The sequence below is a fragment of the Patella vulgata genome, chromosome 7 (genome assembly GCF_932274485.2).
Source record: "Patella vulgata chromosome 7, xgPatVulg1.2, whole genome shotgun sequence".
Lineage (NCBI taxonomy): Eukaryota > Metazoa > Mollusca > Gastropoda > Patellidae > Patella > Patella vulgata.
Window position 1 is genome coordinate 18820629 of NC_065885.2, and position 122820 is coordinate 18943448.

General features: G+C 32.6%; 1 protein-coding gene across 3 annotated transcripts; it reads right to left on the reverse strand.

Annotated features, from left to right (window-relative positions):
- Positions 1–225: 225 nt before the first annotated feature.
- Positions 226–77320, reverse strand: LOC126828064 (arginine-glutamic acid dipeptide repeats protein). 3 transcript variants are annotated; one of them, XM_056102124.1, is made up of 24 exons: positions 76135–77320; positions 74328–74398; positions 70552–70657; positions 42907–43003; positions 42006–42159; positions 41601–41734; positions 40571–40670; positions 38943–39041; positions 36560–36640; positions 20152–20278; positions 16356–16499; positions 13414–13619; positions 12558–12743; positions 11572–11649; positions 11270–11362; positions 9886–10835; positions 9064–9208; positions 8643–8811; positions 8234–8327; positions 7799–7926; positions 7379–7585; positions 6057–6236; positions 4679–4866; positions 226–3937 (listed from the first exon to the last, which is right to left on the reverse strand). In XM_056102124.1, the coding sequence occupies exons 1-24, from the start codon at positions 76394–76396 to the stop codon at positions 3848–3850; spliced, it is 4089 nt and encodes a 1362-aa protein (XP_055958099.1). In that variant the 5' UTR covers positions 76397–77320; the 3' UTR covers positions 226–3847. The 3 variants fall into 3 exon arrangements, with proteins under 3 accessions (XP_055958099.1, XP_055958098.1, XP_055958100.1); XM_056102123.1 differs by lacking the exon at positions 6057–6236 and adding an exon at positions 6317–6634 and having other exon boundaries at positions 76135–77317; XM_056102125.1 differs by lacking the exons at positions 6057–6236; positions 70552–70657; positions 74328–74398; positions 76135–77320 and adding exons at positions 6317–6634; positions 47622–47749.
- Between the last annotated feature and the right edge of the window lie 45500 nt (positions 77321–122820).

Here is a 122820-nt window from a genome sequence, read left to right on the forward strand (position 1 = left end):
TATCTTTAATTAGTCCAGGCAGAAAATGCTCATGATCGAACTCCAGGTATTGATGTCGTTAATCTATACACCAAGTTTCACCACATTAGAATCAAAGTTCCAAAAATCTCAACCAATCCAATTGCTTATCACACAGCTCAATCTGAACAGACAGATGGATCAACCTATGTTAATAGTCCCTTTGAAATTTTTTGCAGAACAAAAAACATAATATGACACTAAGTCTTGTTTTATACTGTATATAGTTTATTGAGAAAGTGCACTGGTGGGGAAAATGAGACGTGCAAATACATACAAATTATATACATCTTTTATACACACATTGTTTTTGTTTATAAATTAAGAACTGACTAAATGACAATAATAGATAATCTCAATTAATTAACATAATGACATGTGAAAACACACACGCATGAAAATAACCTCCATTCCTTAATCATAGTACTCTAGTAAATTATCATCTAAGACCTTCTGCTCTCCAGGGTTGTGGACCAATCAAGTTCCAGGGTTAGGGTATCCTCCAAATACAAATACAAGGTTAAATTACTTAAATTACTTTGTCTGCGATATCACCTCAGTGGGGGGGGGGGGGGAAGCGGATGTTAAATAAAGCTATTTCACACACTTTCATAAGCCAATATTATTGTTAGCAATGTCGATTGGTTGCCAAGTCTGATTGCTACCAAATGAAAGCCTACAATTAACACATACTTGATAATAACAGCTGTAAATGTTGTGCAGTAATAACTGGGTTTCATTATTAAATAATTATTTAAGTAGACCTAGTAAAATAAAACATCTAGATTCAAGTATCAAAGACAACAAACTGATTGGCTACTAAAAATCCAAGCAACTAAATAGAAGTAATGACCTTTGTCTGGAGAAGCTTGGGTCCAAACTGATCAGCTTCCCAAGCTCAGGAAATGAAATGAAATGAAATGGGGTTTAACGTCCTACTGTTTTTCTCCTAAACTGAGCCAAAGCTCAGGACTTAAAGTTACATACATATATATAATTATGTACACTCAAGTTCAATAGTGTAGTAAAAGTTTTTAATTCACATGTATACATATGCTTTGCGAAGTGGAACCCTGGGGAACAGAAGGTACAAAAGTCATGACACTAATCATATTGCTACTGTTGTATGGAGATCTTGCTGTCCAAAACTTTAAAAGAATTATAGCTGATTACATACATATACCATTCGTGATAAAACACTCTAAAGACCACCTGATAGCACCCATCATGAACTCTTGAAAGATCAGTGGTTCACTGCCAAACGATACAGAGCATTTAACGTCAATAAGTTTACAAGACCTGTTTTTAATGAGACAAACATCCATTCCGATTGTTTTATGTGCCAGGGAAGCAGAATTTTTATAACTTTTTGTTTCCTAAATCTAGAAGCCAAGAGCAACATTTACACATGTAGTCAAAATCAGGATTATCATAGATCAAAAGCCATGAAAGGTGGGGTGATAGAATAATAAAATATAAGACAGGACCGGCTGACAAAAAGTAATGTAATGATAACAGGTTTACATTGCAGAATACAGCAATTAGCATCGTACACACAAGACTATCAGTCACACACACAAAGCATAACGGAACAAATTACAACTGCATATGCTGCCTACTTGGTTTACCTTGCTAAAGTTACGTTATAAGCTTTATAAATAATATTATAAATATATTTCAGTATTTATATGTTAAAAAATACTGAAATTGATGAGATTTGAAAAAATATTGTGAAGATATTAATACCAGTACAACATGTTAAGGGAAGGGAATCCTATTCATACAGAGAAAATAAAATGTCTTCAATTTGTTTAATTCAGAGATAGTTTTGATCACGCAAGCCGAAATTGTGTCTGAAAACTTACATTTTTTATCTAACTCAAAATTATTGCATCCTAATTTAATACATTTTTTTTTACCTTGCAACAGATTTATTTTGGTAAACATAATTTGACTATAAATGTAGACATATTTGCATAGGAGCAGGAAGACTAAAACATATTTTAATCTTTTTTTATTTATCTGCTTAGGTTTTAAATATTTCGTATGAAGCTCCGAAAGTTATCCTGCATTAGAAAAATAGTATTAAAATGTAACCAATCTGAAGATTCTCCCCCCCCCCCCCCAATCCCGCAAAGAAAAAGTTCTATATAAAATCATATGAAATCACCAAATGACTAAGTTTTATTTCTAATATTTTTAATTTAAATGAAAATGAAATTTACTTATTGCCGTATTGGGCTTTACTAACTTAACCCTAAGAATTATTAAATAAACTTTTTTTAAAAGAATAAACAGGAGCTTGTTTCAATTTGAATACAATAGTAATTTGTATTAGGCATTAAATGACATTGTAAAATTTTTACCAAAACATTTAATGATTGTTAACAACACTCTCTAACTGAATATTGCATAACTCTGATAAAAACATATTTATACAAGTGTAATACATGTGTGCTAATAGAAATGTTGACCCTAATCCTGCCCCTTACATGAAATATATACATCACGTAAAAGTTTACAATGAATGAACACACAACTTCACAGACAATATGACTTTTACTACCAATTAATTTATAAAATATGAAAACATAGAAATAATACTTCCACTTCAATCAATGTATCTATGTTGAATGATGTTTGCTGAATGTTGACAAATATTGCCATTTTTTTCTCACTTTACCTGCTTTCAAACTCACAAAATTAATTTATGTGATGAGTTTTTAAAAGAAGCATACTTTTGATGAAGTAATATGGATTTAGCACAATAAAAGTTTCTTAATTCGTCATTTTCACCTCAATTTATCATGTACAGTAAACACAAACTACAGTTTTGTATCAAAAGGGAAATAACCCTTGATATTAATCACTCATCATAGAATAATCACCTTATAGTGTTTATTATTTGTAGGTGTTCTGTTAAGACCAAATTTTTTGGTGTAAATAATCTGTTCTCTTCTATTACCATGTCTATGGTTTGACTTTCAGACCTTTCACACAATACAAGACTGAATGAATTCCTATAGGGGTAGTCTACACCATTAGTTAGCACATTTTGACAATCAAATGACAACACATTTCGTTAAAACACTATGTTCCAGCATTTGATCTTTGTGAAGTATGTAATTGTAAAGTCACCACCAAGTTACAAATATAAAAATTTACAATAAATGATTGTAAAATTTGCAGCCTCATATAAACAAATAATAGTACGTAAATGTCCGGTGATGACATTTTATATGAAGATTTGAAAGAATGTTATGTAACTATTCTATAAATAGTCTATTCCTCCAGTTTCAATTTACATACTATTGATAATCACATCAAGAACTTTGTTTTGTTTTTAATTCTCAATGGATTTGCTCCATGTTTCCTCTCATGCCATTTCATTTTCTTTGAAGTATCAACACAAGCAATTATTCAATTACGTGAATGTTTATATTTTTTGAATAAATAAAACTGTTGTTGTTCTATTATCCACCAATATCCATGAACATATAAATATTAAACTCAAGAATTAAATTTACACTATTAACATCATTCCATTATCCTTCTATATATTGAAACTATATGTGTTTGTCGCAGGAACTTTCACCCGCGGTTATAATTTATTATATATAAAGTTGGTCTGCATAAATATATAAATAAAGGGTCTTTTCACACAAATTCATGAACACTTTTTATGTTTCTGAAAATATCCTCACATCGAACACATTCGAGTTCAAATGATATTTCAGTCAATTTGATAAAGTTTTGTTTCATAATGAACACTTGTCTATGAAGATGCTGGTTATATGATTTGTGATGATGTAAAATGGTATTTGATTGGCTAATGTGGTAAATGGCCTGAGGCACCAAATCGATCACGCTCTAACATGTGTCTCTGTAACGCTTCATGATGAGCCGCCTGTGCTGATAACTGAAATAATAAATACATACATGTAATTCAAAATATCTCAATGATATAGAAAATACAGTTGATGAACTTCAGTAGCCCACATGATTGGCATTTTAATGCCATCTCCTTTATTATTGTGATGCTCTTGACACATTAAATCAATAGCATTTAAGACGGTAGCCATGGTGGCTAGGTGGTTAAAGCGCTGACTCGCTAGTCTGGAGGTCGGGTGTTTGATCCCTGCATTGGCCGAGAAAGTTCATACCGATTTTCCGACGTGGTTTCCCCTTGTCAGTGGTGCAGAACGGAGGGCCTGACAAGGACAGCTGTCTAGTCCTTCGGATGAGACAAAATAACGAGGTCCCATGTATACATTGGAATGCACGTAAAAGATCCCTTGGCAGTTGGAATTCGATATCAGAGTAGGCGATAGTGCCGCTGCCCAGGCAAAATTTCCCTCATAGCACACTGTATGGCGTATGCCCGTCTTCATTAGCCCAGTTTAGGAGCAGAACAATAGGACGTTAAACCCCATTTCATTTCATTTCATTTCAGCATTTAAGACATCAATTTAAAGTCTATTAAATGTTACTAAAATGTTAATTCAAATTGATAAATAATTTTAAGTACTTTAACTGTCTTTTGAGTTTTAAGTTTTTAACATTTGCTTATGTGACAAGGAGTCATTAGCCCACATAAAACATCAATGAAACCTGTATAATTATTCTTCAGCGTTGGAAAATCAAAGTATCAAATCTTTACCTGATGAGCTAGTGCAGGATCCATGTACGCAGCACGGTTATACAGTTCCCTCTGTAATAATTCCTGGTCCCTACTATTACACTGTGATAATAATGCTTGTGATACAGGGGGAGGTACACCAGCTAATGAAATAGCTGGATTTGAACCAGAACCACTTGTAGAGGGTAAACCAGTTAATGGATCAGCTCCTAAAAAAAATAAAAAATAAACCTTTTTATAATCAAATGTACAATAAAAAGAAAATTACCTGGAATTTTGTATGGTATACTCATTAATCAGGGGTCTGTTTCACGAAATTTTAACCAAGATAAAATCCAAATTTTAGTAAATTGATTGGATAATATTAGATGGATTTTAGTGCTTAGCCAATCAAAATTGAAGTATCTACTAAAATTTGGATTTTATCTTTAGTTAAGATTTCGAGAAACAGGGTCCAGATATTTACCGAACTGCCGTGTAACCATTTCGGCTTGTGCAACAGACACATCATTTTTAATGGTAAACACTTTTTAGGTTTTAGGTATACTATGATTCAAGAATCATTTACTATGGTGTATGGCAGGAGGAAGTTTTTCCAGTAAAGAAATGTTAATCTATGAATGGCTGTAAATCTTAAAATTTTTGCATTCATATGAATAACTGGCCACTTATCCTTATCCGCCTCATTATAACTGGATTCAACTTGTGGAAATGTAAATATATTTCAAGTGCTACAATATACTCATTCATCATTGATACAAGTTGTTTGTCCTTGTAACACCATTGGACTAAAGATACAATAGCCTTCAAGATTTAACGGCCACTGGTAGCATTCAATCACATATCTCAGTGTGCTATTTTACCAAGGCAAGAGTCCCTTGTCTCAGAACAGATTCATGCTGATATGACAGAACTTTTATTTGGGATCATCAAAGCATAGTGACAAAGAAGAATTCTTTATGGTCAAAAAAAATAAAATACATATATGGCTACAAACACGACTTTCTCGAACTATTAAACCATGCAAAATAAGAATAATTTTTTTTTTGAAACAACACATAAATTACAACATAAAGAGGATTAAAGCAAAATAAAAGGAATTTGTAAATAAAATTGTAAATATTTTTCACAATACGGCATTCAGGTAGGATGATATACTAACATATTTTGGGCTTTTTTTTTGTTGTCGTTTTGATTTTTGTTGGGAGCCAAGAGCTTATGCTTAATCGGGGGATAAAAACCAAAATTGTAAAACCGAAAACAAAAACATAAATTGTGGGTGGTAAACGAAAGACATACATGTACATTGTTTTAAAAATAAGATTGTATCAGTTAGCTGAATATAAGTTCGGTAAACTTATTTTAACGACAACTGTTTCAACACGGAAGGTCAACTTACTAGAGAACTGATAAACCAAATGCGAAGAATCAATGGTGGGTCTATCGTTCTTCAAATGTAGAAAGGACGAAGGCGAGTCGTTAGTAAGTCTGTGTGAATAAACATGTTGTTCTTTCGTTAGCCGCTGAGAATAATATTGGTATATCATCTTGCCCGTCAAATGATCGGTATGTAGAATATCTGGAATAATAATTCGAGAAAGTCGCTGTTAGTTTAAAAAGGGAAAGAGGGATGGGAAGAGAAGGGTTCCCCCAGCTTACCTGGTGGCGGTTGCATGTTGGGATATAGGGCGTGGTTGGCTGCTAGTTGTTGTAGTCCCAGCAGACGGTCCTGTTGTTGGTGTAGGTGTAGGTGTGTGTGTGAATGCGCGTGCGTGTGATGTGCTGCCAAAGCTGCGGCAGCTCGCGACGCCATCCCCATCTGTTGCATCCTGGCGACTGGATCTCCTGACATAGAGAGTTGTTCTACCTGTAATCTCTCGGCTTGAAGACGATCCATCATACCCTGACCATACGGGTAGCCTGCGGGTGGTGGTCCTGCTGCTTCTGGGTTCATTTGATGAAGACCAGATGGTATACCTAATTTACATAGTTACATACAATACTAAATATCAAATCATCTTTATTATTTATCAAACGGACAACAAATTAGAAACTAGATCGTCCAGAAATATCCTATCCAAATTTAGTTTAAGAAAGATTTATTTCAAGCAAATAGAAACAAAATTGATTTATTTCAAGCAAATAGAAACAAAATTGAAATAGCCAAAACTGGAGTAAGAAATTTGAATATTGTTTTGAAAAATATGACAATTAATAAGATTACATTTGCTTGAGACAGTCCAAGACTATACATTTGACTTATACTGTCATATTGACCTATAAATGGAGTACTTAAATCAAATAGCATCAAGTTCTTATTTTGTTTCTTATTATCAATATATTGAATATCTAAAAATAAATTAATTACAATTCTGTAGGAATGTTAGAAACTATGCTATAAAATATATTAAGCTGTTGTTATAGATAGCTATAGATTTGTACAGTCAATAGTATTTCTTTAAAAATATATATATATATATATTCCACTGTCATGTGACCAAATTGGGCACTTTTCCCTTTCAATTTGCTGTTTTTAAAAATTAAATGTTTTCCTTTTTTGCACCAACCAGGCTAAAGAAGACAGGCTTTTTAAAGTGGATTTTACATTTAACTGTGACAAGCTAAAAATAATATACTGACATAACATTATGATTCCTTGATAAAATCCTATAAAATTTATATTAAAGTATTAATTCCCTTAAAAATAGTTTATCAACTCACCTAATCGTTCAAGTTTTTCCCGTTCCCTTTGCATGAGATCATTAGCTAGACTAGTTGGAGGATAAACTCCTGGGATGTGACCCCCAGAACCAGATGCTCCTGGATGACCAACCATTGCCATTCCCGGAGGATAACCATATCGACGCTGTAATTCTAACCAATGAGGATCTAGAGGATTAGCTCCTGGAGGTAAAAGTCTGTCGAGTCCTGAAAATGAACAAAATCCTAAATTAACTATATGCAATTTTCCCTTATGAAGACGCTATGCCACCCCTGTTTGATCTAGGAGGCAATAATAGTATGATAGTTCCCAAATCAAATTGATTATTTCTTGCAATTTTTACTGTTGTTTTGTTTTTGCCTAATGAACATTCTCCCCCCCCCCCCTCCCCCACCCACCCAAAGGCTACATTTCTTTACCTGGTGGTTTCATTTCCATCTCTGCCTTCATTTTTTCACGTAATTCTATTTCACGTAACTCTCGTTCCCTTAACTCCCTTTCTCTTGCATCACGTTCACGTTTATCTCTTTCTAATTCCAACTCCAACCTAAAACAACACAGAAACATATTAAGGCAAAGAAGTCATTCAGTACATAAATGTAATCAATTTTGAAAAATATATTTGAATAAGACCTTAGAATACAAACACTGTGTAAGCCTTTATTAAAGTCTCTGAAAATGATTTAAAAATTCAGTGAATTGTAAATCATCAGTTATACGGATTGACCGAATCTGTCCCCTTTTTGACCGTTTAGACAAATCAATTTGGGGGTGGGGGAACTTAACACTGAAGATCTTTAAAAAGTTAAGAGATTCTTATGCATAAAATAATTAAAAAGAGAAACAAATTGTACCTTTCTCTCGAACCGGGTGGATATAAGGCTAATCTGTAGAAAGGATCCATTGGTGAATGCATTCCCATACCATATGGTGATCGCATATCTTGACCTGTTTAAACAAATAAAATATCATTTAAATATTCACTGATTAGTTGTAAGCATTGCAAAGTTTTAGAACATGGTACCTTATCTACTATAGTTTTGCTTTCATCTCTCATGTTAACAAATTAGTTTACAGCATGCTATAATCTAGTGATGGCATAGTTTTTAAATGAATAAACGAACACACTTAGCAGCAATGACTGTCCATGTACTTGGAAAGAAACTTGGCTTCCTGGACCATGTGTATGTATTCCTTATGATTTCATCGAATAAGCCAATGCATTAACATTTTAAACCATTGGTTAAAAAGAGAATATCTTACCCATGGCATGGGGTCTAGCATATTCATGTAATTGTCGTAGAGCTGGTGTATCGCTGTATGGATGGGGTGTATGACGTTCACTATAGCCCGATGAATGCTGGGAATGAGATATACTACTTGTAACTTGAGCGTCTGCAGATGTCGTTCTTGGTGGAGTCTCCATTCTCTTCTACAATGCAGAAAGGATATGAGCAATACACAATGTAGTTTGTAATTTATGGCAACAACAGTTATATATCTTAATTTAAGGTAACAACCATTTAACGGATATGTTAATTCTAATGTTTCACAGATCATCTATTCATAATATTCCTTTGTTATAAAATCCTATATCTGTTGAATTTGCATGACTGTCGAATGTGCAATATGGTTTTTTGGAAGTTGTTTTATAAAGATGCAATGTACTAGCAATAAAATTTACCTTCTCTTCTTTCATTGGTTGAACATGAGCTGTTTTCTTCTCCCGATCTTCACGTTTCTTAGCTAGTTTAGAATCGGGTAGAGGTTTAAATACATAATCAGAACGAGAACATGAGTTTTTACCACGATTTAATATCTGAATAAATCTGTAATATAAAAAAATCACATGAAATCATGAAGTAAACGTAAACTACAACAATTAAATGTATTGCATTTCGGGAGCCAATGTGGCTCAGTGAGTAAGACGTCGGCTTGCTAACCGGGTGGTCGCGGGTTCGGTCACGGTGTTGGCCGAGAAAGTTCATCATGATTTTCTAGCGTGGTTCCCCCTTGTCATGGTGCACAACAGAGGGCCATGGCAAGGACAACGTATAGTCTTTCCGTTGGGACGAAATACCAAGGTCCTGTTTTGGAAGTTGGAATTCTATCTCTTAGTAGGCTATAGCATCCCTGTCCTGGAAAAAATTTCTGCAAAGCATACTGTATGGCCTATGCCCATCTTCATATACCAAGTCGGAGCAGAACCTTATTTCATTGTACTGGATTTCACTGAGGCGGTGTATGCAGAACCACCCTTAAAGATCACCGGATTACCAATAGACAGGAAAAGGGACTCATCTTTCAAATTTTTGGTGAAATTGAATTCAATTTAGTAAATACATATCCCATACTGCTAGTAATAGGTTCTTAGCAATGGAATTAATCTGAATCAGCCTTAATATAATGCTTAATAGTATGGCTAGAATTATACGCGTCTGCAAAATTATGATATGAAAATGACTCCTATGTATTTAAATTCTGATTTTAATCGAGAAATACTTACATAGCTGAAGCACTTTTATGAAATTCCTTGTTACAAGGAGTAGGGGGTTCCGTGTCAGGACTAGGAGGTCGGAGGTCAGTGTCATCATCATCATCTGGATCGACCGTGACTGTCATAGGAGGAGCTGTCATCGTTGTTGTGTCTTTACTGCTGCTGCTGCTGCTGCTTGATACTGGTGTTGGTTTAAGTTCGGGTATAGCTGGGCGAGGGTTAAATAAATTAGATTGTAGTGACATGTCTTGTGGTAGGTGTTGATGAGGTGGTATTGATGCTATAGATGATGGAGCTACATGATGTATAGGTTTAACAATTTCAGTTTCACGCCTCTCTGGTTTATCTTCCGGTAAAGCACCTCCATGTGCTGCCGTGGAAACACTACTTATAGAATGCGATGGATATGGTAATCCAGTGAATGAATTTTCCCGATGCGAAGGGAATTTATTTGTCACATTATTTGGAATATCAGAGTCATTCTTCACTTCCTTCCACGCTGAAGCCACATGGTGGCGTGGGGACAAGGGTTCCTTTTTTATAGGTATCAACCCTGGTATCGGCGGTGGACCACCTGGTTGCGTTGCATGTGTTGGGGCGAGGGGATACATCGCTGTGTATTGCTGCAACGATGCAATATCTGGTTTCTTGTCCACCATTTCTTCTGGCTTCGGATGTTGAGTCTGTAAAGGGGCCGAGGTTGTTGGCGGTAGTGGTAAAGATGTTTCAGGTAAATGTGGATGATGGAAGGAACTATGTTGCGATGACTGTGGTATTGGTAATGAAGGATAGTGATGAGGTTCTGGCATGTGAAGAGGTTTTGGTGGAAGAGTATGAGCTATATGCAGTGGTGATTGTACTGGATGCTGGGGTTCAGGTTTCACCAAATCTTTTAGTGGCTGATAATCGACCTCAGATGGTGTTGGAGTTGTTGGAGGTGTACTGGAACTTAGTTCGTCCTACAAATACAACAAACATCAATTAATTATCCATGAACCCAAGAATTTCACTTTTTTTAAATTTATTTCACAATGTGTATATAAAATAATCATCAGGTTTCCTAGAAACAGTAAGTTGGGGAAACGTCTCACCGCAATAGACCAAATGGATAAAAGATGGGAGCTAATTCAAGTAATCCAGAAGTTTTGCTAGCTTTGAGTTAATTGAAGCCAGGGCGTTATTTTCTGAGAATCGCTACAGTTTGGATGTATAAGGTGACTACTGAACAACATTTTATTTTTTTTTAACTGATAAATATTTAAGATATAGCATTTTGTGCACCTAAATCAACTAAAGTCCAACCATGCTTGAGTGCATCATCATTGTATATCAAAATACTTAAGAGATCTTTTAATTCAGAGTCAAAGAAATAAATGAGTAAAAAGAAACGTACCTGATTATTGTCATCTTCATCAACATCATTACCTATATCATCATTACCTGATATACTACTAGAATCGGATACTGAGTCACAATCAGAGCGGTCCTAAAATATCAAACAATTTATAAGTTACAATATTCATTATTTCAATGAAATCAAATAAATTCCTACATTTAGTTTGCCAAGATTACCCTTTTTTTACAGCTGAGACTTGTTAATTCACCAATGACTGGTTAAAACAATTTTCTAGTTTATTAAGATAATATTTTGAAGTATGGTTAGAACATTATTGTATAATTGAAGAATCCACTTACCTGAGATTTTTTCTTTTTAGCTTTTGTTTCACTCTCAGTTATATTGTGCCTCTTTAATGATTTCTCACTGTCTTCCTTCTGAAATGATAATATTAAATTTATTTATCAACATCAGAATCGGTATGACTGAATACAGGCTTATATTTTATTACATTATCACATTCATATCAATTCATCAGGGTTGTTCTATTTAAAAACATGCAAGAAGATGGGAATGTTTTTAAAGAAAACTACAACAACCCACACACACACACAACAAAATGTATAAATCGACGAAAAAAACACCTAAAAGAACATTTATCCTAAAAATTCATGTTAAAGATAAAGAAGATGTTTTCAATCAAGATGTCTTTGAACAGACAATTTCGAAAAAACACTCTCGCCTCCTCAGGTAATTCATATTTTTTTTTCTATCTTAATGAAAATGCAAGAACCAGAAATGTGAAATAATCCTATATCACACAGCCTGTTTAAAACATCATCTATTATAATACTGTACAATGTATACACTAGGATTATAAATAGAACTAAAAGCATGTTTTAATATATTCTGTGATAACAAGTAAAATGGTTTTATCATCAGACTCAAACAACTTTACGATCATCTGATGTTGAGTGAGTTTATGGTCTTCAGCATCTTTCACACAGTTTGCCCACATAAAATAGTCATATAATAAAACATATTTTGTCTGGGGTAATCTTGTGTAAATCCTAACATGTAATATAAAGAATGCTGTAAACAACTAAATATAGTGTCAAATCATGTGAAGTCTTTATCTTGGTCAATTTCAGATAACCATAAAATTCTCATTTTTTAAAAACGTGCATAGCCAAAAACTTTTAATATGGAGGCCAGTCTGGTTGCATGAATGATTTAGAAGCATTTTAAGAATGTATGTCATCACCATTAGAGGTGAACAATCATCCACTGATTGAAATCTTTTGAATAAAATTTATAAACCACACAATAAATAGTGAAGACTAACCTTGTCGCTTATATTGCTGTCTTTACTTTCTTTATCTGTACTACTGTTACTACAAGTGCTACCTACACTCGGAGATTTACGATCACTGTTTTTACTTGGGTCAGAATTACCATTAATAATACCGTCAATATTATCGGGACTACTTGTACAGCCTCTTTCTTTTTTCTTTCCTTTATTATTTCCTCCCTAAAATCAGATGAAACAATAGTACAGAATGAGATCAACAAAATATTCTTGATTGCTGTTGTTTGACTTCTTCGGGATAAAATTACAGCTGAAGGGCTACATTAGGCAGACAAGGATCTCATTTATAATTACTTTATTGGTTTCAATAAAATTTAACTAGGAATACACTTGAACTAATTCATAGTAGCATGTTAAGTTAATATCACATTACAGGCATTTTGCTTATTTTATTTTTATAAAACAATATTGTGTTTTGAAAAAAATTCTATACTTTGTCAATTATATTTTCTACTACCAGACCATAATCAACTCTAGATGGCATCGCTAGCCTGCGATCTTAAGTGGATTGTGAGCCGATTTACTGCATAACTTTCCTTCTCGATTAAACAATTAAATGGATAATCGAGACTATGCTGTTTATCGTACTGATTTTTGTAATGATGACCAAGGCTAGGCAGAAATTTCATTCGCTTAGTTCTCGGTTCATAGTGGATCAATTCGAATGACATTTTCAGCAAATTGACTTTACGTTACCTAGTTTTTAATTATTATAGTGAGAACTGCCAACTCCTTATCAAATCTCCCATAATGCATCTTTAAGGTATTATTATTAGTTAAACACTAATATTGTATCATTATTATTTATATATACATAATATTATTAACTTACTGTATTATTATTATTTCGACGTGTTCGCATGTTGTGCTTCCCGTCTTCGTCGTCTTCCTCTTCCTTTACAGGTTTAAAGAGGAAAGTATTAGTTGTATCTTGGGGACTGTCAAGGGGACGGTCCTCGCCATATTTCTTAAAGAACATTCGACAATCTGTACATAGTAGACTTTTATCTTTACCAGCATGATGCCAATCTTTAGATGCTGAAAAATAGAAATTAACAATGCAATTTAATAAGTTTTTCAAAAGTTAAATTTGAGACTTCAGATAAAACATCTGCACTGTAATTTTGTAGACATTTGGAATCTTCTACAAAATACTTGATAAGTAACATATTTTAACATCTATCAAAAAATCTGACTAATGTCTGTTTTGCATGAGATGAATTTAATCTAATTTTATTGTCTGAGCCACGCCACTTGGGAATTGAAAACTAATATGTCTTATATGCACCTAGAGTATAAATTCAATAGAATTCAGAGACTATTAAAACTGGACTTGTGTACAATTATGTTCAACTTTTATTTACAGAATAAAGACAGAGAGAAATGGAGTTTAACGTCTACTTGACACAAACTAGGTCACTTCGGGACTAACATATGGTTTCAATTTTATTTCAATAATTCGTTTGTGCATAGGGGTCTTTAGCAGTGGGAGGAAACCAGAGGTCCCGGCGATCCTTGTCACGTACAACTGGGGGATCGAAACCACGCCTGACTAAATGACAGACCTTATAATACAGCGCGCATGCGCAACCTCCCCTGTTTACAGAATAAATGTGTGATCATAGAAAAAAAAAATCTTTATAGCATTATAATTTATTTACACAAAAATCCCAAGACGTAAACCTTTGAATCATGAATATGCAAGTGCAAGATTTGATAAGTTTAATTGATAGATTGTCAAAATTTATAGTTTTAGAGTATTTGTCAAATAAAAATATGCTCAAGAGTCTTGACAGTGTGTCTGTTAAGAGTATATGTGCACTAAACAATTTCCCTTAGTGGGAATATGAATGCCTACCATAAGACCATTTTATTATTGTCATTTCCTTGATCAAATCAAAGAGAAAAACATTTTCAAAAACACTAGTAGTGAATAAGGCATATTATCTGAGAAAAGTTAGTTGATATATGTCTAATTACAAATTGGTCCAATAAAAACTGAATTTCTTTCCTAACATTCTACAGTAACATTTCCCATTTTAAGCTTTAGAAAAAATTCAGTTACAGTAAAAGAAATTAATTGTCAGAATACAACCTGCCAGTTAAAGAAGACATCCTTTATAAAGGAACATTCATGGTTTTATTTTTATATTAGAATAATGTATAATCTTTCAATTTTTGAAAGTAAGTATATGTAATACCGGTAGAATAAATGATTGTCTAGAAGATCAATCTGTATTTATATGTCTTCTTGACAAGATACCGGGGAAAATATGTATTAGGCCACACAAAATAAATGTCTTGTTTCTCGGGCAACTGACAGCTGAAACTGTAGGGAGGGAGGGCGGTTTCTTTTTTTTTTTTACTCATTGATGGTGCAAAATAAAATTTGGCTATTGCTGAAAATTGTTGGGGCGGGAGGGCAGTCTTTCTTTTTTTTTTTTTTTAAATGAGAAAGTCATTACTTGTTTACGTTTTTGCTTTCCGTTATATTCAACTTTATTGTACATACTTTAAACATAAACCCAAAATCAAGTCTACTAAAACACTGAGACTGAACACTGACTGAAAGGAAAATAATTTTCCATATTTAATTCACATAATTGAAATTGGTTTAAAATAAAATTCCATACGACTATGTAATAGCCCTCCATAAAGACAACAATATTTTTAAAAACTAAGCCTCTTTCACCAGGTGTATCAAAAATAATAATAATGGTAAACAGTATTTAAAACTAAATCTAGTATCGCCGGTTTATTTATAATTATTTACCGAATTCCAACCAATGCATGTCACACCGTGTCATCGGTATTGGAGATTGTAGGAAATACTGTTTCTTGGGATATTCGGTGTGTTTCTCAGGATATTCGGTGTTCTATCCGGTGTTTATATTGAATGACTATTTAAATCTAACTAACAACTGGTCAGTAAAACCATCAAATCGGTAATCCAATTATTATTTTCCGGATTATCGAAACTACTAATGACCCAGATTCTAAGGTATGCATTATGACGGCTATCGTCATCGTATCGTATTCTTAGCTATAATTAATTAACCTGTTCTACGGTTCATTATTTTATCAATAGGATTTTCCAAACAAGGACCGACTGAAGCCGGCAATAATGAGCCGATTACGATCGAATGATTGAAATATTGTCGCCAATGACTTTTAACACGAATCAAATTCTAGTTTATCAGGGGAGGTAATTAATATCACGTGATACAAAATGGAGGTTCTTTCGATATCAATAAAAAAGGCAAATCTGCCAAACTTCGCCATTGTTCGGATAAAAAAGACAGCATGTTCATCTGAATCATTTTTAATACATTTGAATAGATATACATGTATGGCGGATGTAGGTACATGCGGGATATTTTTTTTACGACTTGCTTGTCGATGTGCGGGCGGGCGTTACATATTTATTTTTTTTCATCAAGACTAATAAATAGACTGCACGCGCAACCAATTTTGCGTGCGGGCGGTGCCCGAGAAACAAGTTATTTTATTTGTGTTGCCTTAGAATGACTGAGAATCTTGAAGTTCAGTAATTAATTACATCATAAATTCGTCTTCTGTTTTTATTCCCATAGTTAACATTAGTCTAATTTGAGAGATGGAGAGAAATGGGCTTAAACTCCACTCAACAGAACTGGCATCGGTGAACTAACATACAAAAAGCTTTTCAATATTTCAATATCTAAGTTTGCACATAAAGTTCTTTAATCACAGAAAGAAGACATACTACCAATTTAAATTGAATTATCAACTTACTTGTAGTATTACAGTGACGACAGAAATAATTATTGGTATTACGGTTAATAGGAAAGTTGGTTATATCTCGTCCTCCACCACCACTGCCTTCAATACTATAATCAGAATCATTATCAGAACATTCACTTGCTGAACTCAAATCCGCTGAAATGACAAACACATTAAAATTAATTATATTTTACATATTAGGAAGGTACATGTATGGATATAATACTGATAGATTCATACCAATTAAACATGTACTGTCAAAAAACAAGAGGCGACGTTTCGACCAGGATACTCTCGTCTTTAACATATGCATGATACTGACGAGAATATCCTCGTCGAAATGTCCCTAGGCACTATTAAAGTTCTATCTGCCAAACAATTTTTTTTTAATGATAAGGCAGAAAAATAATCGGAAGAAATGACAGGCATCACAAGATTTGTATCTGTCAATGCATCAGCTTTTGCCCGACATTCATTGACGATTACAGAAAACATCTGCAATTAACCAAAACATTCATACTGGTCAATTCAGTAAAACATGATATAAGGCCAAACTTTGTTTTGAGTGTTTTCATTATTATTGCATAAAAACATTTCAAGATGGAAAACTGGGACTCAAAAGATGTTATCTGTTTCTACTAATAATTTTATTCTCTTTCTGCTGAATATTGGATGCTTAATTATCAGAACATTGAAACAAATCTTGAAATTCTAATTCTTTTACACAAGGCATGCTCCAATTAAGAGGCTTGAAGACATGCTAGAAAACTATTTACTTTCAAATACAATACTGTCTCAAAATGTGTTCAAAATGATGCAAAATGCGACTTTTACAACCAATTCAGATCACGTTTTATAGATCGCAAAACAAGTTAAAAGATTGGATTCTGTATCTAGAGAAGATTCCAATGTATTTCTGCGGACTTGTTTTATTAGCGTATTAGCTTGTAGCATTGATAACACTCTGCATAAACATTGGGTGTTTATCCCTACAGGCAAACCGACAAATACGCACCCGTCATTGCCACCAAAGTGACGAGGAAAATAAACAAAGATGATGCGAAGAGTATAAACAAACATTGCCAGCAATACTAAAGAAGACTGAAAAGGTTAAAATTCATTCCTAACATAGGTTGGTATTAAAACCCAATTGGTCCACCGAGTTAACAAAGAGCTAACGAGAACAATACAAGTATTAAGCATCATGTTTACACGACACAAGAAAGTAAATAAACGTAAAAAAAAAATAGTTTACTTGAAGAGTTCAGTATAAATGGAGTAACTAAAGTGAGTACTTGAAAGAATGTACTATAAAGGCAAAACCTCTTGACATTGCTTACAAACTAATAGAAGTAGCCAATAGGAGTTACTCAAAATGAATGTAGGTCTACTCATCAAAATTAACAAGTCAAAAATTTTCTCTCAACAATCATTACAAAATCTTAAAAAATTTTTTCTAAAGACTCATAAATCCAAATGGAGGTCAGAAGTAGTTGAAGTACTCGATGCCTTAATACTGCTGTAAAGGCTGGATATAGTACTGTTCTTGATGCAGTATTTTTTTTTTTTTTTCTCCTCACACCGTATTAAATCATGCTATATCTACTCATACAAGAAGCCCAAATCTTGCTTGTACATGTATTTCTTGTACATGTAAAAAAATAATAAATTTTAACAACTAAGTATTTCAGCCATAATTAAAAGTTATTTTATATATAATTTTGGCTGTCACGTGTGTGAGAGAACATATGTGTAGGAAAGGCTATCACTGTTAAGATTGGTCTAACCACAAATATGACTTCAACTCACACCACCCCATCACTCTATTGATATGATATTATATTAACAGTGGTGAATCACTGTCCCGTTTAACCTAATATTTATCAATGAGAAGTTCAAGATAACTGACAGTTCTGTAACAATAATATGACTACTATTATCAACACACACTGATTAAACAAGCTGTCAATCATCTGTCAATCATATCTCCTTTTGGCGATAATAACTCTTCATACACCAATCGATCAATAAAATGACGGTTTGGAATGGAATTGAGTATATTCTGCTATGGTTATTTTTATTCACTGTATAGCTGTTTGTGAAATGTGAGAGAGGAAAATTTTCCCTGATAGTTGTGTTCAAAGAAGAAATCTACATAAAAGTGGTTAATTCGTTGTGGAATGCTCTTAAAACCCAATATTCTCGTCCTAATCGACTATCTGAAGCTCATTGTAATGGTACAATTTCAAAGAAATACTAACATCAAGATCTCCGGTGCAGTTCGAGATCAGCTTGATTACTACCAATCATCTTGTGTTTTGATAGTTTTCCACTATTCTTTAATTTTTGGGTTGTAATAGAATTTTGCAGGTGCACTACTTTAAATACTTCTTGATAAATTAAAGTTTAAAAAGGGTATCCAATGGCCTGCTTTATCAGGTCACTCAGTTAAAAATTGGAGGCCAGCACTCTAAAAAGAGTTATGTAACCCCCATAAACAGTTTTAGTGATCATTCAAAATGATTTAATATTTTGAGCTGAAACATTCAGACAATGTAAATAGGCTATTTCTTTGTTTTCAGCTTTGATTTGCATACTCAAATTGTTTATTCAGTAAAAATTAGAACTTCAAATAAGATTTATATTTTTTTTTAAATGTATATGTGCCAATGTGAACATACATCTAAATTTCAACCTAGTATTTTCCCCCCCCCCCCCCCCTGCTGATAAACATTTACAGTGTTACTATATAAAGCACAATCATAATTTATTCTTACAAACTCCTTATTAAATTACTCTCATAGTTTATAAACAATGTATAATTGACCAAATAATTAGATCAAATGAACATCTCACTGTGTAAACATTAGACATATACTATACACAATGACCTCATCTGACCTTCCAACCTCTAAGATTAATGACCTTTAGTTCTATCCAGATTTCATCAATAAGATAGAGTAGGATAGGATTCTGGGTACATGAATCCCAAGTCAGTATGTAATTGAGAAGATGGAGTCTGACAGATTGTCAATAATTGGACTACCATGCAACTTCTAGTTGTCACATGAGTTTAACCATCCTCCTGTGACATGCTGCTACTAATGCTTCCCCCTATGCTGTAATATTAATATCTAAGGACAAAGCAAATTGGTTGATCTGTGTTTTTAACCAATCACAGCTGAAGAGAGAATTTTGCAAGGACAGCATTGGTTCCACCTATTCCTCTTTGACACACAAATGCCAAGGATCCTCTTAACCCGTCCTGAAAACCAGGATTATAGGTCAAGACACAGTCTAACATTTTAATAGCATGAGAACTGGATGTGGCACCAGCAGAACATGAAAGTGAGAAACAACTCTACACCATTTCTAGGCCAGGTATCACAACCAGTTTTCTTACCATATTTATGTTTGCAAGTTAAAATGCTCTCTTTCAAATATGAAACATTTTCGTATGCTATACACATTGAATTAAGCTTGCACTTGACAAGGAGTAAGGTCAACTATATGTACCTATGTAATTTTCAATTATTTTCAGAAAGGTGAAAATACCTGGAAACTATCTTGGTATAAGGTTGAGTGAGGACACTTGATTTTTTGCTTAAGAACGTTAACTTGGAACTTTTCTTATTATTTGAGTGAGCACAATATCTTTTAACTGGGGAAGGGAAATTGTAAACCCTGAGAAATGCAACCATTTTCTGGATTGAAACCACAAGCCCTATGATTGGTAGTGCAACACTAAGCCACCCAATTGTTTTTATTGACCGGTCTGATCTGTATAAATAGATTTCAATATTCTTACCTGGTGTCTGGTTGTTAGATCTTGGAATCTGTCGTTTATGTCCTGGACGTCTATGTCTTCGATGAGGACGATTCGATGCTGCACCAGGCGTTTTCTTCCAAAAATAATAAAATTCAACTAAATCACCCTGAAAATAAACAGATAACAATTGTTAATCTTTGAATAGTGTAGGCATTGAAATCCACCTTCAGATAGGATCATATAATTGGAAAGATCGAGACATTTATAAACTGCCTGAAATACAACATGCGTTTCAATTTGCTATCACTGGTGCAAACAGAATGTTATCAACAACACATCCATAATGCTAATATAATTACGGGTATTATGTCTACTATACAGAATGACAAAAATGTTTTTATAAGCTTTCTGTATTTTTCAATTTTTAATCTGTTTGAAGCATTTAATATTCTCATAGTTCTTTTAATAATCCAGATGCTTTTTACATCCATCTTTTTCTGAATACAAATACTATGTGCATTTATGAATATTGTGTTACTTTTAATGTATATTTAGGAAAGCTATGGTAATGAGCTGAGTGTATCCTTACATTCTTATGATGTACATATTACATAAAAAAATTTCTTACATAATTTTGTAATGATAATAGTTTTATGAGGTTTTAGAAATAGATGTTAATCTCCTACACAACCTCGATGAAATATATTTATTACATAAAGAAATGTAGGCGCCTGTTTTCTTTGTAACTATTTATCTTGGTGGGTATATATCAGATTTATGTGACTTATCATGCTGGTGAAGGGTAATATTATGATGAACTTTAATCCCCAGCTTCTCCTTCAAAAGGCACATTTAACATGGATTAGTTTTCATGTTTATTAAACAAATACTGTATTGTATTACACCAGTGTATAGACTAGTAAGCTTAAAAGATATAAACCACCTTGTTTTAGGTTGAAATAAAGTATTTATTTAGGTTGATCAGATGTGCTATATCTATTAGTAATGGGACAGCTTGACATCTTTTGTAATTTTAGTTTCATTTTTGGCTTACTGTGTTGACAAAGGAACACACAATCGATTATATCTCAACACGGTTTTATCTAGGGGTAACAATTTTGAATGAGGTCATAATGTCATCCCAAGAAACACATCCACACATTAAATTCAATGAAATCGATTATTTTATTTTTAAACCAGATCAATGATGTCTATTCCTTCTAACCTTTAATAAAATTGATCTCGGGCTGTGGTCACATACATTTACCTGAAATTTTTTATGTACACCTTTTAAGTTGTCAAATTTGTGTAAAGCTGTTGTTTTGATACTGGGTTGCTGATCACGTGTCGTTTAGAATGACTTGTCTTAACAATTTCCACAGTCTAAGTAAATTCTAGAGTATAATTTCATAACACTAATGACTTTTTGACTATTATGAGAACTTATTGAACATACATCTAATATGATAATTAACAATTTTATTGTCATATCAATATATTGCCTATATATTGGTTTTCTACCCCTGTAATACATGCTTCAGAAAACTTAGTTTTACCCTAATTTATACTCTATAAGAAAAGCTCAAGTTAAGCACATACATGTACATTCACTAATGAAGTTAATAACTGGTTGGTTATAAATCATTAATCAAACTTAATAACTGGTTGGTGATTTATCAATAAATCATTAATCCAACAATTAGTTTAATGTTGTATAGTAATTATAAACAGGTCATTTGACAATCAAATATTTATAATATTAACTTTTCTTGCCTGTTGCTTATATCTTAAACTTTGATCTACATGTAGATACTGGACACCACTTGATAAATGGTCATAACATATACAAAGGAAATTGTCATGGCTATAGGGTTTAAGATTTGAAAAAGCATTAACCCTTTTGAGAACTTTGCTGGTCAGTAATAAATTAATTTTTGATTTACATAAGTTGTATCAAGGATGTACAAATTAGACTAAATGGGGAAAGTATACTAATCCATTACTGATAAGACGTGGTTTTAGATACATGTGAAAAATACCTTACTTTTTGCTGGCCAGAGCTCTCGATTTCCAATAATGAGATAAGATCAAATATGGTTATTTTGAGTGATATAAAATATAACAAAATTGTTAAGTTAAGTGAACTTTTTATACAAAAGCAAAGTATTGGTTCGTTTTCTTAATGCGCCTCAAACATGAAATTCATTATTATATTTACAGCTAATTAGAGTACTACTCGCATCACTAGCCACAGTTTTTTTTTTTTTCACAATTACTTTTAGATATTCTAAGATAGATTGCCAGGAAATAAAACATACGCCCACAGCAGCTAAATCGTCCAAGCTGGCGGCAAGGGTTGTCACATATTTATTCTTTTGTAGGTAATGGGAGCTTTTACAAGACAATTTCATACAGATCGAATGATAACTTTTGTCGTTTGAACGTTCATAAGGGATTCAACAAAGTGAAACAAGGGCCATAACTCTAGAAATATTCAATGGAAATTGCTGATATTCAATAGGCTTTGTTGATTTAGTAATCTAAATAATGCATAAAAATTTCATACAGATCGGATAACTTTTGTCAATAGAGTGTTCACAAGGTTCTACACAGTGAAACAAGACCATAACTCTAGAAGCAATGGAAATTGTTGAAATTAAATAGACTTCTTCATCTCAATAATGTAAACAACATATATAAATTTAAAAATCATCAGATAATAAATGTAGTCTATAGAGTGTTCACAAGAAATTTTGGAAGATGGACCGAGGCAATATATGACCACATTTCCATGTCGGCGTATAAAAACTGTTTTTTGAATTTGCACAATAGAGATTTTTTTGACATATGCACATTATTATCAGAAAATCCTTATCTTAATGATTTATATAGCATTTGAGACCAAACAAAAGATGTTCATTAGGCAGACTTAGCTCTTACGTCACGCATCTTTAAGTTACTCTATACAAAATTAACAGCCCCAATAGAGTTTTAACACAAAACATTGAGCTGTTCAGTGATTACTCAACTCACTTAAAGGGGGCATTATGTAAGATTAGACAAATGATTAGGGAATATTATAGAAATTTCAGTCAAATTACTTCACTTTGATCCGAGTTATCACTGTTAAAAGAACAGTGAAGCCTCAATTGTCATTGCTACTGTTGTTACGATAACAAACCACATCAACCGCAAATCTGTTGAAAAGGTAAATGGGGATAGCATGGAATTTGGGTACTACACCAACCATGAAAGAGTGTACCACATAGCTTCAGATTGATGTACCAAATCTGAATAAAGGTTTCCAAATTTGCAACAAAATATATCTCAGACTGCTCCTTTAAGTTGTGCTGGGCTATTAAATTGATTATTACTATAACTTAATCAATACCATAAACAACACTCTCTCTACATTTAACACAAAATCATTCGGTTAAAGACGGAAATCCTTAATAAATCTATCAGACGGACAACAAAGAGCAACAAGACATTATTAATAAATAGTTAGAATTGGAAAGTCGAACAATGGATAACAAGTTAATGAATCAATATAAAAAAGAAAGCATTGAACACAATAATCAGGTTATTACAAGAATATGAGACGAACATACAGTTTTTTTTTTTTACTGTGGCCGTGTGTGCTATGAAAGGGATGAGTACAACATAACATGAAACATAAAATTTTAGCTTGGTGAATCCCCCACCTTAACACCCATCTATTCTAGGCATATTATGGACTATAGGTAGTCCACATGTGTATTAGTAAAACTTACATTCATTTCACTTTTGATTTTAAGTATCATACCATGCATGGTTGGGAATTTATCTTTTGTGTATCAGTGGGATTTACATTCTGATTTCGTTGAAATTATGGCATTGGTTATTTTTGTAACCATGACAGAATGCATGATTCCCCTTCAGCTCCCCTGTTTGAATGGAAAATCGTCTCTTTTCATTGCTTTAATTTGTCAGGTTAGGACAACAAATAATTCATCTGATAGAATGTAAATCCTAATTGGAAATTCTACTGAAGATCTGATTTCTGCTCCCTCTGTGATCCAGTCTATGAAGTAAAACTTAACTCGATAAAAATTAGTGCACTATCACGAGACCACTACTATTTCCAATGACAGCAGGTCAGTCCAGGCATACCTATTATTTTCCTACTAAAAGTTAATTCACTTGACAATGTTTTTCTTTCAAAATAAACTGGAATTTATTTTAATGGTTTAGTTACAGAATAAGTATATATAAAATCAAACACCTTATAATTTAAAGTACTGAAAAAAAATTTAACGCTGATTTAGGTCAAAATACAGTATTACCAGACCTACAGACATTATTCCAGACAACAAACTTTGTAATATTTGGAATTAAGTCTGTTGCGGTATTCAAAGACATCGATCACAGGCATTATGTAGATTCTAGTCAACACTGTAATTCTCAAAATTGAAGCAATGGCATTTCCTACAATTGACATAAAAATATTACCAAGCTAAATTAATGAAAATAGTTCACAGCAGTTTATCAAAGATTTCAAAAATGCAAAAACTGTTTAGCAAAAATGAATCTACATTAAAGTCCCAACATAGCCCTGGAAAGGATGGTTTTAGATGTACCTGATGAAATGTCAGACTCTAATGAATCAATAAAAGACATACAATGATAAATCAGTGCCAAAAGTAATGAATAGGACCAAAGGCATTGTGTGCCTAACAATGTCTGTGACAGGTGCCTTATCTCCAGACTTGCCAACAAGTTATAAAATGGTGATATACAGAGTATAAATGAAATGAAATGGGGTTTAACGTCCTTTGGGCTAATGAAGACGGAACAGCGTTTAAGACAATACACAATCAAGGACTTTAATAAAAAAAAGATTTGGTCCAAAAATTATTAAAATCAATCAAGTTGTGGCTTTTAAAGTTTACACTGCTTTCTATTTAGTTCACATCACAATCTTTGTGTTTTAATCGTTGACAAATATAGTATTAATAATTCTGCTACCTTATTTGTTCCAGCTAACCTACTCTTCATGAAGGCTTTTTATACTTAGATGTGCTAAATTATAATATAACAGTTTTTACATTAATTTGAAATAAATGTGAACAAGTTGGTTTGCTGTGACTAAGTGATAAATTAGATTTGAAAAACCTTTCAGCTTCCATATAACCAATGTGTAATACAATAATCTTTGTTATTCATGCTCATCATATTACATGCAAATACATGTGCACTGTATGAGTAAACAGACTAAGTACAAAAGATAGCATAAGGCTTTGTTACTCAAAATTTTTTGACATTAACAACACCGGTTATAACCAGAAAAAAGCAATGACAATCCTTAAACTATAGTCCTTAATATCATATTCTAAATCCTTAATATGTTCTAAATCCTTAATTTTGATAATCCTTTATTTTGACAATTGTTTTCATCAATTGCAACCGTTACATCATCCAATACAAATAACAAAATGAATGTGTATGCTACCAGCAGCAGTTTTCATACTGAATCGATGTATGTCAAACTCTTCTCTTCCAAACAAACCAACACAAATAAAAGCATTTCACTCAAAATGAGTAAAATAGAAAATCTTACCGCTTTGTAAACGTACTAACTGTCGTAAAACAATAACACAACACTGAATATTTTCTTCATAACAATAAACAAACAGTAGAGAAAGCTTCAAAACGACATCATTTAACCTACAAGCTTGATACTATTTTAAGACCTAACAAAGATGGCCGCCTTGGAAGCACACATAACATTGAGTATGTGAGAGATATTGAATGAAGCTTGGCAGGGTCGACAGTAGCTAGCTACCGTATTAACACTGGACTAGAACACTGTGTAGCAGTACATTGGGTTAGAACAGCAAGCTTGTCAGCCAGTGTGAAGATCCACAAAGCGTGCATTCAATGATTGTACATCTCTCACTCTGAGTTTAAGAGAGCATACTAGGAGGCTAGCTACATTCTAGTAGTAGCGAGTGGCGTTTTGTATTTTTATTAACAATAATTAGACCATCGATACAAACTAAACAGAGAGCTGCCATTATATTTAATTGTACGGACTGTTGAACCTCTTGTGTATCCATGTTATATTGTTAAGATGAGGATAATATACAATAACCAGTATGAATATAAATTAAAACATTATACTGTTTTGCATTATAGGGTAATGAATTCATCTCGAGCAATAAATACACAGAACAAAAGAGTAATATATTATAGAGAGATTAATAAGATCATATGAATGGTATATTATATTTTATTGCAAACAGTCTAGTTTGAAAAGATATAATTTACATACAAAAAACTGTAACCAAATTAAATAACATAAGAAAGGATCAAAGATAAGTTGAAATTTTATCATATTGGCAATTTGAAGAGAAATGTGACAGGAAATAATCTTTAAAAAAATGAAACAGGGAGTGAGTAGATGGGGTTTTAGCATCAACTCAACACAGTGAATCTTTATTCATTAATTCACTTAAGCATCGCTGTCTTTAACAGTGACAGCACACCCTGAGATCCCATTAGGATGTGCAGGCGAACTTACTCTTTGTCACGAACAAGCTTTGTATTGAAACAACACCACTTGATTCAATGACAGATCTTGTGATTTGAAGCACATGACTTAGAACACCACTTGGCCAAACCTGTAACTCCTCACGAGGCGTTAGATTAGAAGTCTTCAACAGTCAGTCGGTAAAAACTAATTTTCACTTTGACGAGATCAGACTATACAGTTACGTAGGGACATGTAGACACTTTAAGTTTCAATTTATGAGTCGAATCTATGATAAGGAGCTTTCCAGGAGTTCATTGCTTGGGACTTTCAATATCTCATTATTGCAGTGCCTGTGTATTTTGTCACTTGTCTGCAGGTTTGTCTTTTCAGTTTTGTTTGCGTGTAAGTGCAGACCTCCTGTACTTAATATGACAGTGGATCACTCTTTTCAGTAACACCGCTGAAATTTCCAAAGTTTTTCAAGCATTTTTTTTACTTAAAACCTTGGTAAAATAACACTTTTATAAACTATCTGTGTATGGTCCTTTAAGAGATTAGAATCTTTCAAAGTGTATCCGAATATCTAGATAAATTTCTAATCAGAATCACCATAATCTTTCATGGATGTATTTTCAATTTCAATCAAAGATACAGATTAATCGAAATGGAAATGACATAAACAGCTTGTCTACACCCAAAAAGGTCAACTTAGTTAGACACTTTTTATAAATTTCATTTCAGATTCATCTTGGCTTTTAGTGGGATTTGAAATTGAATAGGAATAGCAGCACTGTTTTATGAAGCTCAACACAAAGTAACCTAATTCCAAAAACACATTATTGCATCTCCTCAAGTATATCACTCATTGAACAATCAATTTTGTAAGAGAATCTTTGAGCCGTGCTTGCGAGTATATTACATGGCAATAATAAAACCAAGGGTTTGTTCAGCCAGTTAAAGACTTAAACACATGTACATGAAATGCACACACGCACGCCATATTACAGTTAAACATGTTGCTACACTTAATGGGTATATAAGCGGGAGATTAACTTGCCGTCTAACTGAGTGTGGCATGAAAATTAGTTCTAAGAGTTCCAATCGTAGCTGCACGGAGCGAAAAAGACCTGAGCTGAAGTCGAGCATGTAATATGTCGATAGAAATGGCTTACTTTCTTGAAGTCAACATGTTGGCTGTTTCTGCTAGAAGATAACAATTTAAAGAGTAGGGTATATCAATTTACTACTCAAGTATTAACAACAATAATGATAAGATCTCTTGATGACTATTACAGACTATATGTGAAATAAATTGAACTTTAGGGCAAGTCAACTTTGGGTGGAAAGAAATACTCTGTATGTAGCAAAGTAATTTAAACACTAGTAACACTAAAAACCAGGTGATTTAAACACCAAACATTTAGTACTGATACATATATTTTGGAAGATAGTGTGACTGCACCTTGGAAACCAGAGAGTTCCTCCACCATGAAAAGATCCAACTCAAGCCCAAAAATCTTCACATATGCCTATCGAAGTTTGTGAGAGCAAAAAATGTTTTTTGGAACATGTTAATTTGAGTACAAAATTCATGGGTTCTCTTAAATAAATACTTTATACAGAACAAAAATAAAAGACATCTATCTTAAATGATTGATAAGTTGTTTTACTTTACATCAGCAAAGTATAGGCACTTAACTAAGAAGGGAGTAAAGTGAGTAAGACGCTGACTTGCTAGTCTGGAGGTCGTGGGTTCCATCATGGTGTTGGCCGAGAAAGTTCATCAGGATTGTCTGGCGTGGTCCCCTTGTCAGTGGTGCAGAACAAAGGACAGCTTTCTAGGGATGAAAAACCAAGATCCCATGTACACATTGGTGTGCATGTAAAAGATCCCTTGGTGGTTGGAATTCAATATAAGAGTAGGCCGTAATGCCGTTTTCCAGGAAAAATTTCCCTCATAGCACACTGGTGTCGGCACTGGTGTAAGCACATCTTCATTAGCCGAGTTGGAGCAGAATAGTAGGATGTTAACCCCCATATTTATAACTGATAAAGACAAAAATGTATGAGAAAGGATATTTCTTCATAAACAGTCTGTCTGTCATATATATGATGAAGAAGATCAGAAAAATGAGACAGTGCAGATATTTATAAGAATTTTGATTGTAGGTTTCACACTACAGACTGAATGCCAAATACTGATCATTGGCAGAATTTAAGATTTTTGTTTTCTCTGGGAACATTATGTTTTAGTTAAGGTGTCTGGATGTGATGCTTCAGATAAGAGGCAAGATAAAACATTGACAAATAGTAGACCAATGAAAAGACATTATTTCTCAATTCTAATCAAGGGTTCAGCTACACACAAAATGCCAAGCAATGAAGATAGATGAAATCTTTGAGATTGTTGTTACATAGAATTAATGGAGAAATGTTAGTCATGTTTTAGAGTTTAGTGAGATAGAATGTTAGACAGTGTAAGGTAAATTTAAACATTTGTTGTAACTGTGGTGATCTATAGGGTAGAACATCACAATGTTAAAGGTTCACTGAGACTTGAATACTGAGGAATTAGCAGTTTAGACACAATAAAAGTTCTCACAGAATTCATTGCCTGCAAGTTTATTCATTTGCGGTTGATACTTGATTAATAAATATTTCAGTATGATAACACTAACAAAACACAAATTGTTTTTCTTTTTCAGAGATGAAAACACCCATTGAGCTGTCTATCTATTCAGAGATGAAAACCACTAATAAGTCATGGAGCTGTCTATTCGGAGCTGAAAACCCCCAATAAGTCATTGAACAGTATATTCAGAGCTGAAACCCCCAATAAGTCATTGAGCTGTCTATTCAGATACAATTTATGAAAAAAAACCATAAGTCATTGAACTGTTATTCAGAGATAAAACCCCACAATAAGTCACTGAACTGAACAAACATATGAATATTCATGAACAGATATTAGGCTGCAGTTAATTATCTGTTTCTCATGGCCTGTGTTTGTGAAATATACATGCTACATGAGGTAATTGTTAATTATTGATATGAAATTTAAAAATTTTGAGTTTAAGGAATAACTTATCTCGGTTACTTGGTCATCGAAAACTCAACGGTAACGGACGACAATGATTTATTCACATTTTAATGAATTTTTATAGATTTACAATATCTATTGCACAACAGCAGGGCATTCATTGGCAAACTTGATCATAATGGTACATGTAGGCCTTAACTATGAGTAGTGATATGCTTTTAAGTTAAGCCTTCCTGAATTCCTTCATTCTTGGCATTTCATTTCTTCATTTTTCCCTACTTTGACAGGTCACGAAATGACCTGTTCTTATCAGGTTAATTTGATGATTTGTTCGAACATAAATATTTAAAAGCAGACCTTTGGATTTTTGATTACAAAATAAGTTATATTATTTATAATCTCAGTTAATTCCAAAGAATTTACTTAGTTTGAATGACAGATATGATACAGCCTTACTGTATGTTATGATGGAATTTTTCACATTCTAGCCTAGTTTACTTACCGCCTTCATGCATCAATTCATTGTTTATATTTGAAGGCAAACAAATTATAGTTTTACAAACTTTACGAAACGAATTTGTCCTAATAATTAAGGAAGTGTGTAATTATTATGGATGAAAATGGACATGCAGATGGGTCATAAGAAACAGACAATTAATTAACTGCGGCCTTAGCATATATATATATTTAATGTAAAAAAAAAAAATGTTTGTGTTTAATAGTTATTATTGTTTATACCATTCATTAACTGTTAAAACTACTTGACAGTTAGGCCAACATGTTAACATATCTTCGTAATTTATTTGGGTATTAACTATGCGGATGAAGCCTGTATTGCCCTGTTTGGTACAATAAACTGTACAATATTTGTATTTAAGAATTGTACCAGGTGGGCAATTAAAATCCACACCTGTCTGCAATAGCTTAAAAAATAAGGTTTTTTACATGCCTGTATTTATGTTATAAAACCCTTCCATGTATTTCTGGGTAAAAATGACCAAATCAGCACTTTTTAGTTTATAACAGGTGAGGATTATTCGACAATTGGAATTAATTTAAAGATATAAATTTTTTTACTTGTCCAACTAAATGAAACATTATTTAAACAAAAACAATAAAAGCTTCAATAATATTACTCCAATGTCCGGATTTAGATTATGTCATTATTTATTATTGCTTTACTCAGATAATATTTAACTGCAGCGAGTCAAAAATCATAAATGACATTTTTAATTTTTAAAAATAAGATTGGTGTCAGAAGTGAAATGTTGAATACTGTTAGTGTAGCAATTAAAGACAACAAAATCACATCAAATTTTATTGTACCACCATTTACGGGTATCCATAAATCAGATAAAATAATGCCTAGATTAAAATATTAAATTTGTATTATTATGTCCTAGGGATATAAAATATTTTGAAAATGTGGTTTAATAATGTGAAACTAATTCTAAATTATAATGTACAATCTAGTTGTCAGTGTCACTGTAAAAGAATAACTAGACCAATAAAAACAATGCAGTTAATTTATTTTGTAACACATGTACTGCTTCATTTTACAGTTTTAACGAAACTAAAATATGCACCTAATAAAATTAGAAATGTTCTCTATCCTCATAATTTTAAATGATCCACTGCCCTTAGGCCTTACATGTAATACACAGTGAGTCTCATATAACACAAAGATGTATTTTTGCATTTCTGCATGAGCTGCTTTCTGGTGAATTAGTTCTGGTTTTATCATACAGAAGTTAGAGATTGGTTCAGGGAACAGTACATTTTGTATACAGGAGATTATAAACAGAATCGTAATCTGAGATTAAGAACTATTTTATCACTAAACACGAGCCATACCTACCAGACTTCTATCCCCACTATTGAGGCTGCCATGCCACTGGTAAAATATTACATCATTATTATGTACATGCACACACAGCATATTTAACTATGTTCTTCAGAAACAATTGTTACACATGTTCTACACATGTTACATTATTTCTATTCTAAATAAAAAGCTTGTTCAACACATGAATACAGACAATATCATAAGACAGTTTCCAATGTAAATATGATGACATTTTTAAAAGTTTACAAAAACTAAAGCAATAATAAACTGTAACTGGATTGTGTTGATGTTAAATATTGTGTATAAAGAAAAAAACAGAAAGGAACATTTTCGATATAAATGCATGCCAAAATGTTACATGCTACTTAAAGGAGCTAAATTGCTAATATTTGGGACCTAGAAAATGACACAAATGGGCGCAAGGCATATAATAATGCTATATGAATGTATATAAACTGATTTACATTCAATCGTTTCTAATTTTACTGTAATTTCTAATCGAAATACGCCAGAAGTCTCAATCGAATGGAAATCTCTAGCGCCTGGTTATTCCAGTTCTACACGATATTATTTATTGCTCATGCTCTCCAGATAAGAAATGGCGGCACTGCTCGACATGCCTTGTGGAATATGTCTAGCCTCGTTACACATGGCACTGAAATGCATTATCGTACACGATTCGTGTACCAATGGTAAAATGTTTATTTTGTCTTAAATATTTGATATCAGAAGCCCATTTTATCCCGGTAAGTTCACAACATCAATGTTGATTTAAATTGACAAATAATTTGTGTTTTCAATGTTTAAGACTTTGGATAATATTGAGTTAGAGACTAAGTTACTTTAACTCATTTGATAAGTGAGGGTTTCAAAAAGGGATTGGACTAAAAATATTAATAACAACTTAGGTATGAAATGAAATGGGATGTAACGTTCTACTTTCATGTACCAGATATGCCAATGAAGACAGGCATACGACATGCAGTTTGCTTTGAGTATGAGGGAAACTTTGTCTGGACAGTGACATTTCCACCTACTCTAGATCGAATTCAAGTTGCCACAGATTCATTTATGAGCAAGCTAATTAATACACAGGACCTTGGTTCATGGCCAGGCCCTCTGTCCTGTATGACTGACAAGGGGAAACCAGACTGGAAACTCTTTGAACATTTTCTTGGAAAACATGGGTATCAATACAAACCCGGGACTTTCTGGTAGCCAAGCAAGTGTCTTCCTCACTTGAGTCGCCATGGCTCCAACTTTGTTGTGGTTAGCAAATTTTTAATTAGGAAACAGGAAAAGGGTACGGCAAATTTTTAATTAATATACACAAGTCTTAGCTGTGCTTTATGAAACAGGAGCTTGTACATGATATTAACTTTTTTTTTTTTAGCATATTAATGATCTACTTTAGTATGTGGTAGATTATCTGTTTAGATGATATATATCTGGGATGAGTTTTATATGGTGATAAAGGTAACATGTAAATTATACTACAACTGTATAAATGGTACTGGTATAATATTTCATAACCCAGGGGGCCGTAGACACTATGTACACACATGGTCTATTAAACATACACTGGTAAAGAAGGTAAAGGTCATTCAACACTTTATAACACTCTAGTCGATATATTCATTGCTCATATTATATCATCTCTATGGTTAATGGAAAACACAATATTTCTTTTTTTTTGCATTGGCAAACACACAGTATGACATTACCGAATAAAGGGTTTGAAAATAAACTGAAGTTGTATCTCTATAAAGTGATAAACATCAAGAATTTTAAAATATAATTAACAGAATGAGGTTCAATTAAGATCTTGGAAACACAAAATTTGGTGGCATTGTCTATTGGGTATTAAACACATTTTATCATCATTAAATACATTACATAAAATACATTTTCTTTATTCTTGTACAAAACTTATGCAGATATTTGTTTTTGTTTGCCCTTTGGTTTCTTTGACAGCCATCTGCCACATGGATTCACGAACATACCAGTAGCTGTAGACAAAAGGTTTATAGGTCATCTAACACTTCACAAAGGCTTGGATATGCTTCTTTTTACACATAGGGTGTTCCTTTTTACAAAATCTGTTTATTCTAAAGCGTTTTCAAAGTTATTTGTTGTTTTCTCAGTTCTTTGAGCTTGTCTTCATGAAATTGGATGTTTATTAACTATAGTCAAACTGCAGCTGTGTTCAATCATCAATTTGATAATGTGCCTAGAGATATTTCATATAATCTGTATCAGTGTTTCCCAAAGTGGGCGATATTACCCCCTTGGGGTTGATGAGAAGATCTAAGAGGGGAGATGATGAGAAAATGGGTGAGGGATAAGGGAGAGAACTATTTTTACGTGGTTTTTCTACATGTATGTACATGAATGATAAAAGGTAATTTTGTATTGTTTTACCCACCCTGTACATTGATGTACATGCAGTACATAATATCATTAACATTTTCCAACACTTACGTGTAAACAAATCATGTTTAATGTTTCACGTCCACATATTTTTATCTACAAATGTAAATTGGCAAGATCTGTATTGAATTGTAAAAATTGAATACCGGTATGCACATTCTTTTGTTTGGGTGCTGAGAATAATAACTGACTAGTGTTAAAAAAGTGTTCTTATAGGAGATAGGCAGAGGGGTGGTAGACGCTAGGGTAGCATTAATATGAATAACATTTGCCTTTTTTTAAAAGTATTAATGTACACAAGCTTTCTCAGCAACTGAAAATTATCATCATTTAATTTTTAAAGTTCAGCAGATGAAGTGTGTAGTACTGTTTACTATTAGGTATGGGTTACTTGTAACAGTTTCAAGAAACCCTAACCAATCCTACCAGAGAAAGGGCCGGTTTCACAAAATGTATGTTAAGTTCTATAGTAAAATGTTCAAAGTATTACAAGTGTTGTGTGAAATAGCAATACATGTCTTAATGACAAAGATCTTACATCTTTCAGTATTAAAATAGTTAAACATCTGCATAAAATGTTATGTGCATGAAAATGTTTCTTTTTTCTTTTGTTTCATGGAAATTCTCTACTGCATTGTAAAGGCATCTAATAAATATATTATCAAAGGTCTTACTGCTATTTATCTTATGTTATCAAAATATTCAAACATGTGTATATAATATTACATGCATGAAAAGAAATATGTTTTGTTGGCTGTAACAAGTATGTAAGTATAAGCATAATCAAGCTATAACTATCATGTGTATAAGTATCTATCGTAAATGATATGTTTTATCTGGCTTGTCGTGTGAAAATATTATCCTTTCACAAAGATCTTTAATAATAGTTTTCATATGTTGGGGTGTTCGAATGTTAGATAGACAATGTTTAATGTAATCTAAGATAAAGCAGCTGTTTTACAGAATAAAGTAAAAAAGGTGTGTGTATGCTAACTCCTGATCAAAAACTTTATCTTCGCATAAGCTTACAAATACATCTTGAGAGACTTTTGATCACAAAGAAAAACATTTTATTTGACATTGTTTAAGGTGTATTGAAGTAATAAAACAAAAACTTTACTATAATTTTATATGTGGTATCCAGTTTTCAATTAGATTTATATTGCAAAACTTAATGGCACAGGCGTGAGATGATAGACTGACTCATACACAACCTGCTGTCTGCAGATGTTTAAATTAATTTGTTTTAAAAACTTTTTTTGTTGGGAACTTTACCAATATGTTTGCTTTTAAGGATCTGGAAGAATGAAACAAGAGTGATTGTGCATTAGTTTTGGTAAACTAGAATGTAAAAGTAGATGTAGGTGTGTGTGTGTGTGTGTGTGTGTGTGTGTGTGTACTAATTTTAATTTCTGACCTTATTTTATTTTATTTTTATCACACTCCATGCTGAGCATATAAATTTGAATTACAAAAGCATTGTATAATATTTTAACACTAAGTGTGAGAGAATGTATGTAAGACTATTGGTAGAATTCTTGCTCTTTAAATTAATAATAGCAATATATTGTATCTTTACTTAATTATTGGATTCACATATATTATAGAAGTCAGATCTCATGCACTCAAATAATGAGTAACAGATTTACACATAAAAAGAGTTATAATTTGGTAAATATTTAATTCTGGTTTAAAAACAAAATAACACATGTAACACTTCTGGTCGTAAGTTTCCACTGTCAATATAATGGTGGTTTTCGAAGTCATTAGGCTAATTAACCAATCATTATATCAATTACTTCATATTTGACCAATTAGATAATTGAAGGTCCAAACCCAAAGCTATATCTCTATGCTTTCGTGAGACAGCCACTAGATTTCAAAGGGAGAAGATGTAGCAATTTCTATCAGCAGACTCCTAGCGAGTTCGGGTGGATTGGGATTGAGAAAATGACTTTATTGTAATCTATACTTTTATCTTATGTAACCAGTGCTTGATATATAAAATGTAAAAACGAACTGTTGCATTGTTATTCCGGGTAAAACAAACGTCTTAACTAGTGAGAAGACAACTGTCTTAACTACTGTGATAGTAGTAAGAAGAAGGAAGCCAAAGAAGAAATTAAAAAGGCTACAAAGATATGTAGTAAGAAGAGAGTGCATGGGTCATACGTAGGATGTGGTGGCCCGCTTTCCACATCTGACAAAAGACTTAAGGTGCTACATATACTAATTCCAACAAAACAACGTAGCTTTGTTAAAAATAGGACCGCTCGTTCAACGGTCACTGTTCAAGTCTGATGCTTCTTCTTAACAAATGCTAGTCCTGAATGGTACACTTGTATTGAATATAAAACTTTTTTGTCATTCTGGATTCCTTAGTATCAGTTCAGAGCTGGTTTTGAAGCTGATAAAGATGTACTAAACAAGAAATGTAAGAATGAACTTCAGCAGAGATTGATTTGAATTCTCTACTATCTGCAATGGGAAGATGGGAAAGATCTAGATCACGGTTATCTGCAAGGTTCTTCATGACCGGCCTTGACTTCTACTTTGCATGCTTCCTTGATTTCTCGCATTCCATATTTATACTATGAAAGTCAATATAAGTACTCACCGTTTCTTTGTTAGGTAAAAGTTCTTTTCTGATCTTAAAGAAATTCTTCCCATATTGCTTCAAGCCCTTCACAAAACGTTTCTGAAATGATGAAATAACAAGAAACATGAATAAACTAAATCCAACAGCAAAATGAAGATTTCAATATCTAAGCAACACATACACAGGATATTCTACTGTTCACGTGTCTTTGCTTGTACAATTTATTAAGGACATTCTGCCATATGATTCAGGTCTGGGTCATTTTATATCTTATATTTTGTCTATTATTCATCACTATTACCTGCAACATTCATAATCAATAGTTGGGAAAAAGCATATACCTGTAGGGCCACAAAAAAACTTCATAAACTCAAGATGCCATTATGCGACCAATAGCAACCCACATGGCAATCAATGAAGAAAATGTTTTAGCGATTGACAATTTGTTTTATTTCAACATGATCTGTAATCATACTAGTATAGTGATGGTCCGATAATCTGTTCCAACATCGGTATCGATAGATACTCTGCCATTTTGCCGAAACTGAAGTCACCAATATTTGTTCAAAAGGACTCAATTCGAGTTGTGAACCATTAAAGATGCTTTCCCCGCATACAAACTGTGTGATATGATGATATATTTGGACTAAAAACATATTCAAACTAATTATCTATTAAAAATTTGCTGCAAATCCCTATCAAATCTTTGCATTCGCCAGGAGATGCCTATAGCTATAAATAAATAGTTTTTTGATGCCATGGCTGTCATCTTACTTCATTGTGGGAGAGTAAATTTTTCATTACTTACTGTCCACTTACTATAAATATTGAGGCCTAAGTAAATTCTTAATTATTTTCTGTACGTTGACACCCCTCAATGTTCCCCAAACTGCCTAACCATTTGATCAAGAAATAAAAACCGCTCCCTCAATCAATTTTTGTCCAGTGCTTGCCCCATGGGTGTTTTTTTGGGTAATCCAGTATTTTTCTGGTAAGATTGGGTGTCTATACTTTCCATATATACCACATTTGCCATACTTTTATTGGAAAAAACCATCTGATAAATACTTCTTTTAAATCATTAATTTGCTTGACACTCAGTAAAATTATTTTAGTTGCCGTGCTCGTGACTATTTAGACGCAATACAAGGCTCTCATGGAGGCCGTAAAAGGAAATAATAAACAGTGCAAAATCCTTACCAGTCTACGTTATTTTTTTTTTAATCCTTATTCACACATTGTTCGGGTGTCTCGATGCATTTTTGAAAGAATACTATTTCTCTGCATTTGCAAACAGACATAAACGTACAAAAGTCCATCCGATAAATCATAGAATATGGAATAAATCCACTGGATGATGATCAAAAATATAGAATATCGCAGAGGCCTCTCGATCCCATTTCAATGCCTGCTGATATTGTACGACATCATGCAGTGGACTTATATACCAGAAACAAGATCACAAACTTGAACAATAATACCTATTTAGGCTTTTGAATTTTCATTTAAAATTTATATACTATGAAATAAACAATGGTCCTCCTTTGATCACTGTCGCTGATGTGAAATAGCTCCAAATCTTACTACTTCGCTGCATTTTTTCCTTCGTTTTATTTAACCCGCTACGGTACTGGTATACGCGTGATTGAAATGAAGGATGGAAAAGGGGGTGGGGGGGAATGGTGGCAGAATATGATGTGATTGCCACTGTTGACAGATTGGAAGCTATCACTTTGATGTTGTATCATTATTGCATGAACCATTCTGACAGATATGATACAGGTGCCGACTAAGTTTGGGAATTTAATAACTGATATTCTCAACTTTATATATTATTCATACAGCAAATAGTTTTAGTTCACAATTAATAGTGTGTATTTTTTGTCTGCAGAGGGGGTGTGCCCCAATTTTTTTTTTCCCTTAAAAAAACATCGCATTGGTTAAATAGTACCAGGTCCTTCGCCGACTAACTATGACATGTAACTACATAGATTATCATGACATTCGAGACACTTTAATGTGTACTAGTTTTATATCCACCACTATCGGTAATTGTATCTGTATCGGTCGATATATTTAGCTGTCAACATCTGATATCGGTAAAACCGATAGTAACCATATCGGACAATCACTTCTATGTCAAAACAACTCTTCATTTGGGTTAGACTTAGTTTACATCCTTCATTGGAGTAAACAATAACTGACTGGCTTAAAACAGGGCGTCATGAATCCTGCACTCCTGAAAATGTTCATGAAAAAGTTCATTCTGCACAAAATACAAGTGGAATTTAATACAAATTTACACTATGGTTTGTATTACTAGAATGTTGATGGTATCATTGTGGTGGTTGTATTTATCGCACGCCCTTTACATAAGCCTTGAGATTAGACAATAGCTTACCGAATCATCTTCTGTCCATTTCTTATCAATACTTCGTAGTGCTGGAGATTTCACTAGAGCTTGTAAAGCCTTGCCTGTATCGTAGTCATGACGATGGAGCTACAAAATAAAAATATGGGAATATTAACTAAATCAAGATTTATACTTAAGATAGGTCTGACAAAAACAAACATTACCCGGATTATCCAGGCAATTTTCAAGTGTTAAGTTTAATCAATTTCTTTTGCGAATAGAATTTGATGATAAGAGGCAAAATTTTAAAACCCCATTATTATTGTTCAGAATTTTCTTCTGATTACTTCATCATGATTTCAGTGTAATAACATGTGGTTGCCATGCAAGATACACCCACATTTTTCAATAGATGGATAGAGAACAAGCTAAAAAAGAAAATGTTATTTTTCGTACTATCAGGAGCCATAATCCAGTAAGTAATGGTCCGAAATGCGCCAGTATCAAAAGTAACTGAGATCTTTAAGATATAAACATATTTTAAGTTTCAACAAAATCGGACAAAAATTGTGACCTCAAGGGGGTTCAAAACCTTTGTATTACATACTTTTACACTATTTGCGTACAAGGAGCAGCCATTTTGTCAGGCAGTTTCATTTTGATTTTCCCAAAAATCAAACTCAACCTTCCTTATGGTGCAAAGGTGATATTCAGATAACAATTGTGACCTATAAAGGGTCCACAAGCTAAAAATGTGATTTTTCGTACATTCAGGGGCCATATTCCATGAAGTTAGTGTCCGATTAATGCCAATAAACCCATAATGGCTGCATTGCAGGTCTTGATATTAAATATATACCCGGTATATCATTTTCATGGTAAAGCCTGAAATCAACAGCGATGTACATGTATCTCAAGGTCACCAAATTGTCTAAAGCTCTATTAAAGGACAATATTGGTGCCAGTCATTATCACATATGTGATAGAGCTGGTTAAACACATTCCAAATATAATTTTAACACAGAGATCATTGCTACGATAGCTGAGTAATACAGGTTTCCTGAATCGGAAGTGACGAACGCCAAAGGAAAACACGAGCCATCTCTCTATATAACTGACTGATGTGACGAGTGATAACGGATATACGGGCGAATTTCTGCTCACTAATAATTCCCTCGAAGACCAAAAGTTGTTGTGTGAGACCGTGAGAGGATATCTGACAATTCATAAAAAGAATTGACTGCCACTAGATAAGTGAACACGAAAGAAAAACATAAAAAGTCTGTGCATTACCATGTTTTTATAAGGTATAGAATGAATATAAACAAGGGAATGTATGGACTATTTCTATTTTTCTTGTGTTCTCTTATCTAATGACATACAATTACTTTATTGAATTGTCAGGTATCCTCTTACAGTCCCATATAACAACTTTTGGTCTTCGAAGGAATTATTAGTGAGCAGAAATTCGGCCGTGTATCAGTCAGTTATATAGAGAGATGACTTGTGTTTTCCTTTGGCGTTCGTCACTTCCGATTTGGGAAACCTGTATTACTCAGCTATCGTAGCAATGATCTCTGTGTTAAAATTATATTTGGAATGTGTTTAACCAGCTCTATCACATATGTGATAATGACTGGCACCAATATTGTCATTTAAAGTTACAAAAGTCTTACCACATCCATGGCTTGTAAAGTTGTTTCATCCATGGAGGCTGCTTGGCAACCATCTTCGGTTGATCCTCCATCACATAGCCCTGCAAATGCTGCAATACTCCTTTAAAACAAACATATGAGAATCAGAATTTTGAACTGAGTGTAGCTCTTCAAAACATTACCAAGGCCATTTTCAGACAAACATGCTATTTTATTAATTGCAAAAAGAAAACAAATTTGCCAGTTGGACAATTTTTGTCATAGTTTGTTTACCACAGACTGGCTGAATATTTTTAGCATTTGCTTATAATACATGTATATGGTTTGAATTAGGAGAGCAACAAATTTAACTGCATTTATCATATTTCAAGGTTAAAATCCTCAATATACAAAATTCTTGGTCATGTAAATTGACAGTCAGACAAATTATTTAATTGTTAATATTTTTATCCAAATGATTGTAAGTCTTGTCAGAACTATCAAGCAATTATATTTACATGTGTGCAATGTCTATAGTGTGTATAGAGAACGCTATGCTATGGAGAGCCAGAAATGGTTAGGATGATTCCGGAAATAACAATACAGGGAGATTGATACAACTTTCAGTAGAAATGACACTAGGTTTCATCTTAAATGGTAATCAATTTTTCTGGAATTACCATTTATTTTTTTGCAAAAGAAATTGTTAAAGAAAAATACTGTTGCCATATCTCCCTATGGAAGAATTCCTTGTTATTTCCGTTCAAGGCTATTTAAATGTGTTTCTAATTGACTGAACTGATCCACTGTTATGAGTGATTGGCTCCTTGACCAAGTGTTTGCATAGTGTCAGGGGGATACCATAACATAATGTGCATTCATGTCCGTTTGCTAATTACATTGAATCCATGTACCAATAAATCCATCACTTTTTATATATTTAAGATCATGCATGAAAGCATAAAACACTTGTTTTAAGTCAAAAAAAATAAGTCTCAGAATTTTATGAACAGTCAAATCCTGCAAAAAAATAAATAGCAAAACATGAAATGTGAATTATAGTCAAGGTTACCTTGCAGCACGTAGGTACATGACAAGGTCCCCGTCCATGACATACTGAGGTCGCCATCGTATAACCTCCCATTTGTCCAACCTTTCTGGCATATCATTGGTCGAGACATTAGGCTTGTACTCAGGTAGGCGGGCCTAGAAAAAATAATACCAACATTACTTTAATGTACTCTTAAAAAGAATAAATAAACTGGAATTTTTTTTTTAAATATTTTGATTTGTTTTGAAATTTCTAAACTGATGCAGAAGAATCTTCACCTGTGGTACAAAAAAATAAAATTCTTGCTGGTTTCAGTCACTTGTGATGTTAATAAAGATACTTAATTGATACACTTATGGTATCATCTTCAGAAAGGGACAGGACTTCTCATAGATTAGGATATTACATTGTGGAGTGATTTCTTACCTGATGGCTACCGCCTACCCGAATCTCCCCTTGAGTATTCGCCAGCCTTTTACTCTCTGGACTATAACTTAAAACGTAGAAATACGTATCAGGACCCGCTTTAAAATTCCTGGCTTTATAAATATCTTGGTAATGTATAACTTTACATTTCCCCCTGAAAAACAGAATATTTCAATATCATTTTATTTCCAAACACTTTTATCAATGATCCTCAATTGAGTCCAAAGTAGATTCAAGGGGTATGTATCACAAAGCTTACATGTATATAAAGTTACACAGGTTTGTTTAGTAATGTAGTTGATTTATGTGCAAGTCTTACATGTGGTTAATGAAACACAATCCAGAACCACAAAACTCTGGTTTTACTCCAATTACAATCAAACATGTCTAACACTCAAGGTAATCAATGTAATTTAAAATAGCATCATTATTTTCGTTTTTTTACTATATCTCATGAAATGAGTAGTATAAATTTGAGTATCTTTTTGGTTGAGGGCAAAAAGCATTATACAGACTTTAAGACATTGGGTCCAAAACAAATAAATATGAACAACAAACAAAGCATGCATGGACTATTTCCATAAGTTATACAAAGTAAAAATAGAGGGACATAACTCTCTTCTTGTTGTTTTTGGCCATTCTGATGCCTGGCCAGGGACATTAGATTACAGAACATTTTTTATGCTCCACTCAATCTTTACTTAATTTTGTAATGCAAGACTCACTTTTGCCTAAAGAAATTGCAAACATGAAGGACAAAGCTTATGAAAAATTGAATACAAAACTTTGAACTGTATCTTTTACTCTGGTAATCAACTATTGGAACTTATGTAACAATTATGTTTAGCAAAATCTTTTTTATAAACATAGACTGAAGTTAATGAACAATTCATTTTCTCACCTTAATGAGGTAACAGGATATGTGTCGGAGGCATCGGAAATAAATAATTCTCGAGATTTGATCGACGGATCAGTTAATGCTATATCACAACCAGTTTCTGAAACAGAATAAAAATTGAATTTGAATAAATCAATTATAATCTATGTATGTGACCGTGATTGACGATACCTGCCCAAAACACACGATAGAATACCAGGTAGTTTAACACTTCATGAAAAGTAGATTCTCACTCTATGAAACATGAATACACGTACATGCACCCACTGTACATCGCATATGACAGTTACTTAAAGAGAACTGAGTGAGTCTTTGTGACGTTTTTATATTTTATTCATCAACTGGTATTAAAATAGTTGAAACTATTACTTGTAAGATAAAGTACATTGTATTAGATAATGAATAAAATATAAACACATCTGAAAAGGCTAATATTCTCCTTTAAATACAGTAGCAACTTATTACTTTTCCATTATGCAATTATATTTTACATTTGTGAAGAATAACTGTTGAAATGTTAGACTCTTGATGTACATGTAGGTAATCTGCATACATCAGTTAACATTCACTATCCAACTAGTTCACTTAAAGGAGCTAAATCGCTAATATTTGGAACCTATAAATTGACACAAATACATGTAGGTTGCAATGCATACATGTATAATAATGTAATATGATTTACATTCAATCTCTAGCGTCTGGTTATTCCAGTCTACACCGGTAGTATTTATTACACATGCTCTCCAGATAAGAATATGGGTCACCGTTTGAAATGATGTTTGGGATAAATCTAGCCACGTTCTTTCAGTCCGTTGTTACAAATGGCACTGAAACGCATTTTGGTAAATGTTTATTTTGTCTTAAATATTGGATATATATCAGAAGCCCATCTTTTCCTGGTAAGACCACAACATCAATGTTTATTTAAATTGACATATAATTTGTGTTTTTAATATCGAAGACTGTGGATCATATTGAGTAACAGATTTACATGTACATGCAGCTACTTTAATATGCACATCTGTAGCATATTTTAGACTTGTATAAAATTATCAGTATACTGTTGGTATCAATATTGTGGGGAGCAACGGTGGCGAAGTGAGTAAGGCGCTGGCTTGCTAGCCTGGAGGTCGCGCGTTCGCTCCCAATGTTCGCCGAGAAAGTTCATCAGGATTTTCTGGCTTGGTTTCCCCTTGCCAGTTGTGCAGGAAGGAGGGCCTGACAAGGACAGCTGTCTAGTCATTTGGATGGGACAAAAAATGAGGTCCCGAGTACACATTGGAGTGCACATAAAAGATACACTGGCAGATGGAATTTGATATAAGAATAGTCCGAGCAAAATTTCCCTCATAGTCATAGCACACTGTATGGCGTATGCCTGTCTTCTTCAGCCCAGTTGGAGCAGAACAGTAGGATGTTAAACTCTGTTTCATTTCATTAATATTGTGTAACATATATTATCTGTAAGTACAGACAATTAACTGCATTAGAACTAAATTTTAATATGGATGTAGATCATATGGCAATGTTTCATTAATATTATATGATATTTTGCCATTGTTCATTCAGATTCTCAGTACTAGTACAGGAGAACAAGACATTTGAATAAAAGGTATCATTAAATGTGATACATACATGTAGATAAATGGGTTCCTTCCACTGATACACAAATTGGTTATTTTGAGACTAACATGGTAAATTAGGTAGAGAGTTCTTTAACAATGACAGCCAAGTGTAGAACTTATGAAGAAAACTCACAATATTATGCAGGTAATCCTAAACCTTGCCATAACAATTGCTGGCTCAAAAACTATAATCATAAGAGTGACAGATTGAAGATCTTTGGCAAAACCTTGTTGATACTCTGCCATTAAGCCAATAATTTCAAGTAACAGTAATTGTTTGTTTACTTTACCATACTGTTCTTGTTAGTAATGAACAATTCTATGTTTAATGATAGACAGGCATTTGACTGTTAACCTTTGTATTATGAAAACAGAACAAGTGTGAACAGCATTAATTAATCAGTTTCTAATGATTTCATGGTTTTACTGATTACTGACTGAGGTATCAGATTACATTACCTTAACTTAACAATCATGCATCAATCACATCATGCCAGTAGGTTTAATAATAAGGGTAACAAGGATATCATACCATTCAGATGTATGTATCCAATAATTACCGAATCTGTCCACCAATTCTCTCTTAATACATTGTACTATGTGGACAGTCCTATATGCAGTAGCACCAGAGCAGCACTTTACCCTTAATCAATTTTATCCGGATCTCTGGTTTGTGTGCATATTAAATTAAACCCCTATTCTCTATCTATCTCGCGATACTTAAGACAATTTGGTTATTCCTATCCCCCAATGTTGATCAAAAAACACTTACATGAATCTAAATATAATACGGGATAAATTGATACACAATGTGCACAGGTTGGAAACATTACGTCTTGTAGATAAAATGCCTATCAGCATATCACTCTTCTATTAATATCTAGAATCGGTTAATTTTGAACAGAAAAAAGAGGATCAACAGCTGATGCAGAATCAATATTTGAAGGTGAAAAGTAATTAAAATCAACTAAAGATAAGTAAAAATAAATGTAATATTTAGATCCTTGGGCAGTTCAGGTATTAGAGTATCGGTACAAAATATATTATTAGGTATATTATAAATGAATGGAATGGGGTTTAACATCTTGTTGAAACTTTACTTTTTGACACTACAGAGAAGGGGGTATAACATCCACTGTACACAAAATAGGTCATTTCAGGACATTGCACAGATTTATTTCAATACTTTGCTTGCATGTACAGAGTTTTAGCAATGGGGGAAAACCAAAAGACATAGAAAAAAGAAATGACCTTACGCCTTTTACAAGCTTTTCATTTGACTCATTGACAGACCTTATAGATCGAAACCACACTCATTTGACCCCCCCACCCCCAAGAAATAAGAAAAACATAGTTAATTTTGATTCCTAGTATTTTCAGATCTACATGTTAGACCACTTGAACACCTAACCCCACCCCTAATTTTGAGACCGACAAAGATACATGTATGTTAATTTTCATTTTGATTGTATCAGTACAAAAAGGACAGTGGGGTTTTCTACATAATCTTATGCACTACCTATTTGTACATGGAGACTTTGTCTTCGGTCCATCTGAACAATTCAAAACACTTTTCTTGTCCGCCCCCAGCATAACAAATAAATGAATGTATATTTGACTGTCTAGATAAATGTAAGGATCTTCTGTCTAATTCACAACCTACACATTGTTATAATTACAGCTTGTTAGAGTAAAAGTTTAACAACCTAATGATGAATGTACAATAGAATCTAATCACATGGGTGATAATCTGTTGATCAGGAGAAATGACCTATTAATACATATCTTAATCAGATTCAATCTAAGGATTAACAGTTTATACTCATTAAACAACAACTGTGAACAATATGGGGTAAAGAGCACATATAATTTTAGCCTGAGCATTTTTATATGAATATTGAAAACACATTGTGTAGATCGTCTTTGCAAATAAATGGGAGACCACGAATTTTACATTTGTAGGGCTGATTTTGTATTTGAAAACAATCATTAATCCAAGCAAAAGTTTAAACAATCGTTCTCTCATGTACGGTATGGTGGTGCATCATAAACCACAACCTTATTTGTACATGACATCAAGAAAATCCCCAGACAGAAATTCTACCATTAGCTGAAATAAGTAAATAATCAATTTGATATCGGTAACACCCTCAGATATTATGATTATTTTCATAAACATAACATTCCACAAATCAACATAAACTATCCTCCAGCCTATATCAAACATTTTATTTCTCTTTCAAGCAAATTGCCTTGTGAATCCCAACAACATAGCAATAAAACCCAATGAAATGTCTGCCTTGTCTTTCTTCCTTAGCCATTAGATCTACCTATAAAGATCAACAGATAAAAATCTCCTTAAGATAATAATGAGTTAATATGAGTCTACATTAACAGTGGGAATAAACCCCCTTAAATCCCTCCCCTAGGGGTATTCTACACCATATCCTATCAACCTATTTATAGACATCTCACAGCATGCCATTCACAATACAATGGCTTAACACAGTCAAGGCCCAACAAAAATGCACAAACCAACCAATGACCCACTTTGTTGTAGCCTCTTCCTTTTTCATTATCTCAGCTTCTGATATCCTACTACAAACACATCAAATTCATAACAAAGGAAACATCTTAAAGACCACCAATTCATCCCTCCATTAATGTTTTTGAATTTGGTGAATGTTTTTGGTTATAACACAAAAAATCTCACTTACATTATCTCCTCAGAATGTCACTCATTTGGTTTCTTGTAGACATGGATAGATTCTTGCTTGAACAGATTTATCACAGGTTCAAGATCAATTATAGAGGCCTTAAATCACTTCCTAATACTTCCTCTATAATATATTAAAGGCTTAAACACTCTATTACAAGTTGAAATAAATCTAAAACACTTTCCTTTGGTCTCAGCAGGGATTGAGTTGGTCAAACATTCTTGTGTTAAAAACACATTAACATTAGTATTTGTAACTTCACTACTGAGTGATAGACTTTCGAGTACAACAAAATGGCATCCACTAGCCTAAGGGATAATAATGCAGAGTCGTGACTTGTTCTTTGAGTTTAGACACAGTTTAGTATTTAACCTACCTTCAATAAGCTTTGATAATGCACCATAAAATGCGCCCAGACATCTATTAACACTAAGTCAGTATAAGGAAACTGTAAATTACTTCATGAATATGTAATTAGATGAACATCAAGCAGATTGGATCAATGGACTCAAGGGAGATAACCAGATAAACAAAGAAAAATAGAGTTATCTTTCTTGTATAATACATACAGTTGATAGCTTGAATTTTTATGTTATTTCAAGACAAGTCAATCATGTAAATATATTTGAATAACTTTATGTACAATAACAGTTTAGTATTATAATGTAAAAATTTAATGTTACAAGTTCTCTTTTGTAGCTGCATACATAGATGCACAAATAAAGAGTTCTTTTCTGGAACGCAATGAATGACTTGCCGTTTTATTACTTTCAAGCACCCAGTATATATATTAGTCTTGAGTTCTGTCTATCTGAAAGGGAAGTAACGTCACTTAAAGTAGCTAAGTCTCTAACTTAATATCATCCAAGTCTTCGACATCGAAAACACGATTTATTTATCAATTTAAATCGACATTGATGTTGTGATCTAACCGCGAAAAGATGGGCTTTGATATCCAATATTTAAGACAAACATTTTACCATTATTCGTGTACCATAATGCATTTCGGCACTATTTGTAACAAGGGGCTCGAAGAATGAGGCTAGACATATAATTCCACTTGTCATGTCAAACAGTGACGCTATATTCTTATCTGTAGCGCAATGAATACTATCGGTGTACACTGGAAAAAACAGACGCTAGAGACTTCTGGTATATTTTGCCGAACATAACTGATTAGAAATTACAGTAAAAGCAGAAACCACATCAGTTTATATACATTCATATTACATTATTATATGCATTGCAACCCATTTGAGTCAGTATCTAGGTCCAAAATATTAGCGATTTAGCTCCTTTAAAGTCTCTGTATCATTTGCATTTATTGTAAGATATCAAATTTATATATGCAGCTGGATCAGTCTACTTGAATGGATTATTTAACATTGCGTCAAGAAAACAGAATCAAAATATCAAGGTAGGGATTCTCTTGGCTTGCATTCAATTACAAAAAGAGGCCTATCAAAAGGTTTTAAGAAATATTAGATATGCCACTGACATTTGACCATATCCCATTTCTATTGTCTGAGGGAGCCATAATGCCAGTGGCTCAGTGAGTAAGATGCTGACTCACTAACCAGGAGGTCCAGGGTTCACAGAGAAAGCTACTCTCTTGATTTCCCGACATGGTTTCCCCTTGTCAGTGGTGCAACAAGGGGATGACAATTAACAGTGTCTAGTCATTTGGATGGGATTAAAAATCAAGGCCCTGTGTACACATTGGCATGCACGTAAAAGAACCCTGAACTGTTGGAATTCCAAATAAAAGTAGGCCATAGTGACGTCAGATTAAAATTGGTTTCCAGAAAAGTAGGACATTAAACCCCATTTCACATCTGTAGGCAATGCTGAATATTTAATTGACGAATTTTTAATTCATCATAATAAAGAAAGGAACTAAACCATTTGTGACCTGTTATTCGATTTAAAGAGATTCAAATTCACAATATTGTACTTTTACAAGGTATTCCCCGATCTCTCAAATGACATTCATAACATTTTTTTATTTTATTTTATTAAATGAAAAATACGCCACATCATGCAGTAATCAGAAAAAAACATTTTTGTTATTATACTGTATTAAGCTTAGCTGAATGTTTGGAAATTAAAAATAATCCACTGTCAAATCTTTACAGAGGTGGGTTACATGTATATGGCTACAAATAGATAAAAATTTATTCCAAAAATCATCATTCTTGTTTTCTAATATTATTAATATTAACAAAATCAAATTATCAATGAACATCAAGGCATAACAAACATACCATCAGCAATTATTGACCTATATGTTGGTCTCTACATTACATCATTACTCGCACAAACCACCACACTTTAAAATGACTGTATGTTTTAATAGTTTACAAGAACTGCTATAGTAAAATGTCTGATTTACATGTGCAATGAGTCCACAGCCCCACGTTGGTAAAGTATCAACATCATCATCCATACAAATCATCTAAATAAAAAGTGTCACATTTGTTCAAAAAATTTACAGCAGATCTACACAGAAGTGTGAAATCAAATACACCAAGGAAAACAAAATACACACCCTGTAAGGATATAAACATTTAATCCTTACAGATCTACTTACACAAACTATTTTTATTTTTTATTTTAGAAATTCTTACAACTCCTGATCCTCTACAACAAAACATGTCTTCCTCGTCTTAACAAGCGAATTGCACGAACAGTCAACACGGTAACGTTGGCAAAGAATTGAGAGTGGTTTGTACCTTGGTTATCCCTCAAATGATTTGTTTTTATTATTTTGTTTACGCAAATAACTGACTTGTCTGCCTGTTTGTTCTAAACACTTACTCTGGTAAACACTGAACTAATATCGCATTCTTTCCAAACAAAATTATCTTTTCTAGACCTTCTGTGCTAAATCTTCGAAACCTAAATCAAATCAGACCTACTCTTAAAGAAAAACTATTATTCCAATGTTGACAATTATGATGAAAACATGAATATCAATGAACCAGATTCTAAATTTTTAACATGAGGGTCGTAGTTAAATTTCTTAATCTTTCAAGAAGGTTTCTTAATTGTCATACAACTAGTAGAAATCCAAGAGCAATAAATTTTTGATATGTATAAGTTGGAGGATTTTTTTATTTAAAAACTGATGACATCCTTGTATTATAATTTATAGCAGCTTTTATAGCGTTTTACATATTTTTTTTCTTGCTCTGATTCACTTGAATCATAAATGCTCAGAACTTTATCTGAAATGTGTGTGAAAACATTTCAACACATCCATACAATAAAAAAACTATCTTACACACAGAAAAAAAATCATGAAGTCCATAAACTGTTCTAACTTCTAACCATTTACTTTCAAGACACAATAATTGAGATTTAAGTGGCAAACACAACTTTTTATAACCGATGACTTAGCTCATTGCTGTTTTAATTACCTGTTGAGTTGACACACCTCTAGGCAAATAACGACACAAACTTCACATCTCTGATCTACTTGTCTTGGCTGTCACCTGTGACCTAATGTTCGTCAAATCTTTTTAACAAGTCACAAAAGACATGATATACCTTTAAAAGAAGTTAATACTCTTGCTTATTTCTCTTCTTCAATGTACTGTCATATGAAGCTACTTATACTGTCACTCAAAATGGACATCATCACATTCCTAGGTTCGACAAAAACATTAATAAATCATCAATGCTTTTGCTTTACACAACCCATAATTAAGATATACTGGCTTATCACCACTACTTTATCAGCTAAAATTGAATATGTGAAAAATATAATGAAATGTTCAATATTGAAAGTTTTAGAAAGATGGTTTTGACAAAGCTTTTGTCTGGCTTCCACCAGACCCATCCACCGCTCAGAGCTGTAAGGCATAGGGTAGTATTAAAAAAGGCATTAGAAACCATGATTTGACAGTAGATTTCCAAAAGCGTGTAAATTCGTAATATCAAGGGTAATTAATTCAGAAATGATACATTGAACTACACAAGTAGGCTAAACAACACAGATTTTATTAAATTTGTAAATAATTAGTACAAATGGGTAATAGATATAAAATAAACACATGCAATGATAACCATATAAAATTTATGTAATTACTGAAATGACTATAATCCAAAAATTGAACATATGTCTACAGAAAGAAATATCCTTGGTTCCTCATTCTGGAGTTTTTGTCTATATTGTTTTATATACGAGATAATTGGTGTGCTTATCAGATTTTATAGGATTTCTACATTAGTAAGACCACCAGAAGAAACCGTAAAAAAAATGTTTGCATTACGACTAACGTACACTAATATCGGTATCGGTCGATTTAATCAAGCTCCCCAGTGGCCGATCCCGTGGCCATCGGCCATACTAATTATGGCGACTATCCCCTCCTCAGTAAAATGTAGGGGAATTTTTTCTCCGAGACTGAAAATTTGTTGCTACATTTATTTGTTGTGCTATATACAAAATGTAAGTGCTCAAACAAAAATGTTGACCATTGCTGTCATAAACAGGTCGCTGTTTATATTATTCAATACGCATTTTAAGAGTATCAGAACACATGTCAATAATCATATCCCCTTTATTTAATCAAAAATGTGTTAAAAACTATTTTAATTACAAATCTATTAGCTAAATTACAGTTACACCTTACGATCGATGTTGATCACTAAAGGTTGCAACCTTTTTTGTTTACATGCAAAGAGTTGTGTCCCTTAGTTCCATGAAAAAAATACCCTTATCGTTTGAAAATGTGGTAGAAAACTATTACCGTGCAATAAAGCAGTACATGAGGCCTTTTTGCGGCACACCACCGTGTGATGCAGTAGCGTTGGCAGGTCTGGCTTTAACTGAAATATGTTCAAAACTCAAACTTAGTCTAATCAAGGAGACATTCAATTTGCCATCAGTTGGTGTAACTGAATTAATCAACCTATAGATGAAATATTAAGATAGCTCATTTCTGTCATTTGCTTCATAAAGACAAGACCATACTCTAGTCGAAATGTTACATACATGTAGTAATAAATCCAACAATTATGTATCCATAAAATTACCTTTTAGTCTTTTTATAGTGTCTGCATATGGACATTTTTAAATCATATGTAAGTGAATATATAATACTGGGGTTTATTTGTGTACATGTATATGTTATTATGTTTAAACTTATTTGTTAGAGTATCAAAATAAATGTTTCTAAAGATTCTATAAACAAATTACCTTGAAGTAAAATGTAGGATACAGATAATAAATAACACAGAATGTAAACACAATTCACATACTGTTATCCCCTTAGATGTACCATATGTGTTAAAACCATTGTATAAACAATTCTCAAAGATTGCAATTTAAGTAAAAGAAGAAAGTATATATACATGTATGCTATGGTGTTTTCATAGAAAAATGCATGTTTTTTTCCTCCTAAAATATCAAATAAGGACTTATGGAGGAAATATACAAAACATATCATCAATAAAACATAATACTAATGGCAGCCTATTGTAAGCATTCCGCATGGTATCAAATATATGAAATGCCAATAAGTAGAAATATATTACAAAACACGATCCCATATGTGCATGTGTTACAGAGAATATCTGCCAGCTTTTACGTTTTAAAGCTGATAAATGTTTGCATAGGCATGAATTGCATTGCAAGTAAAAATATACAATAGATCGTCAATAAAATGTGAATCGCAGGGTACCATGTTACATGTAATCCACATGTTATAGTATAAATGAAATGCCTGCAAGTAAAAGTATAGCCCAGATGATGAAAGCTGTAGTTTTTCTCGTTACAGACTATAACTGATATAATATGTATGTTGATCTGCATGTAGAATAGTTTATATTATGATGGGTGATGTTAAACAGATGACTATATTAGTGAAGTGAGATAAGCTGTAGAAAGCATGTGTATAAACATCACAGCTACTTCCTATTTTAGGATGTAGAGAAAGTATATATACATATAAAACAATATACAAAAAGGAGACTTTGGTGTTCTTCCAATTGAATCTCTAGGTCTCAAATCTTACCCCCCCCCCTTCCCTTACCCCTTCCCTTGCATGTCTATTATATCATAGTGGGGGCTTTATAATTATTAAAATGAAATCAGGTTTAACATTCAACTTTTCTGCACCAACTGGGCTGATAAAGACCACATGCAGCATACGCTATGCCACAAATTTTGCCTGTAAGGGTTCTTTCTTTTATATGTACAATGTACACTAACAACAACAGAGGTGGACCTCAGGTTTTTGGCCCATACAAATGACTTAATTACATGTAGTAACGGATTTATTTCAGGGTTATTGCCTAAACTGTAGATCACAAGACTTGTATGTGATCAGTCTAAACAAGTGGGTTTTCTCATGGTCTCTTTACTGCTCAAATAATGGAAATAAAAACTAAGTTAATCCTAAAATGGCCTGGTTTGCATTCATAAGATGTTAAAGTTAAACCCCATTCTCTCTTTCACTCTGTTACGTTCCCCACCCCTAACCCTACGCCATCGGACACACCACCCACCATACAGGTCCTCAAGTCAAAAGTGAACTGGGATAAATATAAATAAAAATTCACTTCAATTAAACAAACTCGAATTTAAATGCATTTCTTCAGTAATGATATGGGTATTGATAATACTCCAAACACATAAAAAAATTCTTTTGGCACATAATTTTTTGTTTCTTTGGCAAACATGTTTTTATTACACCATAAAAATCTAATCTTGAACAACGACTATTCTATACACAACAACTAATTTATCTGCTTGAACAGTTTCTAATACAAGTTTTTCTTATCGTGTGTAATAAGTTCAGTTGATATCGTTATGTACTTAAATCAAGCATGATAAGTAATAACCCCATGAATATAGATATTAAATACCTTATCTATATACAACAGTGTTTAATGATAGACTTAGGATAATATATTTATTGTGGGATAATAAACCAATCTCTTTATACTTATTCACTACTTGACTTGTGTATATTGTGTAGGTTATAACATTCACAGGTCTAATCATGAATATGCAAAAAAAAAAAATACATAGGCTTGTAAGGTTGGAGATGGTAGGGATTGAAGCCCTACTCCCCACACCTCAAAAAATCTGTCTGGAGATATGATTTTTGGGGCAATAACAAACTCTTTCGAACAGTTATCAGATTTTTCTGATAATTTTGATAAATTGGGGTAAAAAGTCTACAGCCCTCATAATCAAACGGAGTAGGCCAATGAGAAAATGCAAGCCAAAATATCAAGAGTTTTTTGCTGGAAAACATTTTTTTTCTGTAAATCAAAATAACCCACACTGCAGTGGTCCCCAAACCCTTGTTTAATATGCCTATTTATGAAAGATAAGTACTGAAAAAATGAGTAAAATTAATAATAACAATCTGCGAAATATATCATCTAATCTCAACGGTCTACAGTGTTAAACCATGTTAATATAGCGACATCCATAGTTAAGGCCAGGAGGCCAGCATATTGGTCTCTAATTTAATTATTGAACAGTGGAGCTTGTCTGAGATTCATATAATATCACACAATGTCTGCCAGCTAGTCTGTTGGCTATTATTACTGTATCTCCAGGGAATTTAATGTTTAACAAGATAGATATAAATATAGACATGTTCAATCATTTACTTAGTGTAGCTGATCAAAATTATAATGTGTGTTTAGTGGAAGCCATTTTCTCGGTGTATTTTATAACTAAATGAACTACAATATTTTAATGATGAACAGTATGAAAGTCTAGTAATCCTGTAATGTAAACTTACTCTATATTCTTTAACTTTTCCAGAAAGTCTTTTTTGTTTTATCAAATTTCTAATATATCAAAGATAGGTTGTCAGGCAACGAAACATACGCCCACAGCAGCTAAATCGTCCGGGCAGTCAACAAGTGTTTTTACTTTTTTCGGTAATGAAACATTTATAATACAATAAAATCTGATTAAGAGTAACAACTCATGAAGTAATTATCAGAAAACCATTAGAATTTGTTAAGTTTTTATAAAGTTCTGCCCCATGCTAACGTTTAGTATACAAAACTTTTAATATCATGGATTTAGCTGTTCAAGTCATAAAAATTCATTGAAAATCAATATACTTGTTCGTTTCAAGATCTTAAACTCTGTGTATCAATCTGAGGTTAATCGGATGATAACTTTAGCCTCAAGAGCATCACAAGATTTTTCAAAGTGATCAAGGGCCATAACTTTGGCAGTAATTATCGGAAATTGTTGAAAATCTAGAGGATTCTTCGTCTCATGATCTCAAACACTGTAAAAATTTAAAGTCGATCGGATATTAACTTTAGCCTCAAGAGCATCACAAGATTTTTCAAAGTGATCAAGGGCCATAACTTTGGCAGTAATTATCGGAAATTGTTGAAAATCTAGAGGATTCTTAGTCTCATGATCTCAAACACTGTAAAAATTTAAAATCAATTGGATATTAACTTTAGCCTCTAGAAAGTCCACAAGATTTTTTGAAGTGATCAAGGGCCATAACTCTGGCAATAATTATTGGAAATCGCTGAAAATCAATAGGCTTCTTTGCCTCATGACCTTAAACACTGTGTATAAATTTAAAGTCAATAGGATATTAGCTTTAGCGTCTAGAGCGTCCACAAGATTTTTTGAAGTGATCAAGGGCCATAACTCTGGCCGTAATTACCGGAAATCGCTGAAAATCAATAGGCTTCTTCGTCTCATCGTCTTAAACACTGTGTATAAATTTAAAGTCAATCAGATATTAACTTTAGCCTCTAGAGCGTCCACATAATTTTTTGAAGTGATCAAGGGCCATAACTCTGGCAGTAATTATCGGAAATCGCTGAAAATCAATAGGCTTCTTCACCTCATGACCTTAAACACTGTGTTTAAATTTAAAGTCAATCGGGTATTAACTTTACCCTCTAGAGCATCCACAAGATTTTTTGAAGTGATCAAGGGCCATAACTCTGGCAGTAATTATCGGAAATCGCTGAAAATCAATAGGCTTCTTCATCTCATGGTCTTAAACACTGTGTATAAATTTAAAGTCAATCTGTTATTAACGGATGGACGGGGGCGACTACAATATACGACCACATTTCAATGTGGGCGTATAAAAAGCATGACTACGATTTGTTACCTCCAAATGTGAATATTGGTCTCAGAAAATCATTAATTTAGGTGATTACATAGAAAACTATATGAGCTGACAGTATTCGATACAAGATGGGTGATAGAAAATGAAATGCAATGGGGGTCTAATGTCCTAATGTTCTGCTCTGATGGGTGATAGAGCTCTGGGACCTCAAACCTAAATGTCCCCACATTAGAATATATGATGCATGTGCTCAAATTACAAGGTCGATTTTGGATATTAACTAAAAACAAAAATTAAGTGTGTAATATTAAGTTTATATAGTTTTATTATCTATATACTGAGGTTATCTGAAATTTGAGGATTTTTCGTGTGTGAAATAAAAACCAGACCTTTAAACAGAATAAAGTTCAATCAGACATAATTACCTGGAATATGTAATTTTGTTTAAACCTTTTGACTTAGTACTTCTGAAATGCTATACACACTTAAGTTTTAGTCCCCCATATAAATTCATGTGTTATTCGGTTAGCAAATTTTACTCATACAAAATATAAAGTTTGTCTGAAAGCTCAATATAAATATTCCCATGAGATATGAAGATCATTATACATCTTTTGTCAGTATAAAGTACCATCATGGATCTATATAAGACCTATGGTACCATGATTTCTTCACGTTTCTAGGCAATTTCCATATTTTATTAAATTAACTTCAGACTAACAAATCATAAATCTTCTTATCAGAGATTTAAAAGAAGTGAATTTAAATAAAGTGAATAGTAGACAGATTCTCATAGATATATTAAGCAGCAGTCGACCGTACTGTTTTCTGTTCATTTTAGAACACTTTAAATTCTTCTTTGTCGAAATTTTAACTAAATCTGTAATTGAGAAGTAGAAACTTCAAACTTTACTTCTAGATCCCAACTAGTATTTTGGTAGTTAAATGAATATATACTAAAATTGTATTTTCAAATGTATCGTATTAAATCTAATGATCCATTGCAAGAAATCTCTAGTTACTTCTCATTGATAAATTGATAATAATTTGTTTACTGCTTTTTTAAGATACAATGTACAAAAGGTAATGACAAAAGTGTTATTATAATCAATGACCACAAAATGGTGTTTAAAAAAAAGCTCTAGATATTTCTTTACCTTCTTCTAACTAATGAATCATCTAGGTTATTATCCAAGACTACATCTAATATAATCAAATACTGTAGCTCACCACTAATCACGATGTGCCTTTATTGTCCAGTCGAAAAACGATAATCAAACACGTCTTTCAACGGCTAATACACCCTCTCCTTCAACTAACTCCGACATATTCACTTTCATGATTGACTGTTTGCTTTACGCAGATTGTAAACCAATCGCTGATCAATAATTGATGACTATTTTATCAACGCTTCACAGCTGAACTCAGGACCTGTGAATCGCGAGGTCGGAATCTCACAATCTGCTCAACACAACACTCAATTGAAGGAACTATCAGGAATCAAAACCGGTAGATTAGCCAGCGAGCAAGTCAGCCATGTTTTCAAGTCATCAATATTAGACCTTACTCTGACATTCGACTATTTGTAATCAATACCACAGCTTGCTATCTTTTATAGAATACTCAGCCATCTTGCTCTCATCTTAAACTTTCTCTTGAGACATTTCAAAATGACTTTTACCAGACCTGATAACATTAGTTATATTTTAATTTATTTCAAAAATTGTCATCTGAACTTTTGACGAATAGATAACATTACCCCCCCCCCCCCCCCCCCCCTTACCCCACCTCGGGACCAAAGAAACTTTAGATCTTATATATATTAATCTACAAGAAAATAATGAATACAGTGTAACAATTTTGTGTATTCTTATTGGTAATTAAAGTCTATGATAACATGCTGTCTATTGTTCCACAGGTAAGTCTCATGACATTAAATGACTTAAGACCAAAGTTAAATAAACAAAAGAATGGAAAGTTGGTGTAATATTAACAAGACTGGCATTGTCTAATGATCACAAAACAATTATTGTAGTTTTAGATTTATATAATTCATTAAAAATGGGTACATTTGGTCATTCGGCTATATGTAGGTTCTTTGGTATCTAGTTGCAGGTTCACAGTAGTTTATATTTATCAGAATAGGCTTTATTGTTTGGATCTGCAAAGAAGCTTTAGAACAAACATAAACTTTCAACTTGTATTGATAGCAGGTCAAACATCTTCACTCCTCATCACTTGAAACGTAAACATACGGAGCCACTCGTTCACCCAGTTCATACTTCTCTAACTTGTGAGGTGCATTTAGTCACAAATAAAACATCTTGTTATAATCGCTGAGTGTGGTTTTTACTTTAACAAGCAAACAGAACATGTGTTCACAAAGACAAACAGAACAGCCATAAATGTTTGGTTATAAGATGGCTGAAAGAATTTTGAACTCCATTCAAAGGAAATAAAGTTACATTTCAAGCCAACGACTATTTCTTAACAATTGTAGAATATTTACGCTATAAAGCCGTTAGTTAAATGATGAAAATCTCAACAAATTGAAACTTCAGATTTTCTTTCCACATTTCAGACTTTTTTCTTGGATTTGTTGGAATTTTTGGTTTATCTTTCTCATTTGAATTTTTAAACATATTATCCTTTAATTTGGCTAGTTGATTCATTGGAAACATTCATAATTTTTTATTTGACGATTTATTTGAGACATTTAAGTTTTTTCATTATTTATTGGAAATGTTTTTGCAATTTACCCAGTTTACATTGGAATCTATTGTTTCTAATACTGGCAAATGTTTTTAACATTTTCATCCTCTTTGTTCAAAATATTTAATCCTTAATTAGAAGATTCAAAAGTTTTTTCCACTTTATTTAAACATACTATTATTATTATTATTACAGCATATTTATCGTGCACCCTTTCATATAACATGTTCAGGGGCACTATACAAAGTGACAAGTGACAATGTAATCATAAATAAACAACAAGATTATGGACATGTTAACATTGTATACAGAGTGAGTTAAATGCCTGATTAAATAAATGTATTTTAAGTTGTTTTTTTATAAAAATATAGACTGAATGGTAGATTATTCCATAAAACAGCTAGATGCTTGATATCACCTCGGTGGAAGCGGACGTAAAATACAACTAACACTAACTGATAACTAAAAGAGCGCTGACCATAAGAGACTAGTTGAACAGTTTTGGGCTTTAAAAGTAGTTCATCTGATGTACGTAATGTTCGGCCAGGTGTATAAATTTCTAAAAGATTTGAGAGGCAAACAGGAGCTAAATTATTTAAACATTTAAAAGTAAGTAATAAAATCTTTAAATCAATTTGATATTTAACAGGTAACCAGTGTAAATTATATAAAACAGGAATTATGTGGTCGCATTTCTTAGTTAAAGTAACAAGCCTAGCTGCAGTATTCTGTACTTTTTGTAATTTATCTATAAGATTTAAAGGTAAACCAACTAAAAGTGAATTAAAGTTATCTAATCGAGATACATTATGCAAGAGCTAATTCTGCCTACTGCAGGTCTTTCTTCGGGCTTGAAATGTTATATGAACTATTAATTAGACATGTATTAACATGACAAGACCATAATCAACCCTTGATACCATCTGATGCTTTCGATTTTCATTAGATTTAAATCCGATCTACTGTTCAACAGCCCTTGATGATTAAAAGCAAAAATGGATAATAAAGACTTTTTTTTGTTGTCACAACGGCAACAATGACAATTGAGGCTATAACACTTTTAAAATGAGTATTTCTTGGCTTAGTTAGACAGAAGTAATTTGACTGAAATTTTCAGAGAACTTCTGTTACATCATCTATTATTTAACTATTATAGTGAGAAATTTCAGCTCTTTATCTAATCTTTCATCAGGAATCTTACTAATTTGAAAAACTTTGTCAAGAATATTTCATATCTTTACATTTAACAAGTTCAAAAGACTGAACTAAACCTCTATATTCAGTAAAACCAATTTTTTATAGTTTCTTATACTATAGTAACATGATTAAATTACAGATCTAATAAATTTTCTCGATATGTATTTTTTGAGTCAATTATCAAAATAAAAGACAGGCATTCAAATTCAACATTGATTTCCAATTCAGTTTTATTGCTCTAAATTGCAAGATCACATGCATTCAAAATCTGAAAAAAGATGACATCGCATGAATGAGTCTGTGTAAAATAAAGCAGAATCTTTAATACATCTTCACCAGGTTACAGCTATAAAATTTGAAAATGGCTGAAAGAAGCGAGTCATATTAGTGGATGATTAGACAGAAAAATCCATACAGTGAGATTTAAACATGTTATACGATACGTAGTCAAAGCCTTGCGCACAATAGAATAATTTCACGACCAGTAAAGCTGTCTGTAGCTTCAACTCAACGAGAGTTCCGTTATCGACAAATTTCATTACCGCTAGAAATTATTGATCCCAGTCTCATTAGGTAAATTATACTGACAAAGAGTGTGACATTACAAACCTATAAACATAGCATCGAACAAAAGCCTCGCCACTCGAACAATACACACAGATAGTTCAAATATCAAGCACAATACACAGCCTTCATATACATGTAATAAAAATATAATATGTCTACCCTTACATGTTTCTATAGAGCAGACAAATAATACATTTTATACACATCATCAATATACACATCTAGTTTTAAAATGTAGTAGGATAAAGTTATTTCATCTTTAAAACTATAAATCTTTAAAATTCTCAAGGTTAATAAAACAGGTAACCATGTTTGACAGACACTTGCTATATGTACATGTGCTTTATATTTATGCACACCTTCTTCCAATAATTTACATAAATAATTACTGTATCAGTTCTATAATACACTTTCGAAATTTCACGGTAGAAAAATTTTGCAGAAAATAAATTTCTGTATATAATTATAATGACTTTGTTTACTTAAGATTTAATACGCACTTTGAGAAAATCATTTTTCCTCTCAAAAAATTGATAAGATTCTTTGTATGACCAGACACCAGACATTTTTTGCAATATTTTGTCAGTATTTGAGGTACTATAGTCAAAGACAAAATACAGACTAGACTTGTAACTATATAAGTAAACCAGAAATTAAGCCTTACATTGTTGTCGCCTGGAGGTTTATTTCCAGGCCGGATTTATCTGAAATTTTGAAATAATGTTTACTCTCATTACAGTATCCTTAATTCAAAGCAAGCAATTCACAGCTTTATCAAGAATTTCTTGAGTGATGTGTACGCCAAAAAATCAATTTATCTAAAAAAAAAATCGGAAAAACAATTTAGTTATTTACAAGTATGTAAATGAAAAATGATGCCTTGAAAAAAGATCCAATACATACCAACCTGTAGTTCTAAGCTAAATCACTTGTACAGAAGTAGACTGAATGTTGGGCCACATTACTGCACATCATTAATCAATATAAAGCAAAAAAAATATCGGATACTATCAGAAAATCTAAACTCAGTCTTGGTTTGAATAGGGGGAATAACTCCATTTAGCGCCTTATAGGAGGCAGACCACCATTAATTTCCCCATTGACTTCAATGTTAATTCTGGCCTCTTTGCCCACCTCCAACTTTTCCCCAAATTTTCGTTGGGCTGAATGCTTTTCACTACAGACAGAGGAACAAATGGTCATGTCTTTGCACTAAAATTTGTATGAGGTTGACCACCAAAATTTTGAGATACACAAACTTGAAGAAGCATACTAAAAACATGTAACTAGTTGCCGTACATATCGCCGTAGCTAACCTGATAACCCTCTTATCCTTCCGCCTCAAAATTATGAATATTTACCAAAACCTGGCAGAAAATGTTAATTCAAACCCTCTTCGTCCATTCTAGACCAAAAAATCAACACAAATGGGCATGCAAAAGGGGAGAAAAGAGAAAGAGAGAGAATTGCTATAAATAGACGAACTACAATTTGTGGGTACCGAGATGATGAAATTTAATGGTGGTCTGCCTCCTATATGGTTTTATAAGTTCATATATCATCAAAATTCTTTTCTTTATAGCTTCACATTTATTTTTGCAAAATTATTATAATACAGAATCAGAAAAAAATAATTACTGCAGAAATGGTGACCCTTTAAAGTTATGTAGTGTTTTGTATACCGGATTGCAGCTCAGGTCCATGGGCCTTTTGTTCTAGAATTGAAGATTCTTTCTTAATTTTGTCGAAATGTGAGTTCTGCGAAAAGATTTAAAGAATTTCAGACAAGTCACATCAAAAATATTCAAAATATTGGAATATTTTTCAAAAATTGACTTTCTTTTACCTTTTTCTACAAAATGGTCCATTTTTGACACTTTGTATGCCTCAAAATGCTAATATTTCCCTATTTCTGGGAAAGTCTGAGATGAAAAGCATTTATTTCTAGAAACCTTGGCCGGTATACAGGAAGACAAGCTGCAAATTTGTTGCATTGAAGGTAACTGTAAGGAACTATAGTGAAACCTGTAAGCCCACCCCCTAAAAATGTTGGTGTGGTAACAAATCCCACTTGTGTCCACATAAGTAATACTGTTGATGGAATATGGCTAAAAGCCATGTTCTTCTATCCCTGGCTTATATACATACATACAAACACAGTTTGTTATACGAAGTATGAATTATTTATTAAAATATGGATTGATAAATGTAAAATAAATGCTGTATTTAGGTGACAACCAGCCACTCTAATAAAAGGGTCGCAAAGCACTATTTTTTTTTAAAAAATGGGAATATTTCAGTTTTTAAAATACTTTAACAATCAGAGGTATCCTTGAAATTACATAGTGTAAATATTATGTGGAAGCAAGTTGTTTTAATCTTTACATCAATGTCCTGACAAAATGAGATGGAAAAAGGGAGTTCTGACATAATTCAAAGCATAAAAGGGGTATGAAAAGGCTATTAATTAATATTTTATTGCCCTGTAAGTGCCACATTTTCAAAGATCACCACAAATAATAGATTTACATTCAAAATGTAAAACATTAAGCTGCAAAAAACACATCTACAACATATCCATTTTGGGGTGTGGACTCATTTGGAAGAAATGTCATAGGATTACATGTTTGACCATAAACAAAAAGTCTTAGAAATCCTTGAAATCTTATATGTAACTATTTGTTTGTGTCAAATAAAATGCTCGGTTACAATTCAAGCACAAAATCAGATTACTGCTAATTTGGAGTCAACAAATGTTCAATTGAATATCCAAATATCATCTTCAAGAAAAGGGGTGGGGTGGGGAGGGTGAGCCAGTCTAAATGAAATGAAGACAGATAAATTTCCCTGCAAACACATAGATTTTACTTTCTCGAGAAGGGAAATGCAACAATTTCAGGTTTTGAAAGATTAAAATTGTGTTAAGCCTGAGGAAAACAGCAGCAAAATGCAGTTCACTCATGTTTTGAAAATTCTTACACACCTAAGCAGAACATAATTAGACTAAATTTCTTAATTTTTAAATTTTTGACAAACACATGAATACTTTTTCAATATCTGACAAACACATGGATCCTTGCCAAGTTATTTAACAATGAAAATAAAGACATGCAAGACATTTTGGTTCATTTTACAACAGATGAATAATTAAAATTTTGACAGCAATATTGGGGGTAATCTGAAGAATTTCAGACAATTTATCATGATTTTTAGGCAAAATTGAGTGAAATTATGATACTTTCTTCCCGTCTAACAATTATAATGCAGAAAAAGTAAAAATCATACATTAAAATATTTTCCACTAATTTTGAAAAGTAAATAAACACTGAAAATCACAAAATTTTGACTAAAATCAAAATTTCCCCTCCCAAATTTGTCAAATATTTTTGAAATTTTACCATTTCACATTTTTTTACCATCAAAATGCCATATATCACATTTTCTGACAATTTGGAGATCATATCATCAAATTTAGGCCTTTCATCCACTGTCAGGTTGTTTTCATATAGGAGGCAGACCACCATTAATTTCCCCATTGACTTCAATGTTAATTCTGGCCTCTTTGCCCACCTCCAACTTTTCCCCAAATTTTCGTTGGGCTGAATGCTTTTCACTACAGACAGAGGAACAAATGGTCATGTCTTTGCACTAAAATTTGTATGAGGTTGACCACCAAAATTTTGAGATACACAAACTTGAAGAAGCATACTAAAAACATGTAACTAGTTGCCGTACATATCGCCGTAGCTAACCTGATAACCCTCTTATCCTTCCGCCTCAAAATCATGAATATTTACCAAAACCTGGCAGAAAATGTTAATTCAAACCCTCTTCGTCCATTCTAGACCAAAAAATCAACACAAATGGGCATGCAAAAGGGGAGAAAAGAGAGAGAGAGAGAATTGCTATAAATAGACGAACTACAATTCGTGGGTACCGAGATGATGAAATTTAATGGTGGTCTGCCTCCTTATTCAAGAGACTTCAATTCAGAAATGATTTCTGCCATTGGGTGGAAATTACGAACAAAAAAGGGTTAAAAATTGCTAAAACTTGTTCACTTAAAACTCCAAATTTTAGTTCGAACATAATATTGACCAATTACCCATGTTGAAACCGATTAACGGATAATCACTAAATCTTTTTTTTTTTAACTAATTCAAGGTTATAGTTATAAGCTCATTATTTCTTAAAATTTATATACATACCTGTATCAAATGAACACTTATTACCTCAAATCTAAATGCAGTACTGAAATTTCTAACTTTTGAGATTTGAGTTGAGCAGCATTAATTAGTAAGCAGTCTACATATATATGACTATTTCAACAGCTGTTATTTGAAATCAATATCTATACAATATACAGTATATACACGCAACAACAACTACCAATAACTAACCATGGCAATTATTTATAATAAAATCTACAACATTGTGACAATAAATTACTCTAAATTATGCATGGGTCAATCAATATTACACCATTATGTGTTAAATAGCAAATCAACACAGTATAAAATTTTGAGGAGAGAAAATAATGCGACTTCAATTTAGCTACATGTAATACTTGAGATGAAAATGGGGCATAACATGAACTTGTGACTTACTCACTCTGGGACTAACATATGGTGTATATTACAATAATTTGTTTATATGTACATGTACATGTATGTCATGCTAGAATAACTGTTCAAATATCTAATCACCAGAAAGGATAGCCCGGTATTCAGTGGTGCAAACCTCACCTCACAAACTCCTTGATCCAAACACCTACTCAAACTCTGATATTTGGAGAAAATGACGATGGTTCTTTACATGTACTTTACATTTATGACTGTATGAGAGAAGAATATTTCACGATGCTCTTCTTCTATTTTTTTTTTTTTTTTATAGTTTAATAGATGAAAATTTTCCAAACAAAATTTAACCATATCAAATTCCGTAAATTATTTAATAAGGAAAAACAAATCAAGCTCATTTTAATCAATCATTTTACCCTTTTGCTAAGAAGATATAAAACTGGACAATGAAATGAAGTAATACAATGTCTTCCAGCCATGCAATAACTATCTATTATATACTGTCTGTTAGATGAGAAGAGGGTATTGTGTTTATAAAAGGTTTTTATCACGAGACGAGCGGAGATGAATAGAAAGTAAGAGTTGTTATGTGGTATTAATTTGTAGTTTAAATGACAACAGAAGCTCCGTGAGGATGGTGTTCCTTTTTAGATCTTACTCTTCTACGATCAATACTAGAATATGAGTATGTTAGCTATTAGCTGCTTTCTATTACACAGTGATTCTAATTGACCCCAAAATACATGTATTTATGTTACATCATGTTTTATACTAGAAATAAAATCATTTTTAATGACTAGTCTGAATTTTTTTGTAGATAGATCACCTTAAAATATAATATCTGCTCCGAAAGACAGAATATCACACAAACAGAACAACAGTATCAGAATACATTGAATTTACAGCTGAATAGAAAGCTTTGAACTAGAATGGTTTGTAACTGGCATGGAAGATCTCTCTAATAGATAAACCAAGTGACAAGGTAGAGTAAGAGTAAGCATCCCCTGTCTTGTGCATATTACCAGCAGAGCTACATATATAAGTAGCTATGAGGCCAAAACAAGTCAAGAGTTAGAAAGGCAAGAATGTCTCAAGAAAATTAGAAAGCATGATTTGGTAAGGTTATAATTGTATAATTACAATAAAGAACACATTCAAAGAGAAAACTACAAATTGTTACTACAGGTCTTATGCACCAAGTAAAATGTGCCATCTTGAAGGGAGACCTTCAAGTTTCAGGGATAATAATTACTTATAAAGTAATGGATGTCACTGTATCTTAATAATCTTCCTTTTTTCCAACTAGCTGAACAATTCCAACCAGCTTAAACAAAAAATCTCATTATTTTTTACTTAAAGACCATGTGCAAAATTGCAGAGAAAAGGTCAATAACTATGTTTAAACTGTAGTGCAACTCTCAATTTCAATAGAATTCCTCCTAGTTGAAAAGTCACAGGAAATTTGATGGGGCAGTTCACAAGAATTGAGGAAAGAGAGAGAGAGTGAAATGGGGTATAACGTCCACTCTAAACAAACTAACACATGGACTAACACATGGTTCAATTTCATTTCTATAAGTCGCTTGCGCGTAGGGGTCTTTAGCAGTGGGAGGAAATCGGAGGACCCGGAGAAAATCCATGAGGGTGGGGCTGACCTTAAAAATATCTTTGTTTCGCCTAACGCGACCGACTAACTAAAACCACCCCCGACTTAAATTATTTTATTGCACTTTTCCGCGATCTTTTTATTTTATTTTGTGTGTCAACCTGAAATATATCACGAGAGTTATTTCCCTTTACTATGGCTATGGTTTGATTCATTATTGAAACTGGTTGATCAAGACGAAAGCGTCATAGGTGTCGCTTCTCAACAAAATGGTTGCAGACGAAAGCACGTCCATTCCCACGAAATGATTCTGCCTCTATGTCTGTGGGGCGTCGTTTTAAACATGACGACGATATTTTCAATATCCGTTTTCGAGAAAAATAAAGGCACAACCCGCACGATCGTTAAAAACGTGTTGAGGGAGTTTCAAACGTGAGTTTGTCGCAATTTGTGTGCGAGTCGTGCATCAAGAAAAATCCCGATGTCATTGATTTGTTTGCCAATAAAAGAAGACGAATGTTTGCACCCGGAAAATTATCAAGCTGTCAAATTAGCTCTTAAAAAAGAAAATCTGAAAAAAAACCCGACCTACCGACCCTTCTCCTCGATTGTGGGTCGGGTTTGGTGAAACAAAGATATTTTTAAGGTCAGCCTGGGCAGGCGACCCTACGTACGTATAATTATACGTAATTTAAACATATTATAGCTTTTGCCAACTACCACATATCTCCAAAGGTCTAGGACTAGCACAGATTTCCAAAGTTCAAGGTATAGCACAGATCTCCAAAGTTCTAGTACTAGCACAGATCTCAAGTTCTAGGAATAACACAGGTATATCAAAGGTTCTAAAACTGGCACAGCTCACCAAGGTTCTAGGAACAGCACAGATTTATTAAGTTCTATGAATAGCATAGCTCTCCCAAAGTTTTGGGGCCTCTTTGAAATTTTTTATAAAAATAAACCGAATTTCTTTATACAAATTTAAATTTCAATTAAAATGGTATATACATGTATATTGGCTTAGTTTAACCGATATCATCAATAAAAGAAATTAACTACTATACCAAGAATTATATAACTTACCATTCAATGCTACAACCTAATAACAGAATCACCCTTCACCTATAAAACCTTGTGGCCACTTAACGTGAATTAGTCATCCTCAATTCCCACTCAATAAATGAACCAATGTGATATTGTAATAATCCATTAATGGACTGTGTTATCTCCCTTTACAGAGTGATGGCACAAGATAGAACAGTCGACAGCTGATACCCGTAAAAAATTCCCATCCATTGATTTTCAAAAATCTATAATTTTTAGTACATGTCCGAAAAGAAAAAGATTTTAAGCCACGCAGATGCAGAGCTACTTGAGCCATAAGCAGTATAAATTGTAATTCAATTGAATGAAAATAAGTTTTAAATGTATCGTAATATCTCAATGGCACCAAATATTCAGTGATTATAGTAAACCCACATATCGAACATCCTTATTTCACACCATGTGAAACAAAATCTTCCCATTAATAATATTCAGATAACACAGTTTAAGCTGGTTTAATATTGTTGGTGATTCTTGGCACAGCTTAAATATTTAGTATTAACATTTAGATCTGCAATTTCATTAGTCTTGTTAATAGAATAAGCAGGAGAACCATGAGTAGAGTGGTTTAACCAAGGGCATTTAACATATTTTGCACTCATAAATATTTGCAAATGATGCTATTCAAGGCACTTAAAATGGTTACATGTCCCTAAATGCAACATGACTGTTTATTTAGTGATTATATATAACGATGTATGCGGGGAAATTAAGGCTTACTGATTATATATATTTAAATATTGTAGCATAATTAACGAAACTGGTATATTTGGAGATATTTTTTTATCGCGGGAAATATCTAACCATTTGTTGCTGAGAAACTTACATAATAACTTATCATGGTTTTCAGAACTTCAGTGGTCATCAAAATCCTTCGCTACAAATAGGCTATTGCTTAGATTTTCAAACATCTAGGGCAATTTCGAATATTACATTACATGTAATTATATTTATTTTCTTTTTCAAAGTTCTGATTCCACTATAAGTACATGTAAAATTGTAACTATAAGGTGGCAAATTTTTATTTCATTTTTTAACGATGTTCACTCATAGGACTCTCTAGAATGTTACAATTCTCTGAAAGTTTACATCGGCCATTATTTATTTTTAGAAATAGATCAGAAAACAAAAATCATCGGCCATCATCATTATTAGATTTGTATATAATATGGGTGTAGCCAGTGGACTTCAACATCAGAACTAGAATGAAGTCCCCAGTGTACGGGGGAAGTCAATAGATTATTTCAATCTTTCCCCCAGATCAATGATGATAAAATCATCTTCAAACTGAAGTAAAGTAATGAGACAAAGATATCAGTCTATAGTTGAACTTATCTCCTCTTTACAGGTTTAACCATAAAAAACCAGAGACAGATCTAGAGAGAAAATCAATACAACACCTCAAAACAGCCTTGTGTACACTGTATCTTTCTTTATAATCATTGTCAAGTAAGCTTAAACATCCCATAAAACGAACCTCAATTATCAAGACATGAAAACCAACATCACCACTATAGGGTAGTTAAAAATCATGTCTATACATGAAGTTCTAGTGTTTAAATGTATATACATGCATTAATGATGTTTGTAATATATTTGTAATGGGACTCAAATCCTTTTTAGATTGAAGATAATCAATCCATTTTTCTGATGAAATGGGGTATAACATTATATTTATCTGCACCATCAGGGCTATGAAGTCAGACAAATGCCATGCTGTGTGTTCTGAATGAGAGAAATTTTGCCAGGACAGCAGCAACTGTCAAGGGTTCTTTTACATGAACAGCAATGTTTTACACTGGACTTTGTGACCATCTATCATTAATTAAGTGAAATAGTAACCTATATATATATATATTCAAACATGCATTAATGAAACATTGTTTATACAATTATATATATTATAACCGTGCAGGTTATAGTAGTTACATGTTATAATTTAAATCTTGAATATTTAAGATAATGCATTATTAATTTTAAAAGTGAAAGCCTTCAAATTGAATTTATTTAAACTCTCGGGACAATAACTATTCTATTCCTTTAAAACATTAATTGTATGTGTTAGGTGTCTTTAGCAGTGGGAGAAAACCGGAGGACCTGGAGAAAATCCACGAGGTTGGACAGGCGATCCTAATCCTTGTCACGAACAACAGGGGAATCGAAACTACGCTATTTGACTCAATGACAGCCTTTTTGATATTGTGCGCACATGCTAACCATTCGACCATCCAACCACCCTTATAATTTTCTGCATGGAAATTTGTAAAAACATCTGAATCTGATTTAGGTGAAGATTCTTGCAGACCTAAAACATCTGTATTCTTGTTGATATTGGTGAATTGTTATTGTGGTCCTGATTTTTAAACAATACTCACTTTACTTAATGTCCACGTATGTGTTTTAGTGTCTTGAAAAAAAGACAGAAAAAGGTAAAAAATAAAACGAATATGTACTCACTGTTTTCGGTCGTTCGATCTTGTACTAGGAGGGTATAAACACTGAATGGAACCTCGGAATGTCGAAAATACCATTTTATATCCACTACTAAAGTATCTCTCTTTGTCTAAAATTTAGAACAACCAAATTCAAGTGAAAAGACAATTCATCATATGATATCGGAATGGTGCAATCAATGAAAGGGATCTGATATATACATGCAACCACATATTATTAAATTAATTTTCCAACTGCATTAAGGAAATACTCCACCCCATCCGACCAACACTGTTCCATCCATTTGGATTGTTGGGCATTTTTTTTCTCAGAGCAAGTATAATACTGTACAGATACTATGAAATTCAGTAACAGGCTAAAAAATAAATCACTTGTAGTAATGTGATCAACGATCATGCATTGGACTAAAATGTATTTCTAATGTAATATTTATGAAAATAAATTGAGTCTACATGTATATTAATTACTTCATTCCCTATACAATGACAAGATAAAGGTTACAGTTTACTCGTAGTTTAATTATACAACCTTCACAATTTCCAAGGTGATCATTGCATATCAATTTTTCGAAAATATACAATCAAATTTATATGTATAAGATTTCACGAAATTGGTCCCAAATTATAGTAGTCCACAAGAAAGAGCCTACACATGTGTAAAATTGCGCTTTGATGCTACTTAGTTCAATTCTACTTTTGATAACATGCATGATGACTGCATGCTGTGAAAATCTAGCAAGTCATATATTTAAACACTGTGATTACTGTTGTTGAGACTGTAAAATATGATCATAATAAGTCATCATAAATATATCAACTTGAATATCTAGATGAACCTGTACTATGTATTTAATATATGATAGGCCTCTATACCCCCCTCAGGTTTTGTTTACATATAATTCATTCCCTTCAAGCTATTCATTCAACATCATCAGTCTTAACACCACTAAAAGGATACACAATGTGTGCTGATCGTTAGCGGCAAATTAACAGCACAAATTTATCAGTGTTAGTGATAATATGGTTATTTCTCCATTATTTGGTTGGTGAATTATCCTTCTTGAAATCAATAAAGTTACCACCATCTGTCAGTTCGCAAACTTATGATACTGACAGTTTTTCTCCACTCAAGTATTTATTCAGTTAGCTTTGTGACAGTATTCCTATATATACATCATTATTAGTCGAAAAAACTAATGTAAATTTTTATCATTCATAAACGTTATTAAATCATTCTATCTTGTTGGTTATAAACCATTGCCTTTTTTTTACTCAATCAAATACTCTATGACAGTATCTTTTAAACTTTAACTTTAGATTTTGTGTGTATGTTGCATAACACTAAAATAATAACACTTAAAGAGCAGATACATAAATGCCTAAAAATGTTACTTGTACTTGCTTGAAAGTTTTGTGTCTTGATTCATCCAAAACAAATTTCATCTTACATGCAATCAACTAATAATTCACCGAGATAAATTTACATGTATATTCACTCAAACTAGAAAAAATTGATCTGAGAAATCAATTTTTCCAGTTTCCTAAATCTCTCTAAATTTTGCACATGCATCATATGATGCACCATCACAGAGACCAAATCTTTATTAAAAGTGTGTAATTCTCTACACCTATATTATACATTTCATTATACAAAATAGCTGGAGATAATGTTTATTTGTTATGGACTGACCAGTTCTTCACTCAACAAGCAGACCATCTCCATGGTATAATTTGTTTTCTTTGAAGTTAGCCAGACAACCTGGTATTGATAGCTAAACAAAAGGACAATTTTTAGATTCTATTTAGAATTGTGTTTGTGTGCTTTAGCTTTTGATAGTCTTTTTGAATCACCTTACTACATGTACATGTACTTTTGACATTAGTATACCAATTTTTTGGCATTTTCCCTTTAAAGCTTACATAGTACGTACTATTACACAGTTAGTGACATTTTATTTCTGAAATATTAATTTGATGATGCTATATTTTATTCTTGTGCCATGCTGTTCAGATAGATATAAAGTCAGTAATACTATATGCATGACATGTATAATACGCCTACAATAATTGGAAATGGGGAGGGTGTGAAATTCTTTTATATGTGTAAATGGTTCCGTAATATAAATACCGTTATATGCTATGGTTAACTTGGCAAGTGGTAAGGGCTTCTTTTCTTCACAAGTTAAAATATGTTTGGTCCTTTTTATAAAAACCTCTATCTTAGTGTAGAGAGGATGAAATGTAATTACATTGTATTACTTGTATATGGTTGGTAGTATAAATGGTTACATGTATGTAATGAATAATGGAAGATTTCAAAAGCAATTATTAATGGAAGTGCAATTAATTAAATTACAATTAAAATAAGTAATGGTCAATAAAAATTATTCAATTCAATTACTTTTCAATTCTATAGTCACAAATCTGATACATTAGGATTCAGGATTAAAAAACAATAGTCTCAAGGAACAATAAAATAACTTTTGAATTTTTATTTTGGACCTCTTTTATGGACATGTAAACTTAAACAAAGAAGAATTCTCAATAGCTGGAGATTATAATAACAGATTAGTACTATTGAGCAATGAGCATTCAATCAATCAATAATTGTCATATTTTTAACTATCTTAACCTCAAGGTGACGTGTGGTTTTCAAGTATCCAATAATTTTCCAGTTACACAATGTTTATAACAATAGACAAACTATTCATATTGATTAAGAATTTTATCAAATAATTTGAAATCAAATGTAGCGAACTTTTTTTTTTCAATTCATTTTTTAAAGCCATACAGTTACAAGAACAGCTTTTGTCACCATGGCCCCAAAAATTTACTTGTGCATATGTTGATACGGCCAGTTCATATAGATTGTAAATTAAAGGACTAATTTTAGTCTAATTTTGCCAAAGAAAAAGTAAGGTTATTTACATAGCCATAAAGAAACAGGTAATTGATTACATTGCTAATATGGGAAAGTAGTTGTAATGATTACATCTATGGTAATGGATGAATCCATGTACATGTACCAGTAATATACACGTAGTGTGGACATTCTGTGCACTGTTAACCTGTGAAAACTTATTATAATTTGAAAATATTATAGTTTCATTCAAATTGATGACAAGGAAGTTGAACACAGGAATAAAATATTTTCCCAATAAAATCATGCAAGACAAAGAAAGTACTGTAATTCTTACAGATATTGATTTTGACCCCTTGAATGAGATCAATGCCAATTTTCACAACAATAACCATAAAGTATATCAGATGGTTCACCTGATACTCCCTGAGTGATTTGATGTTATTAAGTTTGTGTGTTTATGTCAAGGCTGAGATAGAGAAAGAGAGATTGGGAGTTAAATCATTATAAATCTTAGCCTGAGGGTTGGTATATAAAACACTCACTTATTACTAATAAGATAAGAAAATGCTGTTAATACTTGTAAAAACCATTATAATGTATGTGTTTTAAGTGATTTTATTAGAAAATCAAATTATTGTCTTTTAAAGCTCCAATACCTACCTAAAGGGCAGAGAATAATCAAAATATGAAAATAAATATATTGCTGTTCTAGATTCCTTGCTTATGACATATCTGATACTATTTACTGTATCAACAGTGGAACACAAAATCGGTTATATCTTATCATTATTGGTATTATTCATGCACACTCATATTTTTTTTGTATTAGACTCTCATCCCACAAAACTGTAACAATAAATATTTGAGATTTAGGGAGTAGAATGAAAAAAAAAAAAATCAAATAACTCTACACTTACCATACGGAACTGGGTAACAGCACATATAAAGAACGGATTATCAGGTCTTTTATTTTCAATATATACACAATCTGAAAGAAATGTACACATCACTGTTGAAAATAAGATTTCACACAATACAAAATGTTTTTCAACATGGTCCATCTATTTCTAGATTTTAAAAATATACATAATGACGCTACTTGAGTCAAGATTTAATAACTTTTTAGACAACTTTATTCAAACAACATACTAATCTACATGTACAGATTGCACAAACAGCATCACTGGTGGAATCAGAACTAGCAACTGCCAATTGGAATGGTAGTAATTACCGTATCAGTTCATATCAACACACAAAATAACTCCCAAAAATATCACTATTTTTAAGCATGGGGACACAATACATGTAACGTATTGACAGATTTGGTATGACTAATTACATCACTAACATATTCCTTAATTAAAAATAGTGCTTGAATGGCGGCATCTAAAGCGTTCTTCTGAAAGTTGATCTGTTACATGTAGCTGTCATAATTATCTGTTATTAGAACATAAAAACAGAGAGACCATTACCTTAATACATAATTTAATACATGTATTTAAACAGAATATTTTCAGTTAAAAAATGGTGCACCCACTTCCAAAAGACAAAAATATGAGCAGGAGTGACTACTTGTGTGAGCTTACATGTACATGAAGACAGTGTCTGATACTATATATGAGTGAAGAGCTAAATTTCGGTGTACTTTATGTTTATCATTACTGACATTCTAAAATAGGTGATGCACCTTGAAAAAGTGGAATGGTTCATAAGCATATATGCACAAATAGTATGGTGCATGTAACCGAGTAATTCATCCGATTTAATATTCTGGAATGAGAGGGGGTACGGTTTTCAAAATATAGCCAGACAGCAGGTTTGTCTTGAAAAAAATATAGCCATAGGCAGAAGCTTATCAAAATGAAAACGTGGGATGCTGACCAAATTTGATATGGATAACTTCAAGAAAAATTCTAATCTCTATCATTGTCCAAATGCTTCACAACAAATCTGAGACAAAAAAAAAACTGTCAAAAACTGTAGGCTCTATCGTTTTAGCAAGGTTATAGACAAACAGGGGAGGTAACTCTGGTGAGAAAGGTTTCTCCTTTTGACCCCAATGCTTCACACCAAATGTGAAAAATAAAATCTGTTAAAAACTGTAGCCTCTATCGCAAAGGTAATTCCAAAATAAAAGGTTTCAGAGTGCTTAAAAAAAATCTGTTAAAAATTGTAGCAAACATGTATAATGTGTTAACATGCAATTTGACGGACTGACGGACATGAGTGATTACATAATGTGTGACTAATGACATATGAGGGAGAAATGAAGTTTAACAGCAACTCTGAAGAAACGGTTATTTCAGGACTAACAATACATAGCACTTCATTATTTCAACTTCAAAAATACACTTAGTTGTGATATGGGGCCTTTATCAGTGGGGAGAATAGAGAACCTGGACAAAGTAAGCCCATACAGTTAGACAGAAAACTGTATTCCTTGGCACATACCAGGACCGAATCGAAACCACAAAACTTGAATCAATGACAGACCTTATGAACTCCCCCCCAAAGTTATTATACAAGCACACAGTAAGGTCCATGGTGTGACTAGTTGATGTAATAGTATTGGTTTATGGTTTATATGTATCCGTTCAAGCTACTCAAGATAAACTATAAAATAAAGTGTGATTTATTGACATTACAAGTAATCAATATCAATAATTACTTCAAGTCACTTTCCTCTGCTATATCAGATCAATCAAATATTTATTCATGACATACCTTTGACTCTAAATGAAATCCCTTCTTCATTTGTATAAGACGTAATCTGATCCTCGTTCATTGTGATATAACCAGACCCTCGCCCTTTTGTACCTTTTCTCCCAGCAGGAGCCAGTAACACCACCTCTCCAGGCTCCCTGTGAACATCATTAGCTGTTATAGTTGGCAAAATTTTATCCTTTTCTTTCAGCTTTTTATTTTCACGATCTTTACGTTTTTTGATAGGACTGTTTTTCACATTTTCTTTTAATACATTTTCCATTGTTACTTGAATGAAACTGAATGTAAATATTTCTTTAAAAAAATCTTGTAAATTTCACATTTTCACTTGAAATTATTTTCTGTAATTTGAGAATTCCACTAATAAATCTCCATTAAGGTAAATATTTATTACTTGTACAAAATGCCGTTGTCACAGTAATATTCAAACATTTTGTTTCAAATTCAAAGAATGTACAGTCACAATTAATCAAACTGGACACAGATATAGAATGAAATAAAGCAAAATATGCCACCATTGGTCGTTTTCTGTTGTCACAATTTTTATGGCTGTTTCAGTCATACGTCGATATGAAGTGAACAATAACTTAGCTTAATTACCATCACAAGTACTGGCTTTAAAATCCTCTTGACAGACACAACGGAATAAATATCAGTTTCACGCTAATCACAAGGGAAATACTACTTTTATTTAATCACAGGAAAAACACTGCCATTTACTGGCAAGATCCTTTAAGACTAGAACTTAGTATATTAACTGAAGAATGAGTATTAATATTTGTTGTGTTAATAGATAAACCTACTTTGTTTATCACTTTTTGTACAGCTGAATTACTATGGTATATAACCCACAAGGTCTTTCTCAGTAGAATAAGCATCCACACACTAACATAAGCCTACACACATTTGAAATGACAGGAAAGAGTACTGCATCCAGTTGGTAGTTTAGTTATTAGTTAGCTTAGATATATTGTACACACTGAATAATCCTATAAATATGAGATCAAGTAAGGCTCTATATCATAATACAGTAAATCACAAATTTCATTTTAATTAATCACATAATATTCCTGAGGTTAATATCTAAATAAAGTCCTGATTTCCCTTATTGACTTCAATGATAACTGTTTACCCGTTTGATACAAAAATATCTTTAATATAGTTCAGTCTCTTTAAACAGGGCAAAATATATCTGTCAACAATCAAGAAATTGTCTATAGTACTCAGGGTCTTTTTAAAGGGAGAACACTTCAGAAATAGGATCTTTCACAGAAAAGATCTACTAAAACATTATATTGTTTTGATGATATTGTGTTTGCTTATAAGTTATATCATGCTTTAAGTCAAATTTCCACAAATTAATTCTAGTTATTTAAAGATTTTATGTAACAGGAATAATAATAATCGACAACAAATGTTCAATTTCAAATATTGTGTATCGCAAAGATCCAATATCATGAAACCTCTCATCAGGACTAGAAATATATGGCAATCAAAATTCAATGCACCAAACCTTCCTGATTGACTAGAAATGAGCACCAGAGAAATTCTCCACACTTTCTTTGTTAGCACAACTGGTCCAGTTACACTGGGATGGAAGATATAGCTGGTGCATTCTTTAAACCAAATGAACACAGTTTGAGTATAATCATTTCACTGATACACTACACACACTACATATAGATTAAATGGCTGAGATAAACATCATAAGACACTTTGTAGCCAATATGTATTAATGTTGCTTGTTGATCATATCTTTTTCACATAGCAGATTTAATTAAATCTATAGAACTTGTTTTTGTATGAATATCATATATCAGCATTCACATTAATGAATTGGGTAATGATTTCAAATTAATTTTTTGAAAGTAATGTACATATAGATTGTGTTCTTTAAACCACAATTTACAAAAGACAACAACAATTATGTTATGAGGAATGTTGTTCACAGTTTTTCAAAGGTGATAATTAATGATTTTCAAACTATTATTAAGAATAGATTTGGTTGAACTGAGGGCAGTTAGGACAATCGTATAATGACTTCCTTGTTAAACAAATACAATTTATTTGAAAAGGTTTCACAGCCAGAAGATAAGATTTTTATGCACATTCATATCTTAAAGGAAGGAATTAATTTTTGTTGACCTTTTCATGCTTGTTGAAATAAATATATTGATCCCATTAATACTGACAATACATTCTGTCAACTAAAAGATTATTTGTAATTCGTGAGACGTAAACATATATCGACTTTAAATCTAAGCGAATAATCCATGGCATAACACATTTCATTCTCCACTTTATTAGCCAATTCTGCTCCATAAAACAAACTTGATAATCTTGATTTTAATAGAACTGCCATGTGATGAGCTTACATAAAATAAATAAATTATTTATTATCCCTTTCCTTTTCAAATAATAGGAAACATATCATCTATTTCATGACTGGGAGAAGTGAATTAAATTGAAAAGAAGGCACAAGCTTTCATTCAATATACTGTTCTATGATGGAGCTATGTCTATTAATAAAATGTCTGGATACTTTTATATTGATACTATTATTAACATGGTGGTCATGGTTTCACTTCTTTTTTCTTCATTCTATATTTCCAACATTTAAAGACAGCAACATTTTTACATTCACAGATCATATGGTAAACTCATCCTGAAAAAAAAAAGAATAATACAATATTATTAATGGTGGAGATAAAATGATAAAATTTTAGGTTATCTGTAATTCATTTGTAACAAGTTTTGGTGTGATTATCAATAATACCTATAATCTACATGTACATGTAAATGTTTTTTTGCTTCCTTTTAATTAACTGAAACTACTGAATGATAATGAATTGTATTTAGAGATGACAAGTATATTATATCATAATTAAACATTAATCCCAAATGTGCTCTAGAGAAATGAGTATAGAATTATAACTTCAAAAAGACACATTGTAATACTGAATGTAACATCTGGGAAAATTGTTTCAAGCTACAAATCCTTTTAAGCAGTGTGTAATGTACATGTAACTTACTGTATTGAATATACATACAGTACATGTATGTAGATATATGTACATATAATACACAGACACACACGCAGATTACAAGATAATAAACTGAATCACATTATACTAATTCCTGTCATATTATTGATATTTCATGAACATGTATGAACCAACAAGGATTATGTTATTTCAAAATACATGAACCAGGCTTATTGATATAATAGTGTAGTCAACACGAATCTCAAATAGGTATAAGATTAGCACATGTATAAATAGAGCTATAAACTAATTATTTTAAATAGTTTAATTCTTCCATAATAATGAAATCAAGCTGGGTATATCATCGATTTATTTACACAAACTCATATTAGCTGTATAATAAGTAAATAATATTTTAGATGGATTTTGTACATGGTTTAACTGACAGAACAAAGAACACTTATTTAGATGTAAATTTATTCATAAGTGACTAATTTTAATACATATCAATGACATTATCACATCCATGTTTTTCATTGACACATGGTTCCTACATTAATTCACTAGATCTTATATGGTTTTATAGTTGTAGGACCTGACACTACATCCTTGTTGAGAATTTTGATAGTTTCTCATATAATATACATGTAGTAAGTCCACTGTTTATTCACTCACAGTATATTCTATAAATTATAATGTGTCTTTGAGTGCTCATTAGGATTTATCATCTATAGGTAGAGTATCACCATTGTACATGATATAGATAGAGTAGCTAGATAAAAGTTCTTATAATTGAAAACTTTCAGTCAAAATTTAAAGTCTTGGTACCATTTTACAAGGTGTGTGAGTGTAAAATAATTTGTGGGTAATGTGTACTATATCTATTGGTAGTTTGAGATTTGGAGAAATCATTTGAACATAAGTGTCAATGATTCTATGACTGTACCATTAAATTTTATTAAATTGAATGCATGCACATGTATTGCTAATAAAATCAAAAGCTATTATAAAAACAAAACAGAATATTTCTGAGTGCCACATGAGTGGTTATGGTGATCTGTGCTACATGTATTTGAATGTCACACAAAAAAAATAGATTTGTTAAAATGCATTCTTCGATTTAATTGTGATGGAGTTAGCAAAAACATCATCTTTACTCTAAAGTAGGCCTACAGTTTTAATACATAATATAGAGTTGTCTTGCGGTCTACAGTAATCTATTACATTTATTTATACAATGTTCGACCTATAAAAGTCAAATGAGAAGATTAAGTCTATTGATCTTTTGTATCTACAATGGTCAGGTTCAACACTGTCCAAATGGTTACACATCATTACATCAAATTTCACTACTACTTACAAAATCTTAAAATAAGAGAAGTAGGACTGATTTTCCATTTTAGAAAATTCCCTTTGGGACATACATGTATATGTACATGTAGGTGAATTAACTTAATCACCAGTCTAACAGAATCAATCTTCATAGTCATCTACATCAAGGGATTAATCATTCAAATGGTTACATTATGGTTATATTTAGCTCAAGTATTGTACACAATACAGGATATGATTATGCATTTTTTAGATCACCAAATATTATGTCTCATTAATATACATATAAGTTCACATAAATAAATTTATGTAGTACTGTTCACACAATCAAATAAAAATTGTTGGTCAATAAGATGAAAAAATATATACAATGTTTTGATTTTCGTTTTATAATGAAATGGGGTTTAATGTCCTGCTCTGCTAAATCCGGGCTAATGAAGGCGGTTATGTATTTGTACTTGATTAACTAACAGTAGGTGCAGTATACGTACATGTATTATGAATATCACAAGTGCATGCCATGCCAGTCTACATGTGCATACATGCATGATGATTATTCAGAAAATATATGAAAATTCAACTACCAAAAATCACTATTTGTGTGAGCATTATCATTAGTAACATGTATTGTAATAGAATAATCATTAATCAATGTTACAGGATGTTGTTTTCCTCTACATCAACACAATGTATATTGTATCATATTGTCCTTCAGCAATTCTAATCACATCGATGGATCTGAAACTTGTGCTGGTGATATTAAGGTTTTTCAATAATAAATAATAGTTTTTCTTCCCATACTATGAAACTGAAAATATACTTGAATCAATTATTTGATAATAAAACCAAGACAAATAGTCTGATCCAACACTCAAAACTATAAATAATGTCAATATTGTCAATCATCTTAAAATACATCCATGCTGAGTTTTAGTTATAAATATTGAATATACTGATGATCAGGTCAAGGTTTTCATGTATAATATTATGTCTTCTTTTAAAAATGATCCTTTATAAAATGCCCACGACTAAAACAATTGCCCATTATACATGTAATTAATTTGTAAGGCATTTCTTTTATCAAAATATCATGATATACATATACTAATTACTATAGCAATATTGTAACATAATTTTACAAATATCACAATATCTAAACTTTGCTATAAAATGTTAATGTTTAGGAAATTAATGTCAATTCAGTGTCAAACTTACTATACAAGTTACACAGCTGATAAAAAGTCATTCTTTTATAAAGGCAGAGTACATGTAAATCAAGATTCATTAATACTGCATAAGGAAATATAACGGCTGATGTGAGAACAAAGGCTTAGTTGTGTGGCTTAGTAGTTTTAGTAGCCTGCCTCCAGAGACATGGAGATATAGTGGTGTTGTACATTTATTGATGTTTGACTAGCTAGAGTGCTACATGCACAGGATTGGCAAAAATATCAAACCATATTAGGTTTGGAACACTTTGTCACTTTAAAAGTGATCATGACACCTTTTGTTAAAAATCTGGATTTACCAGAGACTTGAATCAAAGAGATACCAATTATAAACTCAACAGTTTGTTTTTTGTCACAGCATTACAACACTTAGTAAACAATAAGTATTTGCCACACAAGGTTTTATTAAAAAATTTGAAAAGCCATTAATGGAGACACACACTGGCTATTTATGTCTGATAAATCCAGTTTTTTTAAGAGAGATATCTCCATCAGTTTTAAAAGCAACAAAATGATCAAGTAGTTTGTCAAATGGTAGTTAGTCAAACCAACCAAACATGTTCCATATTAGGAGAGATTACAAGAAAAGTCCTCCAAATCATACATGCGCACCTACACAATATATAAGCTTTACCGAAAATCATAATTAAATCAGCTTTTTTGTGATAAGATAAGATAAGATAAAATGTTTATTGCATCGCCATAGTAAAGTGGTACTTTTTTTTATGCACAGTTATAGCTGAATTTTAAAAAGTGTTATAGCTGAAATTTAAAAAGTGTTTTATATCCAGTACATACACGTACATGTACATCATAAATACATGTATAACAAACTAAAATTTTCATTGATTGCAACTAACACTCTGCTGTGTTCTAGTATCGAGACTTGCAGAGTTATTCAAATTCATTTTATTATGATTAACAATTAAGACTACAGCTGACTTATTTTCATGCTGATTTACAGGACACAAATTACCAGAAGCAAACTGGTTTGAAACAACCATTGTATTCACATTTCACACTGACAGGATTAGATTTGGGTTGCAGATGGAATGGATTAGTCCATTTAAGAAAGGATTACTGGTAGTCTGTTTGGTGGTGATGCAATAAGTCCCATAACATAGCATGCATGAGAATAATGACTGCCAACTTGATGTTGAAATATTGTTTTATTTTTATCTTTTGACAAGCTGAGTCCTCTTCAATATGGATTAAGGAGTTTATGCCTGAACCTTCAGCTCAAGATACTTTTTACTACCCGAAATAGCTGCATTGACAAACACTGAGTGATCTGATGTGGAAAGTTAACTTCGAACACTAATGATCTAATTGCGTTGTGAATGCAACCCTAATTCTTAATGAACATGATACTATAAATTGCGACATTAATAAGTGTTTACTACTAGAAAGTATCTATTTTAAATCCAACCTACACCTAATCCATCACTGAACAAGATTAAATCCAGAATACAAATGCAGTCACATGACAAATTTAAATTCATTATAAATTATAAAGCTTCATCTATAACTTGCAGAATAGTAGGATGTTAAACCCATTTCATTTCAATTACTGATAACTTTATCAAATTGTTTAGAAGATAATTCAATCCTAAAAATAAACTGTTAAATATTGATATCAAGTATATACATGTACTAGTACACAACCAAAAATAGTTTCATTAAAATTCATACAATTCAAAAGTTATTTAAATCATCAATTCTAACTTAGTTATGGTTATCTAAATAGCTCTCTATTGATTTCACACAACCACATTCATCTCTATAGACAAATATAATTATTTTTCGTACAAGCATATACTCATAAAAATAAAAACAGTTTTGTTTTGACTTTAAGATTTATGTCAACCATCCCGCTAAATTGTTCTCTCAAAAATCTCCTTTAAATTATATATATATATTTTGTTATGATTTGCTGTATGTGTTGTTACTGTTTTTAATGGAATAGCTAGTATATAAAAGTACTAAAATTGATTGAATTTCAACCGGAATCAGTGAATTACTAGATTGACAATATTATATATATATATACACAGTAATTTATGTCAATATAGAATTATGCAAGTTTATAACAGCAATCACATCCTATATTTAAATAAATGTGTGGAAATCCTGGTTTTGAAATCTTGCTTAATGATCATGTCATTGAGGAGAATGTATGAGGTAAACATAAGTGAAAGTTAAACTCATTATTTACAGACCTTTCACTACTTTAGCAGCTAATCCAAATTCTAATACATATTTTATTCAGTCTTCCAAGCACACCATCTCTTTTACTCCTGGTCTCACTCAAGGGCCATGGAAGACAGTCAGACTCCCTTAGTAAAATGAGAAAATTTAAAACCCTGACATCAGCTACCAATGTTGATCTAGAAGAACAACAGTTGTAAAGGGAATAGAGCAGTGGTGGTGCATTGATTAACTGCTGACAGAAGACTGTGTTCACTCAACCTTGTCACAATGGTCAGTCCCAATCTTTCAGTCATTGGAGCGGAACCATACACACACCCCTTCCCTCTCTCTAGCTCATAATCTAATGGTTGACTTGAGGTTTTCTTTTGTTACCTTCTGTCAGCTGGCAGTCAGAGTCATTTTCATATCATTTTCCTCAGATTTCCACTTTTTTCCCTACAGGATATTTTGATTATGAGAGCAATTTTAATACAAATAATTTCTAATAACTTTGTCCTGAATTCAAATAAACTGTAATATTAATGCTTAATTCTAATATAAATAACAGATTATAGCTTTACACAAATCCATGGATCAGCAATTACTGGATTTATTCAACCTCTTAAGGATCCTAGAACTGACTTGATAAAATAAATGAGCGTCGAGACGTAATAATAAGCTTAATTATTATCATCTAATGAATATCACAAAAAATAAAACATAAAAAAAGATTAAAACTAATACTGCTAGAAAAAGACGAGTTAACAAAAAATCGATGGTATATTATAATCTTCTAATCTTGATCAAATACATTACATTTCTTTTTAAAAACAATATTTCTCATACAGAATTACGACTATTTAGTAAAAGATTAAAATTAGACATTTTATTAGAATGTCAAAATCATGGCATGAAGCAAAAATCATCAGGTTTTTAATGGACTTATTTATTTTCAACTTCGTAAAAAGTCTTCCTACTGCAAAATATTTCACAAATATGTGTAAAAACTAAAGTATTTTTTTTTTCATTTTCAAATTTAACACCCATTTTGAAGCAGTGATAGAAGATTAATTTTAGATTTTTTTTTGCTCTGTCTTTTTATCAGTGTGAAATACTTGAGAAGTTAATGAAATCCCTGAAAATTAATTTAAAAGTAAATTTCCTAGTAACCAGTCTAGATAAGACACACATGGCTATCTCAAATTTCCCTTATTTATTATAATTGGACATTTTGATCAAAAGCTGGTGGGTGAGTAATTGATTCAAGGAAAGTATTCCTGAAAACTTTCAATTTCTAAATAAGATTTTCACAACTGTCATGAAATGTAATTCTTTAACTCTACACACCTAGTATACTTTTTTACACAGACATAAAATGTTGTTTATCATCCATCCTACTTTTCTGCACTGACTGGGCTAATGTAATGAAGACATGCATATGCCATACAGTGAAATATGGGGGAATTTTGCCTGGACAGTGACACTATGGCCTACTCTTATTTTGAATTCCAACTGTCAAGGTTTTCTTTTATGTGCACACCAATGGGGTTTAACACCAATATTTACTAGTAGGCCCTATTCTCAACAACTTTCTGTTCCACATGAAATAAAACTTTTAGATATGTTCAAAATAACACAGATAAATCTGAAAGCGTTAACAAGATATTCACTATCTAAACAATATTACACATACATGAAAATATGACACCATATATTACAAAATGCCATTCATTGAATAAGTTCAAAGATAACAGGCTTTTATACTACATTTAATCTAATGTTAATAGTTGATATACCATCAAAGTCTCATACCATAAATATCCTACTATACATAAATACTACACACCTATTACATATATCCTGAATTAACATTTACACACAGTATATAACCGTTATAGTATACATTTATTATATCTACAGTACATGTGGTGTTATACCATACTGAGACTGGCTGTTAATGACATAACTCAACACATATAATATACACATATAATATGTTTGTTAGTGCCTATGGTCTGACCATTTTTACTGGCAACACTGTCATACCATCAGTGTTTGCCAACCATAACATTGTTTCAGCAACTGTTGTTTTTGTTTGGGGGGGGGGGGGCAAGAATAGTTTCATCAAAATTATTGATTTTAATTTCAATTTTTGTTTATCTCATTTGGCATGATTATTCAAGTTTTTATCGTATTTTCTGCTGATTATTTAGTCATGATTATCTCGATTTAATCTGGTTTTTTCAATGTCTGTCTTGTACAGGCTATATTTGGATTCGGGGGGTTGGATGGCTGAATGGTTAGCATGTGCCCGCTGTATCATAAAGTCTGTCATTGAGTCAACTGGCGTGGTTTCGAATCCCCGGTTGTACGTGGGTTTTCTCTGGGTCCTCCTACTGCTAAAGACCCTACGCGCAAGCGAATTATTGAAATAAAATTAAACCATATTAGTACCGAAATGACCTAGTTTGTGTCGAGTGGATGTTAAACCCCATTTCTCTCTCTCTCTTCATATTTGGATTCAGAACAAATTTTTTTCAAGACATGCAGCAATGGAAGATGAGGAAACGCTGGGTATAAACCAGAGTTTGTACATCTTATTTATTCCAAGACTTTAAATACTTAAGAATGTTGTCAGTACCCTACTTATATTATATATAGAGAGATTGGGTTGAAAGTCCACTTAACACAAACTAAGTCTTTATTGGGAGGTTAACATATGGTAAATATCATTATTTTGATAATTGAAATGCACTCTGCAGTCTTTAGTAGTGGGACGAAACTTGAAAAATCCCACAGGGTTACGCAAGCATAGGACTGAATCTATGACAGGCTTTGAGATCTAAAGCACACACAGCCTCTCAAGCGCCAAATAACACAATCCCATTTGAAGATTATTCTGATTGGCATGTTAACATGAAATTCATTAAAGATACATTATGTTTAAGATTTAGATAGAGAGCTGGTCGTTCTTGCTATAATAGTTCAAAATAGATAATGCAAAATGAATATAATATATTGAAAATTTCGTTCAAATTACTTTATTCTGAGCGAAGATATTAACCTTTGAAGATTTGACAAGATGTGTGCACTGATTGTAACCACCGTACTGGTTGTTCGAAGCTTTGCCTCTCTTCACCATTTATAGATTTAATCATTAAAGGCTGAACCGTTAAAATCGGACCTATCCGATGGCATTAAGAGTTGATTATGGTCTCGTCATGTTAATAAATGTTTATATAATAGTTTATATAACACTTAAGGCCTAAATAAAGACCTGCAATAGGCAGATTTAACTCTTGTATACTACCTGTTTAAATAATGCCGATATCATAAATACCCCTGGATCAGTATTGGGAAGTGTAATTATGGAAATAATGCCAAAATATCTTTGATATAAAGTTTGTAGCGGATTATAAGAAAAAAAAAAAGAAAATTCCTGATACTTTTAAAATGTTATGTTACTAACTACAGCTAGAGAAATTTTAATAAAATATTTTTTTGTAGGATTATAATTACAATACCAATGTAGAAAGTAAGGTCAGGAGTTAATTGTCTTATCCATTTACCACTATACACTCCTTAACAGAAGAGAAAGAGAAATAAAGTTTTCCAACAATAAATAAACTAAACCAGCTATAAAGTGAAAAGAACTGAAGTATGGGTACTATTTGTATTAACAGACAGCAATAATACTGTAATGAGAAACATCTGGATAATATAGACTACAATACCGGTATGTACATGTATAGGATGGATCAAGATCTTGCTAAATTTATGGAAAAGAGAACTATTTTTAAAAGAGTTTTACAGTTTAAATGGTTTCTTTTTGTTTCCTACATCACAAATCAAACTGTTTTGAATTAATATATTTTCTTTTACAATTTTCTACGAGGCGTCATCACTTGTCATATTTATTCTGATTTGCATAAGGATGTGGTAAAAAAACCAACACACACACACAAAAACTAATATTTTTTTAACTGACACTAAAGCAACTAGCATTGACAGTAACCAGAATCCTAGACTTTCAAATTTAACTACAATTCAATTGGAGCTATCTTTCTCCTATCACCCACTTTTAAAGCTATATTGTTTGTATCTTCTCCTTATATATTCTTCTGAAATTCCTACATATGTCACCAATTGCCCACAATCAATGAGCCAATGGCCTCTATTTTAATTTTGCTCTCATGTTCTTTAAATGAATTACATGTGTAAAGGTTTCTTGCGAAGAATAAAAGACATCCTTATTAAATATACATGTGAGTATAAGATTACAAATTATGTTCAGAAAGGTAAATTATTGATAAAACTAATACAGATCCATCAAATCATTACTTGATAAGAGTATAATTTGACAGGAGAATTAATTACCAATATTCTATATCAAAGTGACATTATTTGACTAGATGTACATTAATAAATAATGGTATGCTTGGTAGATCAAAATAATATATCATTAAAGGAGCCATCCAAGATGTATTTTAATGAATAAAACTTTTAAAAATGTTGTCTTACAATGTGACTGGAACAAGTGGTGACAGTTTTCCAAACAGACTACAGTACTGGATAACTTTAATGTGGTTTCCAATGAAAACGCTGGGTCAACCCAGTTTAGATGCAGCTTTTCCCTTGCTTTAATCCCAAAGGACTTGCATTTCCTTCCAGTAGAATATTGTGTTCTCAAATGAAATACTGACTCAATAAGCAAGACATCTAATCAAGACTAACCAAGCTCAATTTTTTAACTCTGAATAAACTAGACTAGCTGTATTCACTGACAATGTTTAAGGTGGCTTGGACCCGGCTTCACTCCTTGAACTTGAAAGACTTTTGTTCAGCTTTTACAATTCCTGATGGACTATATATAGTCATACTCATAGTCTATAAATTTGCTGAAATGTGGTAGTTACGAATCTGCATTAATTACATGTACAGGGGCGGATCCAGGAATTTTTGCAGGAGGGTTTGCCTTGCCAGGATCCGTTAAGGATATTTGACAGTTGACAATGCATGATGTCATTATCGTCTCCAAATTACGCAGGCATACATACACAGTGAGCTTTTTGAAGAGAGAAATCTAACACTCTGTTTGATGTCAATTTTTATTAAGAATTAAGAATCACAATGTGATTCAATTTTATTGATGCAAAGCATTAATTGCGATATCCGCCGCCTGATGTATGTAACTCTGACCATCAAACAGATCTGATATTTTCATTCAGTTAAATCCTCTTTACTGTTATATTTTTGTGATTGATTTCTATACATTCATTCCCATTTATATGCAAATACTGTGTCAAATCTGGAAATGCTCCTTTAACAGTTCACCTTTTTCATAGCAATTTGCATTTTGGAGATCTATGAAATGACTGGTCATTGAGTGTCTTTTTCGTTGTTGGAACTACCATAAAATTCAATCACACACAGAGGGCATATAATTTCCAATCACAGGGTCATATTTTAGAATAAATCAATGGCCTGTTACGTCCCATACATTTAGAAGTTACCTCTGTTACACACGTACATGTACATCTCCATCCATTTATTGTTATTTGGCAAAAACACAGTATTTGTGACAAAAGTGTCTCATCAGGGTGAAAAAATAAATTGCCTTGTAATTCTAAATATCAATAGCTCAATATTTTGGTCATTAAAATTTACACTTTTTTTCGCTTCTACAGCTGTTACAAATCCACTTTTGTGAAGCTTTTTAAGTATGAGTCAAAAAGTGAAAAAAAATTAACTTCAAATTCAAGTGAATAAAAAATATTTTAGATTTTAAAATTGCACATTGAAAAGTATAATATTACTACAAGCACATTTTTATTGTAAGTTTTCAGTGTTTTTCATGGACATGTCAACTATGATTCTGAACATTTGACAGAAACACATGGTTTTGTAATTTAGTCACAACTCCCCTAATACACTGTCTATTTGTATAATTCAACTACCTAAAATTTATCATAGAAAATGTTCTATAAGCATGCATTTATATCTATTGCAAAAAAGTCACAGAAAATATATTAATTAGAGTTTCAAAATACATTTTATTGAAGTGAGACAGTATTACGCCCAAAAATGGCTATTTTTGGGACATGTTTATTGCCTTAGCTCAACAATGAAGATATCTATTGACTTGAAATTTGGTGGTCATTATAGGAGAGGTCATTATTACAATTGTTGAATACAAGAAATGGACTGTAAATTCTGGAAGTTGTTTCAAACCTGTATATATAACATCAAAAAATTGAAAACTGGACAAATGTGAAATACTGTGTTTTACCCAACTGGTTATGAGAATAAGTTCTGCTCTCTTAATTTCACTAATTATTGATAAGTTAATTAGCACCTGATTGTTTACAGGATTAAAATTGTTGATTGGGTAATCAAGTTTAGTATGTAAATCAGGAAAGAAGTTGACAATCTGTTCTATAATTTTCATCACACAACTCAATAAAAATAAGTTTTATCCGACTTCTATGACATACTTAAACGGTGGTACATGTAAGCTTATATTGGATAATTTCAATCAGACTTGTGTGAAATTGACATGATACATGTAGTGCATATTGTGAAAGTGGCTTCATGCACACCAATTTTCTGTGATCTTTAAGTAATTGAACATACAGTATATTTTCCAATTATAAAGTACATGTATAAAGAATGAGTTAAACCTGCTTGTACCAAACTCTAGACATTTAACTAACAGTATATAAATATAATCAGAAAACAACAAAATTACTCAGTCAACGAATGTAAAAAAAAAACCTGACACATTACTTACAAGGTAAAGTAACCATAACTTGTTACCTTCCTATCCCTACTTTCTATGATATAAAGTAGTATCAGGTGTTGAAGAGTAAAAAAATCAACATAAATTAAGGCAAATTGCACAAAAATAATACAGAAGGGGGAACAGGGAGACAGAGAGAGATGGCACTCTACAATCCTTGGCAGATATCGGTACCCTACATCTAGCCTCGGCTGTATGATAGTAAGTGATATGTACCTACACCCAAACAATTGTGATGCGGCTATCAGTTTACTTATTAGGAAAAATTGTCGCTTTTAGAAAGAAGTTCTAAAAAATCCCATCATTCGAAGAGTATGTAGAGTTTTCATTGCAAATAAAGTTTCCTTTGTTTAAAGAAAATCGGATAAACTTGAAAGAAAAACAGCTTAAGACATTGAAAGCTTTGTACGATAAAACACTCTTCACAGACATCTTCATGGGGCCACCATTTATATCTGGGAACTTTAAAGTAGTTCCAACTTGTCATACAGCCTAGACTATATGTAGGGTACTGGAATCTGCGGAGGTTTGCTGAGTGAGAGAGATGGGATTTAACCTTTGACCATTTAAGCACACAACCCCCTTTAATACAGAAGGATAAAGCAACGATTATCTGAATGAAATTATCATCAGAAATATACACTGCAGCATAATCGTCTAATTAAGGTAGCAGAAAAATAACAACTACACAACCCAAGATCTAATTGTTCAGCCATCTTCATTAGCCCAGTCTGACATTAAACCCACATTTCATTTCATTCCTAATTATTCAGTATTATTCAATAAAACATGGGTTGTTGAAATAAAATGAAATAACACTGGTTAATAAATATCATCATTACAAATATTTTTATTATCGTTCAACTCTAAACATGATATAAACAAATCTAAATTCTCAGTTGACTTATTAACTCAAGATAACTAGGTTATCTAAAATTTAATGATGTTTTGACCATAAACTGATTGACTGAAAAGTAAATGTGTGTGTTCTTTACTTTTAAGTTCAATGGGCCTACTACAGAAATTTTTGCTACTACTATTAGTATTAGTTTCATTTCAGCATGTCTTCCAAGAGTGACTTAAACCTCCTGTGCAGATTTCAATAAATATTTCATCTTGAAACTGTAGCATATCTGTGGCATGGAAAAAATATGGAATAAAGTATAGAGCAATATATAATGAATGCTCCCACTCTCTATAATTATATTAACATTTGTTTACCTAATTTCCCTTTAAAGAAGTGTAGAAAAACCAGTACATAGGCCGCAAAACTAAATCAATAAAGTACTTTTAATTTTTTGTTGCTTCAACTTTGTCATAAATAAACACCCCCTACCCTTCTTATAGGACAAATTGTTTTACATGTCTTAGAAATTACTACATTAAAACATAGTAGTATTATACATCTACTACAAAATATAAATTTACCTCACAGATATTAAGATGCTGGTCATCTGAAAGTCTGGGTATAAAATCTGAATGTGAAAACCTTTCCTTCCGTTTATAAATCAATAAGGGTGTGTTGATAGATTTGAATTGTAAGTGGAAATATTTACCAGACTTTAAAAAGGCCAAGAGCTACAGTTAAGTTTATAAAACTTTCCTTTCCAACATTTCACTGACTTTTCTGCTTGTTCTCAAATAAAAAATATCAGCAATTTCAGTTAGAAATATCAATTCATGAACACCTAATAATAAACGATTCATAACCATACACATGTTATTATATTTATATACTTAAATCATCCCATAAATAAACAGTGATGGATTGTGAAATGTTTTCAGACTAAGATTTAAAGGGACAGTGCAAAATCATTTTAACCACTCCTTTATAGCTCTTGATATCTGATCCTTTTTAAGTAATGGCTCTAAAGCATGAACATCAAATTTATTCCTTTAAATGTTCAAAATAATATCTAAGTCTTCTGAAGAAGAAATATAAACTGAAAGCAAATCCATCTCATAAATAAATATTAGAGGATGTCATAAAACACATCAAAATAAACAACATTCTAAAGGGTGTGCAGAAAAGCTGAATGGCTGATTAAATAGCACATTAAAACCAACATTTACAAGACAAAAGTTATGAGTGGAGGTTTACCCTGCATCTGTCTTACCCTGGCTGTATTCATGTGCTTGGTTGTGTTGTCTTCCAGTGTTAGATGAACATGACCAGTTGTAGGATACAGCTATTGCTATAGTAAAGCAGGCTGTGTGGAAGTCAGTCTTTGTTTACTGTAGAGTGGAGTTATATGACACACTGTGGTAATACATCAATAATAGCCCTAGAGAGCATACACAGTTAAAACTACTATGAAGAGAAGTAACGCCAAAAATACACAAACTAAAAAAAAACAGAAATTACCCATTGCTTAACAATGAACAATGTCTGTTAAGGCTTCATCTCCTTACAACTCTGTATACATTTGCGGCCATCATGTGTAACAAAACACCCCTTTTGATATTAAAACAGATTTTCTTGGGAAAAACAAAGATTTAGACAAAACAGTCAAAGCAGAAATACTACAATTATTAGCTTATCATTTTGGCAGAGACATCATTCCATAAATATTAAAGCTAGCAGAGAAGGACAACCTGCCAGTCAAGAGTATAGTAAAGAGTAGATGTAGAAAAAGATCTTTTGAGAGATAAACTGAACACCACAGTTTCCAATTCAATTAATCTCTCCTCAATGCTACTGAGTGTAAATGAGAAATGTATTTTACTGTATTGGACATGATTAATTTGTTTTAATGTAATAGCTAAGTCCTAATTACATGCCATAAAGTTCAAATATATCTTAAAACAAAATTTAAATTTATTTTGTTTATTTTACTGTGCCCTGACTTATCATGAAGACATTAAGCAAAATAAAAGTATCCTGTTGGTTTTTATTTATGGAATGTATCAGACTACTTGTAGGTACATTTATATTAAAGGAAAGATAGATACGCAAATAAGGTTGTTAACAACAATCAAATACAATTCACAGAAAAAAAACAACAGATGTTGCGATGAGTGGTTCATCATGGTAAATCAAGATCTTTATTAAGGACTATCATAAAAGATAGCGGTATAAAATCAACAGATATATGAAATTCATTTGAATTCCATGACAGGACTAAATGTTGTTTTTTTACCATTCAAAAGTTAAATATGAGGAAGGGTGGGATGGGAGTGGTAAAAAAAAAAATCAGATTAACAAACCCAGTTCATTACTGGTCTTTGAGAAGGCTTTTTTTTTTTGAACTGATTTATATTGGCAGTTAGAAAGGCGGGGAAGAGGTTGACTTCGACAGCTTGTCTAGGGCATGCATATTTCATTACTTTTTTCAGTATTATTATTGAATAACAAATGTTTAGATATTATATAGGCTGTAAGATTGTATCAATAATTAATCAATGTCTGTATTGTAGTAGAAAACCAGTCAAATAGAACATTCAACATAATATCAGAATAATCTGGTGTTCTAGTCAATTACAAAATTACTTAACCCCTTATTTGGACAGTATCCACTTTGGTCCATGGGCCTAAATTCCCATCTTCTCCAGATAATGGTCAAAGTTGCCACATTTACCCTAATCACAACACTTTATTTCTTTGTTTGGCAGCTTTAATCCTTAAGGAGCTATTTAATCACTATTCTTTGGCACTTACAAATGGACACAAATGAGTAGCAACACAATGCAATAGGAATGTATAAACAGATTTACATTCAATCGTCTCTGTTGTTACTCTAATTTCTAATTAGCTATGTTCAGCGAAATATGTGAAGAGTCCCAATCGAATGGCAGTCTTTGGTATCTGGTTATTCCAGTCTACACTAGTAGTATTCTCCCCTGTGGGATATGTTTAGTCTCGTTCATCGAGTCGCTTTGTTAATAATGGCGCTCGAAAGCATTCTGGCATGCGATTCGTGTGCTAATTTTAAAATTCTTATTTTGTCTTAAATACTGGATATCAGAAACCCACCTTTTCATGATAAGTTAACGACAACAATGTTGATTTAAATTGACCAACAAGTCGTGTTTGCAATGTCAAAGACTGTGGATGATATTGAGTTACATGTAGCGACTTCCTCCTTTAAAGTTAAAATATTGGCAACTGAATACAAGGGTTAAAAATGGAAGTTGTATTACAATCGCCAGGTCGACTATTGTCAAGGTTTATGAAATGACATAAAATGTGCAACCAGTCTTTTTGCCATTTGATCAGTTAAAGGGGAATTATGGAAGATTAAAGAGCTGGCAGTTTTCACTATAATAATTAAATAAAAAGTAGATCTAGATTATGCTGAAAATTTCAAATTGCTCCACTTTGAACCAAGATATTTAAGATTGAATTTTGGGCCAAGCCTCAATCATCATTACTAAAGTTGGTACGATATCCATTTTTGCATTTAATCATCAATGAGCATTGAACAGCAGATCGGATCCAATCCAGGGAAAATCAAACACATAAGATGGTATCGAGAGTTGACAAAGGTCTTTTCATGTTCATAAATGTCTAATTAATAGTTTATATAACATTACAGGCCTAAAGAAAAACCTGCAATAAGCAGATTTAGCTCTTGCATAATGTATGTTTAACAGCTATACATTTACTACATATAGACCTCTATACTCTTTATCTACATAAATAACAATATTATAATTCAGATAGATATTGAGATATCACATGTTTATCATCTTTTTATTAATATTTATCTCTAAAGATATCTCATATCTTCTACTGTTTATTCTATAAGATATGGCTACCAGTACTATTGAGAGAACTCTAAGAGATTCATTTTTTTTTTTTTTTTTAAAATCAATTATTAACGCTGTTTATAAAATAAATGATATTTAAAGTTACATGTATAAATATAAGTTTCAAATTTCTAGTCTTGTTTTTTCCCCCTCAATATATTTAAAAATAACAGTAAATTTTTAATAAAATCTTGAGTAAATAATCAAATTGCTATGATTTAAACAGGACATCTTTATTTTCTACTCTATATACTGAGGGGTTTCATTTTCACTATTCGACAGATGTTAAAGATAGGGACCTGGCAACTACATCAAATTTGTGGACAAAAAGATCTAATTTAAACATCTTATAGAATTTAAAGAAATAGAATTAAATAGTGTCTTTCTTCGTAGAGGATTAAATCAGATATAATTAGTTTATTTTGTTAATCTCTGGTAAACATTTCAATCATCAATTTTACATCAATCAGAAGCTAAAATAACCAAGCCTCTAACACCTGTAAATATAGGCTACGGCTTTTATAACAACAACACAGGTTAACTAGAATCACTACATAAACACAAACTTTCATAGTTTCTTTAACCACATATAAATATTTTCTATCTCAACATCAAAAAATGGTAATTACTAAGTCTATCCAAGGGCTTAATGTCATTTCAATGCAAATTCAAATTATTGTTTGTACTAGTGTATGATACCCTTGAGAATCTAAAAGATGCTTGATACAGATCTAGCCAATTCTGTTATTCAATTCAAAACAATATAATTAAATCAAAGTCTCGATGCATCATTTAAAACAATAGGAATCCCTTGCTAACTACAATAATTATGTGAAAAAAAAATTAACCTCTATTAATTGGAATATCGGTCCAATTTCAGTCAGTATTTACAAAGTTGTGTTGAAATGAAATTTCATCCATCTATCCTGCAGTCATTTTGCTGTGGGCAAACAGAAACAATACCATAGGCCTTTTTTAAATCTAGCATTTGTATTTTCATTATGTTTTCATAATTAAATGTTAACGAATTAATCTGCTGAGTAAAAATTAAAAGGATTAAGCCATGAATAATTTGATATTTCAGCGAAAAATGCAAATGACGAATCATTACTTTAATATAGCTCAATTCAGACCGATAAACATAGCAATTCAAGGTTTCTGTTTAATCGAAAAAAATATATGTGGACCTAGCAAATACTTGAGAAGAGGTAAGCATATTACATCAAGCCTTGTGTAAGACAGCTACATGTACCTAATCCAATGGGAGTGATAATCTGTGAGTTGTATTCAATGGATTTTACCTTTAAATAATGATCTTGGTTCTCTCCACTAAAGACACCAGTTCTCTCTACATGTAGCCAACTAGCAGCTGTCTCAAGTTAAATGTAGTGAACAACATGTAGTAGAGTATGGTTGTTATATCTCAGTGAAGGATATGGTATTAGATTCACATTACTACTGATCACATGTCTGATAAACACTTCAATATTTCCTCTAACGATAAACTCAAAACTCATCTCTACTATATGTACTCGTTCAAGTGTTAGGACAAAACTAAGCTGACCATGTGGTACTATACAAGAGCAAATTCAGCTCCTTCCAATTCAACAAACAAATTTTTGTCACACACAACTTGACAATCTTTCCTCTCAACAGTTACACTCTTGTGTAATGAAATGAAATGAAATGGGCTTTAACATCCTACTATTCTGTTCCGACTGGGCTAATGTATAAGTGCTCTAAATTTCCATAGATTTTTAACGCATATTTCTGATAATCCGACATGCAGATGTGGTCATATCCAAGAAGACAGCGATCACTATTTTCTGCACTGCTCCAATTATGCCATTCAGCATATCACAACATTAAATACCCTCCCACTTAAATCCAAACACTCAAAAGCTTTTCTTTATGGGGATCCCAACAAAAGTATCTCTTACAACAAAATCATTTTTAATCAAGCTCACAAGTATTTTACACTAACTAACCGCTTTGAATAAATAAGAATTGGCAGGCGATGGTGATTCATGTTAAACGATGATGATGACGACTTATTTATTTATTTATGTAAATACATGTACATGTAATTGTAATCTTTATGTACATGTACTTTAAATAAAAATATTGTTTAAAAAAAAAAAAAAAAATAAAAAAAAAATGAAGACAGCACTCTTGTGTAACTGTCCAGACAAATTGAAGGGCGTATATAGCTCTATTCTTTGGCACTTTCAAATAGACGAAAATTGGTCTAAAATAAAAGCACATATTAATGTTATATCTATATAATGTGATTAACATCCAATTTTTAATCATTTCATTTTAATTTCTAATAAATTATGATTAGTGAAATATGTTAACAGTCCAAATTTAACAGCAGTCGGTTGAACCTGCTTAGTCCATTCTACACAGGTTGTTTTTATTATTATTTTATTTGTTGTGAACCAGCCATTATCAATTACTTCCGCATTGGGATATCTATGGTGGCCTATCGTTATCATTCAGGATTTAACAAAATTTCTTTAAAAACCTAAATAAAATGAAATGAAAATGAAAAACAAAGTCAAAATCAAAAGTAAATTAAAAGCAGAAGTTCAACCAAAAGCTAAAGTTAAATCAAAACTAAAAATTAAATCAAAAGCAAAAATAAAAGTAAAAGTAAAAGCAAAATGTAAATTAAAATCAAAACACAATTGAAAACTAAAATCATTTTTAAAAGTAATTTGAAATGTAAAACAAAAGTAAAAGTAAAAAGCAAAATAACCAGCGGCTGCCAGGCAGGATACACCCACATTTTCGAGAGATGGATAGAGAAAGGAAAGTGATTTTTCCTACAATCAAGGGCCATAATTCAGGAAATTACAATTCGATATGCGCAAATATCGAAAGGAACCGAGATCCTTGGGTTATAAACTTACCTTTCAAGTTTCAACAAAATCAGATAAAAATTGTGACCTCTATAAGGTCCACAACCTTGATATACCATATTTTTACGCTATTTGAGAACGAGGGGCGGCCATTTTGTCTGTCAGTTTTGGGCCGATTTTCACCAAATTCGAACTCAGTCGTCCTTAGGGTGTAACGGTGATATAATAATACGTTTTTTTAAATCGGATAAAAATTGTGACCTCTATAGGGTCCACAAGCTAAAAACAAGATTTTTCATACAAACAGGGGCCATAATCCATGAAGTTTCGATCCGATACATGCCAATATCGAAAGCAGCCAAGATCTTTTGGAGATAACCCTATATTTCAAGTTTCGTCAAAATCGGATTAGAATTGTGAACTGTAGAGTGTCCACAAACAATTCGACAACAATATACGTCCACATGAAAATGTGGGCGTATAAAAATATTTGTCGGCCTATCGCTATCATTCAACGTGCTGACCTCAATCGGTAACCGTCGGCTATTTCCGACTGCTTTGACCACACTGATCAGCAGTGAATATTCGCTAGACTACAATCACTGATAAGGATGACATCAATGCAACTTAATCTTAATGAGTCTCAAATATTAACTTTTTTCCACCGACAAATTAAATTCTAAAACATTTTTTTGATGTATTAGAAAAATAAATAAAGACGTTTGACGTATTTGTAGGTAAAAATTATTTCCTATTAAGTGTGGGTATTAAAATGACTAAAAGGAAGCATTTTGCCCGAAGCAGTAACGTCTTATGTAAACAATGCACGCGCCATTCAGCCAATGATTGACGCCGCGTGCTGTGACGGCATGTGTTAAAGGCAGTCATCTTTTACAGAGATATTAGAGGACTCGTAATTCTCTGTGAAACAGATTGCGCTTTGACTCAACGGTTTGTTCTCATGTAAACTGAATCAGAAGAGTATTTTCTTATGGAATGCGAAAAGTATAAAGATTTGCGAACACAATATATATATCCAACCGTAAACATTACTGATCAAACCTTTTGTTTTAATATCTTCAATCCATATTGAATGATAGCGATAGGTTGACCCAAAAAAATTTATTTTACTTTTGCGTGAAAAAAAGTTGAATGATAGCGATAGGCCGCCAACAAATATTTTTATTTTGCTTTTTACTTTTACTTTTGTTTTACATTTCAAATTACTTTTAAAAATGATTTTAGTTTTCATTTGTGTTTTGATTTTAATTTACATTTTGGTTTTACTTTTATATTTATTTTTGCATTTGATTTAATTTTTAGTTTTGATTTAACTTTTGCTTTTGGTTGAACTTTTGCTTTTAATCTACTTTTGATTTTGACTTTGTTTTTCATTTTCATTTCATTTTATTTAGGTTTTTAAAGAAATTTTGTTAAAACCTGAATGATAACGATAGGCCACCATAGATATCTTTTCTGTGTTCATTGAAAACCATTATATCCACTGTACTGATTTTATACTGTACATTGTTTTTTAAATATTGGATTAGGATCCCATATTTTCACTGTAAGAGAACTACATCTGTACCAGTATTTATTGAAATGGACCAATATTGAATTTTAATTTGAGTTTACAATTTCGTACAGGATAATATCTAATTACAGGTTTAACTCGTTTTATCAACTAGTTCAATTAGTGACTGTTAGTTTTATTAAAAATTATCATTTTTAATGTTTTGTATTTTATAATAATTATAAAAACTTGGCAGAAAAACATGTACTATGGGTGTAATTCAACACAGAAAGACAATTTGTATTCATTCAAAATCTTTTTTCAATAATATTATAATAGCGGGGGGCATACATGTACTAGACCTATACTGATGATACTGTAAACAGATGTCCAAATTAAAAATATAAATGAAATAAAATTTAATGCCTGGACAGCTGCGCTACGAGCTAGGCTACTCTTATATCGAATTCCAACTGCCAAGGGATCTTCAACATGCACACCAATGTACATGGGACCTAGTTTTTTCGTCCTACTCGAACGACTATATACGGTGTCCCTTGTCAGGCCCTCTGTCCTGCACCACAGACAAGGAATAAACCACGCCTGAAAATCACGAACTTTCTTGGCCAACATCTTACCACTGAGCCACTGTGGCTCCCTTAAAAATTATAAACAAGAGACTTGCCAAATGAAAAATGAAAGATTTGCAAACGACTGTCTCTTTAAATTAGAGAATTCACAGAAGCACAATTCAATGACCTTTAAAAACAAATTATTTTCATTCAGACTATGACAAACATTTGAACAAATAAATAACAATATCGGGCAGTATATTTACACTAACATGGTAATTTCTAGCCAGAGTTGAGCTTATTGTAGCTGTACTGTTTGTTGTGCAGTGAGGGGGAAATATCTACCTATTTAAAGGCTTGTGTCAACATCCCAGTCATTATTTGACAGCTGTAGTGATAGAATTAACTCACAATCATTAAATAATTTAAAGGACCGGATTTGTCACTTCAGATGCCAAAAAGTATGACGTTTTTAGGGGTAAAAAACAGAACCTGAGTGTGAATATTAATGCTATGCTGGAGAAATTATATTGACCATTTTACAAAATAACAGATCCCTGTCTGATTATCCGCTATTTGAATTATTAGAATTTTTCTGCACCTTTCCTACTTTACTTTCACAGTAGCATATTTAGTCATTAGTGTAATAAAATTGTTAAACTGTCCGATTTAATAATCCATACAAATCTTTATCACTTTAACTGGTATGTACTTAAACTTAAAACCAATTCAACCATATTGCAGTACAACCATACATTTAAACGAATTTAATCATAGGCCTACTGTACAATTTTTATTCAAACCAATTTAACATAGACCTACTGTACAATTTTTATTGAAACCAATTTAACCATAGATATTCTGTACAAATTTCATTTAAACCAATTTAACCACAGGCCTACTGTTCCACTTTCATTTAAACTAATTCAACTGTAGGCCTACTGTACAACTTTCGCTTAAACTAATTTAACCATAGGCAACTTTCATTTACCGGTACACTAATTTAACAGACCTACTGTACAACTGTACTTTCATTTAAAGTAGCTAAGTCTCTAACTCCATATCATCCAAAATCTTCAACATTGAAAACACGATTTATTTGTCAAATTAAATCAACATTCATGTTGTGATCTTACTGGAAAAAAGATGTGCTTTTGATATCCAATATTTAAGACAAAATAAACATTTTACCATTGGTACACGAATCGTGTACCATAATGCGCTTCAGCCCCAGTTGTATCAAGAGACTCGAGGGACGAGGCTAGACACATTGAACCAAATCAAACGGCATATGTAGACTGGAATAACCAGACGCTAGAAATTTGCACTCGCTTGAGACTGCTGGCTTATTTCGCCGAACATAACTGATTTGAAATTGGAGTAAAATCGGAAACCATTGAATGTAAATCAGTTTATATACATTCATACTACAGTATTATATGTGTTGCGACCTACTTTTGTCAGTTTCTAGGTCCCAAATGTTAGCGATTTAGCTCCTTTAAAAAAATTTAACCATATAGTACTTTAGTTCAACTTTCATTTAAAACGATGATAAGTCACATTTCTTTAAATTATGACACCATAATGTAAACAATACATTTTACAAACTAGTAGCTCACAATCTTCAAATGAAGTCTTCTATCTTGCTAAAAGTGAGACTTTATTTTATTCACAGGATAATCTTTTTAGTTTATGTATTGTAGGGCCTACATGTACTGTCATTCACGCATAATATTTGTGTATTGTTTATCAAAGATTTCAAACAATATCAGAATTCATTGATCCCTCACTGCAGGCCTGCTGGGTTCTTATTATATTTCCAAGAAACATTGACAGGTGGGCTACTATATATAATTATTAGGGCTATACATTGAATAAAAAAATGTAAAAATTAACTGTAATGTTTAATTTATTAATTAGTAATACATTTAATAGAAACAAAAGTTCTGTTTTTCGGGCTGCAAAAACATACTATCACGAAAATATCCTAATTTTTGTGGCTTTAATCATTTCAGGGTAGGCTATGCCATACATACCGTACATGTACACCTACTTTCTAAAAATTTGTGTTGTCTCACACCTCAATGTAGGCCTACCGACCATGGAAAACCAATGGAGCTGGGGACTGACCACCACAGATAGAATTTACATTGAATAAAACATACAACTGGAATGTTTTTTAAGTTATTTTAACTTAATCATAAATCAAACCAAAATATCTAAATTCAACATGATTGAATAACAATTTAGTGGGTGAGATAGGAGAAACAGACATGTAGTGTAGGCCTACCATAATTGGCTACATGTATAAACCAGATATATTACGGTACAGAAATTTCAAAACAAGTTATTTAGAAAAGAGTTATGAAAAATAACTTTACCAAGTAAAACCATCAATTCCATAAACTGCTGCATGTGATAGAAAATTGATATGACACCAAACCAAGGCACGTGAATCATGGGCTGAATCAGAATTATCCTTTTAATTTTATGTCATGACATTGACCATCGTCAGACCAATAATATTAATAGCCACAAAGGATAGTCATAGACCTGCCAAAAACAATTCATGTTGTCATAGATTCTTGCCATTTCTTACTTAGGATATTGACTTTGTTTTGACTCGAAAATGCCATGCATGGGTTGGGAAGTTTCCGGCTAAGAAAAAAAAGTCGAAACGACACGAAACCAGCACAAACATTTAGAAAGATCGTTCCATTCGCAATAACAAACAAAAACTAAATGAAAACAACACTACCTTTATGACGTTTCTTTCTTCCAAATTCTAATGTGTTGTTTTCTTGAAACTCCCGTTGAACTCACTCACCAACACACGTGTGTTCATTTCTTTCCATTCATAATAATGATAAAAAAAAACATCAGGCGGCTTTACAGTATAAGGGAGATAACTCTTTTTATTACTTATTTTCTTTTTATCGTCGTCAAATAGTGGAAGGGAGATAACTACATTATAACACACCAGAATGCAAACCCCCACGATATGATAACACACATGGGAGGTGTTTAAGAAACAATAGCTATTGCTTTAGTGAAAATGCTATTAATATATTAGCTAGGAATGTGGTGATTTGGCCCCCTGACCCAATTTTTATTTTAAAGATAGGACTATACACAATCAAAAACACTTTTATTTCAAAGCAATATGTTTAAAATAATTATTCAAATTGATCAATTCAAACATAAGTTATGGTCATATAATTCAAGTTTACATTGGTTTCTGTTGGTTTTTCATCGCCATCGGTATATTTCTTAGACATAGTAATATTAATTCCTCAATTCCTTCCCTCGTGAAAGATATCTTACACGTAACTAGCCCTAACAAACAAGTTAGTTCACATTGTGTACTTTTCCGGTACCGGTATATGAAAAGGATTTAGGTCGTTGTTCTTTTAAAAGGACATTTACATTGTTAACCCCTGTAAAGATGTCAAAATTGATAAAATTAGAAAGTCTCTGCAAATCTTCGCACGTCTAACAAATAAATATCAAGTTAGAAACAAACAAAAAGAAGTCTGGTAATATATTTGTTTTATTGAAACATAAATAGCTGATCTGACATTTGGAAACATAAAGTTTAAGAAATCAATCACCCATTAATTATAAAGATATGATATTATTTCATTCTTTTGACGGCTTCGGGCTATAAAGATCCGGGCTATTTTCATTTTAGAGTATGATATTTTCAAGAGGCGAAGAATATATTGTGTTTTATTACAAACAGTTGGGTAAATAAATGCATAAGAAAACAAATTCCATTACGATTGTCAATCGTTTTTTTATAAAATATATAAGTGAAATCAATCTTTAGAAAAAAATTGAACTTGGTAAACCTATTGTTCTCGAAATTGTTTTGATATTGGACCTCGCTTATTTTACCTCATAGCTTAACACTACGAATGCAAATTTGGTTTTCCATTCTAGTGTTGAGTAGTTTTGAGTTTAGTGTTTTTATATAAATCTAAAATAAATAGATGCTGATCTATGTCCACTACGGGATGTGGCTTGGGTACTTTAAACATAAAAAGTGTCTGTAACCTAGTTTACTTTCATCGATTTACTTTGCTGCCCAAATATCTAATTGGTAGCAAATATTTACGCTGGTTCTTCAATTGACCAGACTTTTTCTACGATACATGTAAAATAGGCTTTTCAAATTTTTTAACCCCAAGTTGAGTTCTGAAGGTGAAAATGTTTCTATATGTGTTGAGGTAACTCCCATAAAATTCCAAGGTGATACCGCCCCACCTCCATCGACTATCTGAGTCCCGTAAATACGGTTTTTATATAGTAATGGGGTTGGATTAAGACCTGTTGAGGCTTTCCAACTGTATTGACTTACCCAATCTGATTAAAACGCAGATCCTATTTCGTTTCGTTTTTTATAGTTCAAAATCTCGTTTTGCTTGTCTTTACTACACGAGGTTCTGGAAGAGTTGTTATCATTGACGTGTTCTGGATGATGTGAGGGATTATTTAAAACGGTCTGTTGCGGCGAGCTTTTGGCGTGAGGTGCACGGAATTGTGGGTAATCGACTAGAAACATCAAATGTCTGACGTCATAGGGTCAAAGGTTGCTCGTATGACCTCTGACGCGACCTCCCAAAACAACTAGTCAGATTTTCATGTTGTGTTGGTCATCGAAAGTATAAAAAACGAAACGAAATATAGGTCTGTATTTTAATCAGATTGTGACTTACTAGTCAATAAGTCATCAAGTCAAAAAAAAAAAAAATAAAAAAATAAAAAATAAAATAAAAATTGGGACACATTATATCATTTCTAAAATCATTAAATGAAACTCGTCGTCTATCTTTTCAAGATTACAGCGTGGACATATCCTGTCATTACAATGGCACGTCTTCTAGTTTCAAAGATCATGCGAGCTAAGTTTAATTTTACTGAATAGTTTTAAATGACATCTATCCATATATTTTGTCACACAGGTGTGTAGAGAAAAAAAAATTATACTCCTTAAAGGAGCCCATACACGTTCAATAAGTCCGTCAATATTATTGACTTAACAATATATTGACTCAATAATATTGAACGTGTGTGGGCTATATTGATGTAAAATGTCAATAACCATCATTGCGTCAATATATTGACGGATCAAAACCATTTTGATTTTTATTGATGGTTCATCATCAATATATTGACGGACGGTCAATTTATTGAATGACAATATTGATCGTGTGTGGAAATTCTGTCAATAATTGCGTCAATATTTTCATTCCATCGTCAACCTTGGAAGAGTAAACATGGCATCCATTTTGAAAAATGACCAAAAAATGATAAAATTATTGATGGAAATATTGAATCGTGTGTGGGCAATTCCTGTCAATATTATTGATTCAATATATTGAGTCAGTATATTGGGTCAATAATATTAACGGAATTATTGAACGTGTATGGGCCCCTTTAATTTAAATTCGGATGATTTGGAAATAATTTCCCCGTGTTGCTGTTGATAGATAGATATCACATCTAGTATTGATTGTTGAAAATATATCGATATTGAAGACACCAAATTGAAGACTGTCTAATCCTATTTCATTTATTTTTTTCTGGACAGACTTTAACCAGGGATGCATCTCACCAAAACAAGATTGCAAAAGCAGATTCTTCCTTTGTATTGTTACGCTTGATAAAAGTTTCCTGTTTAGTTGATTGTGTAACGTGCAATTATATCTGCTCGATTTTGTATTCTTTAACAGAAGTATAGGTGCAGTTTTTCAATTTCTGAACCTTTGTGACCCCCCCCCCCTCGATTTTCGATTTCAGCCCCACCACTAAGAATACTCTGTATGTATGTGTGGTATATTAAAAGTAAGGTTTCGATATTAAAATTATTATATTTGCAAACATTCAATAATGAAAATAACGCCCATACATTCGTATAATCTCTGATTTATCAAGTTACCCGCCTTGGTTTTCTGACATTAAGACCATATCATCTGGATACACAGTAGGAAGACCGGATCATTGTGTACTTCTATTGCGGAAGAATTTTTGTTTACAAAATACAGTTCATAATCATTCACGTATTATATTGAAAATAGTATGGGGAACAAGACCCTTTTTCGAAAAGACCCTTTTAACATTCAAATAAATTCGACAAATTATCATTTATGCTTGAAGCATTTTAGATTTCATAACTTCACCTCGATTTTGTATGAGTTAATACCAGAAACCGTCTCTCGAAAAAAGTTTAGTGACGGTGTAATATTTAGATATCGTTTGTCTTCTATTCCATAATCCTTCATTTTCCTGACGCCTGCGTCATTTCGTATGCAGCCATGTCCTCCAGGAAGCCTTGTTTTAAAGATATCTCATAATACAACCATCATTATACTTCGATTTATTGAAACGTTTAGGTTTAGTGGTGTTTCTTTTTTGGATAGCCTACTCGGCTGCATATTGAAGACCGAGAGTGATTAAAGCTATGAAGGCATCTGTATCCTCCTTTATATCAACGGGGGTTGGATGGCTGAATGGTTAGCGTGTGCGCGCTGTATCATAAAGTCTTGTCATTGAGTCGACTGGCGTGGTTTCGAATCCCCGGTTGTACGTGGCAAGGAGTAGGGTCGCCTGTCCATCCTCGTGGGTTTTCTCCGGGGCCTCCGGTTTCCTCCCACTGCTAAAGACCCCTACGCGCAAGCGAATTATGTAAATAAAGTGAACCCATATGTTAGTCCCGAAATGACCTAGTTTGTGTCGAGTGGACGTTAAACCCCATTTCTCTTTTTCTCTCTCCCTTTATATCAAAGAAGGAAAGACATATTCAAACAGAGCCAAATCAGCCCATATACGATCAGCGTGGCACCACTGTTGTCAGTTAATGTAGTTAAATAATTGGTCACTGCCACACTGGCCCTTATTCATTTGTAATATTCTAGTTATTACTATGTGAAAGAAGCTATACACTGATAGCTTAACGGACAAATAGTGGAGTGCAAATGATAACTGTATTAGATGAATAGTGATAGATGAATTTACTCGCATAAAAAGTCGATATAGTCACGATAATAAATGTGTGATGGTCGACCTCTTATATGTGACATTTTACATTTGACTTTTTCACTATAAGGGGCATTTTGATACCATGATAATCAGCGTTATGATATTTTATTTGTCATCAGTCATACCCTTCAATACGAGACAAATAATTGTAAAAGTTCAAATTTCTGTCCATGCGAACGAAGCAAGGCGAAAATATTGACAGGTTTTAGTGCATAGTTAGTTGATGTTTTGTTTACCTTCTTAAAAATATATTCACACATATTGGATAGTTTCGATTAAATCTTCTAGCTCACTCGCTAATCCAGTATCCGCTATACGCTCTACATTTTACTGGTGTCCTAAGCGCAGGCATATTCTGACAATTACCTCTTGCACTTAGATCTCTCAGATCCCAACGGTCTGACATTACGGGTAAAACCATCTCTCAATTTTTTAATATATAATTATTAATACTTCTCAATTTTTTAATATAATTAATATTTTTCTACCCATAGTGAAGCATGAATCAAAAATACAGGTACATCGCTGAGACATAATCATCGTTAAATAGATGTTAGGGTAACCGTTTTATAATGCTGAAATGACGACATAGCCTGAGTCGCCTTTGCCTAACGACAAAACCTCTAATTGCCCCAGACCTTCTTTCCTATTGATACCACTCCAGTGTAGACAACATTCAGTATAGATCTTCGTGGGTGTTAATTGAGGTTTGTAAATATGTATAATTATCTATTGTGAAATAGCATATTATTATTGATAAACTATACAGATGTAAATAAATTCTTCTCTCTAGAATTGATTAATATAAACGGGGGTAATAGACTATCATCATTTGTGAGTTTTTACAACAGAAGAGCTAAACCGTAGGCAGTAAACTTAGCCGGAGGGTCAAATTTTGTCTGTTTATTTACAGTGTTCATGTTAAATTGACATGGGTCTGCCTTTACATCGCCGAGATATAGACGTTTTAGGGTGCATTACGAGACTGTTATAGTATACAGATATTACGTTCAGATCTTTAGTCATACATGTCTTATCACATCTCCCCGAAAAACCCTTTTCCTGCACAGTTCATTCACGTTATAATTATTTAAATATTTAATGGTTTTCAAGATCTCTTATTCAACTTTTATATAGTTAGAGTCGAAACATTAATTGCGGTTTCCTGCAATGTTAGGTTCAGACCAAGTTTAGAAACTAAGAGGATTAAAAGTTACTTAACACTGATGATTAGGGTTAGCGCCGTTAGGGTATATATGGGAGTGAGTCCCGTCTCTCTTTACTCACTCACACTGTATATACCAGCACCCGAAATAAACGTCAATTGTTCTTAAAAGTATTATTTTCTTCTAGTTGTAGACGCTCCAGTCCCACGGTCACCCCCTAACGACAAAGCCTCGTCGTATATTTAGTATTGCTGTGGGACAAGGGTTTCCAGTTGCGCATTATCGGAAGACGCCCCTAGGCTATACAATCTTCCAAGGTATCAAGGTATCCTCGAGTAAGGACGATAGATAATCGGAGATAGGAAAGAACCCGTTCCCAGATGGTGGAGATATAAACGATCAAATGGTACCTCGAAGATATGTCAACAGGAGCGTCGCCGTCTGTATTCCCCCACGGGTTAAGAAGTGGTGGACAGGTCATAGTATCAAGCAGAAGCAAGCAGTTCGGAACCAGCTGAGATGATCGACAAGGTACATATAAATTATTATGGCAGGACTTATATAAACAACGGTACAAAGCATAGGCAAAAACGTTTCTTTCGGAAGGTATAACTGCCGCACATATGTACTATTAGTTTCAACTAATTATTTAAGTATGATTAAATGAAAAGGGATTAGACAAGTCTCACCCCTCTACCTTAGGGTATTATAAGTGCTAGAAAGTTAAAGTGGTGTACACACTTTTTCTTCACCCCAGACTTATCTTGTCCTATTCTCCTTTTCATTCGCAGGTATGCGTATCCGCTTGTTTTTAATCTTATATGTACCTTATTAAAACAACAACCATCTAGATTAATAGAAATTTCTAAAAGTGATTTATTAATTTATAATACATTTACTTGTCCTCATGGTAAGAAAATTGTTGAGGGATGCTCATTTTGTATCATACATGTTCCATGTTTTTGTGAAGTTACAACTTCAGTGTTCAATGTTTACCTTTTCCGCTCATTTAGGTAACTGTCAAAATTTATCTTCCGTTAACGTTACACAGGTGCATCCAGTAAATCTAGCTTTACTACAACATTTCTTCAATGAGGACAATATTGAAAATGTTACCGCTATGTCTCTATTTAGTAAACCTATTACAGTAAACATTCCCAATTTCCATATATATTCTAATAAATTTGATAATGTTTTAGCTAAAGATCAGAAGGATCATTTAAGTTTAGACAGAATGGCTGATAGTGTTAACAATAAACAGGTTATATTACAGAGTCTCACCGAATCACTACTTGATGGTCAAATTTATGCTAAACCTTAGTTTTAATTCCATTTTAGTATTTTCTGCGCTGGGATTATCGGCAGGCGCCGGCGTAATTGTTACTTGGATATTTTCTAAAGTAAGAACTCTTTCGGCGACGATTATTTTACTCCAGAATTCAGTCTATGTGAAGTCTAATCCTTTTTTTGAATATACTTATACCACACAGCCTCCCCTTGTCAGTTACGACGTGGTACCATTTATTTTGGAATACATACCATTGATTTTAGCTACCATTTGCATTATATTACTTATGGTTATTTTATATAAAATTATTGTTAAAAAGTCTAGCCATACTCAAATTGTATTGGAATTGACAACAGGTTCATTATGTGAACTTATTCCTATTATGTCATTGTCATTGTGTACTTCTTACTGGGACATCGCCCCTCCTACGGAAATCACTAATTTGAAGGTTAAAAATGTTATCAATCCGACACTAAAAATTCGAATTTCAAATAAATTTACTCATCAATCTTTAAAGATACCCGATACCATAAAACTTTCTCTTTTGGCTTCAAGGCGTGTTCGTGCAATTTTGGCTCAACCGTTCGCCACGAACATATTGGTATCTCACCATGGACTACTTCAAGTCCTTCACTAATTGGATTAAGGATTTAACATAAGTACTTCAAATTAGCTTAAGGAGTTGTACGGCTAATTGTTAGATTTTATCTTTCTTATAATCTATTGTATAATATCTTTCATTTGTTATATATCTATTTACTTTTGTGGTCAAAAGACTTTTTGTGGGGTGGTAAGGTGTTGTTATAGTATACAGATATTACGTTCAGATCTTTAGTCATACATGTCTTATCACATCTCCCCGAAAAGCCCTTTTCCTGCACAGTTCATTCACATTATAATTATTTAAATATTTAATGGTTTTCAAGATCTCTTATTCAACTTTTATATAGTTAGAGTCGAAACATCAATTGCGGTTTCCTGCAATGTTAGGTTCAGACCAAGTTTAGAAACTAAGAGGATTAAAAGTTACTTAACACTGATGATAAGGGTTAGCGCCGTTAGGGTATATATGGGAGTGAGTCCCGTCTCTCTTTACTCACTCACACTGTATATACCAGCACCCGAAATAAACGTCAGTTGTTCTTAAAAGTATTATTTTCCTCTAGTTGTAGACGCTCCAGTACCCCGGTCACCCCCTAACGACAAAGCCTCGTCGTATATTTAATATTGCTGTGGGACACGGGTTTCCAGTTGCGCATTATCGGAAGACGCCCCTAGGCTATACAATCTTCCCGAGGCGCATTATTTCCAACGGATTATCAAGGTATCCTCGAGTAAGGACGATAGATAATCGGAGATAGGAAAGAACCCGTTCCCAAGACTAACAACATAAGGTGACTTTAAAGGATTTCAGTGGAAACCAGTGCAAAATACTTGCCATTAATGTAAGTAAGCCAGTAATTAGAATGCTATTAACATAATAATACACAAAATTAAAATTGACATAATATATGAATATTCATGTTAAACGTGGTAAAGAGAGCTGTAATTAGATTTTCGTTTACATGTGTATTCCCTTTGAACCTAGTGATATACTAATGTAAACTGACCATCAAGTAATTAGAATTTTGACAGCATTCATGAAATTGATTTTCTTGTTGAACGTAGTAATGCACATTTAACATTAGCTACATTTATTTTCATATATGGAAAATAGATTAGTCACCTTGCTTATAACTAGATTAAAAAGTTTTAAATAGTTCACGAGGATATTCAGTTTATTTGGAGGAATTCAGCATAAAATAAATCACGAATTTATATATGCAGCTCAAATAAATTAGACATTTCTAAAGTGAATGATCTTTAAAGAATTGATGAATGATCTTATCCATTTTTGTTTTCATGACTACTGTTTTTATTTTATTTTTTTGCTGGACGAACGGGTGGTGATGGTTGTGGTTCTAAAATCGAGATATATTTTTTAAAAATTTAGTAAGTAACCCCGTGTGTGGAACATCTTGTGTGTTGTTGGCTTCAGAGGGAATGAATAATTTTAAAGAGCATATTAATTAATTACATTTTATAGCAGCCATGGTTCAGATCATTCAGTAACAGATTGATAGCCGCTCTCACTGGGATCAAGGGTGACAGGTACGTTGTTCTAATGTTGTATGCAGCTAGTCCCAAAATATTCATGTAAAAAAAATTATTTTGTTTTATTTATACCCGGCCATCGTGATCGATAAGTGAAGGGTTTATTCTTGGAGTAAATATTTCAAATGGATCATGGTTACGATGATAAATGACCACCGTCAACGGAAGTAAAATTGAAGAGTTATTGTACGCAAATGGTACAAATCGGTACTCCCCCTTTGCAAAATCCTTACTTTTTATTGCCTATATTCTTGTCCGATATAAATGAAACCGCATCATTTGACACATTATACATAAAGCAATATGTTTAAACGATTGATATATAACTTTTTCATTTCTCTGTTTTCCTTTTGAAAAACAAACTCTGAATTCAATATATTAGCGTTATATCAAATAGACATAGATGTTTCATATTCATCTAAAAAATACGCCAAATGTTATTTCTGGTAGTTGATTTTACTACAATATGGTCCACCATACCAATAAGTCATTTTGATTCTGCAGGCGTACCTCGCAAAATGCTAATCTTCTAGCATTCCCACAATTATTGCAAATTATTAATTGTGTAAATAATTAGAACCAATTATTGGAAAATACATTATGTCCCATTACTTAGGTAAAAATAATGTAAACGCGTGTCCTTTGACACAGTGGCGCATATAGCGTTATATTGTTCACTTTTTGTAAATACAACTGATTCATCCAAAACGATATTTTTATGTATATACATGTACGTACATGTAGTGAGATGTTCGACTCGTCTATACCGATATGGTGTTAATCCTATAAACAATAGAGATAATTAGAATTGTTGAATTAATAGGATTAACCACTTTGAGGTATAGAGTATACATGTAGTAGGTAGCAACCCGGGAAGGTTGTTTATGAGTTGGTAACAAGTTTCTATAGTTTTAACTTGGCAACGTGGGATATATAAATCACCGAAACCTGTATACTAGCACTTTGTCTACGATATTCCCCTAGGTGGAAGTGGACGTAAAACTCTAGAAACGAACGAACGTATACTAGCCATTGTCTGCGATATCACTTCGGTGGAAGCGGACGTTAAATAAAGTTATTTCACACAATATACTAGCCATAAACTTATTAGAGCCTTACCAGTTATTCCTAATTTTAGGTATATGTATATTATACTGTATATAATGTTTTATATTTAGTATTTCATTACAGGTTGCAGTATATGTATATTATACTGTATATAATGTTTTATATTTAGTATATCATTACAGGTTGCAGTATATGTATATTATACTGTATATAATGTTTTATATTTAGTATATCATTACAGGTTGCAGTTTCTAGCTTTTTTGATAACTCCCGTAAATAGTTTTTTGTTTCATAGTTCAAACGTAAAGAGTTTCTATATTTCATATTGCAAACGTATAATTATTATTTCAATTATCATTTCATGTTTTATACTTCTTACGTTTGTAAATTGCTTTACTTATATTTAATGACATAAACTTATTATAGCCTTACCAGTTGTTCCTACTTTTAGTTCCAGCACCGTGTAGTATAGAGACTGATTATTAGACAGAGATTGACTCTATATTAAGTGGCGTGAGAGTTAAAAGAAACCGGACCTCTTCACATAGCCAAGCATTTCTGACTACACCGTTGAACTACCCCCTAGGAACTAGGCTACGAAGTGGAAAAACAGTAAGTCAAGAAAATTCGGAGATTCTTGAAGCAAGTAGTGAGATTGAAAACATGATCAACATACTTGTAATTCGAATGACGTACTAAGTACATTTAATCCTATCATTCCAAGCAACACTGAACCTGTGATGGCTATGGCTCAAACATTAGAACGCTTTACCGGAAAAAGTTGCCAAAATGTAAAATCTTGGTTAAATCGTTTTAATCAATATTGTATTTTAAATAAGATAGACAATGAGAGAAAAATAGCCGCGTTCGTAATATACTCAGTCTTTGTCACGGGTGAAAGGCCCATTCATAAAGGAAATGAGTGAAAAGATTAATAACTATAATTGTAGTAGCTACTTGCTGTTTACCCTGAGCCTATGCTTACTTATATCATAATCAGCGATGCATTAAAGCGGAAATTGCAAATTTTTAAGTTATATTTTTAAAATTTATTAAAATAAAGCCTGAAAATAGATGATATCCATAAACAGTCCTACCTTGTTAAAGAATAATCCTATTAATTCTATAATTCACTATTGCCAGCTGAGAAATTGGCAAAAATATCATTTTCCTCTTCATTTTCAAACGTTTGAATATCGCTACTCCATGGTGGAGAATAGAAAACAAGGGGGGTAATTGGGAGGTAATTGTGTTATTATTTCCTGTGTAAATGAATCTTAAGTGTGAGAATGACACCTATGATCGCATAATTGTGAGTTGACAACCTATTGAGCAAAGGACATAGAAATAATTACGTTTTGACTTTCTTAGAAAATTTGCAATTTCCGCTTTAATGACTGCAGTTCCAAACTTGGCCCATCGATCTTTGGTGATTCGGTTATCTCTACTCCTGTTCAAGAAAGGTCCTTTCTGAAAAGATGCCCTTAAATTTCACTAATTCCACTGTCCGGCAAATTACTTTCGGCTATATCGAACGTGGTTATTCGAGAATCTTGCCTATACACCCATTCCTTCTTTGTTTCAGACAGGTTACTTTACACGGAATCGAATTTTTTCTGATAAAAAGGATAAATCTGTGAGAAAAGAATGACGAAAGTTTTTGAACTTTCAGATAATCTCGACGCTGCAGTCAAGTAAGTTATAATCTATTCTTTCATCCAGTCATATTTCAATTCCATTAAAATTGCTCGCCTGACTTTTTATGCCCTGATCTTGTAAAAACTGAATCTGCCGGTCAGTCGTCACGGGTTACAGATACTAACACTGACGGGGATATTTACGAGAACTGTTGTAGAAATACAGATTGAATAACATTGGCTTTCTGAAATTCAAATCAAAACTATCAGCACGTTTAGCATTGAAGAGTGACGGGTTTTGTGCATGGTGTAGTTTATTAGTACTCTTTCTAGAACACATGATACAACTTTTCATTTTAAGCTTGACTTAAGTATGTGGTGTAAGCAAGTTTTTTGATAGACACGGGAGACAACCCATGCTCCCCAGTTTTTATGTTTTACCATCGTTCTGTTTTCTGCAACACATCAATTTCGGGTTAATTTCAATATAGCTATATCATTACAACCATTTTGATTATACAGTACGTTGTTCCGTGGGGAATTTAGGTACAATTACTCTGGTATGGAAGATATCAAATTCGCCATGAGGTCATCCTGCTGAAAGATATAAAATCAGTCTAAATACCAACTTTTCGTTCCGTTTATTTTCCATTGTCTGATACTCTTCAAATTGTAGTGGTAAGTTCTAGAAGTTAAGGTTCGCTGCAGATTTGGTCACGAGATGCAAACAGGGCTAGCGCTAGTCCTAACCCTAACCAACAACCATGTCTTAACCCTAATTACATCTCGCGACCATGACGAAATCTGCAGTTGGCCTTAATATTTAAACCTGCCCGACAAAAGAAAAACTGGAATGATCGAACAGCGGAATAAATGGAACGAAAATAACATCTAGTTTTAAATGCGCCCATGGTCAAACTAAAGTGTGGGTTTGGATGGCCAAATGGCTAGCGCGCGTTCTATGGTAAGGTCTGTCATTGAATCATTTGGCGTGATTTCGATTCCCCGGTTGTACATGACAAGGAGTGCATGGGGTCGACTGTCCAACCTTGTGGGTTTTTTCCGGGTCCTCCGGTTTCCCCCTATTGCTAAAGACCCCCCCCCCTCTCTCTCTCTCTTCCAGTAATTCAAATTCTTTAATCATAAAGTATTTATATATATATATAAGGCGTATTTTGGCCTTGTTTAGTTGATTAGTCTGGTCAAATGGCGGGAATGTGCAACTCCTCCTTGGGTCTTTTCGCCTAGTCTCATGCCTGGCCAAATCTTTCTCCCGTTTGATTTTGGTGTCTGGTCACTGTGTTCTGTTGTTAGATTGTTTCTTTAGTCTGATATCGTAATAAATATTACCCTGACTGTATGCACATCCGTATTGTCATTATCATTACATAATATTCTCTGTAATAAATGTATTTTATTTACATGTATTAATTATATAGTCATAATTTATTAAACTGTACTCTTCGGCTTAAATTATGACTGTATGTACATCCCTTATTGTCATTATCATTACCATTATATACCGAACTCTTTCAATTAATTAGTAATTATTTACAGATTACCTTTTGACATACACACTTTCGGTTTTACCCCTGAGGATTCCTAATATGTATACCAATTATATTATGATTATGTTATTAGTTTCCATTTACCAAATTATAGAACGAAGACCCGATTGAAATTCAGTGACTGTCTATCATATCATTGTGGGATTATTTTAACGGTAGGTTCGTTTCGCACAATTGCCAAATTCGCGAACGCTAAAAATACGTGAAAAATAAGAAATGAAATGAAATGAAATGGGGTTTAACGTCCTACTGTTCTGCTCCTATGCTGGGCTAATGAAGACGGGCATACGTCATACAGTGTGGTACGAGTAAAATTTTGCCCGGGCAGCGGCACTATCGCCTACTCTTATATCGAATTCCAACTGCCAAGGGATCTTTTACGTGCATTCAAATGTATACACGGGACCTCGGTTTTTCGTCTCATCCGAAGGACTAGACAGCTGTCCTTGTCAGGCCCTCTGTCCTGCATCACTGACATGGGGGAACCACGCCGGAAAATCGGATGAACTTTCTCAGCTAATGCAGGGATCGAACACCCGACCTCCAGGCCAGCGAGCCAGCGTCTTACCCACTTAGCCACGTGATCCCTGAAAAATAAGAAATGAGCTTCCTGATTAACTGGAGCAAAATAAAATTTATTATATCTACGTATTAATATGACCGTCCTTCTGTTATTGTACTACTTTAAAAAAAAATAAATCTGCTTTATTTCTACGGTCACTTAATGTCCGAGGGGTGAGCATAAAATTAAGCTTCTTTACAGCGTAGTAGATTTGTATAGACAATATGCAACCCAAGGTCATTTCAGGCAGAAGGCAACATATTTTACGTGAATTTTTTTCAAATTGAGAGAAACGTTCCAATTCACGAGATGGAGTATTTTTTTATCAACATTTTCTTTTGCTACATTTCTCATTCAATAAAACAAACTGATCAGCAGTAAAAAATATTCGCTTGGCCGCTACTGTCACTGAGGGGGATGACGTCTTGTTTTTTCTTCTGCAAAACAAATTCTAAAACAATTTTTTAAATTATTGAGAAAAAAATATAGAAGGTGAGAGAATACCGAGTTAAACAAAAAAATTTCCTATTTAGTGTAAATTGGTTCATAAAATAGTACGCACGTGCAATCAAATTTAATTTACTATAGCTTATGAGCCTAATCTGCATCTCTTTCCTTATAAAGTAGATACAATAAATTTTATTTTGTTCCAGTAAATCAGGACGTACATTTCTGATTTCTTGGCATTTGCTGGTTTTGGCAATTGGGCAAAACGAACCCACCGTTATTTTAATGTTTTAGTATTTATAGCCCAATTAAGTTTTGATTTTGTTGAATAGAACTACATTTCTATTTTTTACTCGTATGGCTATATATTTTAAGAATTGAATATGATAGAAATCCAAGAACAGATTTATGTATTTAACCCCCCTTTTTTTCTGTGCTCACTAATCTTCAGGTTCCAATTGGACTCACGGTCAAATATGAAACAACTCATTATTTAAAAAAAAAAAAATAGACACTTCTTAGCACTGTGATTAATTTTGGATTTATTCCCTTGGGCTCCCGTCGGTATTACATTGTTCGGGTTGTTTACCAATGTTTGTTTAATGTGTCGCAGGGCTGCGGTAATGATAATGAAATGTAATCATTACATTTTTAAAGTAATGGTCATGTATATAATTGAGTAATGGAAGATTTCAAAAGTAATGAGTAATAGTAATGTAATTAATTACATTCCCAAAAATCACGTAATTTCAATTACATTTTATGGTACATCAAAACGACATAGGACGAAATTTAACCATTAAATTTTATTACTTTTGACATTTTCTAGACTTAAAAGCTTAAAGTTGATCAGTTTGATTAAAAATAAAAGACAGTTAGCATAGTTCCATTACACCCTTTTCGGAACGCAAAGTTCCATTACACCCTTTTCGGAACTCAAAACCGAACAGTTACGTCTCACTGACGTCAAACTGTTTAAATGTTTGGCCCACATCTGTTACATAATAGTTTATATAAAATATAAATCAGCTTCACCAGCTCATATTCCTCCTGTACACAAAATATTTATATAATTATCCAATCCATTTCCGATTTCAGTCTTTCTGTTTAATTGTGTACTATAAAGTCTTTACACAACACAAACACATTAAAAATTGGTAATGGGTGTCATTTCTAATCACGAAATTGACGTTAAAGCTGAATTCTATAAGCTGGACAGAAAAGGAGCTAACGCAGTCAAGGTTTTAGAGTTTAGTCGCATTGTGACGGGGTTGTTCCAGAGGGATATATTGTACAATTATTGATCTTTATGTTGGCATTGTTTCAAATATCCTGGTTTTATTAATTTATCTCAAGTCACCCGGGACTGAACTATACAAATATGTCAATTACCAGTTACTGTAACGTTAATTTGTAAACTACTTAACTTAAAAGGACAACACACCAGAACAAATGCCAGAGAGAGAGAGAGGGGGGGGGGGGTGTCTCAGCATAAACTAGAGCGATTCAACGTACACTCAACACAAACTGGAACCTGGAAAACCCACTAGATCGTAAGCCAGGGACACCTAATTTTTTGGCACGAAGAGGTGCGGAATCGACACCACGACACTTTAATGGATGACGGATGTCTTAATCGAATACGCACACGTTTCACAATTTAGTCACTCTTAAAAACTAGAATATAAAACAAACACTGAAAACATTATAACGGTCCAAAAACGATTCAACCCTCACGTATGTTTTAGTCCTTTGATGGTTACATCTATATGCCAGGTAAGTTATTAAAATATTATATTTGATTTGCATTCGAAAACATCATGATTAAAATTAGTGAGATTATCTACTTACATTTCTTATTTCGTGACTTTCAAATGACCGTGGGAGTGAGTAAATAGCTCGTTGATTATTTTTATTCCAATACCGGGACACAAAACATACTATGATGTTATAATTGATCTGTATTATACAGAATGTTCTGACTATAACTGCGTTATCTTGCACCTCCATATCGCTATCAAATAACAACCAGGCGGAATTAAATACAAGGCTACAGTGGCCTATTCAAGGACACGATGGTAGAATCCATTCAAACAAATAATAATTTCCAAATTGTGGTTAATTTAAACATTAGTGATGTGGCAAATTCTATACGATAAACATTTTGTTTCCAAATATTAGGCAGAAATAGGCTTGTTTCCAAATTCGGCATGTTTGGCATACAGTGGAACACATAATGGGCACAATCTTAACACCGCCTTATCTATAGACGTAAGATTTTCAACGCGGACAGATTGTCATTCCACCATACAAATCAAGACATCAAATCAAATTAAAAGTGGCCTAGTCATTTTTAGATAATGAAACAATATATTATTGGTATTTTGACATTTTACGATACAGGGCAAGAATACAATAACGAGAAGTAATCGTTAATTAGAAATGACAGCTAGACTAATAAATTTATCGGGTTTAAATCACTTGGGATAAAACGATACCATGTTAACATTATTGCATTATATTAAACAAAGGTGTAGGCTACTTAAAGATCCATTATGGGAGATTTTTATAGAGAGTTGGCCATTCTTGCTATAGCAGTTCAACAGTAGACGATGAAAGAAGAATATATTGAAAATTTCAGTCAAATTACTTTATTCTGAACAAAGTTATCATCGTTGTAATATTTGACTAGAAATGGTAGTCAAATGTATCTTCACCTTGGCCGATCGTTTGATTGGCAGGCGTTAACTCCACTTACATAATCTCGATTATCAAGGAACGTTTTCAATGGCTTGAGACGGGGTTGCAGTTCAATTCGTATCACATTTATTTTTACTACAAATTAAAAATAAGACTTTTATTATATAGATAAGAAGCGAAAGTTTGAAAGGAATGGACCAAATCAATGAGTCATAATTATAGCCGACAGCTTGTTAGCCTGTGTGTACTCTTGTACTGTAACGTGACTACGTGACTCCCGAAGCAGTTTAAATAAAGATCTAATTTATAATTTCTATAACATCTAAAGCCTAATTTAAGACTTGCAATAATCAGATTTAGCTCGTGCATAATGTATGTTTAATGTTGATGTCAGCAATATGTGATGTATTTTAATAATTAAATGACCAAATGGCAGTGGCGGATTAAGCTCCACCAAGGCCTGAGGCGGCAGTTGCTTGAGGGCCAATTTAGTTTTTAAATAGGGCCTATTTAAAATGGCGTGGGCCTAATTAATTTCGGGTCAGGTCCTATGTTGATTCCCGTTGGGCCTAAACCCAACCCCCTAACATTCATTGTCTATGCGTTTTTAATCGTATCAGACAAGTCTAAAAAAATTTTTTTTTTACAAAATCTTTGGGCCTGAGGCTGCAGCCTCACTGATAATCCGCTACTGCCAAATGGTGGTTAATGATTTCGTTAATTTCATGAAACGCGATTACTTTTAGACAAGGGTACTTTGTGTAGTTGAGCTACGCCATTTGAAAATGCAAGGCGCCATTGGACTCGTTTATGAACACAAATCCTCAAACTGACCTCTGTACGACAATATTGGCTGTTTATGGCACAGCCTGTAGACTATAGAATATGCGAGCTGCGCCATTTGGGTAAATACAAACATGTTACGAGGAAACAAAGAAGTGTCAAAGGATTTTGCCCAGATCTTCTAATCGCCACTCCTCGAAATATTCCATTACGGTCTGGGATGTTGACACTTTAAACTTTGATAATCTAGTTGTGTTGATACACCCCTGCATATCAGGAAATCCCCCACCCACTAACCCCTCCTCTCCTAGCTCTGGCTCGAAATTAAATATTTCATGAAAGTTTGTTATTTGAACAAGTGTAATTTATTGAAAATCAACACGTTACTGATCCATTATTCGATTTTATATTAGTTAATGAAACCGTAGCTTTGTAAAGTGCAAGGCTATTGTATTCGTTTTTTATATAGATGTTATTGTAAAACTGGGGGAATTAATTTGTATTGCTCTGCATATAGAGCGAGATAAGATAGGATTAGATAAGAATAAAGTAAATGTCATTATAGCTTTGCTCTGAAGAAATATATAACTGTTCAAACATGTAACGAATGACGATTTCTGAAATTGATGTTAAAACCCGAGATAACTATAAAATCATATCAATAGTACGTATTACCAGAAGTGTCCATGAAAGAGGTTTCCTGTGATCTCTTTCATTGACATTTAGTAATTAAACTGTATAACAATGTATACACCATGCTTGATAATGTGCTTTTAAAGTGAAATTTAGCAATTTCTTTTGTTCAAATTTCTTTTTGAGATTTCTGACTGTTATTTCGTTTTGTATTTTTTTGTTATATATTTTGCTGAGCAGCTATCGTACACTGTATATTAGATATTACAATTCTCCTGCTTGCAGGAAAGTAGTATTATGTAATTATTGACTTTGGATACGGTTCCTCGAACAATAAAAGCGATCAACTGAGAAATGAAAAACCAATAATCAGGAAATATGGTTGACACATAAACAATTAAAACATGGAAAAATTAAGGTTGGAGTATAAGAAGCACCCTTTCCTTTTGTTCATATGCGCTTTAAATCAGAAAAGGTATATTGTATGGCGATCGACGTTGACAATATTCTATGTTTTCCCTATTCTTATTCATTAATTAATTACTGAATCGCGATTGTAATAAATTGATCGATCCCCATTGCGATCTATATCTTCTGTGTTCGTTTTTTACCCGGAAAATTTAAAATCAAAACCTCGATGTAGATCCCCGAACATCATGATCACAAGTTACAATGTACTTGGGCGAATTTCTGTTAAATCGAAATAAGTCTTATTCTCAAATTTTGTTCCAACTATTATTCGACTCAGTCGAAGCAGAGACTATTTAGGCTTGAGTGATCGAGACTAAATTACTTGCTGGAATATATCTGTTACAATATTGACACAGGTTAACCTTAATCCGTAAAAGATTCAAAATATACTCAGGAATTGATACAAATATAGCTTACATGGTTAGCTGTATCTGTCGGTATTGTAATTGAAGTCAAAACCGTTCAGGGGATATAAATAACTCAATTTCGTCTGTGGTTTAGGTGTAGAAGATAAAAATGCGATGGCTGTGTGGTTCATAAACCGTATTTTCTAGTGTGGGCTAACTGATTTGACATTGACTATCAGTAATCCAGTGTACAATTTGATAGTGCAATTCCCCATCAGTTGAAATTCAGATTCTATAAATACTTAGCAACAATTGCAAGGTGGGTAACATGTTCTTTGGGTTTTGTACGGTAACAATGCTAATTCTTTTTTGTGTAGCCTGCTCTAACTTTTCCCCAAATTTTCGTTGGTCTAAACGCACACTGCCATAGACAAAACAACATCTGGCAGTGTCGTGTTGCTTGTTGGACATTTTGAGTATCGGGATAGGTGAAATAATTGACGGTTTGCCTTTTATATTATTTTTATGGTTGGTTCAGAATGTGAGTTTTGAAATCAAATTTATTGATTATTATTGTTCTAGCTTGAAA

Excerpts from the sequence above, each read along its gene's own strand:
- LOC126828064 (XM_056102123.1), bottom strand. The coding sequence starts at position 76,396 with ATGGAAAATGTATTAAAAGAAAATGTGAAAAACAGTCCTATCAAAAAA. Across the intron at positions 70,658-74,327 it reads CTGTTACCCAGTTCCGTATG|ACAAAGAGAGATACTTTAGT; the intron begins GTAAGTGTAGAG and ends TCTAAATTTTAG. Across the intron at positions 9,209-9,885 it reads CATAAAAGTGCTTCAGCTAT|ATTTATTCAGATATTAAATC; the intron begins GTAAGTATTTCT and ends TTTATATTACAG.